Source organism: Scyliorhinus canicula, chromosome 3, assembly GCF_902713615.1.
Source record: "Scyliorhinus canicula chromosome 3, sScyCan1.1, whole genome shotgun sequence".
NCBI classification, from domain to species: Eukaryota; Metazoa; Chordata; class Chondrichthyes; order Carcharhiniformes; family Scyliorhinidae; genus Scyliorhinus; species Scyliorhinus canicula.
The window spans coordinates 221,970,144-222,099,860 of record NC_052148.1 but is presented as its reverse complement, the minus strand read 5'-3'; the positions used below and the strand labels follow the sequence as shown (position 1 = coordinate 222,099,860).

The 129,717-nt window shown below is 46.0% G+C and overlaps 1 protein-coding gene across 1 annotated transcript; it reads right to left on the bottom strand.

Moving 5' to 3' along the window:
* Window positions 1-22,390: 22,390 nt before the first annotated feature.
* On the bottom strand, window positions 22,391-129,481 carry gucy1b1 (guanylate cyclase 1 soluble subunit beta 1). Its single transcript, XM_038792288.1, is given in 14 exon segments — window positions 22,391-24,056; window positions 24,058-24,091; window positions 27,718-27,872; window positions 35,212-35,352; window positions 42,571-42,808; window positions 53,984-54,181; window positions 61,072-61,205; window positions 61,296-61,412; window positions 66,131-66,361; window positions 90,938-91,135; window positions 100,236-100,354; window positions 105,234-105,334; window positions 128,766-128,839; window positions 129,401-129,481. Coding segments are annotated over 14 exon segments (1,833 nt in total). The 5' UTR covers window positions 129,404-129,481; the 3' UTR covers window positions 22,391-23,966.
* Window positions 129,482-129,717: the final 236 nt, after the last annotated feature.

Genomic DNA, 129,717 nt, shown 5'->3' with positions numbered 1-129,717 from the left:
TAATGTTTCCTCGTGTGGGTAAGAGCATAATTAAAGGGTGGTGGGGATGCTCACTGCTGATTGTATAATGTTCTGCAATATTCGTGACTACTCAGGTACTGAAGACGTGCGTGTTCATATGCAGCAAGACCATGGCAATGTTCAGGCGAGAACCAATAAGTGGTAAGTGACATAAATGCTGCACCGGGGCCAAGACAATGTCCACCTCCAACAAAAAATAAACTATCTTCCTTTGACACTCACTATCTTCCTTTGACACTACTATCCCTGAAATCCCCACTATCTACATCCTGGTATCATTGATCAGAAACTGAACTGGATCAGCCATATGAATACTTGTCTTTGAATGTGGCTCCAATAAGACGCATGACGCTCAACATCATCCAGAACAAACCAGCCATTCGATTGGCACCTCCATCCAAAACATTGAACATTCACTTCCTCCACCACCAACACATATCAGCGTCAGTGAGTACCATCGACAAGATAAACTGCAACACTGACTAAGGCTCCTTCAACAGGGCCTTTCAAACCTCTACCTTCGAGAAGGACCAAGGCAGCAGAAACATGGGAATGCCACCACCTGCAAGTTTTCCTGCAAGTCAGGCACCATCCTGACTGGGAACTATATAACCTTTACTGGACCAAAAGCCTGCATTAACAGGATTGTGGGTGTAGCTGCACCACATGAACTACAATGGCTCAAAACGTTGATTGCTTGAGGAAAATTAGGACAGCAAATGCTAGTCTTACAAGTGATATCCACATTCCATGAAAGAATTTTTAAAAATTGCATTTGAGGGAGAATTGGAAATGCATATGCGGAAGAAGAGAATAGATGATGATGCTGGTAGATTGTAATGAGAAAAGACGTGAAGAGGCTCAGGCGGGGCATAAATTTTGGCAAGGGGTGGTTAGGTTGAATGGTCTGTTTCTGTGTCTTATATCTTCTGTGCTGTACACAAACCTGCCTTGCAAGAAGGAATTGGCTGTTGTTTTTTTCTTTTTTTTAACAAATGTGTCAAGGTGTGTAGCCCACGAGCCACACTGCCGGCTTTTCCCGCTTTCTTTTTGGTTCATTGTCGTTTTGACATTTTTACAATCTGAAAGCAATAAAGGTAAAAAAAGAAACAGGAATATCCCACAGAACACCCCCCCCCCCCCCCCCCCCCCCACTGGCTCAGAAACCAAATCCCCCACCACAGACTCCGAACCCCCCCCTCTCCCAGGGAACCCTCCCACAGACATGGGAACCACCCTCCATGGACTCGGGAGCCCCCTCGCTGAACCTCCCCAGTGGGAGCACCCTTGATAGTGTCAACGGCAGTGTCAGGTGGCAGTGCCAGGGTACTGCCCAGGAATTACTTTCTCACCTCCCGGGGCTGTCCTTACCCGTTCACTCCCAGACTGTCCGTTCGTCCAGACCAGTTGTAACCTTGTCGACGTGCCGTCAAACTGATGGGGTGGGGAATCCTTACATGGGGGTATAATAGTGAGGAAGCCTGCTAATGATATTTAAACGTTTGAGAATTGAGTTCCCAAACTTTTATGGCAGGAACGCCATTACTTCAATAGCAGGGACAATCGACTGGAAAAATCTCACCACTGTGAAAGATATTTTGGGAATCCCCCTCAATTCTCTGATCCTGCCACCATTCCTGTCTGTTGAAAACTGGGGCGGAAAATCTCGCCATTGAGTTATTCTGTGGCCTGTGAAAAGATAGTGGAAATGTCTGATCACGCAGTGTTGAGTGCAGGGTAAAGGGAAGAAACATATACAGAAAATAGAAGCAGGAGGAGACCATTCAGCCCTCTAAGCCTGCTCCGCCATACATTATGATCATAGCTGATCATCAAGTTCAATACCATGCTGCAGTCTTCCCCCATATCCCTTTAGCCCGAAGAGCTATCTCTCATTGAAGGAAGTGGCAGCAGAGATAGTGGATCCATTGGTCATAATATTCCAAAATTCTTTGGACATGGGAAAGGTTCCAATGGTTGGAAAAATGCTAACGTAACGCTCTTATTCAAAACGGGAGGCAGAATTTGGGAAATCACAGGCCAGTTAGTTTAACATCTGTTGTTGGAAAATTGTTAGATTCAATTATCAAGGACGTAATATCAGGACATTTGGAAAGCCAAATTGCTATCCATCAGAATCAGCATGGTTTTATGAATGGAAAAACATGTTTGACTAATTTGCTTGAGTTCTTCGAAGATGTAACAAGCAAAGCGGATAATGGGAATCCTGTAGATCAGGGGTGGGCAAACTTTTCCGTGCAAGGGCCACATTCAGAAATTCACAATTTTAAAGGGCCGCATAGTATATTAATTAATAGTCCCGGTTGTAACCAATTAGCGTGCGGCATATACCTCAGCGCTTCCCCCGGCGGCATCCTGCCTTTAGCCCTCTTTTTCTCTACTTTTCAAAAATGGCGCTTCACCCGGTTATGATTCTGGGCGCCTCATATAGAACATAGAACAGAGAACAGTACAGCACAGAACAGGCCCTTCGGCCCTCGATGTTGGCTGAGCAATGATCACCCTACTCAAGTCAACGTATCCACCCTATACCAGTAACCCAACAGCCCCCCCCCCCCGCCCATTAACCTTATTTTTTTTTAAAATTATTAAAATAAAAATTTTAAAAACATTTTTTTTTGATGACTTGATCTTGGTGGGCCGCATAAAGACCTTTGGCGGCCCGCATGCCGTAGTTTGCCCACCCCTGCTGTAGATGTAGTATATCTGGACTTCTGGAAGGCATTTGATTAGGTGCCACACAAAAGATTAATTCACAAGGTGGGATTACATGGGATTAGGGGTAATTTATTAGCTTGGATAGAAGACTGGCTGATGGACAGGAGACAGAGAGTCGGGACAGTGTGGACTTTGGGAGTGGAGTAGTCAGAGAGAGAGACCAAGTGAGCTCAGGGAGTGGAGTTATGAGAGAGAGGGAGAGAAAGAGTCAGCTCAGGGAGTGGATATATGAGAGAGTGAGCTCTGGGTATGGAGATATGAGAGAGAGCTCTGGGAGTGGATATATGAGAGAGTGAGCTCTGGCTGTGGAGATATGAGAGAGTGAGCTCTGGGAGTGGAGATATGACAGAGTGAGCTCTGGGTGTGGAGATATAAGAATAGTAAGCTCTGGGAGTGGAGATATGAGAGAGTGAGCTCTGGGTGTGGAGATATGAGAGAGCTCTGGGAGTGGAGATATGGGAGAGTGAGCTCTGGGTGTGGAGATATGAGAGAGCTCTGGGAGTGGAGATATGGGAGAGTGAGCTCTGGGAGTGGAGATATGGGAGAGTGAGCTCTGCGAGTGGAGATATAAGAGAGTGAGCTCTGGGAGTGGGGATATGAGAGAGTGAGCTCTGGGTGTGGAGATATGAGAGAGCTCTGGGAGTGGAGATATGGGAGAGTGAGCTCTGGGAGTGGAGAATTGAGAGAGCTCTGGGAGTGGAGATATGGGAGAGTGAGCTCTGGGAGTGGAGATATGGGAGAGTGAGCTCTGGGAGTGGAGATATGAGAGAGTGAGCTCTGGGATGCCGATTTGGAGGGGGCGGAGCATCAGCAACTGGCATCAAACTCGAATCCGGCGTCGGAAGCCATTCTCCGCCCGATGGCCGATTGCAGCATTGGGCTACGGATAATTTCTCCCCTGTGAATGCTTCCAATCAATGACCATTCATCCGAACTGGAAAGGAAGAGCTGTACAATCACTAAACTGCTAAAATCACTAAATAAAATCTCTCACAATGTTGAACAGCTTTATCAAATATCCACTTAATCTCCTTAGATCTTCGGAAACAACCCTGGCGTCTCCTGTTTCTGCACATAACTGATGTCCTTCGTCCATGGCACCGCCTCCTCTGCACCACCTCTAAGGCCTTGGCATCTTTCCGAAAGTGTGTTGCCCAGAAGTGACCCTCCAGCTGAGACAATGTACCTTCAGCTGAGCCCTAAGCAATCTTGCACAAATGCTTTCAGAACTTCTTAACTATTAACTTCAGAACTATTTATTTGGAGAGGCTGAATAGACTCGGATTGTTTTCATTGGAATGACAGAGGTTGAGGAGCGACCTGATAGAGGTCTACAAGATTATGAGAGGCATGGATAGAGTGGTTGGGCAGGCACTCCTTCCCAGGGTGGAGCGGTCAGTCACAAGGGGGCAAAGGTTTAAGGTCAGTGGGGCAAAGTTTAGAGGAGATGCGCGAGGCAGGTTTTTTTTACACATAGTGTTGAATGCCTGGAACGCACTGCCAGGGGAGATTGTGGAAGCTGATACATTAACGACGTTCAAAAGACATCTCGACAAATAAATGGACAGGATGGGTTTAGAGGGATACCGCATTAGGAAATGCAGAGGGTTTTGGCCAAGGGTGGCATCATGATCAGTATAGGCTTGGAGGGCTGAAGGGTCTGTTCCTGTGCTGTATTGTTCTTTGTTCCTTGTTTTTGCACCCTGTTCACCTGTTCACAAAGCGAAGGATTCCATGTTTTTTTTAACCTCTTCAATTTGCTCCGCTATCTTCAAACATTTGCATATGTAAACTCACGGTCTCTGTTCCTGCATCTCTTTTAAAATTGTATTATTTAGTTCACCCTTATCTCTCCTCAATTTTCTTATCAAAATCTATCACTTTACTCTGTCGCATTAAATTTAATCTGTCATGTGATTCCTCGTTTCACCAATTTATCCATATCCTCCTGGAGTTCTGCTATGCACATTGTCATGTGAGAGTACCTTTAAGAAATGGGTATTTATAAATGGGTGTGTATATAAGCATCTGTAGTGAGAGTACCTTTAAGAAATACTGCAGTGATGTCAGAGAGTGGGTGGAGCTGGGCTATCTGTCAGCATTTTACTTTCGTTTTAGGATGTTTGCTGAAGGGTGCGTTTTAGTTTCGTTTTCAGAACTGGCTAGCTGCAGTCACAGCCAGAAGGTGTATCAGAATCTCTCTCTGTAATCTAAAGAATGCAAATCGATCTTGGTGATTTAAAACTAATAACAGTAGTAATTAAAAGTTGTGGGTCAGATGAACTCCATGATACACTTTGGGATTCTTTAAATCCTGCCCATAACAAATTGGGGGCTCTTCCGGGATAAAAGTCTATCGATTGGATTGGCTTAGTGAACTTAAAAGCAGTGAAGGGTGAGAATACTGTGGTTGCTTATCAGGTGTGGTATTCTAGTTTAAGTGGGGAGTGTGTTGTGGACAATGGCTCTTTCAGAGGCTCTGAAGTTTTTGGGGGTGGTGACGGTCACATGCAGTACCTTACGGACAGAGACTAAAAACAGACTGTTCGATTTGGCAAAAATATTGCAGTTAACATTACCTGACAAAATGCGAAAAGATGAGGTTAATATGGAAGTGGCTAAGCATTTAAAGTTGCCTGAGATACAGTTTGACTCATTGGAAATGGCAAAAATTCAGTTACAAATTAAACAAATGGAATATAAGAATTAAAGCAGCTTGAATACAAAAGGGAGAGAGGAAAAATAAAGAGAAAGAGAGAGATAGTAAAAGAGAAGAAAGGAAAACAGAAAGAATAGCCCTAGCAGAACAAAAAGAAAGAGAAAGGAAGATACAGATCAGGGGAAAAGATAAGAGTTTGAACTTCAAAAAATGGCCATATTCAGAAAATATGTGGAGTTCAGGGTGAGAGGAGTAGTGTTCAATTATATAAGGTATGGTTGGAAAGTCCAGTGAAGAGTGGTGAAGTGGTAATAGGAGTAATAGAGAAACTATCTTGGGTAATGATATAGCTGGATCGAAGGTGGGAGTGATGCCTATGGTGGTTGATAAGCCAGTGGAAAATCAGCAACTGAAGTGTTGAAGGACGAATATCCTGGGATTTTTCCAGATTGTGTAGTAACAAAGTCACAAAGTCACAGGTTAAGACAAGAGGAGAAATCAAAGAGTGAAGATGAAGTTGAAGTGCAATTATAGAAACGATTTTTGATCAGATGGTTGAAAAAGAACAAGAACAGGTAGAGGATGAGGCAGATATTTTTAGTTCAGGAGAATTGGCAGAGTTACAACAAAAATATATAGAAATAAAACGGATGTATCAGAAAGCATACACAGAAGTGGAATCTGTGTGTATACCAGAGTGTTATTACCGTAAAAGTAAGGTCTTGATGAGAAAATAGAGACCTTTACATATGCAGGCGGATGAAAAGTGGGCAGCAGTTCATCAAGTAGTATTGCCAGTTGGGTATAGAAAGGTGTTGTGAGTTGCACTTGAGGTACCAGTGGGAGGTCATTTGGGAATAAGGAAAACTCAAGCTAAAATCCAGAAACATTTTTATTGGCCTGGAATACATAAAGATGCAGTTAAATTTTGTCAATTTGTCCAGAATCGGAGGGAGCATTAGAAAGGTGGCATCAGACATTAAAGACAATATTGAGGGCTTATTGTCAAGATTATCCAGAGGATTGGGATAAATGAATTCCATTTGTACTGTTTGCAATTAGGGATGCACTTAATGAGTCAACCAAATCCAGTCCTTTTTAACTAATTTTTGATCATGAGGTAAGAAGAGGACCACTTAAATTGATTAAGGAAAAATTGGTGACTGAGAAATCAGAAATTACATTATTGAATTAGGTGTCAAATTTTAGGGAACCATTAAATAGAGCAGGTGAATTGGCTAGACAACATTTAAAAGTTGCACAAAATGTGATGAAACGGGTAGTGGACAAGAAATCCAAAGTTCGTATTTTTACCATTGGAGATAAAGTTTTAGTGTTGTTACCAGTGGTAGGTGAACCTTTAAAAGCAAGGTTTTGTGGACCTTATCAGATTGAAAGGAAATTAAGTGAGGTGAATTGTGGTAAAAACACCAAATCAACGGAAAACTCACCGAGTGTGTCATGTGAATATGCTTAAAAGGTACTTTGAAAGGGAAGGAGAGAAAGAGGTTTTAATGATTCTAACTCAAAGTGACAAACTAAATCCAGATGACTTTCAAGAGAAATGCTGAGGTGTAGAGAAATGGACGGAATATGCAAAGACCTTCTTGTTCAAAGAGACTGTCAATCGAGAAGGATTTCAGTTGGAGGAAGAATGAAAAAAATGGACTATATTATTGTACCTGTTTGCGTGTGTTGTTTTTTTTGCAATGATAAAGTATATTTACTGTGTGAATTTCTTAAAGGATGGTGAAAAGGTGAAAAATGAAACCATCTTGAAGTTGATGGGTTTTTTTTTGGGAGGAGGTGTAATTTCAGAGTACCTTTAAGAAATGGGTGTTATAAATGGGTGTGTATATAAGTATCTGTAGTGAAAGTACCTTTAAGAAATTGGTGTTTATTACTGCAGTGATGTCAGAGTGGGTGGAGCTGGGCTGTCTTCAGCTTTTTACTTTTGTTTTAGGCTGTTTGCTGCAGGGTGTGTTTTAATTTCATTTTCAGAGCTGGATAGCTGCAGTCACAGCCAAAAGGTGTATTAAAGTCTCTCTCTCTCTGTAATCTAAAGAGTGTAAATAAATCTTGGTGATTTAAAACCAATAACAGTAGTGACTTTAAGAACATAAAAACGAGGTGCAGGAGAAGTCCATATGGCCCCTTGGGCCTGCTCCGCCATTGAATGAGATCATGGCTGATCTTTTGTGGACTCAGCTCCACTTTCCGGCCCGAATACCATAACCCTTAATCCCTTTATTCTTCAAAAATCTATCTTTATCTTAAAATTTAACCTGATGTGTTTCTGGTAAAAGGTGTTTTAAGTCATATAGAAGTTAAAAAGAAAGCTTAAAGGATTACATAGTGTCGTATTCTTTGGGGGTTGTATTTGAATTAATGGTTGCTCTGATGTTCACTGTATGTTTTAAAAAGGTTAACTTGAGTTCATAGAATAAACATTGTTTTGCTTTAAAAAATACTTTTCCATTTCTGCTGTACCGAAACTGGAGACTGGGCCGTGTGCTCTCCATACCACAATCTATTAAAGGTTGTGGGTCAGGTGAACTCCATGATACATTTTGGGGTTCTCTAAACCCTGTCCCATAAATACGTCCTGTTTCAAAATTTCAAGTTTCCTATCATCTGCAACTTTGAAATGTTGTCCTATATTTTGACATACGTTGACATCATGAACCTGTCAACAAAGGAACAATAATACTACCCCTTCAGAACATCGATGTGTCCCAACCTCCAGCCTGAAAATCTCCATTATTGTTTATCTGCTCTATCACTCTCTTTATCTTTGTCACTGTTTAATCACTCTCTGCTTTCTGTCACTTGGCTAATTGTGTATGCTTTTTTAAAATATAAATTTAGAGTACCAATTCATTTTTTCCAATTAAGGGGAAATTTAGTGTGGCCAATCCACCTACCCTGCACATCTTTGGGTTGTGGGGGCAAAACCCATGCAACCACGGGGAGAATGTGCAAACTCCACACGGACAGTGACTCAGAGCCAGGACCGAACCTGGGTCCTCGGTGCCGTGAGGCAGCAATGCTACTCACTGCGCCACCGTGCAGCCGACTGTGTATCCTACTGTCACACTAGAACATAGAACAGTACAGCACAGAACAGGCCCTTTGGCCCTCGATGTTGTGCCGAGCAATGATCACCCTACTCAAACCCATGTATCCATCCTATACCCGTTACCCAACAATCCCCCCCTTAACCTTACTTTTTTTTAGGACACTACGGGCAATTTAGCATTGCCAATCCACCTAACCCGCACATCTTTGGACTGTGGAGGAAACCGGAGCACCCGGAGGAAACCCACGCACACACGGGGAGGACGTGCAGACTCCGCACAGACAGTGACCCAGCCTGGAACCGAACCTGGGACCCTGGAGCTGTGAAGCATTGACGCTAACCACCATGCTACCGTGCTGCCCACTAGTAAGTTTAATTCCATGGATATGTATGTTGCCAACAAGTTCATCATGTGTTTACATTGTTAAATGGCTTTGAAAGTTCATATTCACAGCAGTGTTAGAAATAGGGGTAAGGAAATCAATTAACCTTTTATCCACTGTTCCCAAGTGTTATAATAAAGTGTATATTTTCATACTGTATATATGAGTTTACACATGTTAATGTATGAACAGCAATATCAAAGTGCAACATTATTATCATTGCTCTCTGGGTAGAAGCACGCTCTCCACATAATTTTTTCCCAGTCATGCTGTTCATTGCAGTATTTATATATGCGGTCCCTCTGCTAGAACCATCCTTCTGTGAGATTGTTAACATGGAGATTTAGATGAAGAAAACGGGAGGAGGAGGGAGTGAAGCATAAATACCTACATGGACCATTTGGGTTGCAAGTTCTGTTTCTATGCCATACATCGTATGTTATCCTGTGTAAGTTGTACTTCATGTGACATTGATATTAGGACAGACTCTCTTATGCAATTATTTATTTTGTTTCCAGAATTCAGTAACTTATCCAGTCAGTAATGAAAATATGTAACTCAGAAAAGAATAACAAGGTGATGACTGGAAATAGTAATTCAGAGGCCTTGATAGATCTACTGACATGAGCTCAAATCCCTCCAGCCTAGCTGGGGGTACAAAAAGTTAATTAAAATATAAAAAAAAGAATTTGGTTCACCAATGTTCTTTGGGAAAGGAAATCTGCTGTCCTTACAGGTCTAACACATTGGGCTGGAATTATTAACAATGCCCTGCTGGCAGATTTGAAGACAGGAAGGCATGTAAATACCAGTATATGTTGTGCCTGCCAGCTACCTGTCCTGCCCACCTGTGGGTTAACTGAGGCTTTTAGGTGGTTATTTAAAGTCAGCTTAAAGGCTTCAGCCTGCCACCACTGGGATTTAATCAATACCAAGAGAGGCCCATGATAGGTCTCCAGTCCGGCAGTTTTCTGTGTGTGGGATGGTGGCAGATGGGAGGGGTCCTCTACTTAACAGGCCTCCTGGGCTCATTGGAGGGCCCCCTGCAAGATTGCCAGATCCCCCCAGATTGCCCTCCCCCAAAACTTCAAATTCCACCCTCCTTTCATTGGGACCTGTCAGCCGGCTGCAGGTGAGATTCCGGACTTACCTCCAGTCCTGGGTCCAGGACAGCATGCTTCCCTGCAGGTCTTGCTGTGGTACTAGCAGTGGCCATCACTCCGAGTGGTGCGATGGGTACTCAAAAGCATCAAGCCCCTAATTGTACAACAGTTCTCTGAGATGGAATATCCTGTTATTGAGGGCCCTGCCTCAAGATAATCTTTATTGCAGATTCACAACATCTGCAGTGTTTTGCTTGTGAATTTAAAATAACATAATTTGTATAGTTATTATCTATGAATATGTCTGTTGCAACTGGCGTGACTCATTCAGAGTGGTCATCCAGCTAAAGTGATCATAGGCACAGGATGCTATAGAATAATAAAAAATGAGGTGGAGTTCCCATTGTTTACACCTGTACCAACAGTCAAACCATGGCAAAATATTGATGAATTTCACAAGTGAGTTATGCTTTTGCATTAGTTGAAGATTCAGATTCAGTTTTTCTTGACTAGAGCCTCTCCATAAAATTGGCCATTGCTAACGAGCAGGGTCTCCAAATATCACTAATTTTCTTCAATGCACAGGCATCAGTAAGCATATTTAAAAGGTTTTAATATCAAAAGTAATGAATTTACCAAGAAACTGTCTAGCGTACACCATTGAAGCTATTGTTTAGTATCGTCTTTATATATCATTTTCAGTTATATTAAAATCAGGTCCTTCACAGGAGGACTTAGCACTCTTATTAAAATTGCTTATTTTCTGTGATAAACAATTCGGAATTCATTTTAGGAATTAATATCTAATTTCAATGGGGCAGTAAGCATATTTAAAAGGTTTTAATATCAAAAGTAATGAATTTACCAAGAAACTGTCTAGCGTACACCATTGAAGCTATTGTTTAGTATCGTCTTTATATATCATTTTCAGTTATATTAAAATCAGGTCCTTCACAGGAGGACTTAGCACTCTTATTAAAATTGCTTATTTTCTGTGATAAACAATTCGGAATTCATTTTAGGAATTAATATCTAATTTCAATGGGGCAGCACGGTGGCGTAGTGGTTAGCACTGTTGCCTCAAGGCGCCGAGGACCCAGGTTCAATCCCAGCCCCAGGTCGCTGTCTGCATTGAGTTTGCACATTCTCCCTGTGTCTGTGTGGGTCTCACCCCCACAACCCAAAGATGTGCTTGGTGGGTGGATTGGTCAGGCTAAATTGTCCCTTAATTGGAATAAAATAATTGGCCACTCTAAATTTATTAAAAAAATAAATGATATCTCACTAACTTTATGAAGAAAGCCACCAACACCATATATATAAGTAAACAAGCAAGTATATTAGGAATGGTGAAATGTATCAAAGCAGATGAAGTCTAATGTGGCAGCTTAATGGTATATTGATTTTTTTTCCTGTTATCTGATGGCTTTTTAAGAAATAGATAATTTGCTATTTTTAAGGACATAAAATTCTATAGCTGTTCTGTAGCATTTAATTAGTTTCCATTCCAACATCTGACATCAAAAGGCTCTTCCATAGTGGATGTACAATGGAAAATTGTCAGATAATTGCTCTGACACTGTGAAGGGTGTCAATCAGCTTTGCCAATAAACAACTCTACAGCATCAGCCATTTCAAATCATTTCTCCACTTGGAGTAATCAAAACATTCAATCTTACTTACGAGGGTTATGGGCCAAATGATACAAAAACTGCATGCAACACAAAGTGCTGAACCTTTGCCAGGAGTAAAGATTGAAAGACTATTATCAGAACGTTCCTATTCAAGGAATCTATAGTTACAGTCTCTCGAGTTGGAGCATGACAAGGAGATGGAGTACAGACAGCAGAAAGGAGGAACTGTCCACTCAGAGTGGCTGAGGACAATTCTCAACAGAAGATATCCAGTCAGGAAGAGAAAAAGCCAGAAAGGTTATTTGAGCATATATGACCAAAATTATTTTGTTCTTTCCATTACTTCCTCTCAAATGGTGATATTTTTGTTAAATACATAGTGGTAAAGCAGACAAAAACTTAATTTAGTATATAAGTTACATCGCAAGTGTTCTGGTTGTGTTTGCAGTAGAAACAAATATGCAATCCAACTTGTTAAATTTGAAGTATTGGGTGCAATTTAACAAAAATTAAAGAGTCCCGTGGTGTGCGGGTTTAATAGGGTGTTTCCTGGCTCTACGGCTCCACTATTGAATGGGACTCGTGTTATATTTTCAGGCCGAGGCGAGCAAGGCCCCGCCACGGCCGCACTTACCTTCATTTTCTGCACTGAGGAACTCGGCTTGTCAGTACAGGAAGAGATCTAGTGCCCTGATCTCTCAATCCCTCAACACTACCCCTGGACTCTCCCAACACTCCAACTTACCTGGGCATGGCACTCCTGGGCACGATCCCGGCATGGGCAAAATGCCATATAAGCACTGCCAGCCTATTAAGGGTACTGCCAGGGTGCCAGGCTGCAGTGTCAAGGTGCCATTTTGCCCACGCCCAGGGATCGAGCCGGAGGGGGGGAGGGGCCATACCCTGAATAGGTGGGGTGTGGAGGGCTTGATGAGCCTCTTATAGGAGAGTTGGGGCATGGGGGGGGGGGGGGGGGGTGTCCCGGGGATTGTGATGGGGAGTCTTGAAATCGAGGTGGCATTTAAAAATGACGCCCCAATCTCTTCCTGCACTGGTGAGCGGAGCTCCTAAGTGCAAAAAATGGGACTAAGTATGGGATCGGCAGGACATTTACCACTGAGACCCTGAAATAAAACAGAGTTCCGTTAGATAGCGGGGTCTTTCTCGGCACAGTGAGCCCGGGAAACACCCGGCTAAACGTGCTCGACATGGGACCCCCTTTCATTTCCGTTAAACCGTGCCCTTAGTCTTGCATTGGGATTTGAATCCATAAGTGAGCCACGACTACTGATGGCTCTCTGACCAGCTGAAGATTGTCACGGTGTTCACTCGAGTAATTTCCTGGCAATGGATATTAGCGAATTGCATCATAATTCTCTAATTTCACTCTACCATCTTTTTTAAATAGTGGAGTGACATTTTATTTCCTTCATTAAGTCTCAAGATGTGGGTGCTGCTGACACAGCTAGCATTTATTGTGCATTGCAATATGGGGTAATCTTCCGATAGTCCATGAATCGAGAGAACTTTGAAAGGTAATTTTGTGCTCCTAAGTCCATCCTTTTGAATTACAGGCTTGCTCATTCCACTTTTGCTCTTGAAATATTCAGTACTCTTGTTGTTATTCATAAAGATACTCTTGCACCTTAATTTTACATTTCTCATGATCGCAATCTTTGCATAACTCTTCATACTCCATTTCGATCACACATTCTCAACCCCCATACCTCCTTTTTAAAGCAGTGTACATTTTGATTAGCAAAAAAGGAAAAATGACTATTACTCAAAAATATTTTATTACAAAATAACATTTAACAATGTCACATATGGAGACACAGACTAGCTGGTCAGTGTATTGTTTGAATACTACTAATTCACTGAAGTACAAATATGTTATTAATAACATTTGCAAAAATAATCTGAAATTTCTAATGACCAAATATTATAAAGCAAAAGCTGAAGATTCTACAAATTGACAAAGAATTTCATTTGCACTTCAAATAAGGTGAAAAATACATCAATCAAGTAGTGCTGTCAAAATGTAAGTTGAGTTCTGAAAAGACTGATGTGACAGTACAAATACATGGCATCCTTCATATTTTTACACATAATAAATAATTCCTCACATAGTCAAGTTAACTATTGGCAGAACCATGTAATGACCCTGTCTGAAGTTGAACTATTAATAATTATTATTGTTGCAATTAAAAATCAATGCAGCCAGACTCTTAAATTTATTGGTCCACATTTTATTACAACAGGGCATCTAACAGTGTTTGTTGTTCGATCGAGTTGGTCTTTCAACTCTTGCAATGTTTTGAACATTTTTACATGGCAATACTTCTGAAAGTATGCAATGTTTCAATCAGGGTGTCAGAATCTTTTAAGGTGGTTTAAATGGATAATGTATGTCTGCATGCAATGCTTTGGAATTTTAGCCAGAGACTGAATTTGAAGATGTTAAAATGTATGACCAGAGACAATCCGGAAGTTCAAGACACAGAGAATGCTCAACACCCCCAAGTCAAGAGATGGCCCATCACCACATAATTGCATGACAAATGAGAATGGACAGTAATTTTGAATGGGTGAATTCAATATCAAACAAGAGGCAGAAGGCAAAAAAGGAAAAGATTGATTGAAGAAATGTCAAAAAAAAGAGTAAGGAAAAGTACACTGAAACCGTTCATACTGACACTTTTGCCATTTCCAACATCAAAATCTGATTCACGCTTATTATAGTTAGTTTTCAGTGCCAAAGAGGTTGATTGACTGTGATTAACAATTATCACATTGTTAAAAAGGTACTTGACTTGGAATGGACAATACCAAACATTCTGTGGTGAGTTTAGTTTATGTGTACTGTGAAAATGTAGCAATTTCACATGAATCAATATATTTCAAATAACGAGCCAAACAGCATTAAGTGTTTTTTGTGGAGCTGGTGGTTGAAATATTTGGACAGCAACATTTAATGTCCGTGTTTAATGTCACATTTTCTTCCCATGTGAAATTTCTATAGTATTTGTGCATAAATAATGGCAAGTACCATTAAGTTAACTATTATTCTTACAGTAAAATACTTTATCTTCATTTTTACTGTTTTTACTCTAAATAGAAGTTATACATTTCAACTGTGTATAACACACTCCAATACTTGGCAAAATTTGCGATTTCAATAAAATGTCTTTACGTAATTTCAATATATAAGTATATTTGTATATTTAAAAACTAAGTCTAATTGATAGATACGTCATTTTCTGACATACAGGAGAGACTGTGATTTAATAGTTGGGCATATATTGTATTAATATTCACAACAAAATGACCTAAATTAGTCAATTTTAAAAATATAGTTTTTACCTCAGAAATAGATGATCGATGAAAGAAAGTTTATGTTAAGTTGCCTCTATATCTCAAGTAAACGTTTAGATACAAACACTTTTCTAAGAAAGCAGTTACCTTTTAAGTCACAAGTTGTGTTGGAAGCAAGTAGAATATTAATACTTCAATAGGTGTAAATGCAAGAAGGAAGAGTGGGAATGTCCTTTGGGGGAGCATGTTCACCAGGGCACACCCCTCAAGATGACACCCCCTGCTTTGTGCTTCCCCATCTGGCATCCAAAAGCTGTGTCCCCCTTCGCCTTTCCCCCACCTTAGTGTGCCTGATCCCACCCCACCCACAAATCCAGGCCCGGAGTCTGGATCCTCAGGGATCCATTTCTCACTTCATCTTGGCACTGCTTGGGCTGATGGGAAGAATGCTATTGCTGTGGGATAGCCCTTTTTAAAAAAATGATTGGCACGTGACCTCTTCCACCCACAATTCACCTCACTCCCTGTGAACACCAACCCTTGGTGTTTTGTTTGACCTTGTGCTGAACTACTAACCTCATATCATCTGAATGTCACCCAAACCTGTCCCACCTCAACCTTGAAAGGCAATTATTTCAATGTTCTCCTGGCCAATCTGCCACCTTTCAGTCTCTGTCAAGCTCACCTGGGTGAGTACATCTATTTTCATGGTGGTTGTGACCCTGGAAAGTCAGGGCAAGGAGCCCACCTCCACGGATGGGGAGGGGGGCAGCGTGATGAGGTGGGGGGGGGGGGGGGGGGGGGGGGGGGGGGTGACCACTGATGGGACTGCAGTCGGACACAATGAGGAACCACAGAAGTGACAGGATAGTAAGGTAAGTCAGTCGGCTTTGCTGGGGCCAGTCAGGGAAGTCGCAGCAAATGGGAGGGAACTATGTTTAATAGGTTGTGAGGGGGATGGGGGGAATGTGGTGGCAGGACAAGTGAGGATGACCATTTCCATTGGAGGGATGCCTCCTTTGCAAAGAGGGTGTCTGAACAGATGACTCTCCTGCCATCCTCGAGTCTGTAACCGCGCTGCTGGGGTTTACCTGATAACCTTGCCACATGATGAGTATACCTCCATCCTACCCCTACGATTGGTAAAACAGCAGCAATGGCAGGAACTCGCCATGAAGATCCATTCATTGGCTACTTAAGGGCCTCAATAAGCCCAATCTGCTTGACACGCTGCTGTTGGTAACATTAAAGCAGGGATGGATAGACAATGGGCATTGTGCCCTGTGCCATGCTGTGCTATTTTATGCCACACCCACCCACTAGCCCTCTTCCCACGGTTAGGAGGGGAGCATAAAATTCCAACCCAAGTCCCATTCACCAAACACCCCGATTCCCATTCTTACATTGGTTCGTATTTCAGGAATATTCTAATTCTAGAATTCCCATCCTTGCCTTAGAAATCCTCCATCCTGGTTCTTGCCCATCCTGTATACGTCTCCTTGCTTGCTACCCTCAAAAACATTATAGGCTGGATTGTTCGATTTTGAGGCTTTGTCATGATGCCGGTGTGGGAACAGTGGCATTTTACGACCGAACATTCGGCGCAAAATGGCCACTGATCCTTTGTTTAGCTGGGGGCTAGCAGCAGAGCAGCATAGAACACCCGGCTCTAGCTGTCGATTCGGCCCGGAGAATTGCCGGGTCTGTGAGCCCGCATGCGCCATGGTGGTGGCCTGCAGCGGCCGCGCCATACAATATGGTGCTGGCCTGAGTCCTGCCTGCAAAATAGTACCCCCCTTTGGCCAGCTCGCGACCCCCGAACCATCCCCCAACAGTGCCCCCATTCCCTGACAAAGTCCCCTCTCCCGCAGATTGGCCCTCCCCTGACTGCGGCGGCACTGGACTGAGTCCGCAGCCACCACGCCGAGTTCCCAACGGATGATAGCACACGAGACCGACGCCGTTGGGAACTCGGCCGGTCAGGGGAGGCGCATGGGGGGGGGGGGGGTCTTGGCAACGTCCTGAGGCCATCAATACAGCGTGCGGAGTACTTCTAGAGTACGCCATTTTGGAGGGGCGGAGCATCACGAAAGCGGCGCCGTCCACAATTTCGTCGGAAACGGGTATTCTCCTGCCGATTGCCGAATGCGATTTCGGCATCAGAGACTGGGGAAACCCATTCTACTTTTCTCCAATTATGGACTCTTGTGTATCCCTTATTTCCTTTGCCACTCATTAGTGGCCATGCCTTGACCTACCTAGACAATATGTTCCAAATTCCTTTGCTGCTTCTCTGTCCTATTTTAAGATGCTTCTCAAAACCTCCCTCACTGGCAAGCTTTTGTTTACTGTCTGGATATCTCTGGAGACAGCCTTTGTCTGATAACACTCCTGTGAAACACCTCGGGTGGTCTTAATATGTTAAATGTATTATTTAACTTTTGTCCATCTCAATGTTGCATGATAGCCCTATTCCTAGGCATAATGTTTCCAATGCAGTCTGCATGCCAACGTATTGACTTGCCAGGCACTCTGATCCCTCTCAGCCCTAAATTCTCTAACTTACCACTTTCTGGCAGCCATGTCTTCTTTCTCCTCCACTTCCTTGCAGTCCGAGCAGTGTTCACCACTGAGTTCTGGCACTGCAGGGACTACTTGAGTTGCCAGCCAATCAATTTTGCTGTTGGCTCTCAAGCTTGAATTTTGTCTCATTGAGGGATGGAAGTCCCACACTGAGCATTAGCCCGCCCGAAGCATGACATTGCTGTGGGGAAGCTTTTTAAAAGTCAGTCCATTCAGGACCAACGTTCCTTCGGGGGCGAGCAGTGCACATTTTCCATGCACTCCCCCTGCATCCCACCCCATAATATGCAGCCCCAGATCTTCTCTTTTATACTTTTCCACGTGCATCCTTTCAGCCTCTCTACCTGCTTAAAACTTGCGACATCTGTAACTTTTTCCAGTTCTGACAAAAGGTCATCAACCTGAAATATTGGCTGGACTTTTGCTGCGGGGGCAGGAAACAGAAATTGATAACATTCCTGGATACACAACCTGCCCCAGGGGAAACAGAAATGGACTCTGAGTTCTACAGGGGGCACCCAATGCAGTTGGAAATATAAGTGACAGAGCCACTCCACAACGCACCTAAAATGGACGAGTGGTACTCGTCAACGAGCACCCATTTTTGATGCAAAATGCTTTGCTTCTTACAGCTCTTTCTTTGGGGATTTTCACCCAGCCAATCCTGTATGGAGATTGAAGTGCCCAGTGGCTGTCATTAGCAAAGTGATGGCAGTAACATGAGCAACCAACAGTCCATTTGTTGCTACTGTTACCTGACAATCTAGTACAGATCCTAGTGATGCTCTCAGTGCACCGTGTCCTACATGTCAGAAGTATTACTGAAATATTTAAATGAATTGCCGTTGTTTTATCATACTAAGTCAACAACTTACAGGTCACAGGCACAAAGCTTTCCATCACAGGTCATAGGCTTCACCCAAAATGAAAAAACAATAAAACCCGGAAATGACTGGTATTGGTCTGAACTGGAGGTCCATTTCAAGGTATAAGGAGCAGGTCCAATCGGTATGAGTCATTTCAAAATTTTATTGATGCTTCCTTCCTTTCAGCACAGGCCGCAGGCCTCAGAACAATAACCACAGGCCCCAGTGTGATCTTTTAGCACATGGCCACAGTGAGACCATTCATTACAGCTCACAGACAACCCTTGAAACATCTTAGCACAGGTCACAAGCCTCAGTGAATCCTTTCAGTACAGATCACTAGCACACTTGAAATCTTTTGACATGGCCTACAAGTGCCTTAATAACACTTTTCTGCATAAGTCACAAGCACTAAATGAGCTGCAGTTATAGAGATTGTTTCCTGAAATTTGAATCAGGATATGATGTTAGTTACCCCAAAACATTTCTGGAACGTGACTGACAAAAAGGTCTAGATAGGCTATTTTCTATATTGTGAAATTCCTTGCCAGCTTCACCTGGCTCCCACCATTACGCTATCAGAAGTTTGGCACAACCCATGGAAAAATGAATGACCTAATAATGATGGGTCTCTGCCATTTCTGGAATTTCCGAGGCAGCTTCACAAGATTATTTGCTTGATATTTGATGACTGCTGACCTAGGAGTTCCTGGGCGGGATTCCCCCATGCCGCACTGTTTAGGAGAATCGTCGTTTGCGCCGATTATTCACGTGACGCCGGTCCAACGCTGTCCCGCTATTCTCCCAACCGGCGAGAATGACATCATCGAGGTTGGCCCTGCGCCTGCCGGAGAATCGCGCGAGGTACTAAGTATGGCGATACTCCGGGCCCCCCGCTATTCAGCGGCCCAGATGGGCCGACGTCCCGAGGGCGTGACATGGGGCAGGGGGCTTCCATGTTCGGGGGAGGGGGATGGGTGGGTGGGGAGGGATTTCCGCGGGAGCAACATGCCATGCCAAGGCAGGACAGTGGCGAAGACACGCTTGCAAGTTGAGGTCATGCTGATGGGTGAAGGCCACTGGCGCTGCCATCCCGCGCAGCCACACGCCTTGACCTTGGGTGAGCCCAGCCCCCACCCCCCCACACAGGAGCCGCAACGCCTAGCCCCCATGAGGGCATGGCCAGCCCACGGAGGTGCAATGAGGAGGGACGGGGTAAACTGGGTGGTGGGCGGAGACTGTGGGCAGGGGTTAGGTGCCTGCGTGTCTGTAGCGAGACCAGGCAACCGGGGAACACATTTATCCCATGGCACCTGGCTGTCGAGGTATCAAAGCGCCATTGTTAAACATGTTGTATCTCCTCCCCCCGCCCCTCCTGCAGATTGTCATGTTTGCGCACCAGCCAATGATGTTTGCCGCTGTGGCGGGAGCCGCTACCCTGCAGGTGGCCCTTTGGCAGAGTCGAGGCAGGCGGCTCAGAGCAGCTGCGGCAGCGGTGGCTTTAGCAGAGGGACGGGCTGCAGAGGGCCCCATGCCAACTGCTCAGGCTCGTTCCAGGTGCCGCGCGGGGACCTGTCCGGTATCTCACAGGCACCGGTGCATCCGAGCACCACATGCAGATCATGCACGTGTGCGCCCAGTACTCCGGCAGTGTGCATGATGCCTTTATACTGGCACAATCCTTCATCCCTGCCATGTTCGAGGGACACTCCCCCAACCCCCCCCCCCCCCCCCCCCCCACGGCTGAGGGGCTGGTTGCTGGGCGACGGATGTTACCCATTGCGGTCGTGGCAGATGACGCCTGTATGGAGGCCATAGACCAACGCGGAGACCCACCATAATGAGGCCCATGCAACAACCAGGGGTGTTGTCGAGAGGTGCTTTGGCCTCTTGAAGATGCGCTTCAGGTGCCTGGACCACTCTGGAGGGGTCCTCCAGTACCATTCAGAGAGGGCCGGCCGCATAGTTGTTGTCTGTTGCATGCTCCACAACATAGCCCAGCAGAGGGGCGATGTCCTGGAGGAGGAGGCACAGGGGAATCCCGATGAGAGCGACGCATCTGCACATGAGGAGTAGGATGGGATGTGGGGGAGGCACAGACACGACATGGGGGCTGGATAAGGCCGGGAGGCTGCACCACGCCACCGGCTTGGCAAGCGAGCACGCGAGGCGTTGATCACCGCACGTTTCACGAACTAGGGGGAGGCATCGCTGAGCAAGGCACTTGCACAACCGTTCTGCCCAAACCCACCAGCCAGCATCCCCCACCTCCCGCACCATCCAACACCCTAGCTCCCCTTTGCCTTACGGGTCCTACCACTACGCCTTGGTGTTTCCACAGACGGTACAGCTGGAATGGAGGCGGACTGCTGAGACTCCTGCCCTGCGACGTGGCTCCCCATCGGCGCGCGTTTCCTGGGGCGGCCCGGCTTGGATAGACCAGGCTGCTCGGCGAGCGTGCTTGATGGCGTGGTGCCACCCTGTTCTGCCCGCTGCCCACCAGATGCACCAGGGACGGAACGGGGGGAGTCCGAGTGTTCCGGGACCTCCCTTGCTGGAGTCACCGGGACGGCCACCAGAACCGCCTGCCTCGGGGAGCCCGGTGGCCCCTGGGCCTCACTATGGGACAGTGGTGTGATCGGAGACATGCGCCATGGCACCACCGACACCTGGCGCTGCCAGTCCTGGAGGCCCGCTGTGCCATCGACCAGGGTCTGAACGTACGCAGCGATGGAGCTCAGGGAGTGCGCTATCCCTGTCAGGGACTGTGAAACCTCCCGCTGGGCTTGTGCAGCGCCATCCAGCACATGCACAAGGCCGCCGATGCTCTCAGCGATGGCCTGCTGGGACTGGGCCATGGCCTGCTGAGACTGGGCCATGGCCTGCTGAGACTCAGCCAGACCCTGGAGTGCAGCAGCAATGTCCAGCTGGCTCTGGGACATGGCTGCCTGTGAGAGGGCAGCCCTGTCCTGGGCCACGGATGACGCGTGCACATGAAGCCCCACACCTTGCAGAACCTGACCCATGGCCGAAACCGCTGCCCCCATTGCCTCCACCGCGGACGCCACCCGTGCGGTGTCGGCCTGGGTGGCAGCCATGACCGGCACCACTCCCTGCTCCTGGCCGCAGATGGACTCCTCCAAACTGCGTCTGCAGATGCTGGAAGGCAGACGTCATCCCGTTGTCCACTCCCTGGGTTTCCAAATGCATCGGGTCTGTGGGTGGGTCTGGTAAGTCCAGGATCCCGGGAACTGTCTGGGTGGCAGCTCAGTGCTGGGCCTGGGCTGCCCACCAACCGTCCAGCCCCTCAGCTGCTCCTATCTCCACCTGCTGTACCGGTTCGGCTAAGTGGTGCGCACCAGTCAGTGTCCCAGAAGCTTCATCACTAATGTGCCCGGCTGTGGTGAGGGTATCTGCGATGGTGGAGGGTGTGGGTGACAGCAGTGACGCAAGGTCCATGTCCTCATCGGACCCCAGGTCTGGGGTCTCCTGGGTCGAGCCTTGGACCGATGGACGTTGTCCCCGGCCCATGAGAGGGGCCGTGTCCGGTCTGTCCATCATCTGTTTGGCCGTCCTCTGTGCGTCAATGTCCAGAGTCCCCGTCCTCTGTCCGTCATTGTCCTGGCTCTCCGTCCTCTCTTTGTCATTCTCATGGCTGTCAGTGTCCTGACTGTCCGTCCTGTGTTCGTCAGTGTTGTTTCTGTTGGTCCTCTGTGCGTCCGCTTCCTGTGCCCTGGCCTCGAAAGTCCTGTGTGTCTTCCTTCCCCTCCCTGACGTGCGTCCCTGTGGGCGGATGATCTTGGACCTGGACGGCGGGGGCGTCTCCGAGACTTTCCGGGACGATCGGCTGCTGGCTCTGGAATACACAAAAAGCATGTATCGTTAGACACGTGGAGTCGGGTGTGAGGGGGTGGAGGGGGCAGTGTGTGGGGGTGGTGAGTGAGGGGGGGGGGGGGGGGGGGGGATTTAGGGGGCAGTGTGAGGGGGTGCAGCGTGTGGGGGGGGGGAGAGGTGAGGGGCTGAGGGAGTGTAGCCAGGCAGGGGAGTCTCACTTGGGACTGCGCCTCCGATCTGGCATGGCGCTACCTCCCGACAGGTGGCTCCGCCAGCGAGGTCCAGAGCCCTCTGCTTATGGACGGTGAGGGGGTGCAGCACAGGTGATCCCCCTCCAGTTCTTGCACGCTCACGATGGTTGTGGGCTGTCTTGTCCTGTGGGAGGGGGAAAGCATCAGAGTTAGGCGGTCAGCAGCAAGACACGCAGATGTTGGCAACATTATGACACGCAGCAGGAGGGGAGGGCACTGGGCACCACACCATGGCAGCTCGCAAGGGGGGTGTGGTGCCCATGTGGGTTGGGTGCAACGTGGTCACGCCCCCCGGCATGGGCGGGCGGGGGGGAGGGGGGTTGTGGCCCGTGGGAACTCTCGGGGTACTTACCCTGGCAGCCCTCGTCAGGTCGTGGAGCTTCTTGCGGCAACTGGTTTCCAGAGCGGGGAGTGTGCCCCACAGCGCTGATGACGATTCCCACTTCACGCCAGCCGGGTAACGGTGGCCACGTCTTGGGCACAGGTTCGCCCTGCGCCCTTCAACTCCGTCCAGCACTGCCTCTAGGTCATTGTCCCGGAACCTGGGAGCCGCACGGCGGGGCTCAGCCATCGCTCTGGCGGGGCCTGTGCGCGCACGCGCACATTAAATCACGTGGCACGCCGTCATCCGGGTGATGCGCGATGACGGCGCTGCTCTGCCTCCACGCCCACCGCGTTTCGCGCGGCCCCGCTGCTGGCCCCTTTTCGGGGCCTGAGTCAATGCTGCCGGCGGCCCGTTCGCACCATCGTGAAATGCGGTGGCGTTCACGACGGTGCGGACACTCTGACTTGCCATTGGAGAATCCCGCCCCATGTTTCCTCAGCACAGTCAGAACTTGACACAGCATAGATCCCCAAAGAGTGGCTGATATTAATTTACCGTAAAACAAACCTGGATTGATCCTCCTTTAAGTGGACACTGCATTCAGTCTGGGATTGCAGCAGCCCTCACCAATTCCCCCCACTGGTGACCAGGTGAAGTACTTTACAGCTGGATGCTGCACATGTGCATTGACAACGTACTCTTGGTCATGTCCATCTCCGCTGGCCCCATGGAAAGGAGGTACTTTCCTGTTGACTCTGTAACCTCCAACAGGGTCATGACAGGAGGGTAATGATTCAGACATAACGGCCCAAATGGTGGCTTACAGATTCTCAGGACCTTGCTCTGCAACATAAATGCACTTAAGTACTTGGTGAGACATTATCAGACTTAGCAGAATGTGCAATGCCTTGTTTGCAGAAGCAGCCAAAAAAATGCATTCTGCTGTTAGTTTTTGATGACATTTACTGAAGGAAAATGTGAAGTAATCTTTGCAATCTTATGATTAAGTAACTATCTTGGCACTTGCCATAATTTATATAAAATGCCCTTTATGCCTGGAAATGTTTATATTTTTCAATTTTGAACGTTAACTCTTCATTTATCATCAAATTCATTTTTACTTTTTACTATTTAAGGTCCAAATGATAAATTGTTCTTTGATGAATCACACTTCTTACTTTGTGTATTTTCTGGACAGGAACCAAACTTTCATTGGCTCTTTCTTACCCTTCATGTTAATCAGATCTCTGTACTCCAGTTGAAAACTGTTCATCTGAGTTCTCTGCACTCATTAGGCACCTAATTACAGAAGAAGGTGGTAATCAGGACGATTTACCTCATTTTCAATGTTAACTGAAACAAAGCGAACTCAGAAAGTATAGGAAATGTAAGAGATGTGAAGATAACTTTATAATCACACCACAAAAAGCCATCCTAACTTGTACTGGTGACTATCATCTGCCAATAATAGATTATTATGTACAGATATCTTATCACTGCAGTTTGGCATGGCTTGGCTTCAATTCAACTTACAATTCAGTTTTGAATATCATTGGATTTAACACTTGATGATAGTGAATTAAATTACTCTACGCAAAGGCATCTGTATGTGTTGAAATGATAAAATCACTCAGCGAGTGTTTTAATAATGTTGAAATGAAGCAAACTGTCCTTGTTTAGATCTTGTGGTTAAAGTTGCCATCTGAATCAATCAATGTGTTGCTGTCTTATAAATGCACCCGAGCCTAAAATGGTAATCGACACGAAACTCCACTTTGTTTGCTCCACTAAAGAATGAATAGGTTGCGCCAAATTCATTTATCTTCAAGTTGTTGGAGACTTGGCGTACAACTGAATATGTGCATTGGGATCCTGTGGCAGTTCCTGACATCCATGGGAATTGTTCAGAAAGTTTCAACTTCCAATAGCTACTTCCCCTGCTCCCCTGGACCCTGCATGAATGCCCCTGCCTCTGAGCTTGAGATGGAGTCTTTGGACAGTTCTGCATTACTTATCTGTTACCCATAAATATTAGCCATATTAAAACTTATTTAAACACCTGGGTAACTTTACAATCACCCCCAAATGACCCCTCCGGCTAACACTCAATTCCAACCTCCCCCAACCTGACAACCATCCCCGACCTGAACCAACTATCCCCCCTTAAAACAGACTATCCCTCTAACATAAATAACCCCCAAAATCATGATTACACCCACACCTGACGTGGTAACTCCCTGACAAACCCCTTGACCCGACCCAGCAACCCCCTAACCACCTGACCCTACTAGCCATGGTCACCCGACCACCGCATTGACCACCCGACTAGCCGTCGCACAACCCACTATCGATTTACAGCTTCACTCACCTACTCACGTCACCACTCACCCACCTACCTATCCATGTACCCACTAACCTACCCTACCACCTCACCCACCTACCAATTCACTCATTCATCAACTCACCCATTTACTAACATTCAAACTTTAAAAGTCACCAAATAGTGCCATAAAAATGCACAGCAGCATTAATCCAGAATCGTCAAGCTCAGCAGCACTCTATCATTGCTGCTGCTCAGAAGACCCAGGCCTATAGATACTAGCGGAGACCCGCAAAACATTTGAAGACTTGGAGGAAGCACTGAGGGTAGCAAGGTTGCAGAATATGCTCTGGGTGGGGGACTTCAATGTCCATCACCAAGAGTAACTCGATACACCACAGACCGAGCTGGCCGGGTTCTGAAGGACATAGCTGCTACACTGGGCGTGCAGTAGATGGTGAGGGAACCAGCAAGACAGAAAAAACATGTGGCATTTCATAATCATCCAGAAAGGAATAATTTGATTAGAGAGAGTCAACACGGTTTTGTGAAGGGTCGGTCGTGCCTCACAAACCTTATTGAGTTATTTCAGAAGGTGACCAAACAGGTGGACGAGGGTAAAGCAGTTGATGTGGTGTGTATGGATTTCAGTAAAGCGTTTGATAAGGTTCCCCACGGTAGGCTATTGCAGAAAATACGGAGGCATGGGATTCAGGGTGATTTAACAGTTTGGATCAGAAATTGGCTAGTTGTAAGAAGACAGAGGATGGTGGTTGATGGGAAATATTCAGCCTGGAGTTCAGTTACTAGTGGTGTACCACAAGGATCTGTTTTGGGGCCACTGCATTTTTATAAATGACCTGGAGCAGGGCGTAGAAGGATGGGTGAGTAAATTTGCAGATGACACTAAAGTCGGTGGAATTGTGGACAATGCGGAAGGATGTTGCAGGTTACAGAGGGACACAGATAAGCTGCAGAGCTGGGCTGACAGGTGGCAAATGGAGTTTAATGCAGAATTGTGTACGGTGTTTCACTTTGGAAGGAGTAACAGGAATACAGAGTACTGGGTTAATGGTAAGATTCTTGGTAGTGTGGATGAGCAGAGAGATCTCAGTGTTCATGTACATAGATCCCTGAAAGTTGCCATCCAGGTTGATAGGGTTGTTAAGAAGGCATACGGTGTGTAAGCTTTTATTGGTAGAGGGATTGAGTTTCGGAGCCATGAGGTCATGTTGCAGCTGTACAAAACTCTGGTGCGGCCGCATTTGGAGTATTACGTGCAGTTCTGGTCGCCGCATTATAGGAAGGACGAGGAAGCATTGGAAAGGGTGCAGAGGGGATTTACCAGGATGTTGCCTGGTATGGAGGGAAGATCTTATGAGAAAAGACTGAGAGCCTTGAGGCTGTTTTCGTTAGAGAAAAGAAGGTTAAAAGGTGACTTAATAGAGGCATACAAGATGATCAGTGGATTAGATAGGGTGGACTGTGAGAGCCTTTTTCCTCGGATGGTGATGGCTAGCACGAGGGGACATAGCTTTAAATTGAGGGAAGATAGATATAGGACAGATGTCAGAGGTAGGTTCTTTACTCAGAGAGTAGTAAGGGTGTGGAATGCCCTGCCTGCAACAGTAGTGAACTTGCCAACATTAAGGGCATTTAAATGGTCATTGGATAAACATAGGGATGATAATGGAATAGTGTAGATGGGCTTTAGATTGGTTTCACAAGTCGGCGCAACATCGAGGGCCGAAGGGCCTGGACTGCGCTGTTTAGGGGCTGGTTTAGCTCACCGAGCTAAATCGCTGGCTTTTAAAGCAGACCAAGCAGGCCAGCAGCACGGTTCGATTCCCGTACCAGCCTCCCCGGACAGGCGCCGGAATGTAGCGACTAGGGGCTTTTCACAGTGACTTAATTGAAGCCTACTCGTGACAATAAGCCATTTTCATTTCATTTCATTTCAATGTTCTATGTCTATGTCTATTAACTTACCTTCATTGCAACAATATTTTATTAAATCCCCATCCACTGCTTTATATCCTTCACCTGCCATCCTTCTCATGCCATACTTTCATTTCCTTTCATCATTCCCATATCAACTCCATCCCATTCCCTGTGCCACCCTTTTACCTGTACCATTTCCTCTCCTTCGTTACATCCCTCTCAGGATGTCCCCGGCCTCCTCCCATGCATTCCCACTCATCCTCCTCTTCCTCAAATGCCGATCTCCCTCCTTAGTAGCCTGTCCCTCTATCAACTCTTCAAATCACTTTCCCCTTGCATGTCCCCTTCCCTCCATATCATCTCCACCCACCTCCTTGCAAATCCCCTGTGCCATTTTCCCACTTCTCATGCCATCCACTTCTTCTGTCCCCTCTCTCTCCCTCCCATGCTGTCCTGCCCTGAGGTGGGGGCCTGGTCCAGAAACTGAGGTTGTGTAGCGACAAGATCCAAGGGCTAGTAAGCAAGGGTGAGGAGCCATTGGGGCCAGGGATAAATAAATTAAGCTGAGCAGTAGCAAGTGCGACACATGCAAATCAAATCATTGACCAATCAGAAAATGCAAACAGACAGAAGTGGAATTATTATAGATTAAACCACCGCTCACCTATATGTGTACTCTGAGATATTGATTCTTCCTTTTTCTCCAGTGGTTTCTGTCCTGCTCGTTAGATTAACAGTATTTCCAAATAAGCAATAGCGAGGCATTCTCTGGCCTATTACACCGGTGACCACCTCCCCAGTGTGAATACCGATAGTGATCTAAGGTGAAAGATAAGTTTTTCAATTATGCAAAATATTCCAACATGAACAATGTCTGAGTCAGAACACAGAACAGAAGGACCTGATTCTCACACACTTGTGAAGTGTATGCATCTGACATTCTGAGACCAAAGTACCTCAAGAGAAAATTGAAGACAGGGGGCACAATAATTGGACCAAATGGAGGTAATGTCCCCAATATTTGTTGGCTATGGGAATCCTTGGTCGCTAGAAAATGTGAAAATTGTGTCTGCCATTTTCTATTTTGTACTGGTAACAGGGACCAGCACAAACTCAGAAAATAAGTTGAATGACTTCCATTGTAAGTTACAGCAAACAAGTAATTTTACATCCACATTCAGGAGGCCACACCATTAGGATGCAATCTTCTGAAACCCATTGTCACACTGACAAAAGGCCATTGTACATAAAGTCACTTAAGCTGCATGAAGCTGAGCCACTTACTAACATCTAGGTTTGGATGTATAAGCGTTTTGCACATGATCCTCCCTCAAATCGAGGGGAGGATTCTCCCAAAATATCAGTAAATGTCGTGCCGGGTGGGTAAACCGGTGAGAATCGTGCCAGCCATTCTAGTGTTAGGTGCTCCGCCCACGCGCGATTCCCTCTCCTGTTCCATGCAAATGTATGCATGGAGGGGAACTCGCTGGATTCTGTCGGTATCAAGCCACCAATTTGAGCAGACGGCTGCCTCCACCTCCAATATAAATCCTGCCCCTCTCTCCCTTGCTGACAACTAGGGGCATCACCCACCCAACTCCCCCCCCCGCCCCCCGCAACACCACAGTGGGAATAGTGAGTCAACCATGAGGGTGACCTGACACCATCCCCACCAAGCCCTCCCATCAGATCCCCAACAGAGACCCCACATCAGAGACCCTCCCTACCCCCCCAATCAGAGACCCCCCTTTCAATTTCACACAGAAATAATTGCATTAGCCAGTGAATGACAGTTTTATTACTCCAGAGACAGCTGCTTGGTGGATTGTTTATTGATATTTTCCTTCATGTTGAATGCATCTCCATTACCCTGCTTTCATGCTAACCAAAATGTTTCTAAACACTCTTGCTATAATTGCAGGTCCTCACCACATCAAAAGCAGCTAAGTGCTGCCTCGCAGCGCATGGGACCTGGGTCCATTGCACCACTTAGTCTTCCTCTTTTTCACAGCAGAAAGCACTTAACTGCTTTTGATGTGGTGAGGACCCATCAAGGGAATCATACCTTCGAGATGACGTCTCAGAAGCCGTCATCACCATCCCTGGATATGTCCTGTCGCACTGGCAGCAGAGGAAGGAGCACAGTGGTTTATAATCAGAAGGAGATGGTTGCCCTGTGAGTCCTAAACATTAGCTCTGGACATTCATTCCCTCCACCACCGATACACAGCAGCGGCCATATGTACCATCTACAAGAGGCACTGGAAGAACTCACCAAAGCTCCTTAGACAGTACATTCCAAACCCACAACAACTACCATCTGAAAGGGCAAAGGCAGCAGATCCATGGGAACACCACCACCTGGAGCATCCCCTCCAAGACACCCACTATCTTGACTTGGAAATATATCAGTGTTCCTTCACTGCCACTGGGTCAAATTCCTGGCACTCCCTAGCAGCATTGTGGGTGTACTTACACTACATGGACTGTAGCAGTTCAAGAAGGCAGCTCACTACCACCGTTTCAAGAACAATTAGGGATAGGCTAGCCAGTGAAGCTCACATTCCTTGAGCAAATAAAAAAAAGGTTAGCCCTTGCTAAAACATTAGCACAGAGCTAGCTTGGGTCATACATCTCATTAAGAGGCTGCTGCCACGGAACATATATAGGTACATGGGTGTAGTCTATTGCACCCTGCACTCTCGGAAATCCTGAGATGGCAGTGAAGCTGATATAATGATGGGCCTTCCAGTAAAGGGCATCTGTGATCTACTTTATTCCTTGATGTGTTGTGGACTTAGAGGTGCTGCACAGGTCTCCTGTTGATCCCTACATAGATCCAGAGGCAAAGAATATGAGCGCTGCGATCACCTTCAAAGCCACTGACAGGGCTAGCCTCCAACCCTACATGGCATCAAACCTTCCTGAAGGATGTGACATATGTGGTCAACCATATCTCAGGACAAGTGTAGATGAACCCAGCACTGCATCTCACTCGTCTGTAAGTGGGAGACTCTTCTATGGTAATCCCTAGGTCTGGCAAGGCACCTCTATTGTTTGGGTGTCTCCTCCTGACTCTCCTGCTCAAGCTATGACTCCCTTTGACCATTACCCTGAGGCTCCTTCTGGAGCTGGGCTTGTCAACACCTTTCCTTCCTTTGCTTCCTGCATTACATGAGGACTCTGACAAAGGCAGCACTGAGCCCTGGATCCATTTTTAATAGAATCATAGAATCTCTACAGTGCAGAAGGAGACCATTTGGCCCATCAAGTCGGCACCTACCCTTGGAAAGAGTACTCTCCCAAGCCGCAACCCTATCCCCGAAGCCCAGTTACCCCACCTAACCTTTTGGATACTAAGGGGCAATTTAGCAGGGCCAATCCACCTAACCTGCACATCTTTGGATTGTGGGAGGAAACCGGAGCAGCTGGAGGAAACCCACTCAGACACGGGGAGAAAGTGCAAACGCCACACAGCCAGTCACCCGAAGCCGGAATTGAACCCGGATCCCTGGCGCTGTGAGGCAGAAATGCTAACCACTGTACCACCGTGTCACCATTACCCCTTTTGCCTTCTTTCTGTAATGAAACATTTAAGACAAAAATGATTAATGGGTCAAGAAGTGAAGCTCTGAATATGGAACCTGTCAAAAATGTAAGGTTCCCAGCTTTTCCTGCTCTACTCGTGTTGTGCCTGATGCAGTCTTGTCTTGACCCTAGGACGTGAGTACACAAATGGGGGTGACCAAGATATCAGGAGCCCTGCATGGGGTGGTGAGGTGTAAATGAGATAAGTGACACAAACTAGCCACAATGCTCCAATCTCTGAGGCGGCATGATAATTACCTATCAGTTTGCTCATGGTCAATGAATGGATGCCCTTTGGCCCATTATCAATGCCACTTCTGGTGAACACATGACTGGCCTTCATTGATGGAACGCCATATATGATGCAGCTGTACCTCCTTCACTATTGCCTACATTCATAAAGTCTACCTTCCTGAGTGTGACTCTTGGGATGCAGTGACTGTAATTAAGTCCTTGCATTCTGAATATCCCTTCACAGTGCTATTGAAGCTATTGGCTTTGTAAGGAGGTAATCCTTCTTTCCAATTATGATGACTCTTGTTCACTCTTGCGGCACCAACAAATTAGAGGGTACCCCAAAAAGGGGCCGTCAGCCCAGCAATGCGCTTCTCCCACACTGCTTCAGACCCTTCCCGATCAGATTTGCTACTGCCTTTGCTTTGAGCCACAGCCATTACTGTGTTGCCCCACCTTGTATTCATTATTTCCACCCTCTCCTCAGAACTCAAACCTGGTCAAAATACTTGTTTGTGAAATTGGAGTTCTGCCTGAGCACAACTGCACAATGGTCTCAGCTACCGGGAACCTAAAACCCCAGAACTTTCCCACCCTGGCTGCACGACTGGTCAGTGTCTGAACGTGGAAGTCTGCATGAGTACCGCAGCACAGCGTTGTCCTTCTGGACAACATCAGAACAGAGCAGGACACATCAACACTGCAGCTCCAGTAGTGTGGTATTCATTGCAACAAAACCGGTGCAGCGCGATGGCAGGTAACTATGTATGTTGCACTCACCTCAAAGTCAGGAGCGAACTGAGGTCTGACTTGTGCACACCAGACATTTTCAAATGGATTTGAGGACGACATAATTTCCCACTGGCATGGATTGGAAGGCATGATGAGATTTTAGAGAGCAATTGCTTTAATGAGCATTCATGAGATGTTAACAAATGCAAATAGCATTCATGGCACTGAACAGAAAGATAACTAATCTGCCATCGGAGGAATTGCAAACTGTTTTCACGCTGCAGGTTTCCACCCTTTTGCCATGGGCAGGATGGAGAAATTCCACCCAGTGGATGTATCTTAAAGTGCTATAGAATCTGGATCAGTGCTGCAGATTGAAAGGCTGCAAATGTAACCCCACAATTTCAGAAAGGTGGGAGTGACCTGATAGTGTGACATCAATGACCTCCCTTCAATCATAAAGTCAGAAGTGAGGATCTTTGCGGATGACTGCACAATGTTCATCACCATTCATGACTCCTCAGATAATGAAGCAGTCCATATCCAAATGCAGCAAGACCTGGACAATATCCAGGCTTGGGTTGACAAGTGGCAAGTTATATTCGCACCACACAAGTGCCAGGCAATGACCATCTCCTACAAGAGAGGATCTAAGCACTGCCCCATGACATTCAATGGCATTACCATTGCTGAATCCCCCACAATCAACATAGAACATAGAACAGTACAGCACAGAACAGGCCCTTCGGCCCTCGATGTTGTGCCGAGCAATGATCACCCTACTTAAACCCACGTAACCCGTATACCCGTAACCCAACAATCCCCCCATTAACCTTACACTACGGGCAATTTAGCATGGCCAATCCACCTAACCCGCACATCTTTGGACTGTGGGAGGAAACCGGAGCACCCGGAGGAAACCCACGCACACACGGGGAGGACGTGCAGACTCCACACAGACAGTGACCCAGCCGGGAATCGAACATGCTGGGGGTTATCATTGATCAGAAACTGAACTGGACTAGTCACATTAATACTGTGGCTACGAGGGCAGGCCATAGACTCGGAATCCTACGGCGAGTTAACGCACCCCCCCACCCCCACAAAGCCTGTCCAATATCTACAAGGCACAAGTCAGGAGTGTAATGGAATACTCTCCACTTGCCTGGATGAGTGCAGCTCCAACAACATTCAAGAAGCTCGACACCATCCAGGACAAAGCAGCCGGCTTAATTGCTCCTCCTTCCACAAACATTCAAACCCTCCACTACTGACGAACAGTGGCATCCATGTGTACCATCTACAAGATGCACTGCAGTAGCTCACCAAGGTTCCTTAGACAGCACCTTTTGAACCCATGACCACTAACATCTAGAAGGATAAGAGCAGCAGATACCTGGGAACCCCACCACATGGAGGCTCCCCAACCTAGTCTCTCACCATCCTGACTTGGAAATATTTTGCCGTTCCTTCACTGTGTCGCTGGGGCAACACAGTGGATGTACATACACCTCATGGACTGCAGCGGTTCAAGAAAGCAATTCACCACCATCTTCTGAAGGGTAACTAGGGATGGGCAATAAATGCTGTCCCAACCAGCAACGCCCACATCCCGTAAATGAATTTTTTTTAAGTAGTCGGGAAAATATGAGCATCTATTAGAAAGGATGTGATAAATGGATATGTCAAAAATAATGATTTGATCGATGATCTGATTAATGAAAATAATCTGTTGGGGATTTTTGTGATGTACCAGGAGATTGGAAAAGGGGGAATGTGGTGTATTTGCATTTTCCGAAGGCTTTTGATAAGGTCCACTCAGGAGGTTGATAAATAAAATTAGAACACATGGAATAGGTCGTAATATGCTGACATTAATTAGGGTTTCGTTAACAGACAGAAAACAGAGTAGAAATAAACAGGTAATTCTCAGATTGGCAGGATGTGATTAGTGGGACACAGCAAGGATCAGTACTTGGGCCCCAGCTGTTCACAATATATATCAATGATTTGGATGTGGGGATCAAATGTAATATTTCCAAGATTGCAGATGACACAAAAATAGGGACAAATGTGAGTTTGAGAATAAGGCTTCAAGGGGATTTGAACAGGCTTGTTGAGTGGGCAAGGACATGGTAGATGGAATATAATATGGATAAATGTGAGGTTATCCATCTAGATACGATGGATAGAGATAGAGTATTTCTCAAATGGTGAGAGATGGGAAATGTTGTTATCTTAAAGGAACCTAGGTATTCTTGTTCATAAGTCACAACATGCAGGTTCAGCAAGCTATTAGGAAAGCAAATGGTATGTTGGCCTTTATCGCAAGAGAACTTGACTACATCCTAGCTTCAATTGTATGGAACCTTGGTTAGACTGCTCTTGGAAAATTGGGTAGTTTGGTCCCCTTACCAAAGGAAGAATGTGCTTTCCATAGAGGGTATGCAGCAGAGATTCACCAGACTAATTCTTGGGATGATGGGCTGTTCTTACTGCAATTATATAGAGCCTTGGTGAGACTACTCCTGGAGTATTGTGTACAGTTTTGGTCTTACCAAAGAAAAGATATACTTGTCATGGAGGAGTGCAACAAAGGTTCACTAAATTAATTCCTCAGATTGAAGGATTGTCCTATGAGGAAAGATTAAATAGACTGATTTAAAAATCAGTTTATATATTTGGACTTGTCTTAGTTCCACAAACTTGGAGATTAAAAAGATTTAAAACACGCTTGTAAGTATGGTTTCTTGCCTTCTTTATGTTAAGGTGAACGTTTCTGGAGTTAAAAAGAATGAAAGGCGATTTCATTCAAATATACAAATGTTTACAGGGCTCGACAAGAAAGATGCAGGAAAGATGTTTCCCTTGGCTGGGGTGTCTAGAACCATGGGACACAGTCTCAGAATAAGGGGCAGGTAATTTAGGATTGAGATTAGAAGATCGCTGGTGTGATTCTCTGTCCATTTACGGCAGCGGGATTCGCTGGTCCTGCTGCAGTGAATGGGAGATTTGGCTGAGCACCAAATTCTCCGTCCTCCCTAGCAACGGAGAATCCCGGTCCATATCGCTAGGAGGACGCCCCACCTCATAGAGCTGCCAGGCTCTGGTTAGCTGGCAGCTCCACATTAGGAGTGGTAACCACTACAGATGCTACAGGTAGGTCAAGGATGTGGCGCCCTGCAATGGACTTGGAAATATAGTTAAGTCTGATATCTCGCTGGGACTAGGCTAACAGGACACTACGTGCGGCCTCTCCAAGGACACTTGGCCATGAACACAGCTGTGGAAAAGGGCCAGACTCTCAGGCAAGAGGATCCCTGGCTGAATTTTAAACATTGTAAAGGTTCATGCTTTATAATTCATAAAAGTATATTTAGCTAATATCATAAATGATAATATCTAGTTTAGAAAAACAATGGGATAAAATATGTACGCCTTATACAGACAGCACAATTAAGTGAGACAGAAGTAATGGAAAAAAGCCAGTGAAGCAGCAAGAAATCCACGACAAGGTCATTGAAGATCAACTCGAATATTAAATACATGACAGAAAAGGTGAGTAAGATCAACTTTTGTAAATTCACAATTTTGCAAAACTAACCTCTACAGGTTCTCCATCAACCTTCACCTGCCCTGCAATCTCCACCATGTCCAGAGCAAGGTGGCATATGGAATGAGCATGATGGACACATGGCTCTGGCAGACCACTCACAGTCATGTACTTATCCCCAACTGTCTCCACCTGAAGAAATAAGAAAAATGAATGGCCCCTTTAAATGTTGCTTAATAAAATCACAAATAAATTAAAATTAGGAGATACTTGGCAGATTTTCTTTGCCACAGAGGCACGAAAGAGGAGTTAGGTTTTATTTTGCACTGGAAACCTGCCTTCAAGGGAACCTGATTAAAGTTTAGATTTTCAAGTGGTTGAGCCCTTAATTGGTACGGAGATAGATTCGCTGGCAACCTCAGGGCTGGTTTTCGAAGTTGGAGAGTCAGTCAGATGCCTTTTAGTCTTCAGAGGGGTATCTGGCTGTAGGACAAGGCAAGTAACTGGGAAGGCACCTCAACAAGAATGTTCACACCCATTAAAAAAAAATCATTAACTAAAGCACAGAAACAGCCAAGGCCACCACCACAGGGAGATCTGTTTTTATCGTTGTGAGTCTCAAATGTGGTAGATTACATCACTCACTCCCATATACACACAGTGAGTGAATCACTCACACGCACAACCACACACACACACACTCACACACACATATATACAGTTAGTCTCTCACTCCCACATACTCACCATATCACCACATCCCCCATGGTGACCTGAGCCTTAAGATCGGGAATTACCTGCATTAAGATCGGGAATCCCGATCAGGCGAAGAATTCTGCATTAGCCTAAATTGAAATGGCGCCGGGTGGCAGCCCCATCCCCAGTCTCCAGTCCTGCCCCGCGCCGGCGGGAACATGCAAACAGCTGATTCACATTAATTGGAATGCAATTAACGGGCTGGAAGCCCAAATCTGAACCATCCCCGCTATGTTCCAACCCCACACCGGGAATTCTCCCAGACACGCTTTGGTGTAAGTATTGCCAAGCATAGTCCTGATATGATGGACCCCAAAGGACCTGCGTTTGGGTGGGCTCAGGCTGTGAGTAAGGGGTTGACCACGGGATCCTCCCCCAAGATGGGGTCCCTTGTCTGGATTGCCCCTTCCAGCACTGGGCAAACTGAACATCACTCTTGACATGGTGATCACAGGCAACCGTCTGTTCAAATTCTTCACCCTTGTTTGATCTGTTACTCTGAAGTGACCTTCGCGGTCTGAACTGCTCTGTTTGACAGCTCATGAACAGATCAGAGAGTTCATTGAAGATTCAAGCTAGCAATACTTTCCCTTTCCTCACATCTGCTCCCTCAGCCCAATTGTGTCTGAGCCTTCCGTGAAGGTCCATAACTCTTAGAAAGGCTTATAATCCTCTGGGCCCATTTGAAATGGGACATATTCATTCAATTTCACAGTGCAGCAGTTTAACTGACATTTTATTGACAGTTTAATGGTTTAAGCACAGCTGCAAGGAGGTGTATTTATTTTTCTTTCCCTTCGTGCTTGAATGTGTCTGAAGTACCTTCCATTGATCCTAACCGTAATGTTTATAAACATTCTTGTACTGATTGACACAAGCTGACCATTTCAGCAATGTTAAGTGCTTTCTGCTGTTAGAAAACTGTAAATGAAAGCACTTCGGGAGAACTCTCCCTTTGCAGCCTGGCAGCAGCAGAATGGGACATGAGCAATGAGCTGACTCCCTTGACTCCACTTGGGGTCTATCACGCCAGGGTAGACACTGCTAGAGTGTCAGAGCCATCATGTCAGGGGGCAATGGTCCTTTGGTAATGCTAGGGGGCATGACTGAAATGACGGCTGAAGGGGAGATTGGGGGGTAGCTGAAGGTAATGTGCTTAATGAGGGGCTGAAGAAGGAGCTGAAAGGGGACTGAGGGGATAGGTTGGGGGGGGGTGTTCCGATCACCCTCATGCACCCGTGGTGTGGGGATGTGAACCGTTTATTCCTGTGGTGGGGGGAAGATGCCAGTCCTTGATGAGAGGTTGGGGGTGCTCCACTTGTCAGCGGGGTGGGGGGTCATTTGCCTTGTGGGGGGGTGGGGGTCCTGTCCCTGGATGCTGAGATCAGGGCGCGGGTTCAAAAATGGCAGCCCAACCCCGTAACTGCAGGGAAACAATATAGATGAGAATGTGTGTGGGGGTGGGGGATGATAAGTAAGTTATGATGACAAGAAGATTGGCAGAGTACTTAACGGTGGGGAAGAAGATCTTCGGGTGCAGGAAAATATAGATGGGTTGGTCAGATGGGCAGATCAGTGGCAGATGGAATTTAACCCTGGAAAATTGGACGTGATGCACTTTGGAAGGAGTAACACAAGGGAGCACTCAATGAATGGCAGGACACTAGGAAGCTCAGAGGAACAAAGTGATCTTGGGGTGTTTGTCCACAAATCCCTAAAGGCTTCACGACAGATTAACTGGGTAGTTAAGAAAGCATAAGGGCCACTTGCCTTCATTAGTCGTGGCATAGATTATAACAGCAGGGATGTTGGCGCTGTACAAAACTTTGGTTAGAGCACAACTGTAGTACTGTGTTCAGTTCTGGTAGCCTCATTATAGGAAAGATGTGATTGCACTGGAGAGTGTGCAGAGGAGATTCACCAGGATGTTGCCTGGGATGGAACATTTGATCTATGAAGAGAGGCTGGATCACCTTCTAGGGTCAGAGTTATTTGAGATCAACTTCCATGGTTGTATGTAGTTTGCTTGCCGCAAGTCAACAATCTTCCATCAATAGTTCATAAGATCATCAGGAATAGGAACAGGAGCAGGACATTGCGCCTGCTTCGCCATTCAATCAGATCATGGCCAATCTTGAGTGTGGCCTTAACTCCACTTTCCTACTTGTCCCCCCCCTACCCCTGCTCATAACCTCTGACTCCCTTGTAGATCAATAATCCGTCTAACACAGTCTTGAATATAGTCAATGACCCAGCCTCCACTGCTCTCGGAGTTGGAGAATATCAAAGACTAATGACCCTGTGAGAAAATAAATGTCTGTTCATGTCTGTCTTAGTTGGAAATCCATCAGCTATGCTGCAGCGATTGGATAACACTGTATCAAAGTATTGACACTGTATTGCAGAGGACCATATTCAAGTCAATAAACTTAGTGGACTTGGGGGATCCCCTTATCCCCTAGGAAATGACAATTCTTTGTTCTGTGAACTGAATTTATGGCAGGTGAAATGTGATGCAGAAAAATGTCAAATGGTGTTGTGGTAATCTAGGAAACACGAAGAAGAAGGCTAAACAGATTTATTTTAACTCAAAAGATAAAGCTACTACCATGGCGGGCAACACTATTTTTCCAGCCTGCGACTTTTGGAACTCCCAATCTGGGTCTGGGAGCAGCATTTCAAGGGCTCACTAATGAGTCCCAGCTGGGCGGGCCCCTGCCTGTTACCGTGGGAATTTGTACTCTATGAACCCCATGGGGAGATCGATTAGTGATCCCCATCGGGTCCTCGGCTGGTTGTCACAGATGCATTTTGGAATAAAAACTGAGAACAGCCAATGTGAACAAAACAGCATAATTTTAAAGGGGTTGTGGAACAGGGTGACCTAAGGATGTATCTATAAAAGGTACTAAGAGAATTTCATAAGGCTGTTAAAAAAAACCCCAATATGGAATCATTGCTTTATGCCCCTATATATACAGCCAAAAAAGCAAGGGGCGGAATTCTCTCAGCCCGGGGCGGTGCCGGAGAACCCCGTGATGGCGCGAATCGCGCCACGCCGCTGGCATGTGATTCTCCACAGAGCGGAGAATCCGGTGGCATTGGCGTAGGTGTGATTGCCGCGGCGTCAGTCAGGGGCCACTCTATGCCCAGGATGGGCCAAGCAGCCGTCGTAAAAACGGCAAGTCCCGCTGGCGCCGTTCACACCTGCTCTCAGCCGGCGGGAACTCTGCATGGAAGGGTCGAGGGGCGGCCTGTGGACAGGGGGGTGGGGGGAGGAAGGAGGGTTCCGACCCCGAGAGGGGGGCCTCCGATGTGGCCTAGCCCGCGATCGGGGCCCACCAATCGGCAGGCCGGCCTCTCTGGCTGGCGGCCTCCTTTCTTCCGTGCCGGACCCTGTAGTCATATTGCGCCGGGCCAGCACGTTGAAGGAAGCCACTGTGCATGCGCGGATTCCGCGGCACCCACCTCACAACCTGTCGGGGCCGGAATTGCAGATTCTGAGGCTGTGTTAGCCTTAGGATCACAGAATCCCGCTCAAGGTTTGTAGAGATTCACACGAATGGTTCCAAGAATGAGGAGCTTCAGTCATGTATTTAGATTGGTGATGTTGGGACAGTTCTCTTTGGAAGGCAGAAGATTGAAAGGAGATTTGATTGAGGTAATCAGAGTTATAAGGGGTCTGGACAGGGTAGTTCAGGAAAACCGATCTTGTTGGTCAAAAGATGGAGAAGTGGACGCAGAATTAAGGTAATTGGCAAAAAAAACAATGGAGATGTGAGGAAAAACCTTTCTCACACAGTGTGTTTTGGATCTGGAATGTGGTGATGGCAATTTCGAGCAAGGCATTCAAGACAGAATAGGATTATCTGAAAAGGAAGAATCTGCAGGGCTACAGTAAGAAAGCAGGGGGGTGAAACTAGGTAAATTGCTCATTTGATCAGCCAACACAGACATGATGGGCCCAATGGTCTCTTTCTGTACTGTAATAATTCTGTGATTTTATATCTCCTAGAAGTTTCATCTTTAATTCCTGGAGATTCTCAGAAATCCGAGAGCACCGAGAACACCTTTTCTCCCACTAACTCTCTCAAAAGGTAGACTGGTTACTGACATGGAAACAATCCCTAATCAAAGGTTATGATACAACCTCCCAAAACAAAGACCCTCCAGAGGTGGGCACGGATTGAAGGAAGAGAGTCCCAGGGAGCAGGTGAATTACCCATCGAAGGTGCAAACTTCCCAGCCAATTTCCAAGGAGGTCAACACATCAGGACTTCAGCAAGTCCTGATGTGCATCTTGGGTCATAAGCCTCGTCTCCAAAAGTCTGGAGTTCGGAAGATCTAGGCCAACATTAAACAAGGCATTGTGAGGATCTGGAATGCCAAACCTGAAAGTGAGTGTAAACAAATTCAAAAGTAACTTTGAAATGACTTGGATAAAAACTTGAAGAGGAAAACAATTGTGCTGTTATGGAAAAACAGGGGAATACTAATTGGATAGATCTTTCAAGAGGGGACAGCATAGGTACAATAGACCAAATTACCTCCCATCAGTGCTGCGTGATTCCATGATTGCAGATTGAGGCACAGCAAACTAGGTGTGTACATCTCTGTAGCTGATTTTGTGATAATCACTGCCACTGACTGACACTCCAAGCTGGATTTTCAATTCTGGGTCGAGAACTTGGCTGACAGTTCAGTTTTGTGTCACAGAGTCATAGACGTTACAGTGCAGAAGGAGGCCAATCGGCCCATCGAGTCTGCACCGACCCACTTAAGCCCTCACTTCCACCCTATCCCCGTAACCCAATAACCTCTCCGAACCTTTTTGGACACTAAGGGCAATTAAGCATGGCCAACCCACCTAACCTGCACGTCTTTGGATTGTGGGAGGAAACCGGAGCCCCCGGAGGAAACCCACGCAGACACGGGGAGTACGTGCAAACTCCGCACAGACAATGACCCAAGCCGGGAATCGAACCTGAGGCCGTGGCGCTGTGAAGCCACAATGCTAACCACTGTGCTACCATGCTGACCTTTCCCCCTTCACTTTCTATATTCCACTCTGGCCTCCACTGATTAGTTCCCTTTGTACCTGTGAGCAGCCTCTCTTTTTTCTCATGCAGTCCTGAATATTGCTCGACATTCAGGGTTCTCTGGACTTGTTGCACCTACACCTAAAGGGAACATGTTCATATCATAGAGTCACATGATAGAATCCCTAAAGTGCAGAAGGAAGCCATTCAGCCCATCGAGTCTCCACAGACCCTTTGAATAAAGTACCCATTTACACTCTCCCCGCCCTCTCCCTGTAACCCCATAACCTAAGTGATACTAGGGCATGGCCAATCCACCTAACCCACACATCTTTGGACTGTGGGAGGAAACCGGAGCACCCAGAGGAAACCCAGACACAGGAAGAATGTACAAACCTCACACAATGACCCAAGGCCAGAATTGAACCCAGGAACTGTAAGGGAGCAGTGTTAACCACTGGGCCACCATGCCACCCCACAAGCCTGTACTCTCTCCATTTTCTTTTAAACTGCTCTGCTGTACATTTTCCCAAAGAAGCGTTCCCAGTCTACTTTGGCCCGATCTTGCCTTATTCTAATAATCTGCCTTCCCCAAGCCAAAACCGTATTTTGCAGACATTCTTTTTAATTTTCCATAATAAACATTAATCGTACTGTGTTGTGGTCACTATCACTTAAATCCCCCACTGCCATCTCCAACACCGGTCAAGCTTCATTCCCCAGAATTAAATCCAGCACTGCACAGCCCCTTGTTTGACCTTCCACATATTGACATAAAAAGCTCTTTTTAATGCATTTCAAGAAATCCGCCCCCTCTAAACCCTTTACACCATGTCTATACCAATTAATGTTGGGGAAGTTGAAATCTCCCAATATAATTACCCTATAATTATTATTTTTAAACACCTCAGTGAAATTGTCGACATAACTGCTCCTCTATTGCCGGTGTCCTGACCCCACCTTGCATCCACTTTTAAATGGCTGGAGCCAGGCTCAGTAGTCAATCAGCAGAACTGGATGTGGTCTGGAGGTAGAACAGTCATCAAGGGGCATTTAAAAAGGCGACCCAGGAGGAAAACACAGTTCAAGCCAGCGTTCTATTTCTCCATTTTCCTGGCTTTCCGTTTTAATATATACAAGACCAGTATTCTCATTTTCCCCTTTTACTGTTTTGCCCTCCAGGGAAGGACGACCATGATGGGCCTGCTGCTTGCTGTGGAGATGGCTGCCCAGGGTGAAGTATGGGATCAGGCCGGTGCCTCCATTTGCTCTGATAGCTCTCCCTGCTATATGCATGCCACATCTACCCTGATGTGTTCCAGACATGCTCCCATGCCTGCCAAGTCTAAATCCCAATCTGCGATTGAGGCCTTTTGATTAGCTTTGCAAGTAACTTAGCAAGTAACTCATGGTTGGTCGAGTCAACCCTTGTCTCACTGGACCACTGAAAATTGCATTATATTCTGGACGCAGCAGGATCCAGAGCTGTCCTGCGGAAATGTGATTTTCAAATCGTGCCACTCGTTCCCACCAGGAGAGGTTTGTATTGGACAATACTGCGCAGAAATCCAATTCTTAATTCTAAATTGAGCCAAATAAAAATTGTTCAACCCACCTTATACACATAAGGGTTCTTGCGTGAATCTGTGAGGATGTCAAACCTCGTATAAAGATCATTGAGGAAGTTGACAATTTTCATAGCTCCCTCAGCAGAGGCATGTTTATTGCAGAATGTGTTGAATCCAACAATTCCACTGAAAAGGATGGTTACATTGTCATACCGTTTAGCAGTAATCGGACGCTTGTGTCTTAACTCATTGGCAACAGAATGGGGAAGAACTGAATACAGCAATCTGAAAGAGATAAATGAAATATTTTCAAAACATCAAATGTCTTTATCAATTGAAAAACAAACTGAAAATGGTAAAAATTAACAATCCTTGTCCACTTTTAGCTCAGTACGGACTCCTTTAACATGACCACCAAATAGAAGGTATTAAAAAATAAGTCACGGGGCGGCATGTGACGCAGTGGTTAGCACTGGGATTGCGGCGCTTAAGGACCCGGGTTCGAATCCCGGCCCTGGGTCACTGTCCGTGTGGAGTTTGCACATTCTCCCCGTGTCTGCATGGGTCTCGCCCCCACAACCCAAAGATGTGCAGGTTAGGTGGATTGGCCACGCTAAATTGCCCCTTACTTGGAAAATAAAAATAATTGGGTACTCTAAATTTATTTTTAAAAATTAAGTCACAAACAGAACACATTCCAAGTAAAACTTATTACAAATGTTCCCCGGACAGTTTCTGCTGGCAGAACTCTGGAGTGAGGTACCAAGCTATAAAATTGAAACAGAAATATACTTGGTGGTTTGTTTAGTTACACGTCTGATTGGCAATTCCTCTAAGTTTAGATTCAAAATGCTTCACAATTCAAATTGTTTGAGGAATATAGAGTAGAGAATAGAATCACTGGGAAGTGTTTTCCGATGGTGAGGGTTCTCTGCAGCAGTGTCAGCATCAGCAGTGATCAGGACTGGGATTATAATCAGTCCCCTGATTCAAAGTCCCAGAGTCCAGGACCAGGCAAATGCAGGTGGTGTCTTGATATAATAGTAAGGTGAGTTATGGGGAGGTGCGGACAGAGAGTAGGGTTTATGATGGAAAGGCAGGGGCCCGCAGTGGGAGCGAGTACCCGTAGGGATCAGACCTTGTGCAAGTGTTATAACCTCACTGGAGGTCCCGGGATCAGGACCATACAATTTCCCATGACCTCCCTGGAATATGAACTTCCCCATTAAGGGATGCAGGACTTCCCCTTTAAGGAGACGCGGCATTCCCTTTACAAGGAGAGCCCCCAGCTGTATGAAAACCCTGGCTGAGGTGCAGGGCAGGGAAGGAGACCCTTCGGGGAGTGGAGGGGCATCGTAATTGTATTGGAATAAACCTTGTTCTTTAATTTCTATCATTGTAAATGCATTCTGCTTATCGCGGATTCAACACTGGCACCGAGAATTCTGTGGAGCTGACGGCGACACCGGTTGCTATGCTCCCAGCCCACCTTGTTCAGGCTTCGACAGGCCCCAATACTAATCGCCGAAATGCCGCTCATAGTAACGCTCGAACCTTTGAACGAAGGTACAGATGATTTGGGGCAATATGTGGAACGCATGAACTATTGTTTCCGAACAAATGTGATTACTGACAGCTTGCAGAGGGTCCACCCACAGTGTGATAAAGAGCCTGGCTCACCCGGACGCCACAGATTCCCGGTCGTTCACCGCCCTGGTGGCTGTGGTGGGGAGCATTTCGACTCAAAACCACCGCTCATCATACACCGTTTCCGGTTCCACACTGATGCCCGGGCTCAAGCCAAGTCGGTAACTGACCTCCGGGCCCGCCTCTGAAAACTGGCTGAGGCTTGTGAATTCGGAGCGACATTGACTGAAACACTCAGGGACCATTTGGTGTGTGGGCTCCGCGATGCAGTTGAATGAGACACTCAGGGAAAATTTGGTATGTGGACTTCGCGATGCGGTCACACAACAGAAATTAGTAGCTGAGGCCCACCTGGACCCGGAGGTGGAAATAGCCATCTCCAGAGAAAGCAGCGCCAAAGAAGGGGTCCAGGAACTCCAGGGATTGGCAGGACTCAGAGTGGAATGCCAAAACAAGTGCCAATCAAAACAAGTGCTTTGACAAAGGGTCATCTGGACTCGAAACATTAGCTCTTTTCTCATCCTGTAGATGCTGCCAGACCTGCTGAGATTTTCCAGCATTTTCTCTTTCGTTTCAGATTCCAGCATCCACAGTAATTTGCTTTTTGCAAATCATACTCTGCTAAACTGAGGAAGCCAGCCCCTGACAATGGGACACCTACCGGACACACGGACAGCCATAATAAAGGCCAGGTACCCCGCCGGACGTTCTTCCCAACCAGGAGGAACAGGAATACGACCACCAGCCAGCGAGGATCAACCACCCGCCAACCCACCAGGCACGACCGTCCCCCACGTGACAGGACTTGCTATGTGGAAGACGATGACAGCATCTACCAATAGTTGCAATGCATGGATGTGCCAATCGTGGCACCCACCCAGATCACCCTGCAAATTAATGGACACCCAATCTTCATGGAACTCGACACTGGGGCAGCAATGTCGGTAGTCAGTCACCATGCGTGCCGGTGAGGACGATTGGTTACAGAACAGAAGGATGCCATTTGGTCTGTCATGTTTATAGGCCTGCCCTCTGCAAGATAAATTTACCTGCCATCCCCATGTCTTTTCCCCATAGCCCTGCAAATCTTTCTTTTCAGAATTTGCTCCACCTCAAGGCCGTATTTTCCAGATCCTAACCACCTCCTGTGTAAAGATCAGTTTGTTGTTGCTGCTTTTGCCATCACCTTAAATTGGGTCCTCTGGATCTTGATCCTTCCAGCAATAGGAACAGTTTTCCCTATCTGCTCCATCTGGACTCCTCATGATTTTGAATACCTCTACCAAATCTACTCTTAACCTTCTCTTGGGGTCCCAACATCTTTAATCTTTCTTCATGACCAAAGTTCCGCGTGCCTGGAACCATTCTCATGGATATTCTCCGCACCCTCTCCAATGTCTTCACATCTCAGATTACTTCCAGTGCCACGTGCTACTGAGAGAAGGAATAGGAGGATTGAATGATTGAACACTTCGCTGGAGAATTAGTGTGGGAGAGAGAACAACAGGGGCGGGATTCTGTGATCCTGAGGCTAAGTGTTGACGCCGTCGGAAATGCCATCGCGTTTCTCGATGGCGTCAACACAGCCTTGGAATCAGCAATTCTGGACCCTACAGGGGGCCAGCACAGCACTGGAGTGGTTCATGCCACTCCAGCTGCTGATCCTGTCATGAACTGGACGCCGCGGGATCCGGGCATGCGCAGTGGCACCGCACCGGCCCCAACGCAACATGGCGCAAGGTTACAGGGGCGGTGCAGAATAAAGGAGGCCCCCAGCCAGAGAGGCCGGCCCGCGCTCGGTGGCCCCGATCACGGGCCAGGCCACATTGGAGGTCTCCCTCCCTCAGGGTCAGCTGCCCCCCCCCCCCCTCCCCCGACCCTTCCACGCCGAGTTCTGGCCAGCTGAGAGCAGGTGTGGAAGGTGCTGGCGGGACTCAGGTTTTTCATGACAGCTGTTCAGCCCATCACAGGCTGAGAATCAGCGGGGGGGGGGGGGGGGGGGGGGGGGGGGGGTAGAGCGGCGCCGCGCCAACCACGCCGGCGCCAATTCACTGCTTTGCGTCGGGGCGGCATGGCACGATTCGCACCAGTCGCGGGGCTGAGAGAATCCCGCCCCAGATTCCTGTGGCAGTGGGACCGGTTCTGGGGACAGGTGAGACCTGTACAAGATGGATGGGTTGCACCTTAACAGGACCGGAATTAGTATTCTCGCAGGGAGATTTGCTTGTGTTGTTGGCGAGAGTTTAAACTAGCTTGTCAGGGGATGATAATATGAGGCATACTCAAGTTGGAAGGAAGTACAGCAGGAAGTAGGGAAAAGGAAGTGGAAAAGTAGCAAGCGAAATTAGAAGGCAGGCAAAATTAGAAGGCAGGCAAAATTAGAAGACAGGCGAAATTAAGGTGAGATCAATTCGGCTTAGAAAGCGGAATAATGTTTAATAATAATAATCTTTATCACTGTCACAAGTAGGCTTACATTAATACTGCAATGAAGTTACTGTGAAAATCCCCTCGCCGCCACGGGTACACTGAGGGAGAATTCAGAATGTCCAATTCACCTAACAAGCACGTCTTTTGGGGCTTGTGGGAGGAAACTGGAGCACCCGGAGGAAACCCACGCAGGCAACGTGCAGACAACGCACAGATAGTGACCTAAGAAGGGAATCGATCCTGTAGGGAGTGTGTTGTGGACAATGGCTCTTTCAGAGGCTCTGAAGTTTTTGGGGGTGGAGACGGACACACGCAGTACCTTATGGACAGAGACTAAAAGCAGACTGTTAGATTTGGCAAAAACATTGCAGTTAACATTACCTGACAAAATGCAAAAAGAGGTCATTATGGTGGTGGCTAAGCATTTAAAGTTGCCTGAGATACAGATTATCTTATTGGAAATGGCAAAAAATCAGTTACAAATTAAGCAAATGGAACATAAGAATTAAAGCAGCTTGAATATGAAAGAGAGAGAGAGGAAAAAGAGAGAGAAGGAAAACAGAAATAGCCCTAGCAGAGCAAAAAGAAAGAGAAAGGGAGATACAGACCAGGGCAAAAGATAAAGAGAGAGAGTTTGAACTTCAGAAAATGGCCATGAAACATTAGTCAGTTAAAATTGGCAGGCGTAAAGGGAAACGTACAGTTGGATGATACTAATGAGGATAGTGAGAAAGAGTGTCATAATCGAAGGCTTGGTGGGGATCTATTTAAATATGTTCAAGCATTGCCAGGGTTTGACGAGAAGGAGGTAGAAGCCTTTTTCCTTTCATTTGAGAAGGTAGCTAAATGGCCACAGGACATTTGGGTATTACTGATTCAAACAAAGTTGGTAGGGCAAGTGAAGTGTTTGCATCACTACCGGAGGAGGTATCTGGGACGTATGAGGAGGTGAAAAAATCCATCTTAGGTGCATATCAACTAGTGCCTGAAGCCTACAGACAAAGATTTAGAAATTTAAGGAAATAATTTGGTCAAACAGACATGGAGTTTGAAAGGATCAAACAGAGTAATATTGATAGGTGGATAAGGGCTTTGAAAATAGACCAAACGTATGAAGCTCTCAGTGAAATTATACTTTTGGAGGTGTTTAAAAATTCAATTCCTGATGTAGTGAGAACTCATGTGGAAGACCAGAGGGTTAAAAGTGCGAGGTTAGCAGCAGAAATGGCAGATGATTATGAATTAGCTCATAAATCAAAGTTTGCTTTTCCAACATCAGTTTCAGCCTGTGAGGGATACAAACTGGGGACATGAGAAATACTCAAGTGGTAAAAGTAAAGGTGATCTGATGGGAGGTAATAAGGAGAGTGTACCTCAGATTAAAAAAGAAATCCAGGAGGATGGAAGTGACATGAAAAGTTTCAAATGTTTTCACTGTAATAAACTAGGCCATGTAAAGTCACAGTGTTGGTGGTTGAAGAAAACCACTGGGAAGGCTGATGTGGTAAAACAGGATAAGACAGTGGGGTTTGTTAAAGTGGTAAAGGAAAGTCTAAGTGAAGCCAAGGATGTGCAAAAGATTGGACAGCCTGATCAAGAGGTGATTGATAAGAAGGTGCCAGATTTACTTGTGTGGGTTAAGTTTACTCATGTGTATCAAGAGGAGTAGGTAAAGAAGTCATAATTTTAAAAGATACGGGAGCTAGTCAATCTTTAATGGTAAGAGATCAGGAGTTATGTAGTTTTGCCAGAAAAGGTGGTAATATGTGGAATTCAGGGTGAGAGGAGTAGTGTTCCATTATATAAGGTAAGGTTGGAAAGTTGAGTGAAGAGTGGTGAAGTGGTAGTCGGAGTAAAAGAGAAACTATCTTGTCCAGGAATGCAGTTTATCTTGGGTAATGATATAGCTGGCTTGTAGGTGGGTGTGATGCCTACTGTGGTTGATAAGCCAGTGGAAAAGCAGACAACTAAAGTGTAGAAGAGCTAATATCCTGGGATTTTTCTGGATTGTGTAGTAACAAGGTCGCAAAGTCACAGGTTAAGACAAGAGGAGAAATCAGAGAGTGAAGATAAAGGTGAAGTACAATTATCAGAAACGATTTTTGATCAGATGGTTGGAAAAGTACAGGTGGAGGATGAGGCAGATATTTTTAGTTCAGGAAAATTGGCGGAGTTACAACAGAAAGAGATAGAATTAAAACGGATGTATCAGAAAGCATACACGGAAGAGGAATTTCAGTGTATGCCAGAGTGTTATTACCGTAAAAGTGATGTCTGGATGAGAAAATGGAGACCTGTATATATGCAGGCGGATGAAAAGTGGGCAGAAATTCATCAAGTAATATTGCCGGTAGGGTATAGAAAGTAGGTGTTGCGAGTTGAACATGAGGTGCCAGTAGGAGGTCATTTGGGAATAAGGAAAACTCAAACTAAAATCCAGAAACATTTTTATCGGCCTGGACTACATAAAGATGTAATTAAATTTTGTCAATCATGTCACACATGTCAAGAGATAGGGAAACCTCAAGCAGTGATAAAACCAGCACCCTTAAAACCCATTACAGCATTTGAGGAACCTTTTACAAGGGTCCTAATTGATTGCGTAGGACCACTTCCTAAAACAAAAAGTGGGAATCAATACCTTTTGACTATAATGGATGTGTCTACTAGGTTTCCAGAGGCCATTCCACAACGTAATATTCCAGCTAAAAATATCGTGGAGGAGTTACTTCAATTCTTTACTAGATATGGACTACCCGCAAGACCTCTCCATTCACCTGAGCAAGGAGCTGCGCTCCGAAAGCTCGTGTTTGAATCAAACCTGTTGGACTTTAACCTGGTGTTGTAAGACTTCTTACTGTGCTCACCCCAGTCCAACGCCGGCATCTCCACATCCTGAAGATTACTGACCTTCTGAGGGAAGGAATTCCTCCATATCTGCCTTAAATGGGAGACCCTTTAGTTTGAAATCTCAACGAAGGGAAACATTCTCTCGGCACCTAACCTGTTAAGTCCCCTCAGAATAAGATCACCTTTTATTCTTCTAAACTGCAATGAATACAGACCCAAATTGCTCATCGTTTCCCGATAAGACAATGATGTCACCCAACAATCAACCTGATTTGCTTCCAATGCAAGAAGATCACTCCCACTAGAAGGAGACCAAAACTGTATGGTATGTTTCGCATGTGGTCTCCAGTGGTCCTTTAGCTCAGTTGGCCAGACAGCTGGTTCATGGGGCGGGATTCTCCCATCCCGCGGCAGAGTGTCCACGCGGTCGTACACTCCGTCGCATTTTACTACGGCGTGAACGGACCGCTGTCAGGAGTAATTCTGGCCCCTACAGGGGGCCAGCACAGCACTGGAGCGGTTCATGCCGTTCCAGCTGCCGATCTGGGTGCCGCGGGATCCGTGCAAGTGCAGTGGCACTGGTGCCAACTTGCACATGCGCAGTGGTGCCGGTGCCAACACGCGCACGCGTGGTGCCGGTGCCAACACGCGCATGCGCGGTGGCCTCCTTCAACGCGCCGGCCCCGATGCAACATGGCACAGGAGTACAGGGGCCGGCATGTAGGAAAAGAGGCTGGTGGACAGAGAGGCCGGTCCGCCGATCGGTGGGCCCCGATTGCGGGCCAGGCCACATTGGAGGCTCCCCCCCGGGGTCTGAGCCCTCCCCCCCCCCCCCCCCCTCCCCACCCCCACAAGCTGCTACGTGGCCCTTGCGCGCAGAGTTCCCGCCGGCTGCGAGAAGGTGTGGATGGCGCCGGCGGGACTCAGCGTTTTAACTGCGGCCGCTCGGCCGATCCCGGGCCGAGAATCGGCAGACTGGCCGCGTAGAGCGGCCTGCGACTGGAACCGCGCCCAACATGCCGGTGCCAATTCTCCGCAGAGCGTGCCGGCATCAGGGCTGCGTGGCCCGGTCATGGGGATTCTCTGGCCCGGCCCCGGGCTGAGAGAATCCCGCCTATGATGCGGAGCGATGTCAACACCAGGTTCATATTCCTGATCTGGTTGAGATTATTCATTTAAAAAATAAATTTAGAGTACCCAATTCTTTTTTTCCAATTAAGGGGCAATTTAGCGTGGCCAATTAACCTACCCTGCACATCTTTTTGGGTTGTGGGGCTTAAAACCACGCAGACACGGGGAGAATGTGCTAATTCCACATGGACAGTGACCATGGCTGACGTTATTCATGAAGGCTTTGCATTCTCAACCTTGTCCCTCGCCTGAGCTGTGGTGAACATCAGGTTAAATCACCACCAGTCAGCTCACTCACCAAGGGAGTGCCGCTTATAGTCTTCTGGCACGGTGGCAACATCTACATTTATTTATAACCGATGCATCCACAATCTCCAGGGCCTTTTTCTCTGGTAATTGTTTTAAGTTCCTTCCTCCCTGTTATGCCTTGATTTTCTACTATTCTTGGGATTTGTGTTTTGTTTCTTCTACTGTAAGCATAGGGCGTGATCGAATGGTCATGCTGCACCCAAAAAGCAGCTCGCCGTGGTGCAACATGGCTGACAGAAACCGGGAAACTCCGCTCCCGGGTCGCAATGCCTCACGAGATGTTGCGATGTGAATCCCGCCCATGTGGCAGGATCACTTTTTGGCAATTCTGCATACTATATCGAGAAAGCTAGTCTCACTCTAACAAAGTTTCCCCATGCATTGAGGAATTGGAATCTATCCTCTTTGCCTCAGAAACTTCGGGCGAATGTTATTCAATACTGGTCTCCACAAATCAGGACCAAATGGATCAGTACTCATGGGGGTCTCCCAGGGGATTGGAGGCCCCGGTCTCTTCCCTTTGGGCAGGGTGGAACCCTTGAATTGTTGGTGCCACCTGGCACCGCCAGCCTGTTAAACTGGTAGTGCCATATGGGTGCCAGCTTGGCACTGCCAAGGTGGCATGCTGGCGTTGTTCATGCAGCGGTGATCAGGCCAGGGTGCCCTGCACGGGTGTTGGGGAGGGTGTGGGGGGGCCCAGAGACCCCTCATAGTGAGTTGGGGCTTGGGGCGTTGGAGGTAGCGTAGCGGGCTCCAGAGATCTATTCGCCATTTTTAAATGGTGTCCCAATCTCTCACCACACTGAGGAGTCCCATTTAGTTAAATCGTGCCCATTCACCGAATGCAAGTTTTCTGGTAGGCTTCTAAATGCCCCAAGTAATTTGTTTCTGCAAATCCATTACCATTTTTCTGTTGATTTCCCAATGAAGCCTCATCTGAGTCCTCTGCAACAGAATGTGTTCAACCTTGCTCTCTGTTATCCGTGTTCCTGCCCTGGCTTCAGCACATGTCTCACCTTGAGCAGATCCTCACATCTAAACTATTCTCTAAAATACATGCATTGTCAGCATCTGAGCTAGTCACTGCAAGTGTGAAATCAAATGACAGCATCACTCTTCTTAATGGTCATCCACTGCTGGGTGAGATTGGGCATCTAAAAGGAAACAAAGACAAGGGTTCTGAGGGGAGAGGCTAAGAGGTACATACTTCTTCTTAGGCTGCCCATGGGATCAAGGATGTCTTTCTTCCACTCAGGTTCAATTGCTTCTGAGAGAGCTGATAGGTCTGATGCAATATCTGCCCCATACATGGGACAGTTGCTACTTGAAGGGTCTGGCAGATGAGGTGCTTGGAGGTTCATGCGCTCTCTCCAACATTTCAATTGCATGCACCCGACATAGTCTAATGTCAAGTGAACTTTTCCATTTTGGTCGCTCACCAACGAGGTACTTCAATGAGTGGTGGGCACGTTTGACCTCTTCGGGTATTCAGAACGCATAATTTAAGTAACTGACGACTTTACAAGAATTCAGGTCATCCTGAAGATTCAAATGAATAAATTAATAATATTTCTCTAGTGATCTCTTTATGTTGTGCAGGATGGGACCACATTCCACCCTGTATAATCTATTAATATCAAGCAGCTTTACCACTGGGTAGATACCTCAACAATATTGCCAAATATGGCACTGTATCCCAAAGACATTAAACGGCATTGATTTGCAATTAATAAAAGGTTTCTAGTAGGATCACTTAAATCAAGACTTGTCAAAAATTGGAGTTTGTGAGCATTATTGGGATATAAGTAATAAGCTTATTTTTACTCTTTTCTCCTAGTTTCACCAATGGAAACAGTGTGGTAAAGAGATGAAAATTGCATTCAGTGTCTGGTTTATGCCTGATTATCATAGAATTTACAGTGCAGAAGGAGGCCATTCGGCCCATCAATTTTTCACCGGCTCTTGGAAAGAGCACCCTACACAAGCGCACATCCCCACATCATTCCCATAGCCCAGTAGCCCCACCCAACACTAAGTGCAATTTTGGACACTAAGAGCAATTTAGCGTGCACATCTTTGGACTGTGGGAGGAAACCGGAGCACCCAGAAGAAACCAACGCACACACGGGGAGAACATGAAGACTCCGCACAGACAGTAACCAAAGCCGGGAATCAAATCTGGGACCCTGGAGCTGTGAAGCAAATGTGCTAACCACTATGCTACCGTGCTGCCCTAGACCAGTGATTTACTTATACCCAATTTGTATCAGGATATTGTGAATAAATCATAGACTCCTAGCATAACATGAAAAAAAGAGGTTATTCATTCATCATATCTGTGCCACCTCTCTATTAGTTCCAATTCCTGTTCTTTCCCCTCACCGCTGATTTTTTCTTTTCTTTTTCAAGTATCTATCTAGTTTCCTTTTGAAAGTTACTATTGAATCTGCTTCCACCACCGATGTATTCCAAATCATAACAATTTGCTGAGTCCAAAATTTCTCCCCATCTCAGTGCTGGCTCTTTTCACAATTATTCTAAATCTGTGTGCTCTTGTACTGATCTACTTGCTTGTGGAAAATCCCTCATGATTTTCCGATTGGCAGCACGGTAGCATGGTGGTTAGCATAAATGCTTCACAGCTCCAGGGTCCCAGGTTCAGTTCTCGGCTGGGTCACTGTCTGTGCGGAGTCTGCACGTCCTCCCCGTGTGAGCGTGGGTTTCCTCCGGGTGCTCCGGTTTCCTCCCACAGTCCAAAGATGTGCGGGTTAGGTGGATTGGCCATGCTAAATTGCCCGTAGTGTCCTAAAAAGTAAGGATAAGAGGGGGGGGGGGTTGTTGGGTTACGGGTATAGGGTGGTATGTGGGTTTGAGTAGGGTGATCATTGCTCGGCACAACATCGAGGGCCGAAGGGCCTGTTCTGTGCTGTACTGTTCTAAAAAAAAAAAAATTAAATTGGATCTTAATATTCTCCACTACAAGTCTTAGTTTCTCTGGTCTAACCAGGCATAAAATAATTATTTTCTCAGCTGTTGACAGTTGATATTGGCAACAAGACATGCATACAAAGCCTCTCCGTGATGGCAGCTTACCTGTCTGTCTTTTTCTTTTCATCTTCCAATTCTCGTAGTGTATGTTGAAGTCGATCAGTCAAAATTTCTAGTTCCTGTGTCAGTTTGTACTCTTCTCTGAACTGCTCGCCGAGCAGAACAAGATCACGCGTAGCATCATGTAGTGGAATATCACTGAGGTAAAGGCCTTTCCTGGTCAGATCGTCCAAGTTCATTACACTGAATTGAATATGAGAAAATGTTTTTCTTTACTGAAGGATTGGGTAAACAGAACAATTTGGTGAGCTTAGTGAAACTATCTTTCTGAAAATCTAATACTTTCTGTATTTTGTTTAACATTTAACTGCAAATATTGTTTGACTTGTGAGTCTCATCCAGGGACCCAAGTAGGGAGATAGAAGCTACCCACTGGCAGCAGCTGACATAGTCAATTAAGGAAACCGGCTTGAACTAGTCTTGTTTTACCTGTGCAACAGAACTGAGTGGGGTTTCACACAGAGTGTAGAAGTTTGATGAGCTTAGGGAGTTTAGTGAGGAGGGGAGTAATCTATTCCTTTGCTTTTTCTAATGTTTTCACCCGATAGGAATTTTTTTCTGTTCTACTGCAGGGAAAGAAGTGAGTTTCATTGAGTTGTGAGTTGTGTATTCGGTAATGGGCAAGATCTATTTTCCTGAGGTTTAAAATAGCACAGGAATTTGTGATGATATGAATGAATATCTAAAAGGCTGATTTAGCTCACTGGGCTAAATCGCTGGCTTTTAAAGCAGACCAAGGCAGGCCAGCAGCACGGTTCGATTCCCGTATCAGCCTCCCCGGACAGGCGCCGGAATGTGGCGACTAGGGGCTTTTCACAGTAACTTCATTGAAGCCTACTCGTGACAATAAGCGATTTTCATTTCATTTTCATAATTAGTTAAAGCTCATAAATATGGCAAGACAGGTGATGTGTCAAGGCTGCAGCATGTGGTTGCTCATGTATACTGGTATGAACTAGGGCAAGCAGGTTTGTAGTAAGTGCCTGCAGCTTGAGGAGCTTTGGCTCAGACTCATTGAGTTGGAGGCTGAGCTGTGGACACTGCGACACATCAGGGAGGGTGAGAGTTACTGGGATGCTTTGTTTCAGGAAGTGGTCACAACCCTTAAGATAGGATCTTCTGGTCTGGAAAGTGGCGAGGGACAGGAGAGCGTGACTGTAGCTGAAGCAGGTAAGGGGACCCAGAGGGTAGGAGTGCAAAAGCCTCCGCAATTGCCCAACAGGTTTGAGGTTCTTTCAGGTTGTATGAATGAGAGTGGGGCTGCAGCGTGGATAAGCTGACTGACCACAGCAGGTGGTGCAGGATGCCATTCCAGTGCGGACAACATATAAGAATATAGTGATTGTAGGGTACAGTACACTGAGCGAGATTGACACTTTTGTTGCACGGTACGTGAATCCAGACTGCTGTGTTGCCTGCCTGGTACCAAGGTTCAGGAGCATCTCCTTAGTCCTGGCGAGGAACTTTCAGTGTGAGGGGTAGGATCCGGTGGTCATGGTCCATGTCAATACCAATGATATCAGCAGGATGAGGGAGGAGGTTCTGCATAGGCAGAATGAGGAGCTAGGCACCAGATTAAGAAGAACTTCAAAATTAATAATTTCTGGATTAATACCTGAGCCATTTGCAACTCAGCATACGCCAAATAGGATTAGATAAATTAATGTGTGGTTCAAAGACTGGTGTGGAAGAAGTGGGTTCCGGTTCATCAGGCACTGGCCCTAATTCCTGGGGAAAGTTGGATCAGTACCATTGGGACCTGAACCGTGCAGGGGCTAATGTTCTTGTGAGCCGCATAACTGGGGAAGTAGAGAGAATTTTAAATTGAACAATGGGGCAAGGGACCAAATTGGGGAAGATGCGGTACACCAAATAGTAGAGAAGGATACAAATATGTACCATGAGGAAGGAACAGAGAATACAAATCTGAGAGTAAATCAACAGATATGGCAACTACAAAAATAATAGGGTAAAACTAAAGGCTCTGTATCTAAATGCACATAGCATTCAAAGCAAACCAAATGAACTGATAGTACACATAGAAATTAATAAGTGTGACCTGATTGCCATTACAGAGAGATGGCTACAGGATGGCATAGATTGAGACCTGAATATTGAAGGGGATGTGACATTTAAGAAGGACAGGAAGTTAAGAAAAGGTGGGTGTTAATTAATGGTGGTATTAGCACATTACAGTGGAATGATCCACGTTCAGGAAACTAGGATGAAGAAGCAGATTGGGTTGAGATGAGAAATGATAAAGGCAAGAAGTCACTTGTGGGAGTGGGGTACAGGCCCCCCACAGTAGGTGAGAATATAAAAGAAGAAGATAATAGGTGCATGTCAGAAAGGTACAGTGACAATCATGGGGGGTTTTAAAGATTGGGAAAGTCAGATGGGCAAAGGGAGTGCAGATGAAGAGTTGTAGAATGCTTTTGGGATAGTTTCTTCGAACAGCATGTTCTGGAGCCAACCAGAGAGCAGGCTATACCAGATCTGGCATTGTGCACTGAGATAGGATTAATTGATAACCTCACAGTGAAGACTCTCCGAGGTAGCAGCGATCATAATATGATTGAGTTTTACATTCGGGCTGAGGTAGAGAAAAGTGTGTCCAAGACAAGTATTTTAAAACTTAAATATGGGCAATTATTAGGGCATGAAAACAGAGCTGGCTAAAGTGAACTGGAAAATGTGCTGAAGGGATATGTCAACAAATGTTCAGTGATCGACATTTAAAGGGATATTTCAGAATACACACATTCCAATGAGAAATAAAAATTCCAAGGGGAGGGCCCATCATCCAAGGTTAACCAAACAATGTGAAATACAGTATTAAACTTTAAAAAAAAAGAATATATTTGTGCACAGACAAGTGGCAGATCAGAAGATTGGAAATAATGGAAAGACTATCAAATAATGACAAAAAGATTAATTAGCAGGGAAAAACTAGAATACAAGTGAAAGCTAGCTAGTAATGTAAAGACGGATGATAAGAGTTTCAATAAATATTTGAATAAGAAAAGTTAACAAAGTGAGCGTTGGTCCTATAGAAAGTGTGTCTGGGGAATTGAAAATGGAAGGTAGGGCTATGGCAGATGAATTAAGCAGCTATTTTACACCAGTCTTCAAAAATAGCTGTAAACAGGAAATGGAAGAGAGGGAGGAACTCAGAAAAAATACAATCATCAGGGTTGTAGTATTGAGCAAATTATTGTGTCTTGAAAGAAGTAGCTAATGAGATAGTTGATACATAGATTCAGGGAAGGTTCCATTAGATTGGAAGATAGTAAATGTAACTTCTTTATTCAAAAAGGGTGGGAAACAGAAAGCAGGAAACTACAGAGCAGTTGGCCTAACATCTGCCATATGGTAAATGTTGGAAGCCATTATTAAAGATGTTATAGCAGGTCGCTTGGTAAACTTCAAGGCAATCAGGCAGATTTGAAAGGGAAATCATGTTTAACCTATTTATTGGGGTTCTTTGAAGGTGTTCCTTGTGCAGTGAATGGAGGCGGAACTGGTGAATGTACTGCACTTAGTTTCCAGAAGGCATTTGATAAAGTGACATATCAAAGATTATTGCAGAAAGGCTATGGTGTAGGGGATAACATATTGACATGGATTGAGGATTAGCTAGCTAACAGGAAACAGAGGGAAGGCATAAATGGGTCATTTTATGGTTGGCAAGATGTGGTGAATGGTTTACCACAGCGATTAGTGCTGGGGCACTGAAATTTATGTAAATGACTTGGATGAAGGGACTGAAGGTGTGGTTGCTAAATTTGCTGATGACACAAGGATAGGCAGGAAAGTAAATTGTGCCGAGGATAAAGAGGGCTACAAAGGGACCTAGATAATTTCAGTGAATAGGCAAAATGAATCTGGCAAATGGGAGTTTAATGTGAACAAATTTAATTGTACATTTGGGCAGGAAGAATAAAAAGTAAAGTGACATTAATAATAATCTATTATAAGTTTACTTACCATCTAAATAGTGAGAGATTGCAGAACTCTGAGGTACAGATGGATCTGGGTGTACTCATGCAAAATGTTTAAAAAGGCTAGTATACAGGTACAGCAAGTAGTTAGGAAAGCTAACAGAATGTCATTGTTTATTGTGACGGGAATTGATTACAAAAGTAGGGAAGTTATTCTTTGGTTGTAAAGGGCACTGGTGAGACCACATCTGGAGTATCGAGTACAGCACTAGTCATTGAATTATAGAAATTCTATAGTGCAGAAGGAGGCCATTAGGCCAATTAAATGTGCGCCGACCCTCTGAAAGAGCACCCTACCTAGGTCCATTCCATCCCCCGCCTATTCCTGTAACCCCATAACCCTGCCTAACCTTTGGACTCTAAGGGACAATTTAGAATGGCCAATCCACCTAACCTGCATATCCTTATTTAAGAAATGATGTAAATATATAAGAAGCAGTTCAGAGAAGGTTTACTAGACTAATATTAGGAATGGCAGGTAGTCTGATGAAGAAAGACTGGAGAGGTGAGCCATGATCTTATCGTATGGTGGAGGAGGTTCGAGAGGCCGTGTGGACTACTTCTTCTCCTAATTCATATGCAATCTCATTTGCATTGAAGTTTCTAAATTAACAAGTATAAGTATTGCAACCCTTTGAATGATGGTGAAAAATATTTAAAAGTTAAAAATATTTAACACCAACAATTCATCAGAGCACATCAGGGGCGGGATTCTCCGACCTCCCGCCGGGCCGGCGAATCGCCGGGGGGGGGCTGCGTGAATCCCGCCCCGCCACCAGATTCTCCAGCGTCGGTTTTTCAGCGGGGGCGGGAATCGTGCCTCGCCGGTCGGGTGCCGTTGGCAGCGGCCCCTCCCCCGGCAATTCTCCGCCCCGCGATGGGCGAAGTGGCCGCCTGTATTCGGCCGGTCCCGCTGGCGTAAATTAGACCAGGTCCTTACCGGCGGGATCTGGCTCTGCGAGCAGACTGCGGAGTCCTGGGGGGTGGGGGGGATCTGGCCCCGGTGGGTGGGGCCCAACGGTGGCACGGCCCGTGATCGGGGCCCACCGATCCGCGGGCGGGCCTGTGGCATGGGGGCACTCTTTCCCTCTGTGCCGGCGGGTGTAACCGTCCGCCATGGCTGGCGCGGAGAAGAACCCCCCTGCGCATGCGCTGGGATGACGCCAGTACACGCTGGCGCTCCCGCGCATACGCCAACTCGCGCCGCCCGGAGGAGACCCTTCGGCGCCGGCTGGTGCGGCACCAACCCCGCCGGTGCCGGCCTAGCCCCTGAAGGTGCGGAGGATTCCGCACATTCCAGGTGGTCCGACACCGGAGTGGTTCACACCACTCCTCGGCACCGGTACGGCCCGCCCCGACGGGTAGCGGAGAATCCCGGCCCAGATCTCTCCATCCGGGCTTGTTTAGCACAGTGGGCTAAACAGCTGGCTTTTAATGCAGAACAATGCCAGCAGTGCGGGTTCAATTCCCATACCCGCCTCCCCGAACAGGCTCCGGAATGTGGCAACTAGGGGCTTTTCACAGTCACTTCATTGAAGCCTACTTGTGACAATAAGCTATTATTATCATTAAAAAGCTAAAGTTAACAATGCATAGAGTTGGAATAGCCTATCCATGGCTTTATGTAGAATATCAGTGTATGAGAAGACCAAAAGAGTGGGAAGTATAACTCATAATTCACCCTTCCCAAAATTTCTCTATATCACAAAATGAGAATTTATGTGACTAGATTGATGAATAACGGACAGTAAACACAGAGAAGCAATAAACTGCAACAGCAGAGTGTCACAAGAATCAGTGATTCAAACTCAGATATTTACAATCTAAATCAATGCATTAAATAAGGGGGCCAAGTTTACTGGTGACACAAAGGTAGTTGGGAAAATAAGTTGTTGAAAAACACAAGGGGATGTAGACGGGTTAGGTGATTCATCAAAAGGTTGGGAAGTGTGGAATTATCCACTTTGGATAGAAATAGTAGAAATACAGAATATTTTTTAAAGGTGAGAAACGAGCTAATATTGACATTTAGAGAGATTTGGGTGTTCTTATATACAAATCACAGAAAGGTAGCTTGCAGGTATTGTAAGCAATTAGGAGGATAATGTTAAACTTTCTGCAAATAGGTTGGAATTTAATAATAAGGAAGTCTTGATGCAATTCCTTAGGACTTTCATGAAACCACACCTGGAATAATAATGTATCGCTTTGGTCTTTATACCTAAGGAACTTGACCTAAAAGAATTGCTGAGAAACTTCACAAGGTTGATTCCTGGAATGAGGACATTGAGCAGAATAGGCCTATATTCCCTGGACTTCAGAAAAGTGAAAGACGATCACATTGAAACCTGTGCGGAGTCTACACATTCTCCCCGCGTCTGTGTGGGTTTCCTCCGGGTGCTCCGGTTTCCTCCCACAGTTCAAAGGTGTGCAGGTTAGGTGGATTGGCCATGATCAATTGCTCCTAAGCATTCAAAGGTTGGGCGGGGTTATGGTGGCAGATTGGGCCTCGGTAGGGTGCTCTTTCGAAGGGTGGGTACAGACTCGATGTGCCGAATGGCCTCCTTCTGCACTGTAGGAATTTGGTACAAACATCTGGCATTGGCAGAGTGGATGTTGAGAGAATGTTTCCCATGACTTCTAGAGTGAGGGTCAACCATTTTGGAGTAAGATGAGAAGTTTCTTCACTCAGAGAGTAATGTATGATTGGAATTCTGTACCCCAAGAGGGCTGTGAATGCTCAATGAATGAGTATATTCTGGACTGAGACAAATAGCTTTTTGGGCACTAAGGTAATCAAGGCATATGGAGATAAGTTAGAAGACTGGAGTTGATGTAGAAGTTCAGGAGGATCAGTCATGATCTCACTGAATGGCACAGCAGGCTTGAGGGGCTGGATGACCTACCACTGCTCCTATTTCTTGAGCTGCCATCATGGTCTTGGATTTAATATCAACAAAAAAACACTTTTAAATTTATGTACAAATGTTATCATATTTTCTATAACATTGATGTGGATAAATAAATTATACTTATGTGAGAGAGCAGTTTCTGGACAAATGAAATATATACCTGGGAGAGCACAAGAAAAGTACATTATCAGCTTCAGGTAAGTAGATCATCTGCCCTTTCATACGTAAACAGTTTATTTCAGCACCAGTCAGATCGTCATCTGCTTCTGTCTTTTCAACTTTCAGTAAACCTTCCTAGGGTGGATGTCAGAAAATAAATGTTCAAAAAACTGGATCAACAGCATTCATGATGTAGACTTTATTAGAATTTATTGTACTGTTTACCTTGCTTCTTAACACAAAAACTGTGTTAATATGTGAAAGGATTCCATAGAAGGTAAAGTCAATATGTGGTCGAACCAAAGAGAAAACTGACAGAAGATGACAGCTTCCAGGCTGCAACTGGAGCAGATAGAAAATAGATCAATTCCAAATGGCAACCTATTGATGTTTGTATGAATCAAAGTCACAACATGAAACAGTTCCATCATCTAAGTAGAAAATCAAGGCGCAAAACAAATGTCATTTATTTCAAGAGGTAATGATTACTTTACAGGGCATATTTTATGAGTATGTACCAGCCAGCAGGGAGCCTCACTCACCACCAATGCCTACCTAGAAATCGTAGAGTCACAATCATTGAGCAGAATCTTCCTTCCAAGGGTGGGAAATAGAAGTTAGAGCTATTACGGAGTCTCAAAATGTCTCCTAGGAGAAACAGTCACTGGCTTGGACATTCACAATTGGTTTGAAGACAGGTTTGGCATCCGAGGTTATGGAAACTGAGGAAGAATTGCACAGTTACAGGCCCAATTTAAGCAAACCAAGGTAGTCCTTTCTGCGACTGCCATTTTATTTCTTTATCTTCAATTTGGAAGATGCCTGAGCAGAGGAAGAGGTCTGGTACCCAGGATAGGGTAGCCCCTCAATACACAGATGTGGACCTGGAAGTCCTCCTCGAAGCCGTGAAGATGAGGAAGGGTTCCTTTCCTGGAGGCTGACTAGCAGAGACCACCCTCCCAGATTAAATAAGCCTGGATAGAGTCAGCAGATGGAGTGTTGTGCACAGAGTTAGTAGGAAGAGGCTCATTCACACGATATGTTCTGCCAAGGTGGTGAATTCAACACCAAAACCTCAGAACAGGCTTTTGGTATTTTCCCTCCAACAGCTCAGGATCTATTCCTGAACAGTCTGCCCAGGGCATTGTTTGACCCTCAGAATGGCTCAGGGCCATAGTGCTTCTGAGGACCTGCTCACACTGAAACATTCAGCTTCTAATGTGTAGGAGCAGCAGCATTGGTCATAGAGGACAGCAGTGCCTTCTATCGCTCTCTTTTGTCCTTGCAGGAGAAATTGGTTCATAATGCCCACAAGAAGGTCAACACAGGGTGCAGGAAACATGTCCACAACGACATTATAACCACCATGTCAGAGAGAGCCATGGACATTGCCAGGGTGCTGGACCATGAGGAACTCGAACAAGGTGAAATGGGCATCCATGGTGGATGTTCTTTAAGGGGGTATGCTGCAATCACGTCTGTTTAACAGCATATCGAAAATTAAGATTCATTGGGAAGCCTCAGCTCTGCAATGTTTTCTGCTCTCCAACTTAGTTTTCACAGTTCCCATCTTGTATCTGACACAGGTGCACAATGAGCCGAAGCTCAGAGCAAGCACTGTCACATCCAGAGACCCAACTGAGGATTAAGGCAGTTACCCAGAAGAATGATGGTTCACCCAATACAAGGCATCTTCTTCAATACAATCCTCCTTGTCCCCTCTGATGGTGCAGCAGGACTGATTAATAGAGGCTGCCTCTACAATGGTGCGGTCTCTAGAGATGTCCTTACTGGCACCTCCACCACGAGGACAAGTACCATATGCATCTCAGTCGCCGGCAATCATCATCTCATCCAAGTGCACAAAAGGAGTACCTCAGAGAAGTGGCTTACAGTGGAAACCATCTTGTAGGGGGGACCTAAAAATTCAGCCTACTGAGCCACAGGACCTTACTACGTCTCTGGAAATGGGCTGGGGGAAGGAGAGCTTTGCAAAATGCCAGTGGAAGGCAAGCCTGATATTTTCCCATCGTTAAGAGATATCCCCAACAGAGGGAACGGCAGCAGCATGGTTACCCGCTGACTAGAGGTGGGTGATCAATTAAAGATCACTTCCCACCCCCACTGCCATTTTGCTGGCCTTGTAATGGTCCCCTGTTGCTTGACAAAACTGCCAGGTAAAGCAAGATGGAGTCTCAGCGGATTCCTGGGGGAGTTTTGCGTTACAGGCCGATTCATGGCCCACGGAGGAGCCTGGTGGCAATGTGCATCCTGCAGCTCTAATGCTATTGCTGGAGAGTTCACACACGGTACCTGCACCACACCCCCGCCCAGCCTGCCAGGCCCCATAACAAACCTATCTGGCATTCAAGGATACCTCAATATGGAGGCACATTTTCTTCCTGCAGCTTCAGTTGTGGCCTTCTCTATCAATGGAGCTGCCAAGGCTGCTGAACTGCTGGCCTCTGGTCCTGGTGGCGACCTCTTAATTGGCCAATGGTAATATTCTGCCCACTTTTGTGCTTCAAGCTCAGCACGCGATTTTGGTTCCAGTGATGGGACAACTTGGTATTTTGGAAGATTCGGGCCACAGAGTCACAGCAGGATAGGAGGTAATTCAGGCTATCGAGGTCCGTGTTAATTTTCTGTAGCACAATTCAGTCAACTCCATTCCCACATTCTGTACCTCATGCCCAGCAACTTTATTTCCCTCAACTCCTCATCCAATTTCCTTTTGAAATCATTGATCATCTCCGTTTCTATCATCCTCATAGGCATCAGGTTCCAAGTCATTAAGACTCCCTCTGTGTGAAAAGAGTCTTCCTCACATTCTCCCCTGTATGGTTTACCCAAGACACCTTTCTCTGGGAAGCCTGACATAATTACCAGGTAATCAAACTCCTTACCTGGAGAGTGTTCTGCCTCCCAAATTAAAGTGCCAGTCATTTAGCCCATGAGCTACTGGCTAATCAGAAGCTGGCAGCTCTCTAGTACCAACAGCACCAATGCTAGTACTATGATAGGATCTACTCTGAGAATCACTGATGGATCCCCACATGGAGGTGACTGCAGGCAGGATGAAGATCACAGGGCGGGTATTATTAGTCTGGGGAGGACAGGAATTCACCGCAAGGCACAGTACTGGGTTCCTGAAGACCCCCATCCTTTTCAATGCCAGATTAATCAATCAGGCACAGATTGTATTTGGATGAGGGACTGCACCAACCATTCCCCACAAGAAGACCAATAGGGCTGAATTCTCCGCTGTCAGGATTCTCCATTTTGCCGGCAGCCCGGGGGTTTCCTGACAATGTGGGGCTGCCCCTCAATGGAAAACTCCACTAAGCAGCTGGCGAAACAGAGAACCCCAAAGGCGGCAGCACCAGATTTCTGGTGCGACAGGATGGAGAATCCCACACACACAGAGTTTCCCCAGATGGGTGTAATAACCCTTGTGAGACCCAAGGGGACACTGCTATTCAACTCTTTCTTGGACTCGTGGAATACGAACTCCCCCACTAGTGGGCGGAGGCCCATCAGCTGGGGCTCGTAAAGATCGCCTTATAAAAGCCGGCCTGCACTGGGAGCAGTGTGAGCAGTAGTCCCAATTGGGAACTTGGGACTGTAAACCACGTTACAGCCTTGTTGTTGAATTAAACTTCTTTTGGATTTACCTTCTCAAGAGGTCATCCAGGCCAGCTGGGCATTCGGGTAAGCAGACTGGCTGCAGTCCAGCCAGCAGTGATGGGGGAAGTATCAGGGTGCAGCATCTGGAAATAAATGAAAGAATCCCTGTAGACACAGAAGGGCCATCACGTCTGATCACTGGACGTTAAAGGCTGAGTATCATGTTGGTGACACATTCTTCACTACATGTTTGACACATTTCATGGTTGTTTCTTGTTTACACATGGACTGGGGACTATTGACATTGAAAAGGGCTGTAGTGCCATGGCAGCTCTAAATGAAATTAGAGGCCCCCTGAAGAGAAATTTGTAGATGTGAGTCTTTCGGATGTCTTTATTGTTTGCTTCAGGAGGATGGGAGACATCACCAGGTGCCTCCGTATGGCTGGTTGGGAATAGTCTGCAAAGCATCAGTTTAAACACCCAATTATCAGGGCCCTCCTCATCTCCCTAGCACCAGTGTCTGCTGGCAAAAGTGTGGCACCTTTATATTCCTCCTCTTATTCACTGTTGGATTTGTCATCCTCCATGCCTGGCAATCCTCCAAGCCTTCATCCCTCTGCGTTGCCAGGTTATGAAGTGCAGAGCAAACCACACGATCAAGGGTACATGACCAGGTGCGTACTGCAAAATGCCAGCTGATCAGTAAAAAGTCTGACATAACATTAACGCACCATTTTATACATCCAATCAGGTGGGTGAGACACCCATTGGTTGATTGTAAATTTCTGTCCTTCAATTCATTATCTTTTTCTTTTCATCAACAATGTCAATGGAAAAAAAGTAGTGGAATTTCACTGGCAATTTTCCAATAAGCTGCCTGTTGCATGTGGGATCCAATTGGGATTACAGGCTCCAATGAAATTTTCCCAGGTCTTGTACACTTAAGAGCATTAGGGTTTGCATAAGTTGCTGTCAGAATGGTGATATACTCTTTGGAATCTCTCACTGTAATCATTCTAAAATAGTTCCCAGAGATTTTATTATTTCATGTTGCATTCCAGCTGCACACATCACATCTGTGTTATAAATAATCATAATGTGGCACTATTAATAGACAAAATATAGATGGAACAGGGTAATCTTTCCAAGTACAATTTAAGAGAACTGGGTAGTGAGGTCAGTGCACTGACAAAGGCCGCTCATGATTTTCAATATATGGTTGGTGAGCAAAAAATCGTTAGCACTGCAACTCTGGCTAACTGGCATCTCTGCCTGATTCTCTGATATGCCACGCACTCCAAGAAAGACAGATAAATAATCCACACTAGATCAACATTCTCAGAAAACGTTTCCATAAAGTACTTTTTTTGGCTTGAAATGTTGTCAAGCTTGAGTCTGATAATAATCTTATAGGTTCTATAAAATACATACCTGTGGCAATACTCGATATATTGCATTCCCACACTGTGTCACCATAAATTCTCTGTCAAACATAACGTGAAAAGGAAATGCTTTGCAGAAAGTGTATGGACTAATTCTGGATTCTTGGATATTATTCTCCTCGAACTTATCCAGATCTTCGGAGAAAGCCTCTTCTTCTGAACCTTTTTGCTCGATCAAGAATTGAATATGATCACACTCTTCACTCTTCTCCTGGACCACCTAAAAGTTCAAACAAATGGGGGAAAAATAGCTGAAATAGTTCTTCAGTCACAAATGTTTCTGTAACGCTTCAATCAAAGGAAGCTCTCGCCATTGTTGAGATTTCCCTGGGCATGTCACAAAATCTAACACTCAGTATCTCAATTATATCAACAATCTTAGGTGAGATCTTCAGATCATCCATGCTGGCGGGATCTTCCAGTCCCACCGACGGTGCACCCCCGCCTCGGGTTTCCCGACAGCGTGGAGTGGATTCAATGGGAAAACCCATTGACAGCAGCGGGACCAGAAGATTCCGCCGTCGTCAAATGGCGAGCTGCCTCCAGCCTCCGACAAACATGCCAGAGAATCTCACCCCTCATTTTTGTTTGATGAAGACAGTACTTCAAGCATAATTTATAAAATGACCCACCAACTTATAATAAAGAACATGAGAACGCTAAAGGCGATGATTCTGGCACTCAGAGGAAAGGAGAAAGAATAGTGAAATTGGCTAGGATAAAAATAGATAAGCCGGAGATATAAGGGTCAGCAGTGCTCAAAGTAGGAAAGTCCCATGGTTGAGAAGGGATGCATCCTAAATTCCTGAGGAAAGTAACAGTGGAAATAATGAAGGCTCTGTTCACAATCTTTCTTGGCTATGGGAGTGAGAAGAGAACTGCAGGGCTACAAATATTATAACACTATACAATGGAAGAGAGTGAGACAAACATGGTAACAAATCAGCCGATAGCAGTAGTAGGGAGGCTTTGGGAGACCAAAGTACATAAAAACTGTAAATGACTCTTGGAGAAACACTGGTTAATAAATGACAGCCAAGGGCTGGCGCAGTGGTTAGCATTGCTGCCTCGCGGCACCAAGGTCCCAGGTTCGATCCCGGCTCTGGGTCAGTCTGTGGAGAGTTTGCACATTCTCCCCGTGTTTGCGTAAGTTTCGCCCCCACAAACCAAAGATGTGCAGGTTAGTTGGATTGGCCACGCTAAATTGTCCCATAATTGTAAAAAAATTAATTGGGTAATAAATTAATTTTAAAAATAAATAAATAAATGACAGCCAACACAAATTATTAGAAGTTAATATAATGGTCGACAGACTTGAATGGATTTTACAAATAAATAAAAAAAGGATTGATCAAGGTTACGCAGTTAATCCGTATAATGATTTTCAAAGGATGCTTTGTATATAACAGAAACCATTAGCAAAACTGTAGTCCATGGTATTAAATGGGTAGAGAAGCATGGATACAAATTTGACATCAAGACAACAAGCACAGAATACTGATCAACAGTATTTTTCAGATAGGGTGGAAGTATATAGTGATGTTCCTCAAGGATCTGTGTTAGGGCCACTGTTTTTTTTGATATCTGTTAATGACCCAGGTCTAGTGTACAAGGGGCCTAAGTTCACAGATGACACACAGCTTGAAAATAAAGTGAACACGCAGGATGATAGAAACATACATACTTGAAATGAAATGAAAATTGCTTATTGTCACGAGTAGGCTTCAATGAAGTTACTCTGAGAAGCCCCTAGTCGCCACATTCCGGCGCATGTCCGGGGAGGCTTCAGGGCCGGGACTCTCCCCTACTCGGCGGGGCGGGGGGTCCCGGTGTGTCGGAATGGCTGCACCTTTAGGGGCCCAGCCCTCACACTGAGGGGCTAGACCCACGCCAGAGTGGTTCCCACTCCGCCGGCTGGCGTGAACGGCCTTTGGCGCCGCACCAGCCGGGGCCGAAAGGACTTCGCCAGCCGGCGTAAGTCCGCGCCTGCGCCGGAGCATCAGCGGGTGCTGACGTCATACCGGCACATGCGCAGGGGAGGGGGTCTCTTCCGCCTCCACCATGGTGAAGTCCATGGCAAAGGCGGAAGGAAAAGAGTGCCCCCACGGCACAGGCCCGCCCGCCGATCGGTGAGCCCAGATCGCGGGCCAGGCCACCGTGGGGGCAGCCCCCCGGGGTCAGATCGCACCCTCCCCGCCCGCGCCGCCAATCCCGCCGGTAAGATAGGTGGTTTAATCCACGCCGGTGGGAGAGGCTTGTCAGCGGCGGGACTTCGGCCCATTGCGGGCCGGAGAATCGCCACGGGGGGCCCGCCGACCGGCATGGCGCGATTCCTGCCCCCGCTGAATCCCGGGTGGCGGAGAATTCGGGATACGTCGGGGGCGGGATTGACGCCAGCCCCGGGTGTTTCTCCGACCTGGGTGGGGTCGGAGAATCCCGCCCCAGGAATACATAGACAGGTGAGCATATGGTACCCTTGGCTTTGTAAACAGAGGCACAGAGTCCAAAAGCACGGAGGGTATGGTAAACCTTTCTATATAAAATAGCATATTAGGCAAAATCCAGTGGCTATGGTGGCAGGCCTGTTCACTGGCAGGAGACAGGGGGTAAACCCGCTGTTGACACTTCTGGGAGGCACGCAGGGATAAAATCGCAATTTAGTGCTAGCTGCTATCAAGGTTCTTGGCTCTCTAGAGAAGATTGCCCGCAGGAATTTCTCCTGAAGGGTAGATGTTCCACCTCTGAGATCTCCAATCAGATGCTGGCAACTCTCAGTAGTGGCAGCGCCATGAGAAGCGATGGCCACTACTGGTACTGTAGGAGTTCTGAGAAAGGTTATCACTGGAGTCCTGGTAGTAGAAGTTGTGCGTTTGGAAGATGCTGCAGAAGATGCTCTTTTCGATTAGCTGCAGTATATTTTGTAAGAAGCGCATGCAGAAGTCAAAGTGTGCTGGTGGTAGAGGGGGTGAACATTTGAGGTGGTGAATGGTGTGTCAATCAAGAGAATTGCTTTGTCCTGGATAGTATTGAGCTGCTTAAGTGCTGTTGGAGCTACACTCATCCGGGCCAGTGAAGAGTATTCCATCATACACATGAGGTGTTCGAAGGTGAATTATTCATTACAGAATACCTGCACATGTATGCATTTATGTAGGTGATCCAGCCTGCCGCTTTAATAGCTGAGGAAGGTAGGGGATAACCTCCTTTAAGGGGAGGGGGCCTGTGGCCATCAGGGGCCCCTCGCCACCCCCCCCCCCCCCCCCACCCCAATCCCTTCACCCCCTCTCCATGTAGCACCCACCAAAGTTGTGCCTCCCTCTCTGGCAACCTGCCTTCAAGTCCATGGGACATCAGCCGGAATTATCCCGCCGTTCGCTGGTGGTGGGATTCTCTGGTCGGGCCGACAGCACCCCTCCACCCCGTCGGTTACCCATTGACAGTGGTTAGAGCAGAGAATCCTGCCGTCAGCAAACGGCGCGCCGCCTCCCGCTGCCAAGAAACACACAGCTGGGAGGCTGGAAAGTCCCATCCATCATCTTTCTCCTCAGGACTGTGTATAGTTCCAGAAATAACCTCTACTTGCGTCAGGAATCATAGAATCGGAGTAATAGAAGGAAGAGGAAATCTTTAACCTATTGAGTCTGCACTTGGTTTTTGAAGAACAACTCAGGTTGGCTCACAAACCCCTCTTGCCCCATATCCCTCCATCTTTTTCTGCTTTTGAGCATTTATTCAAATTCCTTGTTGAAAACTCCCATTGAATCCATACCCACCAGCCTATCAAGCAGTGAAACCAATTTTTCTCACGTTGCCTCTGTTTTTTGCCAATCACTTTGACTTTGTTGACTTTTCAGCCACTGAAAACAGTTTCCCTTTATTTACTCCATCTAAACTGGTCACTTCTATCAAATCTCTTCTTAACCTTCTCTGCTCCAAGGAGAGCAACTTCAGCTTTTCCAATCAATCCATAATAACTATAATCCCTCATTCTTGGAACCATTCTAATAAATTGCCTATGTTCCTTCCACAAAGCCCTCACATCCTTCCGCAAGTGCTGTGCCTGGAATTGGATAGAACACTCCAACTCCTGCAGAACGACTGTTATATATAGTTTTGGCATAACCTCCAGCTTTATCAAGCCCAGGATCCCTATATGTCCTGCCACTCTCAAGAAATTGTGTACCTATGTAGCCATTTTCTTGCATCCTCTTTAAAACTGTTCAATTTAATGTGGATTGTCCCTCCTCAAACTTCCTATCTCATTGTTTTCTGCACTGAATTTAAGCTGCCATGTGTCTGCCCATTCCACCATGCCAACTATGTCTTATTAAAATCTATTACTTTCTCACTGCATTTCAGCTGCAAATTTCAAAACTGTGCTTTATAGCCCCGAGTCCAAATCATTAATGTGTTTCAGAACAGAGGATGTTCTCATACTGACCTTTGTGGAGCTCCATTGTATGTCACCCTCCCATCCAAAACAAAAGCATTTTGCTACAGGCCTCTGATATCAAACTTTCTTAAACACCTTTTGAGATCCATACATTCATATCAACTGCACTGCCCTTATCGACCCTCTCTGTTACCTCAACAAAAAACTTTTATTTCCCGCGTGTGCAGAGTAGCCATAGATTAGAGTCCCCGTCGCACCACGTGCAAATACCCTGTAAAACCCGGGGAAGCTAATAATCCTGCAAGCAAATCAAATTCAGCAAGCTTAGGCTTCAAGTATAACCATACTTAAAACTGTCAGCAAAAAAAATCAATTAAACCAAACACAATTTTCCTGGACAAATTTGTGCTCCCTCTCCTTCAGTAATACCCTACTGGATGTATATTTACTCAAAGGTTATTGTTTTGAGAAGCTTTCCTAACAACATTAAATTGACAGATTTGCAGTTGCCTAATTTTATTCTTCTCCCCTATCTTTGAATATGGGTGCAACAATTGCTTTCTGTCTGCCAGGGATCTATCCATCTCAATGCACTACCCCTAATCCCATGCACTTTCATTTTACACACTAATCCCTATTGCGGGACTTCTTAAAGTCCAAATATACCACAGCCACTGGCTCCCCCTCATCAACTCTACTAGTTACATCCTCCAGTAGATTTGTCAAGCATGATTTTCCCTTCATAAATCCATGCTGACTCTGTCTGATCTGCATCTATTTTCGAGTGCTCTGCTATAAAATCTATGGCAATGGATTCTGGAATCTTCTCCACTACTGACATCAGGCTTACTGGTCTATAATTCCCTGTCTAGCTTTTTACATAGTGGAGTTACATTAGCTATCCTCCAAACTGCAGGAACTGTTCCAGAGTCTACAGAATCCTGGAAGATGACCACCAATGAATTCACTATTTCTAGAGCCACTTCCTTACATATTCTGGAATGTAAATTTTCAGGCCCTTGGGATTTACCAGCCTTCAATCCCCTCAATTTCACCAACACTATTTCTCTACTAATATTGACCTCCTTCAGTTCCTCCCTCTCACTAAACCCTGCGTTCCCCAACATTTCTTGTCTCTGATATGTGTCCTCATTTGTGAAGATAGAACCAAAGTATGTATTTAGTTGCTCAGCCATTTCTTTGTCCCTATTTCTGACTGTAAGGCACCTACATTTGCCTTCACCAATCTTTTTCTCTTCACGTGCCTATAGAACCTTTTACAGGCAGTTTTTATGTTCCCGGCAAGCTTGCTCTCGTACTTATTTTCTTTCTTAATCAATACCTTGGTCCTTCTTTGCTGAATACTAAACTGCTCCCAATCCTCAGACCTGTTGTTTTTTCTTGGTTAATTTGTATGCTTCTTCCTTGGATCAAATACTATCTTTAATTTCCCTGGTAAGCCGTGGATTGGCCACATTTCCCGTTTTACTTTTGTGCCAGACAGGAATAAATAATTGGTGCAGTTCGCCCATGTGCTTCTTGAATGTTTGCCATTGTCTATTCACTGCGTCCCTTTAAGTAATGTTTCCCAATCTATCATAGCCAACTGTAGTCTCATACGATAGTAGTTTCCTTTTTTAAAATTCAGGACTCTAGTCTCAGCTTGATTAAACATTCTATTATATTATGAATGCTCATCCCCAAGGAGTCTCGCAAATCTACATTGCCAATGATTCAGTTCTCATTACAGAGTACCCAGTCTAGGATGGCCTGCTCTCTAGTTGGTTCCTGAAAGTGTTGGTCCAGAAGGTAATCTCATATACACTCAAGGAATTCCTCCTCTACACCATTGTGGCTGATTTGATTTGCCCAATCTATATGCAGGTTAAAATCTCCCATAATTACAGATGTTCCTTTATCGCCTAAGTCTCTAATTTCCTCTTTAATGCCGTTACCAACATCACCACTGCAGTTTAGGGGTCTATATACGACGTCCACTGATGTTTTTTGCCCCTTGGCATTTCTCAACTGTACCCATACAGATTGCACATTATCAGAGCTAATATCCTTCCTCACTATTGTATTAATTTTCTCTTTAACCAGCACTGCCACTCCACTGCCTTTTCCTTTATGTCTGACCTTCCTAAATACCCCTGGACATTCAGTTCCCATCCCTGGTCACCCTGCAGCCATGTCTCACTAATCCCGATTCTCTCATATCCATTTACGATTATTTGCGCGATTAGTTAATCCGCTTTACTGTGAATGCTCCGCGCGTTTAGGCACAAAGCTTTAAGCTTGTCTTTTTAACATTAGTTGTCTCGCTCCCAATATTTTTCACTGTGGCCCTGGCCCTGTCTGAATCTGGCCTTTGGTTTCTCTGCCTATCACTCTTCTTATTCTCCTTTCTGTCTTTTGTTTTTGTCCTTGTTTCCTCCTCCTTTAACTCCTTGCATAGGTTCCCATTCCCCTGCCATTTTAGTTTAAACCCTCCCCAACCACTCCAGCAAATACTCCCCCTAGGACATCAGTCCTGGTCCTGCCCAGGTGTAACCCATCCAGTTTTCTAATGGTCCCACCTCCCCAGAACCGGTTCCAATGCCCCAGGAATCTGAAACCCTTCCCCTCACACCATCACTTAAGCCACGTATTCATCCGATATATCTTGATATTTCTGAGATCACAACCTTTGAGGTCCGACTGCTCAACTTTCTTCCTACAGTCGGCAAGGAGTTGCTCTGGGAGTCCTCAACATCGACTCTGGACCCATGGAGTCTCAGACTTCAGGTCAAACATGGGAAATAAAACCTCCTGTTGATTACCATGTACAGCCCACCATCAGCTGATATGTCTCAGTGCTACTTCATGTTGAGCACCACTTGGAGGAGGCACTGTAGGTGGCAATGGCACAGAATATACTCTTGGTCGAGGACTTCAATGGCCATAACCCAAGTGGCTCGGTGGCACCACTACTGATCAAGTTGGCCGAGCCCAAATGACATAACTGCCAGACTGGGTCTGCGACAGGTGGTGAGGGAACCAGCAAGAGAGAAAAAATGTTTAACCTCATTTTCACCATCTGCTTGCTGCATACGCATATGTCCATGACAGTGAAAGTAGGGGTGACCACTACACAGTCCTTGTGGAGACTAATCCTCCCTTCAGACTGAAGGTACCCTCCATCATCTTAACGATAAGGGATTTGCTCACTGCACGTTTCCAACCCTCCATGGTTGAAGCTTTCGATCTGATACGGCAAAAGTCCGTAACCTTTTTTGGTTGATATGTGATAGGTCACATTCAGTGGTGTTAACAACTGCTCTCTTTTTCTTCAAGCAGTGTTGTGCAGCACTACCATTGTGCTAAATGGAGATATATTCATAATAGAAGACGAGGCAACCATGAGGCAGAATTATATTCAACGACAAGCTTTAACCTCATGGCCCGGCATAGGCCCCACTCTACTCTTATCACCAAGCTAGGGCATCAATCCTGTTTCAATGAGGAGCGCAAAGAGGGCATGTCATGAGCAACATCAGGCATACCGAAAAATGAGGTGTCAACCTGTGAAGCTGCAACACATGACTACTTGTGCGCCAAACAACATAAGCAATTGATAGACAGAGCCAAGAGATCCCACAACCCTGTGCGACCCTGCCACATCCTGTCGTAAATGGTGGAGGGCAATTAGACAACTCACTGGAGGGTGCTCCACAAATATCCCCATCCTCAAAGTTGGAGGAGACCAGCACATCTGTGTAAATGACTAGGCTGAAGCAGTCGCAATAATCTTCAGCCAGAAGTGCAGCATTTAATGGAGAATGGCAACAAGGAGCTCTAGAAAAACTGGAGTCCATGGGAATCAGGGGTAAAATTCTCCACAGGTTGGAGTCATGCCTAGCACAAAGGAAAATGGTTGTGGTTGTTGGATGTCAGTAAACGCAGTCCCCGAACATCACTGCAGGAGTTTCTCAGGGGGTGTCCCAGGCCCACCCACCTTTAGCTGCTTAATCAATGACTTTTCTTCCAACATAAGGTCAAATATGGGGATATTCGCTGATGAATGCACAATGTTCAGCACTATTCACAACTCCTCAGACACTGAAGCAATCCACAGCAAGACCGGGACAATATCCAGGCTTGGGCTGACAAGTGGCATGCAATATTTGTGCCACACAAGTGCCAGACAATATGCATCTCCAATGAGATAATCAAACCATCGCCCCAGGACATTCAATGGCATTACCATCACTGAATCCTCCACTATCAACATCCTGGGGTTTACCATTGACCAGAAACTGAACTTGTCTAGCCATATAAATATTGTGGCTACAAGAATAGGTCAGAGGCTAGGAATCCGGCACTGAGTAACTCATCTCCTGACTTCTCAAAGCCTGACTATCACCTATGAAGCCAGGAGTGCAGCTCCAAGTGCAGCTCCAACAACACTCAAGAAACTCAACACCATTCAAGACAAAGCAGCCTGTTTGATTGGCACCCCTTCCACCAACACTTACTCCCTCCATTACCAATGCACAGCAGCAGCAGTGTGTACCATCTACAAGATGCACAACAGGAACTCACCAAGTCTACATAGGCAGCAGCTTCCAAACCACGACCGCTACCATCGAGAAAGCCAAGTTCAGCAGAACGCCACCACCTGGAAGTAACTCATCATCAGTCTCTTTCTAAACTACAAGAACCATGACTAAGACCATAAGACATGAAATAAGAATTAGGCCACTCGGCCCATCAAGTCTATTCCGCCATTCAATCATGGCTGATATTTTTCTTATCACCATTCTCCTGCCTTCTCAGAATGACTGACCGCACAAGGCAGACTATTACTGGCTGCAAACCAGAGAATGTAATCAGCAAGCATGCGGTGAGGAAAGTACACTAAAGAACCAACATTTGAAGCAAATTAATTTTATCTTTTGACCTTCATCCTTATTATTTTATCCCATTCGATCCCTCTGTGTTTATGTTTTATGTGTTTGGGTAGAGAGTGGGGCAGTTAAAGTGGGTCGTAGGTATTAACTTGCTGTAAGTGCTGCATAGTTCATGAAAGCTCTTGGGATAAATAAACAGTAATTGTAACTTACAAACCTGGTGACTGTAATTAGTGGGCAGCCAAGGGCCAAAGACTTCGGGAATTCTTTGAAGAATTCTTGGTTAATTCACTTGTGTTGTGACTCCAGGGGCTGGAATTGACCGTTCACTTGCCCAGAGTGGCGTAACATTGTTTCCCTCCAAATTCATATCCAATTATGATCAGCAATGGGACTCCCGATGCTGCTGACCCAATTACCGGACTGGCAGATCGAGAACTCTGCACCTCTACCAAGAGAGAACTGACTTCAGAGGTAGGTAGGAGAACGTAAAATGCCTGAAAATGGAGATGCAGAAATAATTTTGCAGGGTCAAGGTGATGAGCCCCTCCAATTGATGCATGAGCTGGCTTCAATAACATCCCTGGACTGCAGCAGGGACACAGCAGGACTGCTCTGCCACCAGAAATGACCCAGCAAATGCTCGAAATGGCATTCCGCCATGTCCCGGGAAACTTCACTGGCTGGAGAAAGGTATTGCAGACCCATCCCATTGCTATATCCTGCCATCTCTTTGGAGCTGGGAACATTGTGCACAGCATTCAGAAGGTTGATCATTTATTATCCATTGTAAACAATGATCTTATGATGCTTTATATTGTTTATTTGCAAGAAAAGAAGGCACCACAGAAATAGGATTTTACTTTTTTTATTCTTAAATAATCTAAGAACTATGATGGGCACCAATCTGAACAAAACAGATCTGGGATCCATAAAAATAACTGGAGTACTGAAATGTTAATCATTAAATAAACAATGATCCATCTAATTTCATTGTTTATTTACAACACATTTGCCCTTTTGACTCCTTCAGTACCAAGTAATTCCTTCACTGTTCTCGAGAAATGTTCTAACTATGAAGGTTAAAAAAGCATTTATAATAGAAACAGAGGGCTGTATTTTAACTTTCTACCCTTTTGCAGCAAAAGAGGCTGCCTGTGAGTCAGGAATTGGTAGCCCAACCACTGCATTTCCATGTGACTGTTGATGACAGAATTGTTGTGGCACAGGAGGCCATTTGGCCCATCACATCTGCACCAGCATGAGCCATTGTCCTAACGTTTGCCTTTTCCATGTACACCTGCACATTGTTTCTGTTTAAATCATCACCCAATGTCCACTTGAATGCCTTGATTGAAACTGCCTTCCAGGCAGAACCAGACTTCCAGGCAGTGCGTTCCAGGCCCGAACCACTCGTGAGAAAAAGTTTTTCCTCGTATCGCATTTGCTTCTTTCGCAAATTAACTTAAATCTATGCCATTTTGTTTGTTGATCCTTTTATGAGCGGGCATGGTTTCTCCCTGTAAACTCTGCTCTGCTCCTCTCGTGATTTTGAACATCTCCATTAAATCTCCTCGTAGCTTTTTTCTCTCCAAGGAGAACAGTCCAGATCTTTCCAATGTATCCTCGTAACTGACGTTTCTCATCCCTGGAACCATTCTTGTAAACCTCTTCTACACTCTCTCCAATACTTTACATCCTTCCTATATGTGGCACCCAGAACTGTACACAATATTCCAGCTCATGTCTAACTAATGTCTTCTATATGATCAACATAACCTCCTTGCTCTTGCACTCAATGTCCCGATTAATAAAGTTCAGAATACTATATGCTTTATTAATTGCTCTCTCCACCTGTTCTGCCATCTTCAATGATCTATGCACATCTCACTAAGGTCCCTCTGCTCCTCCACCCCTTTAAGGATTTTACCCCTTGTTTTATATTGTCCCTCCATGTTCTTCCAACCAAGATGCACCTCACACTTCTCTGCATTAAACTTCATCTGCCACTTATCTTCCCACTCCACCAACTTGTCTTTTGAAGTTTTACATTGTTCTCTTTCCAGTTTACAATACTTCCAGGTTTGTGACATCTGCCAACTTTGAAATTGTCCACTGCACACTAAGACCTTGGTCATTCATATATATCAGGAAAAGCAAGTATCCCACTACTACCTGGGGAACACCACTGCAAACCTTCCTCCAGTTCAAAAATAATCCATTGACCATGGGCGGCATTCTCTCAGCCCGGGGCCGGAGAATCCCCGCGACCGACATGAATCGCGCCACGCCACTCCGACGCCGGGACGCGATTCTCTGCAGATGAGCCGAGCTGGCGTTGCAAAAAACCCAAGTCCCGCCGGCGCCATTCTAACCTGCTCTCAGCCAGTGGGACCTCGGCGTGGAAGAATCCGGGGACGACTTGTGGGGGATCAACCCCAGGGGAGGGCTTCTGTTGTGGCCTGGCCGAGGCACACCGATCGGCGGGCCGGCCTCTCGGGCTGGGGGCCTCCTTCCCCCGCGCCGGTCCCTTTAGCCCTTCGCCATGTTGCATCGGGGCCGGCGCGGAGAAGGGAGCTACTGCGCATGCACGCATTGCCGTCGGTGCCACTGCGCATGCGCGCGTTGGTACCGTTACCGTTGTACATGCGCGTACCGCGCGGCGCCCAGTTGACGCCAGGATCAGCAGCTGGTGCGATGCAGGCCGCTCCAGTGCCATGCTGGCCCACTGTAGGGGCCAGAATTGCTGATCCTGAGGCCATGTTGACGCCGGCAAGAAACGGGAAGGCGTTTCCGACGACGTCAATACTTGGCCTCAGGATCAGAGAATCTCGCTCCATTACTCTGTTTCCCATTATCAGCAGTATTATCCTCATTGTCCCTTTCTGTTACTTCCTCCAAAAACTCCAGCAAGTTAGTTAAACATGATTTCCTCTTATGAAAAAACATGTTGGTTCTTTCTAATCAACCCATATTGTTCCATGTGATTATTAATTTTATGCCAAATAATTGTTTCTAAGAGTGATCGAGCATGATGGCGACAGGCAGCATTCTGTTTCAGTTCCACTATTTAAAGAAATCTAGAAACTAGGAGAGGGAGCAGGACATTCAGCCCTTCGAACCTGCTCTGCCATTTATTATGATCACGGCTTATCATATTCATGCTTTCTCCCCATGCCGTAAAAAAAAATCCATCTCTTTTTTGGATGCATTCAGTGACATGACCTCCATAGCCTTCTTTGTTCAAGACTTCTGCAGGTTCACTACCCTTTGAGAGAAGAAAGTTTTCCTCATTTCAGTCCTAAATGACTACCCCATATCCTGAGACTGTTCGAGATTCCCTAATCAGGGAAAACATCCTCCTTGTATCTGGACTGACCAACCCTGTTAGAATTTTATCCGTTTTAATCAGGGCCAACCATCTTCAGCTGCTTCATCAATGACCTCCCTTCCATCATAAGGTCAGAAGTGGGGATGCTTGCGGATGACTTCACAATGCTCAACACCATTGGAGACGCCTCAGATAATGAAGTGTCCAAGTGCAGCAAGCCCTGGACAATATCCAGGCTTGGGCTGACAAGTGGCAAGTTACATTCGCGCCACACAATTGCCAGGCAATGACCATCTCCTACAAGGCAGGATCTAACCATCGCCCTTTGACATTAAATGGCATTACCATTGCTGAATCTCCCACAATCAACATCCTGGGACTTACCATTGATCAGTTACTGAACTGGACTAGCCATATTAATACTGTGACTACCAGGCGGGTCAAAGGCTCGGAATCCTACAGTGAGTAATTCACCTCCTGACCCCCCAAAGCCTATCCACCATCTACAAGGCACAAGTCAGGAGTGTAATCGAGAAGCTCGCCACCATCCAGGACAAAGCAGCCTGTTCGTTGCCTTTTACCGGGCATTCTGGACTGCGTACCCACCCACCCCGACCCCACAGCCAACCCCAGGCCAACCCCCACCACTCCCCCCAGCCCTAGCAGATGCCTCCTGGGCAGCGGCACGGATCTTGGCTGAGTGTGTCCGCACACCCTCTCTCCCAGCAGCCGGCCATGCTAGGTTCCCGACTGCTGGGACCACATATGGCCCTCGCTGTTGGGAACTCGGCCCATCAGAGGCAGAGCAAAGCACATGGGCTGACTGGTGACGCACTGTGGCTGCGCATGGCTCGCGTCTGATTTGGAGGGGAAAGAACATCGCAAACCAGCGTCAAACCAACGCCTGCGGAAGCCATTCTCCGACCGATCGCCGTTCCTGATTTCGGCGCAGGGCTATGAAGAATCCCGCCCGAGGTATTTCCAAAATGCCAGAACTCATCCAGAAACTAGACAAAAGGTCAACCCACAATGACAACATGGTTCTTAGGTGTATTCCTGGACATCAGGCTGTGGTCGAGAAGGGCCCTTAGAGAGGTTTGTCACAGACACGAGGAAGAAGGGAGCAGCAAAGGACAAAAACATGCATAACTGGAAAAGACAGTTGGCATACAGTGTCTGAAGAGGGTGAGTGTCCTGATGAGGGCATGAAAGGTGGAAAGAATCTACATTCATAAACCTCTCACTCTGCCTTCCCCAGCATTTCATTGTTAGTAAAATGGACAATATAAACAGAGGTTCATTGTGAAGAATGGATGTAACTTTACAATATGTTGTGTGTCACTGGTGGCTGGTCACATGGGGATATGAGGAAGTGCCTCCAGGGAGGGGAATGTGTTCACCTGATAGGTGCACTGGTCAAGGGAATGTTGATTTATTTTCCTCCATGCCATAGCCATCCCATCCTGACTTGGAACTATATTGCTGTTCCTTCACTGTTGCTGGGGCAAAATCCTAACTGTATTGTGGGTATGCCTGGACCACATGGACTGCAACGGTTCACAAAGGTGGATCACGACCACCTTCTCGTGGGCTACTAGGCATGGGCAACAAATGATGGCCTAGCTAACGATGTCCATATTCCATGAACAATTAAAAAAAATCTCTTCTCAGGTCAGTGCAGCTAGCAGATGAACAGATGTCTCTCTCCCCACCACTGACACTTGTGCTCAAGCTCACATCCAGTTTCACAGTAGCCCTTTATTAATGTTGTCTCTGTATCCAGTGAAAATGTTCCACAATTGACACGGAGGCCTTTTCTTTCTCTTCTTGGAGAAGACAGTACAGATTACCAGAGAGGGAGAGAGAGAGAGACTATGAATAGGAGCTGGCCCTGACAGCTGAGGAGAAAGCTATTGGGATTTAGGCTGTCAAGCGCACATCACAAATAAGCCAGAGAGATGGTGGAGATGGGACAACAGTGAACCATAGGGATCTGTTTTGGGGCTTCAATTATTCATTGCCGGCTTGGATAGGGCATGAAAAGTCATATATATAAATTTGCTGATGATACACAGTTAGGCGGAATTTTAGTCCACAAGACCATAAGATATAGGAGCAGAATTAGGCCACTCTGCCCATCGGGTCTGCTCTGCCATTCAATCATGGCCGATATTTTTCTCATCCCCATTCTCCTGCCTTCTCCCCATAACTCCTGATCCCATTATTGATCAAAAACCTATCTATCTCTGTCTTAAAGACACTCAAGGGATTTGGCCTCCACAGCCTACTGTGGTAAAGAGTTCCACAGATTCACCACCCTCTGGCTGACAAAATTCCTCCTTATATCTGTTTTAAAGGATCGTCCCTTTAGTCTGAAATTGTGTCCTTTGCTTCTAGTTTTTCCCACAAGTGGAAACATCCTCTTCACGTCCACGCTATTCAGGCCATGCAATATTCTGTAAGTTCCAATAAGATCCCCCCTCATCCTTCTAAACTCCAACAAGTACAGACCCAGAGTCCTCAAACGTTCCTCATATGACAAGCTGTTCATTCCAGGGATCATTCTTTTGAACCTCCTCTGGATCCTTTCCAAGGCCAGCACATCCTTCCTTAGATATGGGGCCCAAAACTGCTCACAATACTGCAAATGTGGTTTGACCAAAGCCTTATATAGCCTCAGAAGAACATCCCTGGCCTTGTATTCTAGCCCTCTCGACATGAATGCTAACATTGCATTTGCCTTCCTAACTACTGACTGAACCTGCACGTTAACCTTAAGAGAATCATGAACAAGGACTCCCAAATCCCTTTGTGCTTCTGAATTCCAAAGCATCTTCCCATTTAGAAAATAGTGTATGCCTCCATTTCTCCTTCCAAAGTGCATAAACCTCACACTTTTCCACATTGTATTTCATCTGCCCCTTCTTGCCCACTCTCCTAGCCTGTCAAAGTCCTTCTGCAGCCCACCTGCTCCCTCAATACTACCAGCCCCTCTACAGATCTTTGTATCATCTGCAAACTTAGCAACAGTGCCTTCAGTTCCTTCCTCCAGATCATTAATGTATATTGTGAACAGTTGTGGTGCCAGCACCGACCCCCGAGGTACACCACTAGTCACCGGCTGCCATCCTGAAAAAGACCCCTTTATCCCCACTGTCTGCCTTCTGCCAGTCAGCCAATCCTCCATCCATGCCAGGATCTTACCCTTAACACCATGGGCTCTTAACTTTAACAGTCTCCTGTGTGGCACCTTGTCAAAGGCCTTCTGGAAATCTAAATAAATCACGTCCACTGGTTCTCCTTTGTCTAATTTCCTTGTTAGTTCCTCAAAGAACTCTCACAGATTTGTCAGACATGACCGCCCCTTGACGAAGCCGTGCTGACTCAGTCCTATTTTATCATGCACTTCCAAGTGCTCCGCGATCTCATCTTTAATAATGGTCTCTGAAATCTTACCAATGGCCAAAGCCAGGCTAACCGGCCTATAATTTCCCGTCTTCTGCCTCCCTCCCTTCTTTTTTTTATAATTGTTTTTAAAATAAATTTAGAGTACCCAATTATTTTTTCCAATTAAGGTGCAATTTAGCATGGCCAATCCACCTAACCTGCACATCATTGAGTTGTGGGGGTGAAACCCACGCAGACACAGGGAGAATGTGCAAACTCCACACAGACAGTGACCCAGGGTCGGGATTCGAACCTGGGTCCTCAGCGCCGTAGGCTCCCTCCCTTCTTAAACAGTGCCGCTACATTAGCTACTTTTCAGTCCTCTGGGACTCTTCCTGTCTCCAGTGATTTCTGAAAGATCATTACCAATGTCTCCACAATCTCCTCAGCTATCTCTTTTAGAGACCTGGGGTGTAGTCCATCTGGTCCAGGTGATTTATCCACCTTCAGACCTTTCGGTTTCCCCAGAACCTTCTGTCACTGCACTCACCTCTGCCCCCTGGTTCTCTTGGTGCTCTGGCATCCCACTGGTGTCTTCCACCGTGAAAATTGATGCAAAGTAACTATTCAGGTCATCTGCCATTTCTTTGTTTCCTACTATTACTTCTCCAGCCACATTTTCCAGTGGTCCAATGTCTATTTTTGCCTCTATCTTACCTTTTATATATTGAAAAAAAACTCTTCCTATCTTCCTTTTATTACCAGCTAGCTTGCAATCACACTTCATCTTTTCCCCCCTTATTGCTTTTTTAGTTGTCCTCTGCTCGCTTTTAAAGGCTTCCCAATCCTCTGGCTTCCCACTGTCTCGCCACTGTCTATGCTTTTTCTTTAGCTTTTATTCAGTCTAGATGATAGCACAAAATGTTTAGTCATCTACATGATAGCACAAATTTGTAAGGAGATATTAACTGACTAGGTGAATGGGCAAAATTGTGGCAGATGGAAATCAATGTAAGCAAGTGTGAGGTTATCCATTTTGGACCAAAAAAGGATAGAGCAGGGTACTTTCTAAATGCGAAGAGTTCAAGTACAGTGGATGTCCAAAGAGATTTGGGGGTTCAGGTGCATAGAGCTTTGAAGTGCCACAAGTGCAGAAAATAATCAGAAAGGCTAACGGAATGCTGCCCTTTATAGCTAGAGGATTGGAGTATAAAGCCACAGACGGTATGCTTCAGTTATGCAAAACCCTAGTTAGACCCCACCTGATATACCATGAGCAGTTCTGGGCACAACGTCTTAGGAAGGATATACTGGCCATGGAGGGAGTGCAATGTAGGTTTATAAAAATGATACCTGGACTGCAGGCGTTAAGTAGGCCTGATAAATAAAAGATTAGGCCTGTATTCGCTGGAGTTTACTCGGTGGAGGGGTGATCTGATTGAATTCTTCAAGATATTAACAGGAAAAGACAGGGTTGATAAGGATAAACTATTTCCACTGGTTAGAGATTCTAAAACTAGGGAGTATAATCTAAAAATTAGGACCAGACCGTTTCGGAGCGATGTTAGGAACACTTCTCCACTCAAAGGGTGGTAGAGGTTTGGAACTCTCTCCCACAAACAACAGTTGAAGCTCCAACAGTTGTGTCACGGTAGCACAGTGGTTAGCACTGAGGCTTCACAGCACAAGGGACCCAGGTTCGATTCCCAGATTGGGTCACTGTCTGTGCAGAGTCATGAAGGGAATAGATAGGATAGATGCGGGCACGTTGTTTCCACTGGCGGGTGAAAGCAGAACTAGGGGATATAGCCTCAAAATAAGGGGAAGTAGATTTAGGACTGAGTTTAGGAGGAACTTCTTCACCCAAAGGGTTGTGAATCTGTGGAATTCCTTGCCCAGTGAAGCAGTTGAGGCTCCTTCATTAAATGTTTTTTAGGTAAAGATAGATAGTTTTTTGAAGAATAAAGGGATTAAGGGTTATGGTAATCAGGCCGGAAAGTGGAGCTGAGTCCACAAAAGATCAGCCATGATCTCATTGAATGGCGGAGCAGGCTCGATTCCTGCTTGGGACAGTGACCCAAGCAGGAATCAAACCTGGGACCCTGGCGCTGTGAAGCCATAGTCCTAACCACTATGCTGCCGTCCTGCCCAAATTATACTGCAATCATGTGTTATCACTGCTTTATTTTGGAATTGCACTGCTTCAATTATATCGAAACATTTTTTGTGAGAAGAGGGCTTAATGGAAAAGGAAGTTGGCTACCTTGGGCTAGGCCAAGGGCCTAAAGGGGGAAATGTAAGAGAGAATTAATAGATTGAGTAAAAGTTGGGATAGATCGAACATGCCTGCTTTAGAGTAAATTCACATGCTAGCCAAATGCTATATATCAAGGTCTTAATATCAGCAGAAGCCGCCAGCAAGGTAGTTTATTTATTAGGAGAAACAGACAGTTCCTAGTCATAAGATCACAAACACACTTTTGGGTGAAAGTTTAATAAGAAATCAACATAAGCACGATCAGAATTTTAAAACAATATTGCATGTACTAACTGTATAACCAGTCTGTATCGGTGACTTGGAGCTGAGAGTTGCATTAGAATGCTCTCCCAGTGATTGGTGCATTAGAGAGCTGTGTTAGAGGTATATTAAAGGAAAGTGCTACTCCAGTGGTTTCTCTGGGGTAGTTCCCTCCATGCTTGAATCATGAATAAACTATTGTAATCTATCCCTGGGTCTCCTGTCGCTAGTTGGAAGAAGTCCACCACAACACATGTGTCTTCAGACTTGGTGACCCACTGAGAATCTATTTTCCTAAAAGAACCAAGGTGTATTTCTACACAAAAACGGGACAATTTCAGATGGTCTGACAGCATCTATGGAGAGAAAAGGGAGCTAACGTTTCGAGATGGATGTTCCTTGTCAACGGTGCATTTATAACCAGACTCAAATTCCTGGCATACAATAATCAACAAACATTCATTTCTACTCAGTGAAAGAGAGCCAAATCTACAGAAGTATAAGATGGAATTTCCAAGGGAATCTCTTTATCAACCACCGTAACTTTGGTTGAAGATTGATCAAAACATATTTTGCAAAATTGATGTAAGATATAAATGGATTTTTGCTGACCTTACAATGCAGTTTCATTAGAGGATTTGGAGAATCATAGGACCCCTCTAGCGCAGAAGGAGGCCATTCATCCCATCGAGCCTGCACCACCTTCCAATAGAGCACTGGACATAGGCCCAGACCCCCACCCTATCCCCATAACCCCACGTATTGATCATGGCCAATCCACCTTAGCTGCACATCTTTGGACTGTGGGAGGAAACCAGGGCACCCGGAGGAAACCCACGCAAACACGGGGAGAACGTGCAAATTTCACACAGTCACACACGGCCGGATTCAAAACCGGATCCCTGGCACTGTGAGGCAGCAGGACTAACCAATGTGTCACCGTGCCCCCCCCCCCCCCCCACCACCACCACCAAAATAGCTATTCATTCCATTTTGGATTAGTTGAAATTGACTGAAAAAATTCCCATGGCATTTCAGGGATGCCCATAGATTTAATCCTTCGGGATGGCAGGCCCATCACACTGGGACCCTGCCTGTAGTCACCTGCCATTAATTTTTGCTCCTCTGAACACACACCAAGTTGACCAGGTGTAAGGCAGGATTCTGTAGTGAATCATTTGAACTAAACCTTTCCTTAAAGGTTAACAAGGCTTCGGTGACTTCCGGTAGTGACCATGACCAGCTAGGCCGCACACACGGCAGCTCCTGCCGGGACAGGGATTTTGGGCCGTTTAATGGGGCGGCGGCGGCACTTGAAGGGCAGGTACCGGCATGGGAACGGATGCTGGAGAGGTTCCCCCTGGTGCTGTATGGAGAGAAACAGAGCGGGCCCGGGAGAACAAAATGGCAGCCGGCGCGGATCGAGAAGCATGGGCCCAGTGGGCCTGAGAGCAGCAGGACTTCTTGAAGAGCTGTTCTGCGGAGCTAAAATCGGAGATGCTGGCCCCTATGAAGGCCTCCATGGAAAAGATGGTGGAGACCCAGAAGGCACAGGAGAAGGCGAGGTGGAGAGGAAGGTGTCTGAGGAGAACGAGGACGTGATCCTGGGCCTGGCGGTCAGTGTGGAGGTGCACGAGGCCTTACACAAGAGATGGCAGGAGAGGCTGGATGACCTCGAATACAGGTCTCGGAGTTACAATCTGCGGATCCTGGGCCTCCCTAAAGGTGCAGAGGGGGCGGACTCGAGCACGTATGTGACTACGATGCTGGGGACGCTGATGGGCGCGGGGGCCTTCCCGCGGCCCTTGGAGCTGGATGGGGCACATTGGATCCTCGCCAGGAAGCCGAGGGAGAACGAACCACTGAGGGTGATGGTGATAAGGTTCCACCGCTTCACAGACAGGGAGCGGGTCCTGCGTTGGGCAAAGAAGGAGCGGGGCAGTAAGTGGGAGAACGGCGAGATTCGCATTTACCAGGACTTGGGAGCTGAGCTGGCGAGGAGACGTGCGGGGTTCAACCGGGCCAAGGCGGACCTCCACAGCAAAGGGGTGAAGTTTGGGCTCCTGCACCTGGTGAGACTTTGGGTAACGTACCAGGACAGGCACCATTATTTTGATACGCCGGATGAGGCGTGGACATTTATTAGACATGAAAAGCTGGACTTGAACTAAGGGGCAGCTGCACATGGGTGAAACGTGTTGGCGGGGAGGTGTAACCGGGGGTTGGCCTGGTGTAAGACTATTTGTAGAATTTAAGCTTGTTTGCTTCTGTTCTTGTTTTTTGTTTCAGGGGGCGGGGTGACGCCCGGGCTGTCTTATCCGGCGCTTGGGAAGGATCCGGCCGGCACTTGCCTTCTTACCCTGCGGGGGAGGGGGGAATGGGGGGCTCGGAAGAGGAGACAATAGTAAGTTTGGAGATAGAGGCGGGAGCGGCCGGGGTCAGCATGGGTCAGCTGACTTACAGAAGCGCAATGGGGGGAAAATCAGTGCTAAGCGGGTGCTTGGCGGGGGGGTGGGGGGGGGTGTGTTGCTGGAGGGGGGAGGGCTGCTGCTTTGCTGACTGACGGGGAGCCAGTTGTTGGGGATAGATGGAGAGTCGGCCTGGGGGGCCTCCGGCGGGGGGGCTGGTGTGAGCGGGGGACGCGGGCACGTGGCTGGCCGAAAAAGGGAGCTGGCTAGTCGGCAGGGAATGGGCCGGTCAAGAGGTCTCGCATGTTCTCGGGGCTAGACTCAAAGACCAGAGGGGTGGCAATTGTGGTGAGTAAATGGGTGGCGTTTGAAGGGAGCATCGTGGCGGACAAGGGGGGTAGGTACATAATGGTGAGTGGCAAGTTACAGGGGGCCCGGGTGGTGTTGGTGAACGTGTATGCCCCGAACTGGGATAATGCGGAATTCATGAGGCGCGTGCTGGGTAAGATCCCGGACCTGGAGTCAAGTAACTTGATTATGGTGGGCGGGGGGGGGGGGGGGGGGGGGGGGGGGGGGGGGGGGGGCGACTTCAATACTGTCTTGGACCCGACGTTGGACCGGTCTAAGTCCAGGTCGGGAAAGAGGCCAGCGGCGGCCAGGGCCCTGTGGGAGTTCATGGATCAGATGGGGGGCGTGGACCCGTGGAGATTTGGGTGGCCAAGGGCGAAGGAGTTCTCCTTTTTCTCCCACGTCCATAAAGTCTACTCGCGGATTGACTTTTTTGTGCTGAGCAGGGCGTTAATCCCGAGGGTGGAGGGGGCTGAGTATTCGGCCATTGCGGTCTTGGACCATGCCCCGCATTGGGTGGACCTGCGACTGGGGGCGGAGCGGGGACAGTGCCCTCTCTGGAGACTGGATGTGGGGCTACTGGCGGATGAAGAGGTGTGTGGGCGGATAAGGAGGAGCATTCAGAACTATGTGACACCGAATGACATGGGAGAGATAACAGCGGCAGCAGTTTAGGAGGCTATGAAGGCGGTCATCAGAGGGGAGTTAATCACTATTAGGTCCCACAGAGAGAAGAGGGAGAGGGCGGAGGGGGAGAGGTTGGTGGGAGACATACTTAGGGTGGACAGGAGGTACACGGAGGCCTCCGAGAGGGTGCTGCTAAAGGAGCGCCGGAAATTACAGGCGGAGTTTGATCTGCTGACCACGGGGAAGTCGGAGGCACAGTTGAGGAAAGTGAAAGGGGCAGGAGGGAGATGGCCAGGGAGATCGGGGGAGTGCGGGATAAGGAAGGTAACACGGTGTTGAGCCCAGAGAGGATCAATGAAGTCTTCAAGGAGTTCTATGGGAAGCTCTTTAAGTCTGAACTCCCGAGGGGAGGGGAAGGGATGAAGCAATTTATGGATCGGCTGAGGTTCCCAAGGGTGGATGAGGAGCGGCTGGAGGGACTGGGAGCCCCGATTGAGTTGGAGGAGATAGTTAGGGGCCTAGCAAGTATGCAGTCGGGCAAGGCCCCGGGTCCGGATGGCTTCCCTGTAGAATTTTATAAGAAGTTCTCGGAGCTACTGAGCCCATTCCTGCTCAGAACCTTTAACGGATGCCCTCCACAGGCTCAATCTATCTCGGCTTGTCGAGCAGATGGAGGGAGACTTCAAAAGGTGGGACATGCTCCCGCTTTCCCTGGCGGGAAGAATGCAGACTGTGAAGATGACAGTTCTTCCCAGATTCTTGTTCGTTTTTCATTGCCCCCCCCCCATTTTCATCCCCAAATCCTTTTTCAAGCAGGTGAACAGGATTATCACGGAATTTGTGTGGGGCGGGGGGGGGGGGGGGGGGGGGGGGGGGGGGGGTTGGCACTGTCGAACCTCTGCAGCTACTATTGGACGCCGAATGTGGCTATGATTAGGAAGTGGGTAATGGAGGAGGTGTCGGCGTGGGGGCGGCTAGAGGCGGCGTCATTCAAAGGCACCAGCCTAAGGGCACTAGTAACGTCACCGCTGCCGTTCTCGCCGGCACGATACACCACAAGCCCGGTGGTGACGGCGGCACTGAAGGTCTGGGGAGTGGAGGAGGCACAGGAAGGAGGAGGGGGCCTCAGTTTGGACCCCGATGCGGAACAACCACAGAGTTTTTCCGGGCAGGATAGATGGGGGGTTACAAGGCTGGTATAGGGCAGGCATTAGAAGGATGGGGGACCTGTTTATAGATGTGACTTTCCCCAGTGTGCAGGCGCTGGAGGAGAAGTTCGACCTGCCCCCGCAAAATGCTTTCAGATATCTCCAGGTTCTGGACTTGCTCAAGAAACAGGTGGGGACATTTCCGCTGTTACCCCCTCAAAGAATACAGGACAGGGTGGTGTCTGGCATCTGGGTAGGAGAGGGGAAGATGTCGGACAAATATCAGGAGCTGCAGGAGGCGGAAGAAGCCTCAGTGTAGGAGCTGAAGGGCAAGTGGGAGGAGGAGCTGGGTGAGGAGCTGGATGAGGGCCTGTGGGCTGATGCCCTGGGCAGGGTGAATTCGTCCGCATCATGCGCCAGGCTCAGTTTGATTCAATTTAAGGTGGTGCACTGGGCTCACATGACGACGGCAAGAATGAGCAAGTTTTTTGGGGTAGAGGACAGGTGAGCGAGATGTGCAGGGAGTCCTACGAACCATGTCCGCATGTTCTGGGCATGCCCGGCGCTTAAAGAATTCTGGCAGGTGGGGGGACTTGTGGATATAACGCGTATTTTCGCTTTGTATAATGATAGCAGCCACCTCGTTTTGTTAAATATTTTGCATTTATTGTTTTTCTTTTTGTTATGTAAAAATCCTGGTTGGAAAAAAGCTTTAATAAAAATATATATATTTTTTAATTAACAAGGCTTCAATGACCCCGGCTATTGCCCACTATCAGTTTTGCGCACACGTTACCCCATTGCCCAGTAATACTGGGGTCCAAAAGCCTGCAAACTGAAAATCTGAAACAAGAAAGAAAATGCTGAAAACGCATGTTGGTTCATTGGCATCTATGAGAGAACAGACAAGTTTATGTTTTGTATAGAAGCCTTTCTTCAGAATACAGGGCTGATGAAGAGCTCATAATGTTTTGTCGACTACAAATGAGTCCCAACTGAGTTAGTGGAAAGAAAACTTGGTTTATTACAATACATCAGTATTTCTAATACACATCAGGTTCCCAGCCGGTTCCATACCGGGCCAACTTTACACAGAACTTAAACATGAATGATCTAGGGCTGCTCACCCGCTTAGCAGGTGAGACCGATTGCTCCAATCCTGTAAATCTCGTACGGGTTATAACATAGAGGAAACATAAATTTGTCTATTCCATCTATGAATTTTGACTGATCTGTGTTTTTACAGCATTTTCATCTTTAGCGACAGATCTTGTATCGATGGTGCTCCCATGGTTGTGCTCGGCAATGCATCCAGTAAATTTACCATACTGCAATCACAATACACTTGTGGTGTTGGTGAAAAGATTAGTTATTGAGTCCGATATCATTCCAGTAGACATGAAACATCAAGGCAAAATATTCCTGGGAAATAGCTACGTAATGGCCTAGGTAAGAACACGTAAGAAAGAGATAAGCCATGTCAAATGACCGTCAGGATGCCAAATCCAAGCCATTCCTCCCAACTACCCAGAGAGCATATGTTGTAATGTCAGCCACAAACGTTTACAATATATCGACGAGCAATAAATATATTGAAACAATGAAATAATTAAGAAAAAACTTAAATTCAAAAAGATAAATGAAACAAAGTGATAAATTATTTAATCCTATAGATCAAGGAGACATTTATTTGATGTCTCCGATTTTCTAACATTTATTATTAAAATTCTAAATATTATCTTACCTTCATATCTATTTCAGTGCCATGAAGCTGTTGTGAAACTGTCTTAATTATTCCAATTACAATATCCTGTAAGCCTTCCCTTTCAGAATAATAATGTAAAAGAAGACCTTTCCCTTTATCTGCATCTGTACATCGGAATGATGGTGCACGCATCCCAGGGTAGATTGTAGCCAGGTGATCATGTAAAGCATCTAGGTTCTGGGGGGGGAGAAAAAGATTAACCATTTATTTCCTTAACATTCATCAAAGCATTTTGAAACAATATGCTCGATCTCTAACACATGTTGAAACCATCATTGCAAACTGAAAGCTAAGCCACAAGCTTCCAACATCCACATTACTTTTTCCCCTACAGACTTCATATTGAGTCACACAGTCAAAGTCATAGCTATTATGGTACAGAAGAAGAACATTAAGTCCATCGTGTCCATGTCAATCCTCTGTCAAGCAGCTCAGTTAGTCCCATATCCCCACTCGGTCCTTGTCGCCCCAAATTATTATTTCCTTCGTGTGCCTATCTAATTTTCTCTTGAAATTATTGATTGTCTCTGTTACCAACATGTCTCAGGCAGCAAGACCTATTAACAAATGCTGCATAAAAATGTTCTTCCTCATATCTCACCGACATCTCTTGCCCAGAATCTTCAATCTGCACCCTCACCTTTTGTTACGTATCTTGGTCTAGAGTGCGGTCAACTCCAGCCCCACAGACCGTAGAGTCCAACACTAATGAATTAACCAATAATTTGTATAAAATTCCTGAAACCTTTGGCCCATGGCAGCCAATAATTTACAGTCACCAGGTTTGTAAGTTGAAACACAATTAATGTTTATTTATAACAGAAATAAAGATGGAATATGCAACGATTAGAACGGATTTACGGCAAGATAACCTACTTCTACCCCTCCCCCTACAACTGTCCCACCCTCTACCCACCCACACAAGACAGAAACACACAGAAAGGTGGAAAGAGATGAAAATAATAAGGATCAAGGGCAAAAAGGATCAGTTGAGGATTTCTTCAGTGCAGTTCTTCCTGGTATGAGTGAGGTTTAAAGCCTCCAGTGTTGCGGCAGGCATGGTGGCACGGTGGATTAGCCCTGCTGCCCATGGCACCGAGGTCCCAGGTTCGATCCCGGCTCTGGGTCACTGTCCGTGTGGAGTTTGCACATTCTCCCCGTGTTTGCGTGGGTCCCCCCCCCCCCCCACAGCCCAAAGATGTGCAGGGTAGGTGGATTGGCCATGCTAAATTGCCCCTTCATTGTAAAAAAATAATTGGGTACTCTAAATTTATGAAAAATAACACCATTCCTGGAGTGACAGAGGCTTTGTTTCTTCAGACTTCGCTCTCAGCTCATGGGGTTTCCTCCAGAATCTATTTTCAGGAATCAAACATTCACAGGCTTAATGGAGAGAAAGAGTTGGCTGGATCTTTTAAAACAGAGACTTAACCTTCATTTTTCTGGAGAAAATCAGCTGGGATCTTTCACCTCTGCTGCCAGAATTCAAACTCAAAGTAAAAATGGAACCTCATGGCTCTGAAGAACATTTCAGAGAAGTCAGAACCAGTCACCACCAGGTATCGGCAAAGCCCTGCCTTCTGAGCCAGTTCATTGGCCGCCAGCCAAGTCCTAATCTCTCTCAAGGGCATCTTTCCTAAAACAAGATGACCTGAACTGGAAGCAATACCTAATCAGAACTTTATACAAGCTCTGCAAAACTTCCCAGCTCAATAGCTTGATGAAGGCCAAGATTCCTTTTGCATTTCTAACCACTCTCTCAATTTGTCCCGTTACCTTCAAAGGTCTATGCATAAAAACCTGCAACGCCCACTGTTCAGAACTGTGCAATTAGGTATGCGTCCGCCTTCTGCCAGCATGCATCCCTCATACTGGATGATCGCAAGATCATTGCAAGAGCTGTTGCAATCGCCACCCCTACTTCCTTTAGTAACCTGGGATGCAAGCCTTCCGGGCCAAGTGATGTACCCACCTGCCCATCAATTCTCACCCCGATTGATAATTTGTCAAAACCTTCTTCCTTAGTAAACACCAGTACAATATACGCATTAAATATTGTAGCTTTTTCCTGTGCCTCCAAGCATATATCTTCATTTTCATCATCACCTTCATTGTCCCCCAATCTATTTATATGACGGTAAATGATTTCACTGACATGCATCAAACGCCTGTTATTTGCTTTTTAACAACATTCTCTATCTGCCTCATTATCTAATGAGCCTTGGCTTTGGTTCCCCTGCCTTTTCCTATTGATGAATGATGCACAGCCTATACCTGAAGCAGCTCCTCCTTAAAGATTAAGGAGGAATTTTTCAGCCAATATTCAGCATGAGAGAGAACAAATGAAATGAAAATGAAATGAAAATCGCTTATTGTCACAAGTAGGCTTCAAATGAAGTTACTGTGAAAAGCCCCTAGTCGCCACATTCCGGCGCCTGTTCGGGGAGGCTGTTACGGGAACAGTGACGTGAGGGGGAAGTCTAGAGATATTGCGTTTCCTGATTTTCTCTGCCACCCGCTAGTGACGTCACGAGTTTCTCACCCAAAAAGGGCGCAAATCTCATTTTCATGTCTTTGAATAAATTTTAATATGATTACCCAGTCGTCCCCACCCCCGCCACATGATACCCCATCACTGAATATTCAAACCTTGCCAATGTCACTTACAACAGCTTTTTAAAAACTTGAATCAGTTAAGCAGATCTCTCCAGGGCTGCAAAGGTAAGTATAACCCCCAGGTGAGAGGGACATTTTCAGTGGCAGTATCATGCCAGGCTGGCATTGTAATGTTGGCGCAGTGCCAATCTGGCGGTGCTGACCTGTGTCGGGAGGCAGTGCCAGGGGAGATGCATGGGTGGGGGTGTTTCCATTTATGTGTAGTGGTGGGGGAGAGGGGAGGAGGGTGGACTGAGGGAGGGGAATGTTGGAAATACTTCTGAAGTGGGATGTCCCTGATGATTGTCCAGGAAGTGGTGGTGAGCCCCCGATGATTATCCAGGGTATTTGGAGCCCCCGATGGTTGTCCAGAAATGGTAGGGAGCCCCAATACCTCCGCGCTGGAGGTGTGGTTCCACTCAGTTCTTTGAGGCGTCCTTTAAAGATGGTGCCCCGATCACTGTGGAACCAGCTGCCATTTCGATCAGACCCTGCCTTGCCAGTGACGGTGTAAACCACGCCCAGCTGTTTTTTCTTTAAAGAGTCTCATGATCTGGAGCGAAAACTGGTCTGTACAGATAGAGAGCTACACCCCAGTTTTCGGTCTGACCATGACACTTTGATAAAATATGGTAAGATTCTACCCCAACTGCTCTATGATAAGCTTTTGTGTCAAACTTTGGTTCCATTTTACCCTGACTAGGGCTAATTTTAGCAACTTGTGAATTTTATTTTCTCTGCTGCTCCTTCCGAAGGCACTGGTCCTTGAATTCCTCACTATGGGAGGGTAGAACAGTGGCATACTCCGGGTGTATGAAGTTGGATTTGAGGCAAGACTTGTTTTCACTGAGTTTCGTCTTACGACCATTTCCTTCTGTCCCTCTATCCTCTTAACACAAAAAGGCTGCAGGGGCAATCTCATCCACAGAAACTTCTGCAAGTTATGGTCCTCCACCAAAGAAAGTACAGCTGCGTGACACAGAGGTGCTCGTGACATCAACATGGAATTGGGACCCCTCGCCACTTCCTTATTCACAATCAATTAGAATTTAATCACCATGTCTCATTTTCTGATTTAGGTTGTGCTAACGAGTGACTAACAGCCCTGAATTTTAATTTATTTATTGAAAAAGAGTTTATTTATGCAGTGCTTTTTATGATCCCAGGATGCCTCATAGCTCTTCACAACCAATTAAGGGCTTTGAAGTATAGCCACCGTTGTGAGGTAGCAAATACTGCAGCCAATTTACGCACGGCATGGTTCCACTCACAGTGCTCATGACCAGGTATTCTGGCTTAGTGTTGTTGACTGAGGCATAAATATTGGCCCAGAGAACTCCCTTGCTCTTCTTCAAAATTGGATCTTCATTGCCCACTTAATAAAAAGAAACTACTTCATTTTAATTCCAATCTGACAGTGCAGCACTCCTTCACTATTACATTGGAATGTCAGCTGAGATTTGGTGCTCAAATCTCTGGACTGAAATCTGAACCAAAACTTTTACCAACTGAGCTACGGTTGGCAGCAACTACATTTAGTCGATGAAGACACTCAAATTTGCAGGGCCTGGGGGGAAGAAACAAGCGCATAGGAATAATTGGTAAACATGGGCTGAATGGCTTCCTTCTGTGTTGGATGATTCCATGGCTCGATAAAACACCAAAACAACTAATTATTACAGAGAGGCCTGTATTAACTTAAAAAAGGCTGCTATTGAGTTTAAAAACGGCAAAAGTGTGACTAGGGAGATTGTCATCAGTTTTCATGACTCCCATGAATAACGTCAGTAATTTATTTTGAACTTTAGAATATAAAACAGTATGTAATGCAAAATGAATGTTTCCAATATGCTTTACTATAAAATGCCTGTTTCCAGCATTTAGGTATAGTTTGTAATTGCAATATCTTTTGGAGCACGTTTCATCGAACACAACCAAACCACAATTTGCATGAACACTGGACACGATTAAACAGCCATGTCGCGCCCGATTCGGTGACGCAACAAATCTTGCGAGAGGCATCGGACGTGATTTGCGACCACCGGAACGCTTCGCGAGATCTAACGTGACGGCACCTGGCGGGGTTCCCCAGACCATTGGAGGCCACCGAGTGATCGGGCTCTGGGCAAGGTGGTACCCTGGCATGCCCGCTGGCACCCGTGCACCTTGCCACTGCCTGATACATTGGCACTGCCACCTGGGCACCCTGGCAATGCCAGGGTGCCCAGATGTCAGGCTGCCCGCGCCAGGGATCAGATCCGGAGGTGTCGGCCCCCCCCGGCTCACGCAGCTCCAGCTGCCGATACCAGCGTCAAATAGGCGGCGCGGGTCTGCCTATGCTACAGGGGCCCGCCGCGGAGTAAAAGGCCCCACCAGGATTAGCCAGCCCGCCGATCAGTAGGCCCCAATCGCGGGCCAGGCCACGGTGGAGCCACCCCCCCTGGGGTTGGATTCCCCCTTCCCCCCACCAGGCCGCCCTCTGCTGGATTGACCCCGAGGTCCTGCCGGTAGGACCACATGTGAACGGCGGCGGGACTCGGCAGCCACTCGGCCCATCCCGCGCAGTCACCGGAGAATCAGCGTCGCGTGAATCGCCCCCCACCCTCCAGCGATTCTCCGACCCAGCCCGGGGTTAGAGAATCTTGCCCGGGGTCTCTCTTCTGAGGTGCTTCCTGACAAGGCTCTCTCATCTGGGGGATCCGTGGGGGGGGGGGGTCTCTTAATTTAAGGGGTCTCTGTGGGGAGGGGGGTCGCTGGTGTGGGGGGGGGGGGAACAGTGGGGTGTGCATGGCTGAGGATTGGGAATCGCCTGCTGATTTGTGCTCCCCAGTCGCCCAAAATGGAGAATCCTGCCCAATAACATGGTTCAGTACCTAACTTGATATACATAGTTATAGAGAAACAAATGGGCTAGTCTTTGACAAAACATTGGAGAAGTTTGAAATTTGTGTGACAACATCAATCATACACTTGGAACTTCCAAAGGGTTCTCCTGATCTTCCACAGAAGATTGGTGGAACCCTTGAAGAAATGCACAAACTGCTGTTTACGATATGCATCATCACCCACCCTATACCTGGCAAGGCCCTCCCAGGGGCCAATCCCTGGCAGTGCCAACCTAGCACCTTAGCACTCCAGTCTGACACTATAACAGTGCCCCTGGTACCTTGGCAGTACCAAGGTGCATGGGTGACAGAGGGAGTCTCCGACCACACGGAGGTCTCTAATGAACTGTCAGACTCCCCACCCACCCTCCCAGGTGTCGTTATGCCTGGTGCATGTTTGTCCACGAAACGCCACCCTGTCAAGGTCTCCCAGACGCAGTCAGTGAGTCCCAGTGCCGCGTGAATCCGGCGAACGCATATTTAAATGAATTATGTTGAAACTCGAGAGACGTTTCAAGTTCGCAAATCTCATTAGAGGCCTCTCGCGAGATTCCACAGCCTTATCCCGACACCCAGCCAGGAGCAACAAGGCCGCTGAATCTTGCCCAATATTATTTGTGCTCTGTTCCAACAATGGCGCTTGAGCTCAATCATACAAAAGCACTTCATTAATCACAGGATCAACAATTGCCACAGCAAAGGAGGAGACCATTTAGCATGTCGCATTTGCCCCAGTTCTGAATGAAAAAGTTATTAAAAAAGTAATAAAAAGAGCAAAGGTAAATTATGAAAGAAATCTACTGTAAAATATAAAAGACAGACAGCAAAGGATTATTTAAGTATATAAAAAGGAAGAGGGTAGCTAAAGCCAATGTTGGTCCCAAGACTGTGAAGTTAATAGTGGGGAATACAGAAATGGCAGAGATGCTACATGAATGTTTCGCTTCAGTATTTTACAGTTTTGGACACTAGAATCATCCCAATAGTAACAGGTAATGCAGAGGTTGTTGAAATGGAGGAACGTAAAACACTCGCCATCACTAGGGAAAATGTACTGAACAAACTATTGGTATTAAAAGCGGACAAGTCCCTCAGGCCCGATAACCTACATCCTAGGGTCTTAAAGAAATGGCAGCAGATATAGGGGAGGCATTGGTTATAATAATCCAAAATTCATTGGATCTGGAAAGGTTGTAGTGGATTGCATAACGGCTAACGTAATACCCCTGTTCAAAAAGGAAGAAAGGCAGAAAGTAGGAAACTATAGACCAGTTAGTTTCACCTTTGTCATTGGGAAATTGTTGGAATCCATTATTAAGGAAGTAGCAATGGGACAGTCAAAGTCAAAATCCAATCCATCAGAGTCAGCATGGTTTTATCAAGGGTAAATCATGTTTGTCTAATTTTCTAGAGTTCTTTGAAGATGTAACAAGTAAAGTGGATAATGGGGGTCCTGTGGATGTCGTGTATCTGAACTTCCGCAAGGCATCTGATAAGGTGCCACACAAAGGTTAATACACAATATAAGATCCCACAGAGTTGGGGGTAATATATTAGCTTGGCTAACCAACGGAAAGTAGAGAATGGGAATAAATGGGTCTCTTTTTGGTTGGCAAGCTGTAATTAGTGGTGTGCCACAGGGATTGGTCATTGGGCCCTAACTATTTACAATCTATATTCATAACATGGGTGCAGGGATAGAAGGTACTATAGCCAAATTTGAAGATGACACTAAAATAAGCGATGATGTGGAGATGCTGGCGTTGGACTGGGGTGAGCACAGTAAGAAGTCTTACAACACCAGGTTAAAGTCCAAGAGGTTTGTTTCAAACACTAGCTTTCGGAGCATTGCTCCTTCCTCAGGAGAGTCACCTGCGTGTGCCAATCTTATTTACCACACTCTGTGTATTCGATGCATGCACAGTAACTCTGATTTAGAATTACTTTTTCTGTAACTTTGAACCCATCGAATAATTTACTATTTCCTGGCGAGGTTCTATCTATCTCTCCAAGTATTCTGTGTGGATTTGATATTCCTCTCTGATATTGCCTCCTGATTTTTACTCACCTGCCAAGTTAGTTTAAATCCTCTCCAAAAGCACCAGCAAATTGCCTCATAAAGAACTATTTCTCAACTTTGATTCGATGCAACCCGTCTGGCCTGTATAGGTCCCACCTCCTCCAGAGCCGGCCCAATATCCCAGGAATCTGAAGCCCTCCCTACTTTACCATCTTTCCAACAACATATTCATCTGCTTTATTCTTCTATTTCCACATTCACTTGCATGTGATACTGGCAGTAATCTGGGCATTAGTACTTTTGAAATTCTGCTTCATAATTTCCCACATAGCTTCCTATATTGTCACTCGAGGGCCATATCCCTCTTTCCGTTGATGTCATTGGTAGCATTGCTGGCTGTTCACCCTCAGGGTGCTCTGTAGCCATTCAATTGTATCCTTGACCCTGGCACCAAGAGGGCAACATACAATCCTGGATTCACATCTGCGGTTGGAGATATGTCTGCCTACTCGCCTAACTATTGAATCTCCTATCACTATTTCTCTTTGTCTTCTTTGTGCCTCACCCCAGGACAGCTAAGCCACCCTTGAGCCATGGCTCTCACTGCACTCCCCCAATGAACCATCACTTCTCATTTGTGTTAAGAACTGAATACTGGTTGGAGAGTGGGATGCACACAGAGGATTCCTGCATTACCTGCTGTTTCTTCGTAGTCATCTGGTGGCAATTCCCTCTCGCCTGCATACTTACATGGTGCCGGGTCGCCACACCTATTCATGTGTTACCACAAAGCTCTCAAACTCATGAATGTACTGCAGCAACGCTAGCTGCTGCTCAAAATCCAAAACCTGGAGTTCAACAGCCGTTACAACAGACAATCCTTGCTGCACAAATGGTTATCCAGGACATGGGATGCACACTGGAATTTGCACATAATGAAGGCTATGCAAGCTAGTAATCGGAGGAATCCTGCCATTATTTTATCTATATATTAGGTAATAAACCTTGCTACTACTAATAAACTTTGCCGATATTAATAAATTTAACTTTAAAAATGATAAGACTCACCAGCTGCTCCCTTCCCTTCTATTGGCTCAGATTTAGTCACTACCTTTGGAAAACGGGAAACACAGTGGCAATACTCAATGAGCTAACTTAGTGCCAAATTGGCTATATTTAAGACATGTGTCTTGTGGTTCTGTGCATATCAGTTTGAGACTGCAGGAAAAATCAACTCTTCTGGTTTCCATACAGTTACCCAAAAGCAAACACTTATCAGTCAGCACTAACTTCACACCGAGCCAGTCCTTGATTAATAAAGCTTTTATTCAGTCTTACATATTCCCTCAAATCTAGTCAATGACATCCTGAGAAGAAAAGGTATTGAAGACAAGTGTATTTGCAAAGCTGAGTATAACTGAAGGTAGGAATAACTGGTTCAAATAATTTTCTTGATTCCATCTAATCAGGCTGCACTTAATGTAACTAATTGTATAGCTCTTTGATAAAGTTAGCACAGGTATGATGAACTGAATGTCCTCATTATTTGCTGTGTGACTCTCCAAGCAATCGTCACATATTTCAATTTGGCATAGCATATTTTTTAGTCTATGAATAAGTTTAACTATTGAACATTTCAACTATGCAGCTATTTAGTAATTTGTATACATCCATATAAACTGAAATATGGAGCATTTACTACCATAAACATATTTACCTGCAGAAACTCTCTAACATTGGAGCCCAGAACACGAAGAATTGTATCATAGCCAGATTCTTGACAGAATTCAAAAAACATCTTTCCAAACATCTGCAGAATTTCGCCAGCATTGATTTCTGTGAAGGATGAATCATAAAACATTCTGTCAGACCTCATTTCAAATATCTCTAATGTTTTGTTCTGCTCAACAGTTTTAAATATTCATATAACTTGAAAGTGTTTGTGGGTAACAACATCTGCACAAGATTATTTACAAATCAAAAATGCACCTTATGAAATGAAAATCGCTTATTGTCAGAAATATGCTTCAAATGAAGTTACTGTGAAAAGCCCCTAGTCACCACAGGCCACCGCCTGTTCGGGGAGGCTGATACGGGAATTGAACCCGCGCTGCTGGCCTGCCTTGGTCTGCTTTAAAAGTCAGCTATTTAGCCCTGTGCTAAACCAGCCCCTCCATTATGGAAATGGAGCTTGAACTTCAAGCCAATAACATGTATTGTACGATAAATCAAAAAAAGAGCTCAAAAGTAAGAAAGGCAATAGTATAAGAAAAACACTTCCTAATGCCCATAAGTTACTTTCAATTCCAATCTCACTAAATGCCCTCTCCCTTCAAATGTATCCCAATGTTAAAGACACACATATTGGATCTGAATTATTCTTGGTTCCACAATTTGAGAGACAAGAAGATCAAAGTAATTATTGACAAATAATCACTCATGGTGGGGCAGGGAGAAAATCAGAACGTGTCACTTTGGAGATTGGGAAGAATTTGGGCAATGAAGTCTTGTGTTACCCTGACCAGGCTTTGCCTTGCCTCACCACCACCAGCACGACCATGAGCTGCTCCTTTTCCACCAATCACATGCAAGTGGAGACGGGGAAGATCCTGGAATCTGATCACAAGCCCTTTAAGAGAAATCACCACCTGCAAGTCAAAGCCGTTTCTCCCACCTCGCTCCTCCAGAGTCCTCATGCACTGAGATAGGAGAGGGAAGCGATGAGCAGGAGAGTCAGGGAGCGGGACGTTCAGCGAGAGGGTGGGTTAGGGAGATGGTGAGGCCACAAGTCACGGTATCAGCAGGGTAAGAGAACAAGAAGTAAGATGAGCAGAATTGGTAGCTCATGGGAGATACTATAAGTAGAAAGTTACCATACTTATTTTATATTTTTCATTTTATTTTATAAGTTATTTAATTTACCAAGAAAGAAATTTAGCAATTTTAAATATTTCAACTGAAAGGGTACAATGTTTCTATTTTTTTCTGATGAAGAAGGCCCTACAGAACCATCTACAGCTTTTACATATAGTTTTAATAAGAAAACTTGATTTGCTTGAAATCGTGATTTTCAAGAACATATCAGCAGCTTTTGTTCTGCTCTCAGGATGTGAGCATCACTGGCTCGGTCAGTATTTATTGCCCATCCCCAATTGCCTTGAGAAAATTTTGGTGAGGCACCTTCTCAGACTGCTACAGTCCATGTGATGTAGGTATGCCTCCAGTGCTGCTAGGGAGGGAGTTTCAGGATTTTGACCCAGCTACGGTGAATGAGCAACAATATAGACAGGATGGTGTGTGACTTGTAGGAAGACTTGCAACTGGTGTTGTTCCCAGCATTTGCTGTTCTTGTCCTCCAAGGTGGTAGCGTTTGCGGCTTTGGAAGGTGCTGTCGAAGAAAGTTTGCCGAGTTGCTGCGGTGCATCTCGGTACACACCACTGCCACAGTGTATTCGTGGTGGATGTTTGTGTAAGGGGTGCCAATCGAGTAAGCTATTTTGTCCTGAATGGTATAAAGCTTCTTGAGTGTTGTTGGAGCTGCACTCATCTGGGCAAGTGGGGAGTATTCCATCTGCCTTGTAGATGGTTTGCAGGATTTGAAGAGTCAGGAGGTGAGTAACTCGCCACAGAATTCCAAGCCTCTGACTTGCTCTTGTAGCACAGTATTTGCACAATAGACCAGTTCAGTTCCTGATCAATGTCAATCCTAGGATGTTGACACTGAGGGATTCAGGATGGTAATGCTATGGAATGTCAACTTTAAGTCATGACTTACTGCATCAATCCTTAAACTGATGAGTCACTGTTAATTATATAAAAATATTGGCATACGTCCTAGACTCCCTGTGCTCTCAGTTTTAAATCCACACAGAAGTCACCATTGTAACTTAATCTAAATAAAATGGAGATGATCTGTACAGATGACTTCATTGCAAGATCATAATTCTTTATGCCCCAATTTCAGCACAGATAGTATATTGTGAAGTCAAAAAAAAAGAAATACACTGAATTCTGACTGAAGTATTAACCACTCCTAAGTAAGTTGTGATCAAACCCGACCTCTCATCCAAGTAGGAGCTTCGTTAAATTGTTCAAAGGGGTCAGTGGTGGTTTTCTGGTAGATGACATTTTTCCAGTGTGCTTAGAACACAACACGAAGAGGGCCACGGGTAGACCTTTAGGCAGGGGACCGATAGCCCAGATTTTAAAGATAAATGTTTCTTTTGGCTTTTGGGGAGGGGTAGGGGAAATCTTGTAATTTCATTGTGGCTTTGCTTTAAACTACTATTGCTTGAGTTTTCTCAAAACTTTGTAATTTGGCTGTAGATGCTATTTCTACAACCAATGGATTTGCTGATTAGTCTCTGCCAAGCTGATTTACTTGGAGGAAGAGTAGAGCAATGCTGCACAAGTCAGGCGAGATCAGAGGTACTTTGAACCCTTCCTTTCACTTTATAAATGTAGCAAAGCTTCACTCCTGCCTCTCTACTGCTGAAAACAAAGCATACATCATTATCATCTCAAAACTCAACAGCCCTGATATTAATGTTCCCCAGGTGCTGGAGACAATGTCCGGGATTCTCCAATCCCGCGGCCAAGTTCTGACGCCGGCGTGAAAAGCGGCACGGGCCACTCTGGCGTCAACAGGTCTCAACTGGTAGGTTTCCACCCCTTCCAAGGGGGCTAGTACAGCACCCGAAAGATGGTGCGCCATGGCTGGCGCGAGTTCGCACATGTACATGAGCTCCCGTCTCCGCGCCAGCCCCCGGGCAGTAGAGCGGAGCCCGACAGGGGCCCGGCAGGGAGGAACATAGCCTCCCACAGAACTAGCCGGCCCGCCGATCGGTAGGCTCCAATCGTTTGCCAGGCCACCGTGGAGGCCCGGCCGGGGTTGGATCTCTCTCTCTCTCTGCCCCCAACCCCCCCCCCCCCCCCCCAACCAGGACGGCCTCCACAGACAGAACTCCGAGTTCCCGCCAGGTGGGACCATACGTAACCCACACCGACGGGATTCGGCCAAACTCGGCAGGCACTCGGCACATAGAGGCCCGGAGAATCGCCGGGGGGTGGGCACTTTCAACAGCCCCCGACCTGCGCGGCGGCAATCCCACAGGCGCCCGAGAATCGCCGCAGAAGAATCGGCGAGCCGGCGTCGGGGCGGCGTGGCGCGATTCTGCGACCCGGCGCGGGGTCGGAGAATCCCAGCCAATAAGTTTCCAGGTGGTACAGATGGAAGATCAGTCTCCTTAAAATTATGCTGGGATTTTGAGATTTCTAGTAGAACAGTAAGTATAAGTTAAAAGCTAATGACCCAGAATGTCGGAAAGTGAGAACTAATGCCCCAGAGGAATAAAGTCGTAGAGACATTACAATACAGAGGACACCATTCATCCAAAATCCATGCTAGGTCTCTGTAGAGTAATCCAGTAAATCTGAACCCATTGGTCAATCCTCTCACCCTACAATTTATTTCCCTATTTCTCCTTTTGAAATCATTAATCGTCCCTTCTGCGACCACCCTCATAAGCATTGGGTTTCAATTCATTACCGCTCGCTTCATAAAACGTTCTTCCTCATTCCACCTGCATCTCTTGCCCAAACTTTCAAACTGTGCCCACTGGTCCTTGCACCATCAGCAATGGGGAACAGCTTTTCTTTGTCTATAAAACTTGTCGTAATCTTGTACACCTCTACCGAATCTCCCCCATTCTCCTTTGCTCCGCGAAGGACCACCCCAATTTGACCCAACTAACCTTGTAGTTAAAATTCCTCATCCCTGGGAGCATTCTGGTAAATCTCCTCTCAATGACCTTCACATAATTCCTAAAATGTGGGGGCCAGAACTAGATGCATCACTCTTGTTGCAGCCTAACCAGAGCTTAATAAGGGTTCAGCACAACCTTTCCTGCTTTATTTACGAAGCTCAAAATCGCATATTCTTCGCTCGTTAGTATCTCAATATATGGTTTCACTTTTGATTCTGGCAGCCTGGATTGAGGGTTCTAACTAACCCTCTCCCAAAAGATTTAACTAATTATCTTCGGAAGTCCACTGCGTGGACAGACTCTCTCTCCAGCAAGTGTGAGTGTCATTCTCATGAGACTGTGAACATCCAAAATGTTAGCAATACTTCTCTTCATCAATAAACTTAAATGTTGCAAAATATAAGATAATAGATTAGCATCAGTGTAAAGAGTAAATCCAATCCTATCATGTTCAGGGATATAGTCGAGCAAGGACAGAAGGAGTGGTAACACGGCCCCTTTAAGGGGCAATTGTTCACAGGCCGCGTGACCTGCCCTGGGGCTATCGCACAGGAGAACGCAAACCCTGGTCAATGGGAAGAAAGCACAGAGCCTGGAAAGCAGTGGCCTGGGGAATGTGGACCCGGAGTCAAGAAGTAAAGACCTATTTTTCAACTGCTGTTCCTGTACATAGTTTAGCCTAATTGTTTGTTCCATCAAATCACTTTTATTTAAGAAGCCTCTTTGGCGATACCTCACACTATTACAGAAGGAATAAATGCTTATGATATCACAGTTCAGAATCAAATGAGGAGGATGCTGGAAGCTTTATGTAGCTGCATTTAAGACATATATATCATGGCCATGTCGACACAGAAATCCAACAGTTTACTTTGAATAATAAAAGATCAATTTCCTATGTTTATATATTATAATCAATATTCGCAGAAACATGTGATTAACCTACTTACTGAGGACTTTGCTGGCTGCACTGATTAGATCATATGTTTTGGAATCATCATATATAATCCGTACTAGAAACTGTCCTTCCACATCCAGCTGTGCTTCTTTTCTACAAGAAAAGAAAACAATTTGACAAAACATGACACACAAGGCCACAGTCCTCAATTTCTGCAGAAATTCTCCAGGTTTTCTGAAAAAACATAAAGTGAATGATTTCTCCTTGGGAAACAGCGTAAACAGTTAAAATGGTCATTTATACCATTTCGCTAGGGCTTCCACCAATCTCCTGCCAGGGAAACTCTTCGTAAATTTAAGGACACATATTGTATGACTTATGCATGAGTATGATGAAATGAAAAGGCTACAAGAGTTGGAAAATTCATGCTAAAATGTCACCCAATTCTAAACATTACAAAGAGAAAGACTGTAGGGCAGAATTCTCCGCTCCTGCGAAAAATCGGGAAGGCCATCGTGAACTCGGCCGAGTTTCACGATCGCCTCGGAGGCCGCACCTCTCACCTTATTCACCCCCACCCGGGGGGGGCTAGGAGCGGCCCTCCGTAACTCTCGGCCGCAGGGCCTTGACGCTAGCGTCAAGGCGGCGCGCCGAGAATGACGCTGCCGGCGTGCCAGCTCCAACCCGGGCATGCGCGGCTGACGTCACGACGGCTGACGGCTGAAACCGTCATGCACAGTTGCCGTCTTCCCCTCCGCTGCCCCGCAAGACGTGGCGGCTTGATCTTGCCGGGCAGAGGAGGGGAAAGAGTGCGTCCCTTTGAGACGCCAGCCCGACGATCGGTGGGCACCGATCGCAGGCCAGTCCCCTCCCGAGCACGGCCGTGGTGCTCACTCCCCTCTCCACCCCCCACAAGCTTCAAACCAGCTTTTGGCGCCATGTTCACAACGGCAGCGACCATGTGGTTGCCGCCGTCGTGAACCAGTCGCGAACGGCAGGCCGCTCGGCCCATCTGGGTCGGAGAATCGCCGATCGCTGTGAGAAATGGCGAGCGCCGATTCTTCCGAGCGGGGGGTGGGAGAATCGCGGGGGGCGCCAGGGGGGCGTGTCGTGAGTCGCCCGGCCCTCCCGCGATTCTCCCACCCGGCGTGGGGAGCGGAGAATCGCGCCCTGTTTCCCAGTATGTATTTATTGTTACGTTGTTTTCTTTAAGCCTGGAAAGAAATGGGGACAAATTTAAATAAGATGTATGTAAGGCCCATTAACGAAGTTTACGCACGCCATGTGTTCACGACTCGCCGCCAGCGGCCTACAGAATCACTCGCCGAATTTTTAAGAGAGCTCAATAATCAATCTAATGACTGTAACTATCAAGCGGTTACTGCGGCTGAACATAGAGAACTTGCTGTACGCGATGTTTTTGTAGCGGGCCTCAGGTCGAATTATGTGCGCCAACGACTGCTGGAAAAGGGGGCCCAAGACTTAGAAACAACTGCGGAAATTGCTAACACAATGGAGGTCTCCTTCCGCAGCCTCACCTCGTTCCCCGCGGACCCCGCGACCCAATCATGGGCCCCCGACCAGCGACTCCCCCAGGCCTGTGCCACGTGGCCGCCCAGCCACCAGGCTGCTCCAGCCTGCCATTTCTGCGGCCAGAATCAGCACCCGCGGCAGCACTGCCCGGCCCACAACGTGACCTGCAGCAGCTGCGGGCGGAAAGGCCACTACGCGAGTGTGTGCCTCGCAAAAAGGGCCCCAGCTTCCAACACCCCAGCGGCACAAAGTAATCACTCCCCACTCCCGCAGGCCCACGGGGCCCGAAACGCTGCGGCCTATGCCCCGACCCTGCCCCCTCCCGCCACGTGCGATCCATGGGGGCCGCCATCTTGGCAAACCTCCACCACACGGCCGGCCACGTGCAACTCATGGGGGCCGCCATCTTCCTCGCCGCCCGCCACGTGCGATCCACGGGGCCGACCTGCATCTCCACGCTCGGACAACTCATCGGAAGAATACGACCTCCCTGGGCGCTCGTCACGCGGCCCGCAACTCGGGGCAGTCACCCTGGATCAATCACACCCGAAGCATCTGCGAAATTCGATGGCAGAGGTCCAAATCAATGGGTACAACACGCCATGCCTTTTTGACTCCGGGAGCACTGAGAGCTTCATACACCCAGACCTGGTAAGACACTGTTCGCTCCCCGTTTTCCCCGTGCGGCAAACTATCTCGCTCGCTTCAGGCTCCCATTCTGTACAGATCCAGGGGCGTACCACCGCGGCACTCACAAACCGAGGCGCTAGCTACTCAAAATTTCAACTCTACGTTTTGCCCGACCTCTGCGCGCAACTCTTATTAGGCCTAGATTTTCAGTGTAACCTTAAGAGCCTCACCCTCAGCTTCGGCGGGCCCCTGCCCCCACTCACTATCTGCAGCCTCGCTACACTGCGAATCTTCCCCCCTCCTCTCTTCGCCAATCTCACAAAGGACTGTAAACCCGTAGCCACTCGTAGCAGGCGATACAGCCTGCAGGATAGGGTATTTATCAGATCATTTTTCTCCCGTACCCTCTCCGCTTCAGAACTCCGACACTCCTCAGTTGAGAAAGAAGCACAAGCCATTGTGGAGGCTATTTGTTACTGGAGGCACTACCTCGCAGGTAGGAGGTTCACCCTCATCACCGACCAAAGATCGGTCACCTTTATATTTGATAACTCGCAAAGGGGCAAAAAAGAAAATGATAAAATTCTTCGGTGGAGCATCAAACTCTCCACCTACAGCTATGATATTAAGTATCGACCCGGGAAGCTCAACGAGCCTCCGGATGCCCTATCCCGCGGGACATGCGCCAGCGTGCAGATTGACAGACTGAAAGTCATCCACAACGACCTCTGCCACCCGGGGGTCACCCGGCTCGCCCACTACATCAGAGCCCGAAACCTGCCTTTCTCCAACGAGGAGGTAAAAGCGGTCAAAAAGCGGTCACCAGGAACTGCCCGATCTGTGCGGAGTGCAAACCGCACTTCTATAGACCAGACAGGGCCCACCTGGTCAAGGCTTCTAGGCCCTTTGAACGCCTCGCGATTGATTTCAAAGGGCCACTCCCCTCAACTAACAAGAACGTTTACTTTCTAAACGTCGTAGATGAGTTCTCCTGTTTCCCATTTGCTATCCCGTGCCCCGACATGACCTCCCACACAGTCATTAGGGCCCTGCATAGCATCTTCACCCTGTTTGGTTTCCCCAGCTACATGCACAGCGACCGGGGTTCGTCCTTCATGAGCAACAAGCTGCGTCAGTACCTGCTCGACAAGGGCATTGCCTCGAGCAGAACTACCAGCTACAACTCCAGGGGGAATGGGCAGGTGGAGAGGGAGAACGCGACGGTCTGGAAGACCGTCCTACTGACCCTCCGGTCTAGAAAGCTCCAAGTCTCCCAGTGGCAGGAAGTCCTCCCAGACGCACTCCACGCTATTAGGTCCCTCTTATGCACAGTGACGAATCAGACCCCTCACGAGAGGCTCTTCATTTTTTCCAGGGGCACTACCACGGGGGTCTCACTTCCGGCATGGCTGAGGACACCGGGCCCGGTACTCCTGAGGAAACACGTCAGGGCACACAAAACCGACCCCCAGTACGCCTTTGTCGAATTCCTTGACAGCCGCCAGGACACAGTATCCCTCCGGGATCTGGCACCCGCCGGATCCAGCGCCCCCTCTACCCCCACAGAAGGACCCCTCACCCTACACCCCATGCTGCCGCCCCCTCGCGCTCCCGAGCCCGCTCCACCAATTCCGTGCACCCGCGACGGCCAGCCCCCAGTGCCCCCAGTCCCCGGTCGAACCAGAAGAGTATGAAGCTCGGACACAACCCTCCCTGGAGTCCGCCATTGTACCCCAGCACACAACACCCATCCAGCCACCGCAAGAGGCTGCAACCCCGGTCCTCCGCAGATCACAGCGGACAGTCCGACCACCGGACAGACTTACTTTGTAGACCACCACCCCCGCCGGACTTGATTTTTTTGCAGGGGGTGAATGTGGTGAATGTAACGTGGTAATTCACACTGTATTTACTAATACCATTGTAAGCGCAGTAGCGGTATCCGACCACTAGGGGGAGTAGCTCTGGGAATGCTCAGGAGTTTGTACAGGGCTCCACCCTTGACTCCGCCCACGACTCCTCCCCCTTGACTGCTGTATAAATAACCGTGTCCAGAGCCAGCCTGCAGTTCATCGAGAGTTCAATGGGTAACAGGCTGGCTCTGTAGTAAGTAGATTACAACCACGGTTCATATCTTAAAGCACGTGTCTCGTGAATTGATGGTTCCATTAAAGGGATATTGGGACCCTAGTCAAAAAGAAAAAGGAAGCTTTCGTAAGGGCTAGTAGTCTTAGGAGAGACAAAGCCCTTGAAGAAAATAAAGTAGGGAGAAATTGAAGAAAAGAGTTAGGAAGGCTAAAAGGGGTCACGAAAAGTCATTGGCAAACAGATTAAGGAGAATCCCAAGGTATCTTATACATATCTAAAGAGCAAGAGGGTAGCCAGGGAAAGGATTGGCTCAATCAAGGACAAAGGAGGGAACCTATGTGTGGAGCCAGAGGAAATGGGTGAGGTACTAAATTAGTACTTTACATCAGTATTCACCAAAGAGAAGGACTTGGTGGATGATGAGTCTAGTGGAGAATGTGCAGATAGTCTGGCTCATGTCGATATCAAAAATGAGGAGGTGTTGGGCATCTTAAAAAGCATTAAGGTAGCCAAGTCCCCAGGGCCTGATGGGATTGATCCCAGAATACTAAGGGAGGCAAGGGAAGAAATTTCTGGAGCCTTGACAGATATCTTTGTATGTTCATTAGCTACAGGTGAGATCCCAGTGGACTGGAAAATAGCCAATGTTGTTCCCCTGTTTAAGAAGGGTAGCAGGGGGCAGCACGGTGGCACAGTGGATAGCGCTGCTGCCTCACAGCGCCAAGGTCCATGGTTCGATCCCGGCTCTGGGTCACGATCTGCGTGGAGTTTGCACATTCTCTCCGTGTCTGTATGGGTTTCACCCCCACAATCCAAAGATGTGCAGCATAGGTGGATTGGTCGTGCTAAATTGTCCCTTAATTGGAAAAAATGAATTGGCTATTGTAAATTTTTTTTAAAAGGATAGCAGGATAATCCAGGAAATCATAGGCCGGTGAGCCTTAAATCAGTGGTAGGGAAATTATTGGAGAGGATTCTTAGGAACAGGATTTTCTCATATTTGGAAACAAATGGACTTATTAGCGATAAGAGGCATAGTTTTGTGAAGGGGAGATATTGTCTCACTAACTCGATCGAGTTTTTTGAGGAAGGGACAAAGATGATTGATGAAGGATGGGCAGTGCATGTTGCCTCCATGGACTTCAGTAAGGCCTTTGACAAGGTCCCTCATGGCAGACTGGTACAAAAGGTGAAGTCATGGGATCAAAGGTGAGCTGGCAAGATGGATACAGAACTGGCTGGGTCATAGAAGACAGAGGGTAGCAGTGGAAGGGTGCTTTTCTGAATGGAAGGCTGTGACTAGTGGTGTACCGCAGGGATCGGTGCTGGGACCTTTGTTGTGCATAGTATATATAAATTATTTGGAGGTAAATGTAGCTGTCTGATTAGTAAGTTTGCAGACGACACAAAGATTGGTGGAGTTGCGGGTAGTGATGAGGATTGTCAGAGGATACAGCAAAATATTGGTGGAGAAATGGCAGATGGAGTTTAATCCGAACAAATGTGAGGTAATGCATTTTGGAAGGTCTAATACAGGTGGAAATTATACAGTAAATGGCAGAACCCTTAGGAGTATAGACAGGTAGCAAGGTCTGGGCGTACAGGTCCAAAAAATCACTGAAAGTGGCAACGCAAGTGTATAAGGTAACCAAGAAGATATACGGCATGCCTGCCTTCATTGGTCGGGTCATTGAGTATAAAAATTGGCATGTTATTCTGCAGCTGCTCAGAACCTTAGTTAGGTCACACTTGGAATATTGCGTACAATTCTGGTCGCCACACTATCAGAAGGATGTGGAGGCTTTGGAGAGGGTACAGAAGAGGTTTACCAGGATATTAACTGGTCTGGAGGGTATTAGCTATGAGGAGAGGTTGGGTAAGCTCGGACTGTTTTCACTGGAGCAAAAGAGGTTGAGGGGCGACCTGATAGAGGTTTACAAAATTATGAGTGGCATGGGCAGAGTGGATAGTCAGATGCTTTTTTCCCAGGGTGGAAAAGTCAATTACTAGGGGGCATAGGTGTAAGGTGCGTGGGGGGAAATTTAGAGGAGATATGCAAGGCCCATTTTCTCCACAGAGGGTGGTAAGTGCCTGGAACGTGCTTCTGCTGGAGGTGCTGGAAGCAGGTAAGATAGCGACATTTAAGAGGCATCTTGACAAATACATGAATAGGACGGGAACAGACGGATACACACCCTGGAAGTGCAGAAGGTTTTAGTTTAAGCATGAGCAGGTTTGGAGGGCTGAAGGGCCTGTTCCTGTGCTGTACTGTTCTTTGTATTGTATCTGGTTCGAATCCCAGCAGAATGGAAATGTAAATAAGTTACATCGCAGTTATTCAAAGTTGCAAACACCGCCATTCGGGTAGCTCCAAGAGCCTTGGTTTTGAAACTCCATCTAATCTATGAAGTGGTCAGGGTGCAATCCTCATTCCAATATCCTCGCCATATTATTCTTTCCTTGTGACATGATTGACCTTGTAGCTGTTCAAGAATGCCCGTTTTGAAACCACTGCTTCCATTTTTCTTGGTAAATGATAGGTGGTAGTGTGAGGAACTGGCTTAATAAATATTTGCCTCAGTTTTTAAACAGAGGAAGTTGGACTGCAGGGCTACATGGCAATGATGTGGAAAAGGACCATGGAAATAAGTATTCCAAAAATGTTAGGAGGACTGAATGTCGGAAATCACAGTTCTAGATGGTATTACTTTCATCCTTTCATGAGATAGGTTTGTCGCTGGCAATGCCATCCCTAGGGGAGGTGGTGATCATCTGCCTTTTTGAACCACTGCAGTCCATCAGGGGCGGGCACATGACAGTGCTGCTAGGAAGGGAGTGCTAAGATTTTGCATCAGCTGCCCTTATCCTCTGGATGTCAGTGTTTGGAAGCTGCGGTCAAAGGAGCCTTGTGAGTTGTTGCAGTACACCCCATATATAGTACACACCTTGTGTCAGTTATTGAAGGAGGGAAACTTAAAGTTGGTGGACGGGATGCTGATCAGGCAGCTGCACTCTTGAGTATTGTTCATCCTGGACTTGTGATTTAAAACTAATAACTGCTCTCAGTAGTGACTTTAACCTGATATGCTTCTGTTAAAAGTTCTTTTTGAACTCTTATGGATGTTAAAAGGACAGCTTAAGGATTATGTAGTGTCGTATTCTTTGGGGGTTGTATCTGAATTAATGGTCGCTAAGATGTTCACTGTATGTTTTAAAAAGGTTAACTTGAGTTCATAGAAGAAACATTGTTTTGCTTTAAAAATACTTTTCCATTTCTGCTGTACCACAGCTGTAGAGCGGGCCGTGTGCTCCCCATACCACAATCTATTAAAAGTTGTGGGTCAGGTGAACTCCATGATACACCGTGGGATTCTGTAACCCCTGGCCCAGAATAAATTGGGGGCTCGTTCGGGATAAAACTCTATCTATTAGATTGGCTTAGTGAACTTAAAGACAGTGAGGGGTGAGCATATTGTGGTTGCTTTTCAGATGTGGTATTCTAGTTTAAGTCGGGAGTGTGTTGTGGACAATGGCTCTTTCAGAGGCTCAGATGGTTTTGGGGGTGGAGACGGTCACACGCAGTACCTTACGGACAGAGACTAGAAACAGACTATTAGATTTGGCAAGAACATAGCAGTTAACATTACCTGACAAAATTCTAAAAGATGAGGTAATTATGGCGGTGGCTAAGCATTTAAAGTTGCCTGAGATACAGTTAGACTCATTGGAAATGGCAAAAATTCAGTTATAAATTAAACAAATGGAACATGAAAAAGAATTAAAGCAGCTTGAATACGAAAGAGATAGAGAGGAAAAGGAAAGAGAAAGTGAGAGACAGATCAGGGAAAAAGATAAAGAGAGAGAGTTTGAACTTTAGAAAATGGCCATGAAACATTACAGTTAAAATTGGCAGACGTAAAGGGAAATGTGCAGGTGGAGGATAGTGATGTGGATAGTGAGAAAGAGCGTCATAGTTAAAGGTTTGGTGGGAATCAATTTAAATATGTCCAAGCATTGCCAAGGTTTGATGGGAAGGAGGTAGAAGCCTTTTTCATTTCATTTGAAAAGGTAGCTAAACAAATGAAATGGCAACAGGACATGTGGGTATTACTGATTCAAACAAACTGGTAGGTAGGGCTAGTGAAGTGTTTGCATCACTATCAGAAAGGTATCTGAGTTGTATGAGGAGTTTAAAAAGTCCATCTTAGGTGCATATGAACTAGTGCCTGAAGCCTACAGACAAAGGTTTAGAAATTTAAGGAAAGAACCTGGTCAAACATATATGGGGTTTGAAAGGATCAGAGTAATTTTGATAGGTGGATAAGGGCTTTGAAAATAGACCAAACATATGAAGAAATTATACTTTTGGAGGAGTTTAAAAATTCAATTCCTGATGTAGCGAGAAGTCATGTGGAAGAGCAGAGGGTTAAAACTGCGAGATTAGCAGCAGAAATGGCAGATGATTATGAATTAGTTCATAAATCAAAGTTTGGTTTCCGACATCAGTTTCAGCCTGTGAGGGATAGTAACTGGAGACATGAGAAATACTCAAATGGTAACGGTAAAGGTGATCTGATGGGAGATAATAAGGAGAGTGTACCTCAGACTAAAAAATAAAACCATGACGGTGGAAAAGAAATGAAAAGTTTCAAATGTTTTCACTGTAATAAACTAGGCCATGTAAAGTCAGTGTTGGTGGTTGAAGAAAAGCACTGGGAAGGCTGATGTGGTAAAACAGGATAAGACAGTAGGGTTTGTTAAAGTGGTAAAGGAAAGCCCAAGTGAAGGGAAGGAGGTGCAAAAGATTGTACAACCTGATCAAGAGGTGATTGATAAGAAGGTGCCAGATCTCTTTAAAGAATTTACTTGTGTGAGTAAAGTTTACTCATGTGTATCAGGAGTAGGTAAATAAGTCACAATTTTAAGAGGTACGGGGGATAGTCAATCTTTAATGGTGAGGGTTGAGGAGTTATGTGGTTTGGGAAGAATGCGGCCAGAAAAGGTGGTAATATGTGGAATTCAGGGTGAGAGGAGTAGTGTTCCATTATATAAGGTAAGATTGGAAAGTCCAGTGAAGAGTGGTGAAGTGGTAGTAGGAGTCATAGAGAAACCATCTTGTCCAGGAATACAGTTTATCTTGGGTAATGATATAGCTGGATCACAGGTGGGTGTGATGCCGACTGTGGTTGATAAGCCAATAGAAAATCAGACAGTTGAAGTGTTGAAGGACAAATATCCAGGGATTTTTCCGGATTGTGTAGTAACAAGGTCGCAAATTCACAGGTTAAGACAAGAGGAGAAATCAAAGAGTGAAGATGAAATTGAAGTGCAATTATCAGAAACAATTTTGATCAGGTGGTTGAAAAAGAACAAGAACAGGTGGAGGATGAGGCGGATATTATTAGTTCAGGAAAATTGGCAGAATTACAACAGAAAGATGTAGAAATAAAATGGATGTATCAGAAAGCATATACAGAAGAGGAATCTGAGTGTCTACCACAGTGTTATTACCGTAAAAGTGATGTCTTGATGAGAAAATGGAGACCTTTACATATGCAGGCGGATGAAAAGTAGGCAGAAGTTCATCAAGTAGTATTGCTGTTAGGGTATAGAAAGGAGGTGCTGCAAGTTGCACATGAGGTACCAGTGGGAGGTCCTTTGGGAATAAGGAAAACTCAAACTAAAATCCAAAAACATTTTTATTGGCCTGGACTCATAAAGATGTAGTTAAATTTTGTCAATCATGTCACACACGACAAGTGATAGGGAAACCTCAAGCAGTGATAAAACCAGCGCCCTTAAAACCCATTTCAGCATTTGAGGAACCTTTTACAAGGGTCTTAATTGATTGCGTAGGACCACTTCCTAAAACAAAAAGTGGGAATCAATATCTTTTGACTATAATGGATGTGTCTACTAGGTTTCTAGAGGTCATTCCAGTACGTAATATTACAGCTAAAATGATTGTGGAGGAATTACTTCAATTCTTTACTAGATATAGACTACCCACAGAAATACAATCGGATCAAGGATCAAATTTTACCTCAAGGTTATTCAAAGTAGTTACGGATAGCTTAGGAATAAAACAATTGAAATCAACTGCGTACCATCCTGAATCGCAGGGAGCGTTAGAAAGGTGGCATCAGACATTAAAGACAATGTTGAGGGCTTATTGTCAAGATTATCCAGAGGATTGGGATAAATGAATTCCATTCGTACTATTTGCAATTAGGGATGCACCTAATGAATCAACCAAATGTAGGCCTTTTGAACTAATTTTTGGTCATGAGGTAAGAGGACCACTTAAATTAATTAAGGCAAAATTGGTGAGTGAGAAATCAGAACATACTTTATTGGATTACGTGTCAAATTTCAGAGAACAATTAAATAGAGCAGGCAAATTGGCTAGAAAACATTTTAAAGTTGCACTCAATGTGATGAAACGGGTAGCGGACAAGAAATCAAAAGTTCGTAGTTTTGCCAGTGGAGATAAAGTTTTAGTGTTCTTAACAGTGGTATGTGAGCCTTTAAAAGCTAGGTTTTGTGGCCCTTATCAGATTGAAAGGAAATTAAGTGAGGTGAATTATGTGGTAAAAACACCAGATAGAAGGAAGACTCACCAAGTGTGTCATGTGAATATGCTTAAAAGGTACTTTGAAAGGTAAGGAGAGAAAATGGAGGAGGTTTTAACGATTCTAACTCAAAACTGACAAACCAAATCCAGATGTCTGTGAATTTGATACACCTCAAATTAAATTGGAAAACGAGGATGCTCTTAAAAATTGGGATAAATTGTTGAGTTACCTTCCAGAGGAAAAACGGACTGACCTGAAAGAGTTATTGATATCACGTGGGCAAGTTTGTAGAGATAAATTGGGAGGTACCAAAATCTCTATACATGATGTTCCAATCAAGCAACATCGACTTAACCCTTTAAAATTGGCACAGGTTAACAAATAGATTGAGAGTATGCTTAGAAATGGCATAATTGAAGTGGGTTGCAGCCAATCGAGCTCACCCATAGTGATGGTACCTAAACCAGACGGTACCCAACGGTTGTGTGTAGACTATCGAAAGGTGAATGCAGTTACAAGAACGGACTCTTACCCTATCCCACGTTTGAAGGATTGCATTGAGAAAGTGGGACAATCAGCTTTTATTTCCAAACTGGATTAATTAAAGGTTACTGGCAGGTACCTTTATCCGAAAGGGCAAAGGAGATTTCAGCTTTTGTGACTCCAGATGGTATACACCAATTCAAAGTTATGCCATTTGGCATGAAAAAAAGCCCCAGCCACATTTCAACGGTTAACTAACAAAGTTGTTTTAGGATTATCCAATTGTGCGGTATACAGCGACGATCTGGTAATTTTCAGCCAGACACGGAAAGAACATTTAAAACAGCTGATGGAGATATTCAATCGACGTCAGGAGGCGGGTTTGCTGATAAAACTAGCACAAAATTGAATTTGGAAAAGCCCAAGTCACTTTCCTTGACCATACAATCGGACAGGGTCGAATGGTCCCACGGGATGTGAAAACAAAAGTTATTGGGGAGTTTCCGATACCCTCGACACGACGGCAAATAATGCGATTTCTTGGTATGAGTGAGTTTTACCAGAAATTGTACCGAATTTCAGCAGTGTGGTCGCTCCACTGATGGACTTGCTCAAGAAGCGTAACAAATTCCAGTGGACAGCGGAGTGTCAGCAGGCATTTGACGGCATGAAGGCTGTGTTAACCACTGCTCCTGTGTTAGCCTTCCCAAATTATACGAAACCATTCAAAGTGGCTGTTGATGCGAGTGATGTGGATGTAGGTGCGGTGCTCCTACAAGATGACGACGAAGGATTAGAGCGGCCTATTGGTTATTTTTCAAAGAAATTGAATTCTCACCAGAAAAAGTATTCAACGATTGAGAAGGAGACGTTGAGTTTGGTGCTGGCTTTGCAACATTTTCACATTTATGTGACCAGCAATCCGCCTGACACCGTTATATGTACTGATCATAATCCGTTGACGTTTTTGGAGCGTTTCCGGAATAACAATGCACGGCTGGTTCGCTGGAGTTTATTGTTACAGCCATTTCATTTTAAAATAGTACACGGGGCAGGATGAGAAAACGTGATAGCCGATGCTTTGTCACGAATGTGATGAATGGAAGCAGTTTCAGTTGGAGGAAGAAGAACAAACAAAAAATTGACTATTTTATTATACTTGTTTGTGTGTGTTGTTTAGTTGAAACGTATGTTTACTGTGTGCATTTCTTAAAGGATCGTGAAAAAATGAAAAATGAAACCATCTTGAAGGTGATGGTTATTTTTTTCTTGGGGGGAGGTGTCATGTCAAAGTATCTTTAAGAAAGAGGTGTTTATAAATGGGTTTGTATATAAATATCTGTAGTGAGAGTACCTGTAAGAAATGGATGTTTATTACTGCAGTAATGTCAGATAGTGGGTGGAGCTGGGCTGTCTGTCAGTTTTTTACTTTCGTTTTAGGCTGTTTGCTGCAGGGTGTGTTTTAGTTTCGTTTTCAGAGTTTGATAGCTGCTGTCACAGCCAGAATGTGTATGATCTCTCTCTCTGTAATCTAAAAACTGTAAATCGATCCTTTGGTGATTTAAAACTAATAACTGCTCTCAGTAGTAACCTTAACCTGATGTGCTTCTGTTAAAAGTTATTTTTTAAGTCTTATTGATGTTAAAAGGACAGCTTAAGGATTACGTAGTGGTGTATTCTTTGGGAGTTGTATTTGAATTAATGGTTGCTAAGATGTTCACTGTATGTTTTAAAAAGGTTAACTTGAGTTCGTAGAATAAACATTGTTTTGCTTTAAAAAACACTTTTCCATTTCTGCTGTACCACACCTGTAGAGTGGGCCGTGTGCTCCCATACCACAGTCTATAGAACATAGAACAGTACAGCACAGAACAGGCCCTTCGGCCCTCGATGTTGTGCCGAGCAATGATCACCCTACTCAAACCCACGTATCCACCCTATACCCGTAACCCAACAACCCCCCCCCCCCTTAACCTTACTTTTTAGGACACTACGGGCAATTTAGCATGGCCAATCCACCTAACCCGCACATCTTTGGACTGTGGGAGGAAACCGGAGCACCCGGAAGAAACCCACGGACACACGGGGAGGACGTGCAGACTCCGCACAGACAGTGACCCAGCCGGGAAAGTTGTGGGTCAGGTGAACTCCATGATACACTTTGAGGTTCTCTAAACCCTGGCCCATAACAAGGGTAGTTGTTCATATATGATTGTGAGTAAACTTCTTAAAGATAGATAATGGCCCAGATCTTCCTGGGCACATTGCCACTCTCCACATGTTTTCTGTGGTCTGGTATAACTGCCAATTTTCACCTGAGAATTTTGATTCACGATGAAGCAGAAAAGGACCAAGGCAACCTCTGCAGGGTAAGGCCAGAGAATGCAGGTGAGCCAAAGGAAGGAGATGCTACACAATCCTTTCTAAAACGCCAACTGCCATATTCAGAAATGTTTTTAAAGGTCTTAAGTCAACAAATGAATGAATTTGAGTTTGCAAATAGATGAGTGAGTAGGTGGGTGAGCAGGCAGGGCTGGTTTGGAATTGATGGATGGAGGGAGTCTGGTCAGGGGATATTGGTGGGAGGAAGAGTAGGGTTGGGTTGGGTTGGGTCAGATCAGGCATAGCTGGTTCAGGTTGGAGGTTGGTGGCGGGAGAGAATTGGGATGGTTGCGGTGCTCAGTTCAGCTATTGGGCTAATCTCGGAGTTAGATCAGGGATTAACCAGTGCAGGTCGAGGAACCAAGTCAAACATGGACATGGAAACCTCCTGCTGATTACCACGTACCAACCGCTTCAACTGATGAATCAGTACTCCATTTTGAACACCACTTGGAGGAAGCACTGAAGGTGGCAAGGGCGCAGAATGTACTCTGGCTGGGAGGCTTCAATGTCCATCACCATAAGTGGCTCGATTGTACCTTGACAGACCAAGGTGGCCAGGTCCAAAAGTATGTAGCTGCTAGACAGGGTTTGCAGCAGGTGGTGAGGGAACCAATAAGAGTGAAAAACATTCTTTGCCTCATTGTCATCAACCTGCATCTGTCCATGACAGTATCGATAGAAGTGACCACCTCACAGTCCTCGTGGAGACAAAATCATACCTTAACATTGAGGATGCCCTCCATCGTGTTGTGTGTCATTACCACTAAATAGGATAGACTTCAAAGAGATCTAGCAACTCAAGATTGGTCACCCACCAGGCCCAGTTGGCCACTAACAGCAACAGAATTGTACTCAACCATAATCTGTAACCTCGTGGCCTGGCATGTCCTCCACTCTACCATTACCACCAAGCCAGAGGATCAACCTTAATTCAATGAAGAGGGCAGGAAGGCATGCCAGGCGGAACACCAGATATACCAGGTGAGGTGAGAGTGACTGCCCTCGACATCAAGGGAACATTTGACCGAGTATGGCAGCAAGGAGCCCCAGCTAAACTGAAGTCAATGGGAATCGGGGGGAAACCCTCTGCTGGTTGGAGCTATACCTGCTGCAAAGGAAGATGGTTGTGGTGATTGGAAGTCAATCATCTCAGTTCCAGAACTTCAGTACAGGAGTTCCTCAGGGTAGTGCCCCAGCCCCTACCATCTTCAGCTGCCTCATCAATGACCTTCCTTCCATCATAACTTAGATGTGTGGATGTTGTTTGATGAATGATCAGCACCATTCATGACTCCTTAGTTACTAAGGCAGTCGTTGTCCAAATGTAACAGGACCTGCACAATAGCTCGTTTCCGGAGGTTTCCCTATCACTGAAGTCAAACAGACTGGTCTGTGATTGCCGACTTTTTCCTTGCACCCATTTTTGAACTAGTGTTTAACAAATTACTGGAGACGGAGTCCACCCCACTGGCAACGTTGGCTTTCCAGAGATCGAGGCATCCTCTTCAGCACTAATAATTAAAACACATAACCGCTCCCCCCTCCCCTCCATGGTCATCAGGACCCGTCCACGAATGGGCATGGATACTCGGAACCCTCATTGAACGCCCCAGCTGAATATCCCCTGGAACCACCATCAGCAGTGGAGACGGTGTCAGGAGCAGTGAAAGATTCTCGGGACCGCGCACTCTCTCACACACTCGCTCACACATTAGGCAAAGCAAGCCACCAATGCTGAAAGTTTAAAAAAAATAACGGAACACAATCATGAGCAAGAAGAATGACAGTTCGAAAACTAGCTTGCCACTGAAGTGGGTAGGTTCAGGGCCACAGGGACCACGCACGTGGCGAAGCAAAACGGGCTGCGGAGAACAGAGATTCAGTCATCTACCGGCTCTGTACAGACCACTACTCAGGAAAAAGTCAAACCACAGTCAGGCAAAAATAAAAAAATTCCAAGTTGCTTTGTAGATAAGGGGATCATTTGTGCCAGAGATCCAAAAGAATCGGAAGAAGGATGTTGGCTGAAGCATAGACTCTGGGAGCCAATATCCAGAATGGCAGGAAAGACAGGCACCATGAATGTATCTGATGAAGACTGTGAGACTTGGAGTTCGTGTGAGGAGAGATTTCAATTATATCTCATGGCAAATCAAACACCAGAGGATCTAAAGGTTGCAACATTTCTCAGTTCAGTAGGGCATAAAACTTTAAGGCTGCTACAAAATTTAATTCATCCTGCAAAACCGAGAGATAAGTCCTCTATCAAACTAATGAAAATTTTAGGAGGACATTTCTCATCTAGACTGTTGTTGATTGCAGAAAGGTTTTAGTTTCACTGCCATAGTTAGGAAGAAGGTGAAAGTATTTTACAATTCATAGCAACTTTAAGAAGGTTAGCAAAATATTGAGATTTTGGTGCAACACTCGATGACACTCTTCGTGGACTCCACAGTGAAACTATTCAGAAAAAGCTGCTTACTGTAAGCGATTTAACTCTCAAAGCTGCTGTGGAAGTTGCCACATCTCTGGAACTAGCAACAAAAGAAGCTTCACAAATAGGGGCTGGAGCAAAGATCCACAAAACAGATACCACAAGGAACAAGGCTGTAAGGATAGCATCATGTCACTGATGTATACAGGTTGGACACTCAGCTGGCAGTTCTGGAGTGGAGAAAATAAGTGCAAGAACTGTGGCAAAAAGGGCCATATTGCCTAAAAGGGCATGTTGAGCTCAAAAACCTCTCCAACACCGAGGATGTGCAAGAAAAAAATTAATCTAAGATGACTAGCCATGTCTAGCACAGTGGTCAGCACTGGGACCCGAGTTTGATTCCCGACTTTGGTCACCGTCTGTGTGAAATCTGCACGTTCTCCCTGTGTCTGTGTGGGTTTCCTCCAGGTGCTCCGTTTTCCTTCCACAACTCCCGAAATGTGCTTGTTAGGTGAATTGGGCATTCTGAATTCTCCCTCAGTGTCCCTGAACAGGCTCCGTAGTGTGGCAGCTAGGGGATTTTCACAGTAATTTCATTGCAGTGTTAATGTAAGCCTACTTGTGACATCAATAAAGATTATTGGCATTATAAATTAATAGATGAAGTTCAGGAGCACTCAGAAGGCAACGTATGCGAGCAACTTCAGGAGCTGAAACTAGGCGTCTTATTGTTGCGGGGAGATCGACAATGTTTTCAGGTATATCTAAAGCTCAAAGGTCACAAAATCAAAAATGAAAGTGGATACAGGTATCGTTAATGCCTTAGACAATTTATAATCAAAAGCTGAAGCATCTGCCTTTAAAACCGGCAAATGCGATCCTAAAGATGTACACAGAAGAGATTGTGCCATTAAAACGGTGCATTATGGTGAAAGTAGGAGCATATGGAACGATGGCGGAGTTGCCTCTTCACATTGTGCATGGAAATTTTCCTGGCATTATTTGGTGGAACATGGTTGGCAATGTTTGGGAAGACAGGGAAGCAGTAAATCAATTTGTGGATTCAAAGAGAAACCTGCAACAACTTTTGTTGAAATATGAGATGGTGTTCGAAGATTCACTAAGCTTGATGACTGGAGTTGAAATGCAGCTAAAAATCAAGCCAAACAGTACTCCAAAATGCCTTAAAGCTAGAACCATACCAAATACCATTAGGCCAAAAGTCAAAGAAGAACAAGAAAGAGTAGCCCAAACAGGATGCATTGAACCAGTTGCTACAAATATTTGGGCAACACCAGCAGTTCTTGTAATCCACGAGATTTTAAAATAACGACTAACCCAGTATTGTGTGCTGTACTATCCACTGCCGTAAATTGAAGACTTGTTTGCTAGACTTTCTGGAGGGCATAAATTCAGTAGATTTGATTTTTCACAGACATATCTGCAAAATCACAGCCGCTACTCACCATCATGACGCAAAAAGCTCTGTTCTTTACAGAACACTTTGCTGGAGGTCCATGTCACATGACTTCCACCTCTCCGCTCTGCCTCTGACAAAGGGTGTATATTCCTTTGTCTGTGTTCCTGAGACTTTTCAATGTTCCCACCATTAAAACTTGAGAGGAAGGTTCTGGGATCCTTTGTCCTAGCAGACGAATAGGCTCAGGTTGGCGAGGCCTGGCCGATTGTCTTTTCATAATTATTTTTGAATTTGGTCTCTGCAGCCCACAGGGGGTCGCTGGAGTATCTTCAGAGACAAAGAGGTGCAGATTTCTGTGATATTGTCATAATAGCTCCTTTGTTCGAGGGTCATGAACCGACACAGCTTCAGCCACTTTAAAAGGTCCTTTTCCAGTGTTACAAATGTTAGGTATTAACCATGAAGATATCTATATATATATTTTACAAAAATATATAGTGTGAGGTCTTAGTCACCTGACCGGATATACCTATGTCACTTGGACTGTAGCAGTTCAAGGTGGTGCCTCACGGAAGGGAACGTCTGATCGCCTCTGCCTCCTGTACATTGGCTACAGAACAGAAGAATGCACAGATCGAGAAGGAAGGTCTGGCGGTCGTCTTTGCGGTCAAATGTTTTTACCAATATGTTTACGGCCATCATTTCACTATTATTATGGACCATAAACCTTTGCTCACACTTTTCAATGCGGATAAAGCGATCCCGCCCATTGCCTCCGCATGGATCCAGCACTGGGCCCCATTGTTAGCCACCTACGAGTATTCCTTTGAACATAGGCTGGGGACTCAAATCGTTAATGCCAAAACACTGAGAAATCTGCCTTTACCGACTGGTCCCTCATCGACCCCCAGGGTGGTCAAGGTAGTCGCAGTCACTGAATTTCTTCTACTCCTTGCCTGTCACGGAATTCCGGATCCAGACAGATCCGGTCCAATCTAAAGTTCAGCACGTGGTGCTGTATGGAGGGCAGCATCAACTTGCTTCCAGGCAAGTTGCGGGCATTTTAATCCAAGCTCTCCGAGTCCAGCGTGGAGGATGATATCACGCTGTGGGGCAGGCGCGTTCACATCCCTGAAAGAGGTCAGGAGTTGATCTTGAAGGATCTCCACAACGCATATCCAGACGTGTCCAAGATGAAAATGCTGTCACTAAATTATGTATGGTGGCTGGGCGTATATGTGGACATTGAGAAAATGGCCGAACGATGCTCTGTTTGCCAAGAGCATCAGACGTTCTTACAACATTGGGAATGGCCGCGGTTTACTGCCGACTTTGCCAGTCCATTTCAAGGATCCATGTCCCTCTTGTTGATGGAGGTCTATTCGAAGTGGCTGGAGGTGCACAGGATGGCAGCAACCACATACCGGGCAACCATTGTGACGTTACGTACATCGTTTTGCACTAATGGCATCCCTGAAGTGCTTGCCATAGAAAATGGCACTCCGCTTACAAGTGAGGAATTCGCCGGATTTCTGAAAGCAAATGGGGTGCGGCATATTTGTACCACCCCATACCACCCGGCTTCTAATGGCCTCACTGAGCGAGCTGTACAAAAATTGAAATGGGGCCACAAGAAACAATCTTCACGATTGCTGGACACTAAGCTGGCTCATTTCTTGTTTTGCTGCAGGACCACACCTCACGTAGTAATTGGAGTGGCCCCTGTAGTAATATCATGGTTGTGTTGTAATTCACTGACTGACCACTAGGAGTCTCATTAGTATATAAGTGAATGTTAGAGTCAGGTGACCTCAGACTTACTGGGGAGCTGGGAGAGAGATAGTGGTTTGTGCATGTCATACTGTTATTCATCTGTTGTTTTGTATATATTTGGCCCACAGTTAATGTTAATAAATTGTTTGTAGCTTTAGCTGCAAGTGTTCTTGTAATATAAATCAGGCCATCCAATAAGAACATTACATGGTACCAGGTTAGTTGGGATTAAATACTGAGAAAAAACTATCAGTCTGCCACGAGGTCCACAGAGACTTGACGATTTTGCAGACTGCAAGAATGAACCACATGGAGTTTTTGAAGCCATCAATGAGTCTCAGATTTCATGGTAATGTGGACAGCAACTGGCATGTGTTTAAACAACAATTTAATCTATTCCTTACTGCAGTAAATTTAGGAGATCAATTACCATAAGGTAGCGATGCTCCTAACAGTGGCAGGGCCAGAAGCAATTGCTGTGTTTAGATCATGTTTACAGAAGTCAAAAGAGTCCATAGATCATTTCATCACTGATTTAAAATTAAAAGCTAAAACCTGTAATTTTTCTGGAATCTTCATGATTCAGGACCAAATTGTGTTTGGTGTGAATGAAAAAAGCTGAGGAAATGGTTGCTGAGGGAATCGGAGCTGTCTTTGGAACAAACAGTTCAGATTTTTCAGACTCACCAGCTAGCAGCACAGCATTCTAAAATGTCTATCAGTAATGGTGGTGTCTTCTTGGAGGAAAGCACTCCGGTTGCCGCCCTTTTTCCAAAAAGGTGGGAAAGTTCTGAAAAAAGGCAGGAAAGTTCCTGCAACTCCTCACCCACCAACAAACAGGTTAAAGATCAGGATGATGTATATCTGCGTAAAATATGTGGTCAAAGGCACAAATTAAGGCAGTGTCCAGGGTTTGGCAAGTTTTGTTCCAGATGCAATGGGAATAAAATCACTTTGCTCAGAATTGTTACTCTAAGCTCAGTCCCAGATCAGTCAGCACAGTGGAAGACACAGTCTCCAGTGATCAAACATTTCTGTTATTACTCCAACAAACAATAAAGAATTATTTTTTGGAGACATCAAAAACTTCTGCAGCACTTTAAAAAATGCAAACTGTGCTTCATTTAAAATAAATGCCGTTGATGAGGACAAATGGCTGCTACCACTTGAAGTGAATAGTACAATGATCCAACTGAAGTTAGACACTGGTGCCAAGGCCAATTTAATCAGCATAAAAATCTAAAAATTCAGCCAATTAGAAGAAATCACAAAATATCTCTGAGAGATTATAATGGTCAAACATTAAATGCGATGGTGCTTGTGACCAGAGTGTGGTGGTGAAGAACATAGCTTGTTCCGTCCCATTCTGTATTGTATCGAAGGCTTGTATTCATTGTTAGATGATCAGTCCTGTGAAGAATTAGGTCTAGTGCAGTTGGTATATAGCATCCACAAAAGATTGGATCAACACTCCTATGATTCTGAGAACGTTATCAGCAAATTCTGTGATGTGTTCACATATGAGTAAGGAAAAAATGCTGTTCTTGGCCAACTGATCATAACCTGGCAGGAATAAAAACATACATTTCTACAGTTCTCATCTTCACACCAGTAAATTAGGAATAATGTGGCAAAATCAATTATGTAAATATATGAAAGCTTCATGTTAATTTATTTAACAAGAATATTATAAACTATATGCCAAATTGTCAAGTAGAACTGAATATACATAAACATGTATCTCATGCATTTTTCAGTGCCTCAGCAGTTTTCTTTAGAAACTACGAGTAAGATCGCGTGTTCAGTAGGTTTCACGAAGAGGTTCTGAGTCTTGTATGGTTGAGCATTTGTGTTTGTTGATAACACAACCATATATATGGGGTGAAAGAGAAAATGCTGGAAAATCTCAGCAGGTCTGGCAGCATCTGTAGGGAGAGAAAAGAGCTAAAGTTTTGAGTCCGATGACTCTTTGTCAAAGCTAACAGACAGAGAAAGTGGGAAATATTTATACTGTGGAGTGAGAATGAAAGATGAGTCATAGCCACAGAAACCCAGGGAAACCGGGTGCTCCTGGCCACAGAAACCAAGGGGAAAGAGTGCTAATGGCCGTCCCCAGAGAGAACAAAAGATGTAAAAAGAAATGAAAATCACTTATTGTCACAAATAGGCTCCAAATGAAGTTACTGTGAAAAGCCCCCAGTCGCCACATTCCGGCGTCTTTTCGGGGAGGCAGGTACGGGAAAGGTCAAACAGCAGGGAAACTAACGTCAGAAGATGAACTGTAGATGTGGGGGGAGGGGAATGGGGAAGCAAAGAAGGGAAATGTTAAGGAAGGGTGGATAAGATTGTGGGGGGAATTAAATATATATTAAGAAAGAAAGAAATGGTAAAAGACAGTTCAAATGAAATGGGATGAAAACAAATGGGTCAAGGTGGGGTAGAGCTGATCATCTGAAGTTGTTGAATTCGATGTTGAGATCGGAAGGCTGTAGCCTGCCTAACCGGAAGATGCTATGTTGTTCCTCCAGTTTGCGTTGAGCTTCATTGGAACATTGCAGCAGGCCAAGGACAGACATGTGGGCATGGGACCGAACCACGTTCCGATGATGCCACTTTCCAAAATGGTGCTTTGAAAATGTGTTCCTTCTTCCTCAACCGTGATTTCCCACCTACAGTTGTTGACAGGGCCCTCAACAGTGTGCGGTCCATCTCCTGCGCCACTACCGTCGCCTCCTCCACTCCCTCCCAGAACAAGGATAGAGACCCCTCGTTCTCACATTTCATCCCACCAGCCTCCATATGCAAAGCATAATCCTCCGCCATTTTCGCCAACTCAAGCATGATGCCACCACCAAACACATCTTCCCTTCACTCCCTCTATCAGCATTCCGCAGAGACTGTTCCCTCTGAGACAATCTAGTCCACTCCTCTACCATTCCCAGTACCTCTCCCATCGCCCATGGCACCTTCCCATGCAATCGCAGAAGGTGTAACACCTGCCCCTTTACCTCTTTTTGTTTAACATCCCAGGCCCAGAACACTCATTCCAGGTTAAGCAGCGTTTCACTTGCATCTCTTCCAATTTGGTCTATTGCATTTGCTACTCCCAATGTGGTCTCCTCTATATCGGAGAGACCAAACGCAGACTGGGTGATCGCTTTGCTGAGCATCTTCAGTCTGAGCGCATTCAAGACCCTGACCTTCCTGTTGCTTTCCATTTTAACAAAAGATCATGCTCCCATGCCCACATGTCTGTTTTTGGCTTGCTGCAATGTTCCAGTGACGCTCAACGCAAACTGGAGGAACAACATCTCATCTTGCGGTTAGGCACGCACCAGCTTTCCGGCCCCAACATCGAATTCAACAACTTCAGATGATGAGCTCTACCCCACCTCGACCCATTTGTTTTCATCCCATTTCATTTTAACTGTCTTTTACCATTTCTTTCTTTCTTAATATATATTTAATTCCCCCACCCCCCAATCTTATCCACCTTAACTTAACCTTTCCCTTCTTTGTTTCCCCCTTCCCATCTCCCCACATCTATCGTTCATCCTCTGATGTTAGTTTCCCTGCTGTTTGACCTTTCACATCTTTTGTTCTCTCATCTTTCATTCTCACTCCACAGTATAAATATTTCCCACTTTCTCTGTCTGTTAGCTTTGACAAAGAGTCATCGGACTCGAAACTTTAGCTCTTTTCTCTCCCAACAGATGCTGCCAGACCTGCTGAGATTTTCCAGCATTTTCTCTTTCGTTTCAGATTCCAGCATCCCCAGTAATTTGCTTTTGTCCATATATATGGGGTATAGCCCAAGCTATGAGCTAACGCCCTGCTTGATTCAAAATAAGTCTCTGCCAAGTTCACAATGGACCCTCACCTCATGTATGTGTCCCCTTACATCACACTGTGGGTGGCATGGTTTCCCAGTCCCACATTAATCCTTGATAGTCCAGATACCCTTATACTACACGTGCATCCATTGGCTAAACAAACAGGAGCCTTGGTTACCCTCTGTGCATCTCAATCTAGCTCAAATTGATGTCTGGGTTTACTTAGGAGTTTATGTTGTTACCGAGACCCGCGCAAATGGACCAATTCAACCTCTGATCCTTGACTGAGATCGGAACCGAAACATTTCTGAAACACGTTCAACTGCACCACATCTTGCATTAACACAAGGTGAATATGCAAAGCACAGGCAACAACTGTAACTCGGTGTGGAACAATCGGGTTGATTTTTGTTTCTGAGCCATCACTTACTTGATATCTTCCCACACCTGAGGTCCATAATTGCGTAGGATTAATAATTCCAGGGCGTGATTTACGAAACCATACTGTCAAAAAAATAAATAGCAATATGTGTGACTTTTACAAAAGAACGGCACCGAAAATTCCAAGGCATTCGCGGCGCAACAGTGAAGTGGCAACAACTATGCTGTTACTAGGGAAGCCATGAAGGGAAAGCCATGAAGGGAAGCATGAACGCCTTCCCCAGGGTCAGCCGATAAACCAACAGTGTCTTTCAAACACAGACCCAAACTGTCCTGGGTTTTATTATCAGCACCATTTTATTTGCACGGCTGTCACTTAATTTAACAAACTTGACATTACAACATCCCTCTGCTCCCCTTCCAATGCATATGCATTATTATCGAAGGGGGAGAAAGACCGAAAATAAATGATTTTGATTCAATGAAAATAAATTCTACAATAAAGACAAATAAAATCCTTCCAGTCCAGCTTGTTTGAATACAAAAGCACCCCCCCCCCCCCCCCCCCCCGCCGTGTTTAATCCAGTGTCATAAAAATGAAAACACGAATCAATAAATAAATGCATATAAATATTTCATGTCCATGCACACGTTTTCACTGTTGACGAGCGTACATTCGCTTACCATGTTGATGTTAGCAACCGTTCCTTTTCTCCTCACTGGAACAGACGATCCGTCGCTGACTGTAGGGGACGCCAGGCTAGTTCTGACTGTCAGGCAACGCCGTCAATCAGATGGAGGTTTGGTGCTTCACTGGCAGCGAGCCAAGGAGCAGGAACCAATCAACACCGGAGGGAGCATTGCTCTTATCTGAACTCGCTGGATGGAGGGTGCACACCGCAGAGATCGTTCACAATTTGCACACGGCAAATTAAAGCCAGGGACGATAAAGTACAACAACGCCAAAAAACAGCAAAGAACATGAGTTACTTCGATAACAA